This window comes from Adelges cooleyi, unplaced genomic scaffold (genome assembly GCF_023614345.1).
Source record: "Adelges cooleyi isolate 19-005CV unplaced genomic scaffold, UGA_ACOO_1.1 ACOO_flye_CR_arks_rails_tigmint_CR_PRNA_574, whole genome shotgun sequence".
Classification (NCBI taxonomy): Eukaryota; Metazoa; Arthropoda; class Insecta; order Hemiptera; family Adelgidae; genus Adelges; species Adelges cooleyi.
In genome coordinates this window covers 2,849,317-2,953,853 of record NW_026096268.1, presented here as the reverse complement: position 1 = coordinate 2,953,853, position 104,537 = coordinate 2,849,317, and the positions used below count along the sequence as shown (strand labels likewise).

The window sequence follows — 104,537 nt, the reverse complement described above, 5'->3', positions numbered from 1 at the left end:
TTATATTCTGCTGATCCTTACGTTAGGCAAATATTGATTGTTAGTTTTTAGTTTAAAAATGATTAAATTGCCTGTCTTCGGAAACACATCTTGGATTTAAAATTGCGATTTAGTCAAAATCAATAAATATAACAGAAATATTGGTTTAGTTCTGATAATTATTTTTGAAAAGCTGAACCAATTTCTCAGATGATTACTTATCTTATTGTTCAAATGTTGTAGTCTGTATCTACTTAGGAGGGTCACAAACATCCACATCTTTACCACCCCCCTCCCCTTAGATCTTATATTATTTTAAGAAGTTTTGAAAATATCAATGAATTAGATCAATATCAGATTTCAATAGGTACTGGACTTTAAAACAACATTTAAAATGCACACATTCATATTACTTTTTACGTACCTATACACATATGGTAGCGAATAACTATAGCAAAAAACTATCAAACATTCATTTAGAAACATCTCGGCTCGATATCCCTTTGGATTCCTTTTTCACATATATATATACATGCCCTCGTATTCGTGGTTCTATATAATTTGTCATTGTTCTTGTTCTGAAGCGTTTAGGGATATAAATCTTCGAGATCAGCTACAACACTGTCATCTAATCGTCGGTTTCTGTCTGTAAATCGCTCTTCTTAAGATGAAGCAAACTCCAAAAGGCAAAAAATCCTTGTTACAAAATGACCAAAAAGCATGGCGTGGCAGGTTTAATTCGTCCCATACTTTGTCGGTCACATGCAGAAAAACAATGTATTTTTTTTTTTATCTAGTGGTTATTTTCAAAAAACAATTGTTGAACCGTTGTTGTAAACTGACTTACATATTTTAATATATAAGTACATTATACATGTCTATACCTCCGACTTCGTATGCTTAAAACTTAACTCATTAATAACAAACATACAAATTTAAATATGAAACTACTAGTGTATAAATCCCTCATTAAACCCATTTGGACTTACGGCCTCCAACTATGGGGAAATACCAAAAATTTAAATCTAAATCGAATTCAGACCTTTCAAAATATTACATTAAGAAAATTAACAAACTCCCCTCCATACGTCTCAAATTACACCCTCCATACTGACCTGAAAATTAAAACTGTGAAAGATTACATATTATAAGAGATTCCACACTCGACTAACCTCTAATTCTAATACCCTAATAAAAGATCTTTCAACAATTGTTATTCTTGGTAAACCTCCGAGACGCTTAAAACGCAAATGGTGTAGATTAACTTTAGAAAAAAAAAATAATCACTTAAAAGTGTCATCAATGGGTGACTTCTTTTGTCAAGTATTCATGTAATTTTATTATTTTAGCTAATACTCTTATTGTACCCGTAGGGGAAAGATTGTGTGTATATTAATAAAGAAAAAACAATAATAATAATTATATATCAACTTTTTTTTTAAATATTTTTAAAACATTCATTCCTGGGCAAAAATTGTTTTAAAAATATAATTAAGAATTATGTCGATTACACTTTGATAACATTTCATCTTTATTGCAGCCTGGTAATTTTGCGGTTTGTGTGAATATATTTTGTTTATCGCTGTAGTAGCAGTGGCCTAGATTGCGACAACCCGTTGGTGGATTTTACGGAAATAGCTGTAATTCTGCATTTTACTTAATCTCACATAATGTGTGCATAATAACATGTACAGGCGATACGTTTTTAATTATTAATTGCGAACCAATAAACAATGTTAGTATTTAGCCAATCAATATAATAATAATAATAATAATAATCACAATATCATGTTTGTTTAATGGGTATTGCGAGATTACCGCCGGCCAAATCCAAACTATAATTAATTATTTACAATATGGCGAAACGACGTTAATTCCAACGAGTGTGCTGTGTGACACATGCGATAGGTATACACCAAAGGTATTAACAATTGAAATGTGAAATGTAAAAGTTGTCGACCAACGTCATCGTCGGGTTAAGTTTGTTATTTACGATATTTATTCGTTTTTTTTTTTTTTAATCAAAATCGACGTGTTTGCAAGTGCTTATCTCGTTCACTCGTGACGTTTACACTCAAACAAACACTAATTCGGAGGGTCTGTTTTGGTTTGTGTGCGGTGACATATTGAAAAATAACGGAACGTCGTAGACCTAGGCATAACGGTACAATATGTCCCACGACGATTTATGCATTGCAATTCCTCTTGGGCAAATAGAGATTTAAAAAATCTATTTGTTTTTTTATACTAAAGCTCCACACTTAGGCTTTACCCTAAGTGTGGAGCTTAAGTAAAAAAAAAAATTATTGCACGACAGTGACACATTTATAAAAAAAATATAATATGACTGAATTAAAAAATATAATTCGTTAATTTTTATAGTACATTTCAAACTAGCTATTTTTATTAAAAATATACTCAAATAGTTACTCATATCAAAATAATTTCCAACAAATTATGTTAAATTAATTTTTTTTTTTCGAACAAATAGCCAATTAATTAAATATAAAAAATACATTTTTACGAATAATAGTACATAAATAATATTATAATTTTCCAATTTATTACTGTTTGAGTACAGAAATCGCGGACTAAAATAGTATTAGACCGAACTTCAACACACAGCGCAGTTTTTTGTGTAAGTCATGAAAAGAATAAAAGTTTACTGCATGATAACTCTAGTATTACAACAATTATTGATTTTTATATCGTTTTATTATTTATTTTGGAAATATTTCGGGAAGTAAATAGAGTATTACTGAAATTTCTATACATATAGGTAGGTATATACACCACATTTGCATAATAATAAAAAAATAATGATATGTACTTCAGGCTTAAACGTCATTTTGAGTATGCGCTCTTAGTAATCGCAAAAAAGTTGCTATAGAATTTATATAAAATAAATTCAATAAAAAACTTGTTGCTTTGCCAACTGCAAAGCCATATGTATAATAAATGACAATACAAGCGATTTCAATTTGAAGCCCGTCAAACACATAATGCATTCAAACCTTATACCTAACAAATAATCTATTTTCGAGGAAAAAACGATGTAGCCGAACATATTTTCAATAGATAAAAGAAAATTAATAATTTCTTCAACACAAACTAATAAAAATAATGTATTATTGAAAAAGGGTACAAATAAGTACAATGTAAAAACTGTTATAATATTAACTATTAAATTATTGAAATAACTTGTACGACATATATTTTAATTTTATATTAAGTAAATAAATAATATGTTTTTGTAAGAAACATAAAACATTATTAATGTCTAATCGTTCTGCATAGACAGTGTTATATTATGGATAAAATCAGTTTTATTCATCATCTCTATTTGATGAACTTAAAAAAATACCCATTTGAACCACATTTGTATTAATACCAGAATAATCCAGCTCTAAAATTGTGTAAGCAAATACGGTTTTTAATATACAAGAGCAATAGTTCTTCTCCCCTTTAATGTGTGTCTCTACTAGTAAATTTTTTTCGTCAGATGTATTAAAAACATCGACGCGAAAATTCTCAATATATTGAAAATGTCACAATACGTTTGTATATAATATATATCGTTGTAAAACCAATACCTTTTCCCGCAGCATCAAACCGAAAACTCAACTCCTGTCAATATTGTATTGTTGATTTTTCTGTCCCGTTTATTAACATTTATATGGGAATCGAGAGGAAAATGCCAACACATATATGTATAAAAAATAACAATTTACAATTGTAATGAAACAACCCCTCTGGCGAACCACGTTTAGTTGAAAAACCAACTATATGCAAGATAAGATCAAAGTATTGAAACAATTAATTGTATTAAAAAACTACAATCACTCAACGTTATGAATGGCAAATTAAAATTTTTTCTACTCGAAAAAAATGTAAAAACTTTTTATTTATATGTTGTAAGTTTTGTTACAATTTTGAAGGCGATTTTTAAAAACAGACGTGCAGTGAACATTTTAAGACCAGTTCTTGGTCTTCAGCAAAAAAATATATCTCTTCATAGGTTTTTGAAGGGAAAATTCGCGGTAGAGTAAGTCGACGTATTGGAAGAAAATATATCAATAATCTCTCATAATTTTACCAGGGAATATCGATTTATCCTTATTGCCATTTCTTCCCCTCGTTTTTTCCATTTCCGCCTTCCCTCCATCTTCCACCCGCCATCAATGAATTTCCTATTTCTCTATCTCTGAAGTTTCACTTCAAACGCGTGTGGCGACCAATCACAGTTTTTTAACCCCTGGCCATATTTAACGTTACGATAATATTATTTAAAAAAATAAGCAAAATTTAAGTTTTGAAATAGTATCATTCAAATCACGTAATCAGTATTTCGACCACTAGTAGGTCACTACACCATTAAAAATAATTCCAAGATTACTATTGTGGTTAGTTAAATAGTTTATTTTAAGCCGATTGTTCAGTGATAGTGTTTAAATTTATATAAATTTCCCAACAAGTGGGTCGTCGCTAAAAGTTGTTAATACGGATTAATTTCAAAGTAGGTGCAAAGTAGATGTTCAAGCATTAATGTAGTTTTCATCGACTTAATGTAATGGTCTAATAATATTACAATATTAATTGACCAGCTGTAAATCGCATATGTATAAACTACTATACTTCCCTCGAAAAACTCTTTTTTAAATAACCTATTAGTTTCTTTGTAATTACATTGTTACAATAATATCATGCAAATTGAACTTTGGATGGGAAATAATTAATATTCATTTACACCTGGACAACCGTTAATGTCATTATTTATTAGTGCTGTATACATTATAGACTCCAGTGGCGAACGACATCCGAAACCCATTATATGAAGCTTACCTACTTTTCAATTACAATTAATTTTTATTGTCATAATTTTTAAGTATTTTATTTTTGAATAACATGTTTACCTCGTTAATGAAATAATTTAAATTAGGTAAATATTTAACTATGACTTAAAGACATTTTTTTAAAAAAAATCCAGCGCAGTGGAAGAGTCGTGGTATAGCGGACACAGGCTGATATCATTGATTAGTAGGAATATTTATTATAATTGAAAGTGATAAAATCATTTTACGAATAAACACTTTAATATGCGAATTTGTAAGTAATAAAACACACATATAAGTAAGATTTATTATTATAAGACCCGAAGGGCTTTGTTGTACAATTGAGTGATATGTTCACAAAACGATAAATCACTAGATAAAATAATACCTGAGCCCTCCACATGATTGAGTTTAATTAAATTAACACCACCTATTTCATAACAAAAAGAGTCAAGAGTCAATACTAACCGAAATTCAATCTTAAAATTATTGTAAAAGGTCCGTAATATATGTATGCTTAGGGGCAATATTTCAATCTCGCGGAATACTAACTTTCCGAATATGAACCGAGGCAACGATTGTTAGTCTGCGTGGCTGGTAAACTTCATCATATTACTCGTGCATAGTGTATAGCTTATCTTTGAAGCGCACGCACATGTCAGCGATAATATTATAATTTTACCACAACAAATACCTCTCTGTATTTCAATATAACATTGAACAATACATAGAAATGCATAAGGATACTTTGAAAACGGATCCCAATATTCTTGATTATTTGCATTTCACTAATTGAAATAGACGTTCTTCTATTTCAACTTTATACGTTTTTTTTTTAAAAATCATATGTAGACTAATTTACAGCCACACGTGGAATGTAGACCGCAGAAAGACGTTTGACAAAATATACTAATTTAGTGTTTGGAGGATCTTTATCTCAACAGATGTATGCTAGACACATTTAAATGAAAAAAAAAATCTTTAATAGAATGACGTTTTATTGTAGGCTTGGTGCGTTTTAGAACGTTCTATTATAACTCTCAAATGGACTGTATTTACTTTGTACAAATAATTTTAGATATACACATTTCATGGATAAAATTCCATAGATCGTCTGGCCAAATCAATTTCAGCTTCGATGCGTAGTGAAGAAAATACTGGTTTACAACGCTGTTTGATGAGTTTTATTTAAAAATATAAATATAACTGTTAATACTTATGTCTGGATCCACGGAATCTCCTAAACCGCTGAACCAATTTCTTCGTGTAGCAAGTCTAATAAGATCAGAAATCGTACCTAATAGGTACTACATTGGTCCAAATATTTAAGCTCGCCACTCACTCTCTCTTCAATATCAAGAATTACCTATTTTCCAACTTAAAATTACGATGCGCTATAACTTTTTTTTAAAAATAGTCTTAAATTGAATTCCAAGTTTGAATAGAAGTTTCTTAAGAAAAAGTGTTTTCAATTAACGTTAACAAACCAAAAAACACAATTAACCCTTTCCCCTAGAAGGAGTGGAACGTTTTTCTTTATTTCACTTTTTCAAGCAAAGTTTTAGGGATTTAGGTCTGAAAATTAGACCAAAAGTAGATCTAGAAAGGGCGTATTACATATACAGTTTTCTTAAAAATCTGTAGTCAAACTTTTTTTTATTAAGGAAAACCCCAAAAATAGGGGGAAATTACACTTTGGCTATAATTTATCACTCTCGGTTAAATACTATCCAGAGATTTGTTTATATTAAAATACATATAATTGCTTGTAACGTAAATAAATATAAAAATATAATCAGAATTTTTTTTTAATCATAATTCGGATTAAATTATATTATCCAGATTAAACTCTCCGAGTAGCTATTTCGAACGGAAAATACACACAATAATTGAAATGGTTTAAATTAATTTAAAACTATTATATTGGTAGTCCCTTCGTCATTTTGGGTTAATTCATCATTTTGACGTTCTATTTAACTTGAAATATAATAATATTATACTCATCATTCGCTAGAATCTTTTATCGTTGGTCGGTTAAAAAAGTAAAAAAACAAATTAAATACTGACAATATTGTATGAAAGACAAATTATTGATATTTGATGTGATTTTTTCAAAATGGACAAGTTAAGCATTAAATATTTCACAGGTGTGTGCGACCATTATACCTATTGATTATGCACATTTTAAAATCTCCTCGAAATTTGTTTTGTGGAAAAAATATATTGCATTTTTTTTTTATTATCCGTCTCGGCGAAATGTCTTGGGAATTTCATAATCAAAAGGTTTACCGAGAACACAAGCTCAGTGCGTGTCAAAACTTATATACTTAAAAAATGCATTACTTAAAATCAAATAAGAAGACATTTTTTTAAAGCAAATTTCCGGTTTATTTTTACACGAAACACTGTGAAGTTTACAATTGCACAACTTCACGTGCTCTTTTATTTTGCACAATTCTAGGTAATAGTATGCAAACGTGTGACCTGAGTTTGTCGTTTTTTATCATTATTATTACTATTACTAAGTATTATTATACGCCATACCGGTACAAATGAACGCTTCGCGCGTTTGATATTAACTGCTGAATTAGGTATATACAATCACACCCACGTGGTAGTAGCAGTAGATCGGAAGAAACCATTGTGTTGCATTCTGCTTTCTATTAATTATCTTCCATCTCACTTGCTCTGACCCTGGAGACGTATTGCTTTGTCAACAGTTATATATATATATATATCCGTTAAATATCCGTCGCAAATTTCAAATTAATAGGTTCGATACAATGGAATTTGCAAAAGCCTATACAACTCCCATCTATTTCAGCGGTCGCTCGCTGTATATATGAACAATACAACAATAAACATATTTTCTTTTCTATGATAAATCGTCACCATTGTGGTTTATACTTTAGGCAGGTATTACATTGTTGAAGAGTTAATTATATTAAATCTATAAATATTGTCAGTGTTTTTAATAGGAGCGCATTAACTAAATTCGTTCCTTTAATTAAGGAACTATCCTTGGAACGATACCAATTCTTTTCTTAGAATATAATACATCAGAAATGTATTTTTTTTTTTTAGGAATAGAAATTAGATAATTATTTTCATTTACATTTGAAATGTATGACATTATTAAATTGGAAGTAATATTGATAAGTAGTTTTACGATTTTTCATTGTATTAAATCGATTCTAATATTTTGAATGAAAATTACTTAATAGCAAAATTTCAATTTGTAAGTATATAATTTATTCACTTTTTCAAGCCCCCCACACCAATGTTTATAAGAAGGCGCATTAAATAGGCAATTTAGCTACTCTTGTCTACACTTAAAAAATGTATAGATAGCATCTTGCAATACAATTTAAAGGGAAAGAGTGGGAAAAGTTCTATTTTTTTTAAAACAATGTGCGAATAAAAAAAAATGTGTATATTATCTGTAAAATAAAAGCTAAAAAAAATCACCTTCGAGTTACACCACATTAAGGATTGACCATTTCAGTATTTGTAAAATAAATAATTTAAATTCCACCAATCGAGTAACACACTTAGTTTTTAAAATGACGTTTACACAATAATATATATATTTATCGATTAACAATTTGGTACAATTTGTATTACATTTATTAATTAAAATTTCAACCAATAGCCAAAAAAAGCTTATTATAGTTAAATTAAAAATTAGCAATGTAAGAAAACTTAAATTCTTCTAGAAAAAGTATTTCAAAAAGTCTACAATTTTCTAATGTAATTGTGTAGTGAGTTGCAAAAAACTTTTAAATTAAAAATGTAAAACATTTTTTAGTTTTAATCCTTAATGTCTAATTGATTTTTAAGTGGCTTAAATAGCGTTTTTTTTGTAAAAATCCAGATTTTCAGATTCCCATTACTAATACTAGGTTATAGATTTTTTCTTTAGACAATATTCAACAATTATATAATTATGTATTAATAATTTTTTAACAATACAACAAAAAAACCACTCGGGTTTTGTAAATATAAATACATGTTTGTTTATACTAGTGTAGTATAAAACAAACAACATAACAAAATAAATATAAACATTTTTTGTTCAATTTCATGAGAATATTATAAATTTCAGGCTGTATCGTGGACGTAATTAAACTGATCGCCAAATTTATCACGAAATTTTCTTTGGTCCATACTATCCAAAATCTTGGCTACCTTTTTCACAGAAGATCTGTAAACATAATAGTCATAGTTATATAATTAATATAACCATTTAATGCAAACACACTTGAGAAGTATTAGTCAGCCTAGTGCAACTTTCGAAATTCTTTTTGTTGAAAGATTATCAACACAACAATAGGCGAAAAAAACAAATTTTTTTTACTTCAAGACATGAAACGGTGTAAACACCGCGGCGCAACTCCCAATTTTTAGAGATAAGACTACTTGGAGGTTAAAGTAGGAAATATAACCAATAAAATACTTTTATCCAAACAGTTTTTTTTTGTACAACAATTTCCCACATACTTTTTAAATATCTTTTTTTCCAATCGTGCCCGAGGAGTGTCCTGCTCTTTTTTCAAATCCGTCAGCTTAGGATACTTATGTACTTTCTTTTTACTACCCTTTTTTGGCATAGTTAAGTCAACGCCGGTTTCGCTCTAAAAAACATACTAGATTAAACCATCACTAGTTTTAAGTATATTATTCAAAACAAAATCTATTGCCAAACCTGTATGTCTCTGAGCAACTGGGGGTCTTGCCATTCGGGCACGTCAGTACTTTTCTCTTTTTCCAACGCCACTTCGTCTTCTGGATCAATCGGTCGACCCACTTCGTCTCTGGCCACAATGCGACCATGGAAAGGACACTGCGCAAAGTAAAAAAAAGTTAAGGCGAATTTATTTAATAATAAAAATATAATATTGTATAATCAGAGTTGGCAATAATAAAGGGGTTTTGTAATAAAAAAAAAGCACAACCCAGTTAAAGTTTTTAATGGTTTGCTTAAATCGAATACACATAAAACCCTTTTTTTTTTAGGGTAACTATCAAACATTTGTTGTGCTTTAGTGGATTTTTCTTGTTTATTTGCCAATTCTATTTTAGATCTTTAATTTGTGTACTTTAAAACGATCTTCTCTCGGACACAGTCTTCCGCTGGGCAACGGAGCCCGGCACTGTCTGTCAACTCTTTCGAATTTACCCGTGAACTCGATGACCCTTGTACGTAAGCTCGACGAACCTCCTGGTTGTACAATTCCATCGCCGTCGGTTTCCATTACGGAATTGGACGACCAGAAACTGTGACCATCCGGATTAGTCCTGGAAAAGCAACAACAACAAAATTTAGTAAATTCGCATGGAATATAATACAAATTTTTAGCAAACATCTCGAGACTGACGATAAAAGTAATTTAAATAAAAGTTTTATTTTTCAGTAAACTAACCAAAAGAGTAATGTTGTTTCAATAAGATGAATCGCGGCCTAACCTAATCTTTCCTAACTTGACTTGTCGATGATAAAAAAAACCTGTTCTGAGTCTATAGCAGTATGCTGCGACTAAAGATATTTTTGTCATAGGAGAGTGTGATAGAATTTTGAAGATTATATCACTACAGATTGAAACTCTTGGCCAAAAATCGGTTCGAGTTTAAGTGTTCTTCCCACTAAATAGACTAAAGTAAGTACAGCCGATCTAATAAAACTCGAGTTTAAGCAAAATTTTTCAGTCATATATTAGCATGGTTAAAAGAAATCAAAATGTATGTTCTTATATTTGTTTCCAAATCGTACAACGCGGTTGTTTGGCCATTATCTTAACGAATACATGACTCGAAAGAACATCTTCCTTCTAAAGATCCAAACATGAGCTTTAGCGTAAAATGATATACATAAAAAAATTTAAAAACGAGACTTTTAACTTTATTTTGACATGCGCGAATTTCGATTAAGTTAGAGACTATGTTTTATAACAATTAATTTTACAAAATTCCAAAGGTTATAACTTTGACCAAAATTTTTTTATTAAAAATCGTCAATGTCGAGTTCTTGAAAAGCCTCACATTTTTAATAGATATACTTTTTTTAACACAAACTACTCATTTTTTCAGAAAAGTACATCTCCTGTGTCGTGTTTAACGCACAAAAGTCATTTGACGCCCTCTTTGAGGTCTTAACTCATCACTAAACAAATTTCCATATTTTAATGCATATACATAAATTATATAATATTGAACACCATCCATAGTCAATATTATTATACATTTTTTTAATGTACTTTTCAAATAACTACAAGATAGGTTAGAACTTAACCTTTTTCGATTCCTTTTTTTCAATCGTTATTTTTAATATTAATAAAAAAACAATTTTTAACACATTGACCTTCATAAATAAGAAAACAATATATTGAATAACAATAGATCGTGTTTCTTTTTTTTCTATACTGAAACGTGAATTTAAAATAGAAAATTTAAATAATTTATTTGGTTTCTCGGTCTAATAACCGATCAATGCTTGCGTTTTCAACATTCTTCTTAACAGAATAACCTTAACATATATTCTAAATATAAACCTGTTTACTCTCGAGTCCACCTAGACTTACGTATATCTACTTAAACATATTGTTTATCTTTAGAACACTATGTGGGCTAATTGTAAGTACCATATTTATTATGGGCAGTATACTTATCTTTGCTTGAGTTAATAATCTCGCAGTTTTTCTTTGAACACATTAAGAATTCTAGTTTTTTGCTGATGAAGTGTATCGTTAAAAAAACTCTCAAACTAATGAGTGTTCATAATAGGATTATTCATATCTTAATCCATGATAAAATGTTTGTTGTTAAATTGAAGCGAACGAATAGTGTGTAGAAAACCGTTCAGACTAGAGAATAATCGTTAGAAATTAAGTCTTATAGAAATAAATTAACTAAAGTCATTGCGAATACATAATTACTAATTACTTATAAGTTATAACGGTTAATAAACATTATACAAAGCGTATTATCAAATATCATTGACGTCGTCAATAATTTTTGCAAACGCAATAATACAAACACTATATGAAGAATAAATAATACAGTAAAAACGGATACAACTTTCAATAAAACTCTAAGTACCCATTAAATCAAATGATTCGTATAACGCAAAAAAGCGTGTAAGCACGTTCGTATTTATGATTTTTCTTCTATAATAAAACTTAATGCATGGTTTATGTATCTACTTTTAACTGGCAATAATATACTTTATATTTTTAAAGACTATAGAGAATCCTTTAATGGGTTCGAAAAAATGGAAAACATTTTCAGACCCTATAACCGAAACAAAAAACGTAACTAGTTTCTTTACGCGAAACTCAAAATTCGATTCTGAATTTAATACCCGCTAAAATTACCAATTTTAGAATTATAATAATTATATTTGACTTATGTCTCCTGTAGTCCATATCGAGTGTATATTTTTTGAGCTGAATAGTCTAAACAGAATTGTTATTAGACAGGTAAACATCGACTAAACGAGCGCCACAATAACGGTATCTGATTCAATAGTCAGTCAAATAACAAAAAATTGAATAACAAAACATAATCGACTAGTTGCTACTTTTTTGATTTTTCCCATTTCGGCCAGTTAAGCAGCGGCCTTTGCTGCTTTTTTTGCTAGCCAAATAAGTGAGTTATAAATAATAAAAAAACGATAATACCAGCACGTGGATTATTGGAAATACTACATTCTCATAACACCACGTTTGTATTACGTTAACGTTCAACAAGACATAATCGTGTGTACACATATTTATTATACTTGTGAATATCCATTTGTCGGCCTTCAACCGACACGTTAACGATCTTGCGTACAAGAAAGAAAACAGACCTACAATAATGTATGTAAATGTACAACGGTTGGTTCAACTAAAAACAGACGACCGTAAAATATAAAAAACAACGCAAAATCCCTGATGAGAATCGGTAGCCTCGAAACGCGCCAATAGTAAATTTAAGTACGTCCGTTGGGTTTTACTGGCCAATAGTAAAATAAATGTGCACTTCACGGGTTATGCAAATTGAAATGCTGACATATAGCCTGTAGTATTACTGTGTCTCAACATGAGTGTTCATTAAAAAAAAAACTATCGAGAATCATTTGGTAATAACTAGATTTTTTCTGAAAAAAATCCGACCCATTTAAGTTAGATGGATATGCATTAGTCTTGTAAAACCAATATTTTTAGATAAATATCGAACATTTATTGGTTTTTTTTTTTGCCAAGTCTGCCAAGAATAACTAGACAGGTATTATAGAAAAGACGCGTTAAAGGCTAATGATCATTCGTCGAAAACAAATATAAAAGGAGTGAACATAATAACGTCGAAAATGGTTTGTAAAATTAAGTGACCGAGCTAGGTCGAAACTAGAACTACTTGCTCTTGGCCACTGGGCAAACACACTTAAAATTGACTAAAAATCAAACGAAACTCAATCACGCTTACGGTAACAACCGAGGAACCGGAACGTCATCATCTTCCCAGTGATAAAGGTCGACGTCAAAAGGTAAAGTAGGCACTGCCATAGTGTGTTTTTTCTGCTCGCCTGTTGATTCCGGAGGTCGGACGGCTGTTTCTTCTGTGAACTGATCCTGCGGTACAATTAAGTCATCCAAATTAGTCAACATTAAAATCGTTACCAATACTTACAATGTCACTTACGGTACCACAGCTGTTGGAAATTCGCTGCGCCAACAGTTCATCCGCTGAGCAGGCGGGTGGCAGTACTTCTTCCATGTCCGAATCATCGTCAGAGTCGTTTTCTTCCTCGTAATAAGTTATCCTGTTCTCTCGGTCCATTAAATGCGATAAGTACTGCTTTAACTCAATGATCTTTCTCAGCAAACCATCCTCACCTATACACAAAGAATATACTACTCCTTCTCGTATCAGTACAAAACGGGCTCAGAAGGGTGTTCGGTTTGGGATTATAGTTGATTGACTAACTAAATTCGTGTGAAACCCTATTTTTTTCAACAGAAGATCGCACCGTCCAATAAAAGAAATCTCCTGTTTTCGAATGTCAAACTAACAACTCCCGTGCACGTTAAACTACACTTAAAACAACCTTAGAGTTTGAGTTTAGTGATGAAGGGAGTAGAAACGATATGAGATAGAAAGAGGCTAGGGAGGTGATGTGACAAAAAAATATAATTTAAAGTGATTGGGCAATTAAATACATATTGGTGAAGCCAGCAATGGAAGTGAGTGTTGGGTATTGTTTAAGGAGATGGTAGGAAAATGAAAATAGTTGAGATGGAAGTTCATTTAGGAATGAGCGTATAAGTGATGATTTGTGAGTTGCGTCCAAAGGCCGAATAGATAGAGATGATTATATAAGCATGTTGAAACAGTAGAATTGATGTGACAAACGAGTAGAAGTAAAAATATCTTGAATAACAAATGGGAAATAAATGATATGTATAGAGTAGATAGAAAAGCGTGGAAATACGCAGACTCCTACTTAAGTCTAACTATTTATGATCCAACAAACAAACGGCTTTCATACAAAATAGCTCTACTCACTGTTGGTCATCTTGGCCACATCCTGCAGCCATTGTTTGACTTTGGGCAAGTACTTGCCGGTTATAAGTTTGGTCTGCTCGTCGGCGGTTTCTACAATGGCCCGGTTGTCTTCAGTTTTTTTCACTCTAGTTCGAAAGCCTGGTTTCAGCAAAACCGTGACCGAGTGTCCTGGATCAATAATGCCGGTTTCCCTAAAAGCTACTCTTTCATCGGACACATTGACTGCAACACTGTCGTGTACGACAGGAAGAGAAGAGCGACCATCCCCGCTGTCGTTTTCCACTTCGGGTATGGAAAATTCTTCGGGAGTGGGAATCAATAGCTCAAGACAACTTTCTAGACTCGTGGCTGACACCATGATTTCGGGTTTAAGTTCTGAAAACAAGTGGTACATAGAAAAACAATATTTACCACCTCACATTTAAAATATCTTACCCTTCAATTCGTTTCGAATTTTTCGAAGTTTCTTTTCGTTCACGTGCTTTTGTCGACGTTCTCTGTCTTCGACCCGCCTGGCTTCGTCCAACGACCTCACGGTCATCGATTGAAAATCAATCTAAAAAACAAACGTCATGGAAAAAAGTGAGGGATGTCAAACGCAGCCATAGTGTCCGGGGACGCCCTACCTTTTTATATTTATTTAAATAACTAAAAGCGAAATCGAATTCGTCTACAAAGTCAGCTCCAAAATTGTCTTTCCACTCCTTAATGCACCTGACGGCCGCCATTTCCAATTCTCGGGCAAATTTTTTAGGCGGTGGCAACGGTTTGGTCATGTCAGTGTTGACGGTAAGCTTTAGAAAAACGGATAAATCGTCGACAACTAATTTTCTGAAATGTTCGTATTTCCTAAACCAATTTTTAATTATTATAAATCAAATCTGCCTTTCTACAAACTATTTGCAGTTTTTTGCTTAGGAGTTAAGTCCCACACATTAAACACACCAAACTGTTACGCAAATTTGAATATCGATAAAAAAAAATTTACTATAATTTTTAAACATAATAGTTGCGGAGATCGAATCAAGGTTGAAAATAATGAGGCTTGATAACCTTATGTATAAACTATACATAAAGATTATTAAAATATTTTACTGAGATTTAAAATACTTACTTGAAAAGACAATCACAAATACGAAGAGCACCAAGTCGAACCTCTGAATGCTTTTCTTTTAGCTGATGTAACACTAACACATGAACTCTCTCTACATACTCAGGCGATTTTCTAAAAAAATTGAAGTGTAGGTGTAAGTAAAAAAGGGCGTTTAGTTTCAACAGTAAATGAAAATAAAATAAACTGATAAAAACAATGTAAAAGATATTTCTGGCTATTAAAACATAATATTCCCGTTTAAGAAACCATTTAAACTAGACTTAATTAATTATTTCCTTGAGGTACTGCCAAAATCTGATTTCTATCTTATATCTTAAACAATGTTTCTTTTAAAATTCTTTATTGATTTTAGATAGTTAACAATGAATTGCATTATAGGCTTGTTGCGTGTAGAGTTTTTAAAGTATATTTTAAAAGAGATGTCACACCAACGTCTAATTTACCTTGTATTACTTAAATTCTGATGGCGTTTTATAATCAGCATTCAACAACCACCACATAAAAAATAATGAATGCAACGAAACGTCTGCGCGAAAAAGAGCAATTACCTACTCCAATAAATGTATTCAAATATGATTCAATAGATCAAATCAATTGTTGTAAATGATCTACCATAAAAATTGTTGTAGATTGACTGATTGATCTAATAGGTACGGTGTAAATGTAAATTATACATATTTTATGTCTTGTGCCCACATTCCTGGTAAAAATAATTTTACTCAAAACTCAATTCTCTTTATCATATTTATGTTTTTTTTTTACCCATCGCTATAATGCATGTTTACTTTTTGTTCGCTTCATTCGAGGAAAAAGTCGAATGATATTCGAATACCTACCAATTAGGGCGCGATTGTAAACAAAATTGGGTGTATACCATTAATATAATATCTGATCGAATGAATGCCAAAATAGGAAGCGAGCAATTACGTCCGAGGCCAAAACAATGTCGACGTTTCCCAAGCATGATTCGACACTCGACTACAATACAAATTAACAAAAAAAAATAACAATATTGGCTTATAATAAACAAAATATAAATATTTTGTTTTAACTTATTTTTCAAGTGTCAGGTGCTAGGTATCTATTTTGTGATTTTGAAACAACTACAACTAATAATATTCTATTTCGGATAGAATGGGGGGAAAAAATAACAGAATGATTTTAATAAGGCATAATTAGGCATACTAGGTAAACCACATAAATCTGTGTTTGCATATCATACAATTATTCATCTAATGTCAACTGACCGCAATTAAGAAAACAAAATTAACGCCAATATGCCAATAATAATTGTATCTAAAAAACATATTTTAAATACATATTAGGTATCTAAGTTTACTCTATTAGCAACACTCAATCGATCATGATTCATGACCAACTTCATTGAAACATGTAATACAAATAATAGTTTTTGGAGATGCCACCTTGGCATTTTCCAATCGCATAAAGTATATTGTAGTATTTAGTCGAAACTCGAGATTTATACATGGAAAACTAAATATTTTGTCATTTGGGCAACTGTTTTCCCTAAACAATCGTGATAAATAATTTCCGAGGAAAACAAAATTATAAACCAATCAGTATGTATCTACAGATTGATAGATGCCTACACTAATAATTATTGTGTAAATTCTGTTTAGGCGTTTGTCAGCACGTATATAACGCTCGAAGGTAAATATCTACCGTTTACTGAACACAATGGTCAATACGTACAACACGTGATATTTTATATAAATCATATTATTATTATGCCATTAATTCCTATTTAAGTAGACACGATTAGGTCGGTAACTACCTTATACGTCCAGGTAAACGTTTTGCCACTAGTTACCTAGTCAATAAAATGTGGTGTTGTAGATGTGCTATAGATCTTTTTTTAATGAGTTTCCTACCACACAATAATAGTAACCCGAGAAAATGTTTCCCATTGTTGTTCAGAGTTGGCATTATCTTGGATTTTTTTAATACCCGATCCAGTAAGTTTTAGATAATCAGAACTCCAAATGATGGGTTTCATGAGGTTTTTCGGTTCAGTGAAAACTCGACATTTATTCACAAATGTGGGTTTTAATAGGTACCTCAAAAAAACCATTTCTATAATGGCCTTAAAAAAACCGAGTCATTGCCAACTGTGGTATGCATAAAAACCAGTAAAACTCATAGAATTGGATAAATACCAAGCTTTTGTTGAACTTAACCCTTTGAAGCATGGTGGTATAAGTAATATACCAATTTTTCAAAAAATTGCTTACTCTTGCACGGTGGTATACATTTATTACCACCTTCATAATCATGTTCAGAGAACAAAAATGCTGTGCTTCAGCATTTATAAATCCCTGCTGGAGTTTTTTTGCCTACCCCGGTTTCTTTAATAATCGATTTCAAAAAAAATTATGAAAAACAATTGTCACCTTAAGAACACTTGTATACTCAATCGAGGTTTAACCCAAGGACTAATTAGTTACTAACATGTGTACTATACATGTAATAGAGATGTCTACACACTTTATAGATGGAACAAACATTCGCATTTATGTGTTTATTAACCAATACAAAAATTGACGTTATTACCCAGAAATTATTAATTCAATATTTCCCCTAAAAACTACTTGTATTCTGAGAACTAATAATAAAGGTAATAAAGGTTGGATTAATAGTTTTAATGACAGTTCAATTTATTTAACAAGAGAATCACTCGTTTCATTTACAGAGAAGAGGGGAACCTAATCAGTAATACCCAAATACCTAAATTGTAAATCATAAATAATAATATACATTTTTATAACATCAGTTCAAAAGTGTGTTCTTTGGCCAGTGTACAATCAAAATAACCAAATTCTAAATTCCAATTTTAACCCTCCGGTGGGCACGCTTTTTTTGTTATCATAAGAAAACAATGGGAAAACAGCACTCAGCGCTGCCACGCGCCTACCGAAAGGTTAAAGTACATAAGTATTCAAACTTCAAAGTTCTGGATTTTATCAACAGTAAACATAAACAATTATACATTTGTTGTCCTTTTGGCGTACATGGTTTATTTAGCAAGATTTAAAAAAAATAATCAGTTAACACGTTTAGATAAAACAAAAACCCAATAAAACCAATATTTTTAGGCCAATACTAAATAATTGCTAGCTTACACAAAAACACCAGAAAAAAAATACCTACTTGACGCCGTAGTTAGGTAGGTATAAATCCCAATCATTGAAACGTCCCATAATATAATGGGAAAATAACGTATAAAATACAATTTTTTCCATTTTGTCTTGTATTTTAGGTAAAATTATTTGGGTAAAACATATTGCTATCACACAGAATTGGAGTACGGCATAGCTAAAAATGTGTGAGAGTAAAACCTACATATTATAATACATACCTAAATCATTACCTACTCTAATGGGTTTTTTCGTTTAGAAGGTAAATCGATGAGAGTACAAAATAATAAACCATATACAAATTTTACATAAAATTACAATATAATTTCAAATAGAGAATAATGTATATTTATTATGCATACAATGTATTTAAAAAAAAATCCAATGATTTATATAAGTATACCTAAAAATACCTTTGCTAAAATAATTTAACTATACTCGTACTCACACAATAGTATTGGACAAGCATTTATATATATATTTTTTTTTTTTATAAATTTACGAATTTTTAGGCTTGAAAAAATCATTAGTTATGTAACAGTATTCAATATAAACAAATTAAATAAACAAATATTTTAGGCAGTGAACCTAATTAAAAATTGTATTAAATATTGCTTTCACTTTTATTATAAATTTAAATTGATATGTATTTGTAAATTAAGCTTATGCATTAGAGCGAATCATTTTAGTTAAATTGTTAATTGCGAATGAATAATAGACGTACAATAAAATTAAAAATTAATTGTCCCACCGTTAAAAAAAGTAATATAATAATAAAAAATGGTATATAAAAAATAAATTGATAATAAAAAACCATCATGCTTCACCCTGTCTTGCAGTTTTCCTGTCGCCAAAAATAATTCCATTGTTACGAAAATACAATAAAAATAAAATAATTTTTATACTAATTTGAATATGATTTTCAACTACAGGAAAGTTTTGACAATTTCATACACGTAGCGTAAATATTCAACTGTTTCCATTTATTATTAAAATTTTCTAGGTTCATTTTGTGAAAAAAACATTTTTTATTAAATTGAAATGCTTTTATGTTCATAATAGAATAAAACTGTGTAGTCATAAAATGCTAAAATATTAGATTTAAATACAGTACATTGTTTAAATAAGTATAACTATAACCTTATATATGGGTATAAATTGTATTAACCTTGTTAAAATCTAGTTACCATACATGAAAGGACTAGACTGTTGCCATAACAATATTATTTATAAAGTTTACAGCTTTCCTATGTACAAAAACCATAATGGGACTCACTAAACTAAACTATCAGTTTGATTATAAATTTTCAAGACTTGTAAAAAAAGCTGGGCTAAATTTAGATTATTTGTCATATAATGAAAATAGTTTAGTTTAGTATGTAAATAATATGTTTAATAATCATAGTTAAAACATATTTGTGCTAAGTTGGAAGATTAAATTTTAATACAAATTTTGTAGTTTTTTTGTTGTGCAACACAATACAAGATTATACCTAAAAAGTAAAAACTAAAAGCCAAAATAAAATTATTTAAAAAAAAAAGTCATAAAAGAAATATAAGAGGGAGGGGGAATTATTTTATTTAATGAAACATATATTTGCTAATTTTATATAATACTTCAATTGCTAATATATTTTTAATATATAAATCACAATGCACACACACATAATTATTGAACTAAGTAATATATTTGTATATATATATATTGAAGCATATAAATATGTGTATTATTATAATTTATAAATATATTATATAACAATAGTATAGCTTAACACTGTATCCTTACGTCTAATCGATTGTCGAAACATAATTGAAAACATTAAAAAATTATTAAATATCTGGTAACCTAATGTTTTTAATCTATAAGTAGCCTAATGCCATTGGAACTAATAGTTAAAAATGTTAACTTATAAATATTTACTGGCCTATAAAAAAAGTTATACATAACAGATAGTATAAAATGAAAAATTCACAAAAAAAAAAATATATATATTATACAATGCGATAAATTTTAATTTTTGGCACCTACCTAATTAAATTTAAAATAATAGTAAATACCTTATAAGTTTTTTACCTAAGCAAATCTCTATTTAAAATATCAACACGACAAATGATTTTATGTAAATCACAAGTGATTTGTGTTTACCATTGTAGAAATTAAATAAAGTATCATTTATAAATTACGAGCAACCTGATATTCACTGTGAATTTCAATCAATCAATAGAATGTTATGTCATAAAATTACAAAATTAAATGCATACTTCTCGTTGGAGTTCAACTAAAAAAAATCACATCAATAACTCGTAAGGTTATTTTCTATAAAACTCGAAGCAATACTTTTTATTACATTAAATAGAGCATTGCTTTAAGGTAACAGTTTTATTGGGTAATTCCACAGCCACCAATTAAAAGAATACTTTTTCCTTAACATCAAATGACTATTATTAACTTACAAGAACATATTTTGTAAAGGAATAATTTTGAACTTAACTTCGATAAGAGTGTAATTGGACAGCAGATTTTTAAAAACCTCATAATAAAAAGCCTACAAAAAATGGAATTTTAATTACTCAAAGACACTTGAAAGCTAGCCCAGAGAATCGTGGAAAGTTTCAAACAAACATCTAATAAACAATGTACAGCAAGTTTATCTATCGATCAAATACATGTGACACAAGATCGTTCCTTATAGTGTTACAAAATTCTTTAAAGAATCACATTTCAACGTAATCGGTGATCAGCGAAAATTGATTTCAACTTTTTACTAGATTTTCCAGAAATCCATTTAAAAGTGAATAATACAATTTGTACTCAAACCCATCCAAGATTCAACAAGTACAAATACATAACTTGTGTATTAGATAAAGGTATTATTAACATTTACATCGCTTAAAAGAATTACAAATTAATCGTTACCAGCTTTCAGTCTTAAACGAGCAAAATCCTCAAATATTATGTCTTCGTCATGAGATGGTATGGGGCCATCTTCATCCAATTCAATCAAATTATCTACACGAACACCGTTATCATCAACTTTTGCATCTGGACTGGCAACATTATTTGTCGTTGTAGGAATTTCTTCTTCGGGTTTAGGGTGCATCAATATGAAAGGAAGTTCGGCAGTCAACTCTCCGCCTAATGCACCCAAACAAAGTTTTACTTTAACTTTATACTGGACAATAATGCCCAGATTTTCTTTTTGTGATGGATTACTGACAATTGTTGACGAGGCGAGATTCGTATCCTCATGCTTCAATTGACCGTCTAATGCCAAGCCACGTTTATCTTTATTATTATGTAGAGTAGGTTTAACGGTATATACTTTGGATAATGTGAATCCGGGACCGACCGGACAACCGTCTTCACTCTCCATTTCAGCCACTGTGCATTTATATTGAGCAGTCGAAAATAAACATATATCAGCAAATTGTCTAACAAAAACTTTAACCTTTTTAACTGTTCTATTCGAATTGTTAGCAATGTGCACATTCACCGAAATACTTTCACCGTGGTAGTAAAGTTCTTTATCTAAAGATGCCTCTAAATATAATTTATTAGGACTCATAACAAATTCTTTATACACTTCAACTGATGGTTGTACTTCCTCTTTCTTTGGGGCATACATAATTTTCCTGATTGCCAATCTAATTGAATTTCTTTTATGGGGTTTATCATCAGCAGTTTCACCAACAAATGCTTTAAACTCATAATCTACTCCACATGGTTTTCCTGTATCGCCAGCAGCTGGCTGAAGTGTAACAGATGCTGGACAATGAGGTGGCAGTTCAAAATAAAATGGTATTGCATTGGGCCCAAGTTTCTTGATTAAACGTTCTTGTAACCTAGTCGGTGTACGAATATTTCCCACAGGATATATTTGTTCAGAAGCTATGTAGAGATCTTTACGAAAAGTAAGTCCAAGTACATCTAAATCTTCACGACCATAACGAAAAGCGGCCAAAACATGGCCAAAAACTTTTCTACCCTTCACATATTCTGGGTCGACTAGTACTACACCGTCAATCGGATCAACGTTGGTAATGTGATCAACAAAGTCTCTTTTACCGAGATAAACAGTTATTTTACCATTCGGAGAACTCTTCTTAAATACTCGGGTTGGTTGCCTAAAAGCACCACGGGTCGCAGATTCGGATTCCCCATTATTTTTCTCCATTTTTAATAATTCTTTACAAACATACAAAGAAACGTATACTCTCAATACATAGTTACACGACGGCTGCTAAACAGGGTGACAACCATGGTGTTCGGATGGTGTGGTATGGCAACAAAATTAACTTTTTAAAAAACGGCTTTATTAATTTTAAAACCAACGAACGTTTTGCGTCCGTCTTAGGTAGGTAGGCAGTAGATAGTAATGATATATTGAGAGTAGGTATGTATTTATTGACTTACTTGCAAATATTTTCGATTTCGTTGAGTTCAGCGTTGGATCGATTAAAAAAGTCTTGGCCGTTGTTGGTTAACGATTCGACGAGATCGGCTGCTCGGTTGACCGTATCGTAGTCCAACACCATTATTATCGTTGCTCGATTTTCAAAGTAGGATTAGGTATTGTAGTATAAAAATGTATTTTATTTTAATTTGTATATTGACAAAAAAATGTTAACAGGCACTTTGGATAGAGAGATACGGCGGAATCTTTTGCAGTAGCTTCTTTTGTGTGTTTTTTGGGAGGGTTTATTTCTGCTTTTCGGTGCACAGTGTTATTGCAGTAGTTCTCGGTTGTACTCGTCCTGGCCGTGACTCAAGTCCCAAGTAATGACAAACGTAATGCGCACAGACCGTTTCACCACAACGGCGACGGCGATATCGTCGTACTTGTGGCGACAACAGCGGCGGCGGCAGCGAGCAAACGCGTCATCGGACGACGGGTATCCACAACGATGAATCAAATCAATCGTGTCGTCATCCGCGGGCTCGTATACTACTAACGCGACTGTCGACTGCTAAAATGTATATTACAATTAATAATTGTAATAAACTATTTATTATATTATACTCGTATTGTAATGTTTTTATTATTTTACACTTCCCTAATAGATTAGATAGTAAGAAAAAAAAGTACACATTCGCGTACGGACACGGCGGATATTGCGCAAATAATATAGTAAATATTTAATAAATATATATATATATATTATAATATATTTATATATTATGCACTGTTTTACATATTACTATATACATGTACTGACTCGCGTAATCTATATCTATACTCTTCTAATTAATATACGCGGACCGCGGTATACCGTATACACCAGCTTATATACCAGATTCTATAATATGTGTATGCAAATATATATATATATATATATATATATATATATATATATATATATATGTATATATACGTATACGTATACAAAACGACGGTCACGTGACCTAAAAATGTTGAGTCTTGGAAGAAACACTGCGATTTAATTGTAAATAATCACAAGCCATGGATGAGAAAAACGAAACACCCAAAATGCCCGCCTGCACAATGTTTGAACGCAACGATATGCCTATTCTAATTTTCTGTGAAGTTTTCCAAGAGAAAACTACGAAAATAATAAAAAATATATTTTGATTTGAACGACAAAACATAGCAAAGTCGTACTTTGCAACAAGCAGTTAAAAGCTAGTGGTTTGGAACTCTTCAACAAGAAGTTATTTAATAGGTAGATTTCGTCGTAAAATAAGCAAGCCAATTTTAGGCTAGTTTAAGTAATCTCAAAACTGAAATAATATGGTAATCGTACTATGATTACTTCTATTGTTTCCATAATATTTTATTTTGAATATTTCATATGAAAACTAAAATTCTAATTTCTGTAAGTTATATACTATAATATATAGTTGATACCATTTTAAATAGATGGAATAATTATTAAAAATATATTGCTTTGATCAATTATGACTTTTTTTTATATTAAGTGTTAGTAATCGATTTTACCATAACTGTCATACTCCATATTATCTAATAATTCATATACAATATGAATAAAATAGTTTAGCCAACTTCGAATTTTCTACTAAAACTTCATTTATTAATATTTATACAATCAAACATAGGTTTTAAATTATAAAAAAAAAATGTATTAATTATTACAATTTATTTACATGAATTTAAATTTTAAAACTGTTTTGTAAGTGAATAAATATAAGTTTTAATGGCAGGAATCAGATTTCCAAACTTATAATTTATTTGAAAACGGTCTTATCTTATCATTCTGTTGGGACAAAGCTTAGTTTCCCGCGTTATTTCCGTTTTCTCGTGTACTGTCTCTGTAAGAATTATTTATTTTTGTCAAACTTTAATCGTTAAATGTTAATTATTATTTTGTTATTACAATTAAACTTAATACAATAAATACTATTTAAACATACAGTTTATATTGATAGCGTTAATCCATCAAATTTTGTATTTTATACATAAGATATCACTATACTATTTATTTGTTGAAATTTAATCTAAGGTAAGATTTTCTATTTTGTAAAACCATGTTTCACATCAAATACTTGGCCGTGTATGTAGTATTTTTTTACTAAAACTATCTCCTAGTTCTCTAACCGATAAACTAATATTTTAAATCATCGAAAATTTGCAACAAAAAAAAAAACATTCCAACGCACCCATCGTTTTACAGTAACAATTCAAACTAATACATATCTTATCATGTGGTAACTTTTGTACGTTTAAAATATTGTCACCATTGACCATTCTGTTTGTTTTTAAGCAATATTTTTAGTGATTTTATTGCACAAAGAAAGTCAAAATAACATTATGCACTCGCTGTTACGTTTTATTTTTTTCAATGCTGTTTTGTCAGAGAGGGAGAAATGAATTTTTTCTGATTTTTTGTTTAGTTATCTTTCATAAGAAAAGTAGCTTATTTGCGAGATGACACATGAGCTGTTTAACTGTACATTAAACCGTGACATTGATTTGTAATAGGAATTTATCCATACAATTTTTTTACTGTGTGTTATCATCAATTTCAGGAAATAGTCTTTTCAACGTGAAAAAAAAAAATGTGTTGGTTAAAATCTAACTCAATTGACCCTTACTCGATATTTTTTTGTCCAAACACCATTAAGACACGTTTATCAAATACAAAGATAATACTTATGTAGAAAGTTGTTATGATATTATGTCAATTAATTTGATTTATTATTTTATAATGTATAATTAATAACTTACAGATTTCAAAATGTGGGGCACCGGTGCAACGCAAGATGAAGGTGGTTTCAACACCACAATAAATACGCAAAGTCCGGCCACCGGATCTGGAGGAGAGTCGAAGCAAATGAGTGTTATTCCTGTAGCTATTCGTCAATTATTAGAAAACAATGATGAAAACAAGAACGTCCATGTTGTAGTTATTGGTATTATTAAACAAGTTAGTAAAGATAGTTTTAATAAATTAATTTTGTTTATTATGTATTACGTATGCATTTTTTTTCTTATTAGGTGGAAACGCAAACACTGAAAAATATGTTTACAATTGAAGACTGTACCGGCCGTTTGTTGTGCATCCAATGGGGCGACGAAAACGAATTAGCTAGGTATCCAAAATTGATTGAAAACACATATTTTAAAGTAGTTGGCAATAAAAGAATACAAAACGATAAAGTTACATTACTTTGTCACTGCGTACGTCCTTTGGACAGTCTCAACGAACTTACATTTCATTTGTTGAGCATCATTGCTTTGCCTTTACAAAATGAAGAACTTAATATGACTCAGGTATTATTAAAAAATAATAATATAAATAAATATGTTTATTTATGTATTATATGTATTTAATTACAGATGAACAATCCTGTTGGAAATATAAACAACAAAGAATTAAATTTCTCAATAAATGGAGATAATACTGGTGATGCCTTTGGATCGTCTAGTAACAGTTTGTCTTTGAACCCGAAACAGCTGAAGATATATACAGTACTAAAACAGTGTCCAGATGAAGCCGGTTATACGTCATCTGACATACAAAAGATACTTCCTGAAAAAATAGCTTTGCCTGAGATTGAAAAAATTTTAGCGTTTTTCATCGAGGAAGGTCATATTTTCTCTACCATTGATGAAAATCATTATAAAGTCACTGATTTTGGCAATTGAACCTCATTATTATTATCTATCCTAATTAAGTTTTTAAATGTCGCTGATTTATTTCTATCTATTTATTAATTATAATAAGCATTCATCAAGTTAATAAATAAAAAAAAATATGTTTTCCAATTTTTAATGACACTTAATACTTAATGACTGAATAATAAAATAAGTAAAATTTGGTGTTATTTTACACGCGGGAAAAAACGATTGTAAAAAACTTTAAAGCAACCACAGTACAGTTACAACCGGATCGGCAGTTGGCAGTAAAAGTGTGGTGACGATTTTGTATTTTTATTAAAAATCATTGCTAGCAGTTATTAGTTAAACTAATGAACAAGACATATCATAAGACTTTAAAAGTAGACCACTATTGTAAAAACACTTTTATAATATTTATATTTTATAAACAGCTATGGCGAAAGGAAAAATCAGTACAATGCTAACGTATTAAGGTTTGGTTGCATATAGCATTGGTAAACTTAACTACAAATAAATAGCAGTTAAAATTCATAAAAAAAATTTGTTTTACTTTTACAGCAATTTTAAGGTACAATAATTTTAAAACAAAAATGTTTATAGATCAGAAATTGTGTCTACATAATATCATTTTAATTAGTCTCGAATTATCAATATTTATTTTAAATACATAAAAAATATTAGGACAATTTTGTTTTTTTTTATTGTATTACACAAAATTCAATTTTTATTGTAAAAAAAAAAGTTAATTAAAAATACTTTTAAGTTATACCTTTTGAACAATATAAGCGTTCATTCCAGGAAAAATACTGAAATAGTTGAGTTAAAACATGAAACATAATGATTTTATTTAAATTGATATTCAGTTTTATAGTAATATGACAAGTCTGAAAAATACCATATAATATATTATGAGTGTAGGTTGCGATGGAATATTCCTGTAACAAAAAATCAAATTTTTACACCGTATTTATTGAACATTTATGTATTAATTAGACAGATTAGTTATGCGTTTGTCATCGTGTTTTTAATATTACTACCACATGAAAAATCCGATAAATTATATATAATACATATTTTAATTGATCAAATGAAAACGCTTTATATTATACTGTATACACCCAAGCTAGCAAATAGGTATTATTTACTGATTTTTAAGGTTTTTTTTCGCAAAATTTTTATAAGCTAAAAGTATATATTTAAAATAAATATATATAAATGTATTACTAATCAGTATAATAATAGAAAGTCTATAGTTATTTATTTTTTATAAGAACTTCCTCGAAGTTTATTTTGAATTAAAACATGTCATCTACGCAAACCCGGTTTTAGAGCAAAAACACCTTATGATAGTCTGAATACAAAATAACTACTCGCAAAAGCTCCTATTACTAAACCTAGGTACTAATACAATTTGGCTCAAGTTTTATTTTTAAATTAAGAATTTTACCAATCTCGTTGATAAATATGTTTAAATATTATACGGGGTAACCGTGTTTATTTATATTATCTATAACAATAAACCTCCGCATAGGACTAGGATGGCCGACCTCGAGTAGTTGGGAGTGTAAGGCAAAGATAAAGAAGAAGAAGAAACAGAGAGGTACGAAAAAAAAAGTTTTGGGGGGTGTCATATACCAGTGTCTATTAAGTATAATATAACATTAAAATTGAATAAATAAATAACCATACAAAACAAAAACATTTTTGGGGGAGGGGGGTGTTTGAACACCAAAAACACCCCCCCCCCCAGGCCTGAGTACGTGCCTGAGAAAAAACTATAAACTTCTATGCAAATCCTTGTTTTTTCACGAAAGTACGACACGTGTGGCATCCTCACACGAATACGAAATTCCGCGGTTTCGTGTTTTGTCGGGTGTGATTACTTTTTTCCCAGGCGGTCGTCACACTGTACCGGTTCGGCGTCCGTAGGTGGCGCGACTGTCGGACGCCGGCCGTCCCCGCTCCACCACCGCTTGCCGCCGGACCACACGAAACAACGGATACGAATTTGTTTACCGGCTTCCCGCTACATAGTCGGCCATTACTGTTGCAGTCACCTTACAGTGAGCTTGAACGCAATTGCCAATTTTGCTGCCCGCTGATTTGTCCGTTGATTCGCACGCACTCCGCCGACTTGCAAATTCGTTCGCGGCGAGTACGACGCGTTGGTAAATCATTTTGCCGTCAAACAGCACAAATAGTCAAAACATCAGAATGACGGAAGACTACTTCTGGGGTGAGTATCCGACGTAGGTTTGGCGATTTTCCGCGCGCTGCGGGGAACTTGGGCCGAATGTGTGTGCCGCCGGCCGCGCCGAAGGACAATGCGGTTTCCCTTGCCTTTTGTTTTCTTCGTAGATGTTTAGATGAAAAAATGGCCGTCCCAGCTATAGTACTATACAGTATATATGCGTGGTTTGCACGCGGTTATCGTCACGGTGTCGTAGATTTCCGGCGACCCGATCGTTGGGTTCGCTGCTTTATGTTAGTCACATGTCGCACTTCAGACATAAGTTTATATAACATATATTGCATCCATGTCGCGTGCGGTTGTTTGTTTCGATTTCGATTATTGTTTGGCATTTGCTCTTATCACATCATGGCTAATGAATATTATTTAAAACCAGCCGCGTTCGTACTGTTCGTGAATTTCACTGCAACGCAATTGTTTTTATATACTCTGTGAATACCATTTGTATATAAATAGTTGATAAAAAAAAAAATCTTGTTTAACTTTCAAGAATCGTTGAAATAAATTGTTTTTTAAAAATAACAGCTATACTACCTATTTGATAACTTGACATACACACATGTGTGTAATAATTAATATTACTGGCATATGTTTTATAAGCATTCCATATCCAAATATATTTATGGATATTAGTGATATTACTCATAACTTTTAATATTTTTTTTTTACTTGTAACTAGATTAAAGAATATCCCGAAATATTAAAATATTACCGATTGGTATTCTTTCTTTGAGTACCTATTACCATAGTTAAAAGTTTCAATTAAAATTATCGTGCACATATTTTGTCTTAACTGTGCTATGATGAATTTATATTTGGGTAATTTGCGTCTGAATACTTTGAGGAATATATTTGCAAATTCTGAGCACGTATTAACCCTATCAATTATCACAGCAGTATTATTATAGGTATTTTTCTGAATTCTGAGATAACAAATTGCTCTAGTAAAATTTTGATATGAGAGAATTTTTTAGAACAACTGCAATTAATGTTTTTTAATCCATTTCCAATATCATCGTACCAACTCAGCTCTCTGTCACTTATAGTTTTATACAAACATTTTAATCTCTGACAGACACCAGCCTCTCTGTTCAAACAAGCCCTGCTTATTTTTTGGGTGGAGTGGGCATTAGAAATCAAATTCTAATAAATTAAATATTTGCCTTTCTTTTCATATTTACACTTGTGACAAGGAAAAATAATTCCTGATAAGTAAAAATACAAAAGTTGGGTTTGGTCCTTTTTTGGTTACTAATATATTACTTACGATGTACAGTTCTGATGACTGAATAAGCATGCTATGATGAATTTATATTTGGGTAATTTGCGTCTGAATACATTGAGGAATACAACAGAATTCTGAGCACTGCTGGTCTTGAATTCTGAAAATTGTATAATATGTTCTTGCTGTTATTATTATGTCTTGTTTACATTAGGTAATATATATATTATTATTTTTTAATTGCAGGTGTCACTTTAGATAAAACTAAGAATGTTGAAGTGTGGGACCCCGATGTAAAACCAGATGCAAATGACAGTTCTCATGTATTTAGAGGCGAACACACCTTACTTGTAAAACAAGTAAGTAACATGTACAATATTAAAGTCGAAGACTTATTGTTTTTACATAATATTATTTTCATTTTTTCCTCAAGGCTGTCCTTGGACCTGAAGTATCTGATGGTGATGTTAATGTAATTGAAGTCGAAGCGATGGGATACAAATCAGATATAAAATTCCCAGTTGTTGTTTTAAAAGGAGGTTCAGGTCTCAGTCAATGTGTACTCGATTTATTGTTTCCAGATCCACCAGTAACATTTAAACTTGTTAAGGGCAATGGACCAATTCATTTATTAGGAAACCATTCTGTCGGAAGTAAGTATTTAATCTAATAACTAGTTATAGTGATACCTTTTGAGTTCCAAAATTATTTTTGTTCCTTGAAACAATTAAAAAGGTTTAAAAATTTATTTTTATTTGGAGTAGCTGGCGAAGGAATGGCTGATGAAGAAGATGATGATGAAATTGACGAAGAATTTGAAGAAGAAGAAGAAGACGTTATTGAAGAAGTTACTGAAAAAAATAGTGTAAGTTGTTTTTTTTTATCTTAAATTACAAACAAGCCTTAATTATGACACTTCAATTTCTTTTTTTGCAAATATTTATATTTATTTTTAAATGATTATTGGCATTGATATTAAAATACACAAATAACTAGTGCTGTATAATGTACTGTTATCTGAAACATCCAAAATTTTCTTAAAAAGAAGTTCTTACTAAATTACAAAATAACTATTTGAAAGAATTATTTCTAAACTACAGTGTTATAAAAAAAATATTATTTAATTATAATAATCTTAAAAAATTATTTTAGGTTGATGAAAAGAAGCGAAAACTAGCTGCGAATTCAAACTCAAAAGGCAAGGCGGCCAAAAGGCCTAAAGTTGACAACGAAGTATTTAGAATTGAACATAATACTAACCTATTATTCCATTTTTAAATGAATTTTTTTATTATTTTAACATATACAATTTTTCAAATAGGAGTGGGGCAGGGGGGCATAGTGCAAATTTTAAATATTTTGGGTAAAATGGTTATAAGTTTTTGGATATTAATAAAATCATTATCTAACAAATGCTTCTTCGATGCAAACTATATGTGAAATACTATCGAGTATAATTTTTAGGCAATAAACGTTAATTTTTACATATTTCCTAGAAAAAACAAAATAATGTTGATTGGTCTAATAGGAAATTTATAATATTATAAAAATATTTATTTTTCAAGAAACTACCAAATTAATCATCATTCCAAAAACTAATGCATCATATACTAAATTCACCACCTGTATACCTACAGTCCAATTTTTAGACTTAGTCCAAATAGAAAGTTTTTACTTCTGTCTGGGGGTAAAAATAATACTGTAGTTAACTAAACATATAAAACACAAACGCACATAAAAACATAATATAACTTTTTTACTTCTGCATCGAAGCCAAAATATAACATTTTCAATTGTAGTATTTCTATTATATTTATTGTTGGTTTTTTTTATTTTACGTCTGTAACACCATATTTGATTATACATTTTTATTTTTTGCAGTCTAATTAACACTCAACATCTAGTTTGGATGTTCCTGGATTTGAAATTCCATTGAAACAAGAGACACTGTCCTCTGGTGTTAATTTATTTAACAATTAAGTTTTATAATTTCAAATTGTTTTTTTTTTTGTTTTCTGACCTTATTCTTGTAATAGATGTTTTAAATTTAATTTTAAGGTCCTATTTGTCACCGACGAAATGCGTCAAAATATTATAAAGTAACATAGTTGTTTAATATCAGATACATTTTTTTTTTATAATTTAAGTCACTTTATACAATAAAAATACAATGTCTTGTTTTACATGCATTTTTTACCGTCGGAATACTGCTTTTGTTTCTTTAATTATATTTTCCCCTAATTATTCATGTCGATGACTTGATGAATCTATTGGTCTAATGCATAACACGTAACATAAGGAGAATTGTATGTCGTTGTGCAGAATTTCGAACCGTTCCTTGTGATAAACTGACATCCTATCAGCATGGAATCTTCCCTCATGTAACAGTATGCTAACGTAACTACCTGTGACAGATAAAATTGCATACGATTTTTGAATTTTTCACCCAACTATCTATAGAATGCATACTGTGAGGTTGATTTTCCAGACCCGAATCCAAGAATCTTCAGATACAGATATTAAAAGATCTGCATCTTTGGCAGTTGACATTGCTGTTACTGACCGAGCGTGAGCCGACACTTGAATACACACAGGTAGTTGATCTTCAGCATCTACATTTGGTATTCTTGTGGCTGGATCAAACACCCTGATTTTTCCACAACTATAACCCACAGCCATTAGTCCTGTTCTCGTTATTTCTGTAGTTGTACAAGGTTGTCTGACCAATATATAATTATATAAACGACCAATGTCTACTTACACTTTTGCATTATATCGGTGCATTCTATATGTGTATAGGTACTACAAATTGTAGTTAAATAAATGAGTGCTCATTTTTTGAAAAAACAAAATTTGTATTAATCTAATGACGAGACTTTATAACCAACCCTTCAAAACCGTTGGATCTGGCAACGATCACCAATTCTCCACAATCTAGTTTTGATAGGACAGTATAACCTGATTCATCACATGACACTAAATTGTGTTTGTACGATGCCATGTCTGTTATTGGAGCTCCGTGTATTAATTTTCTGTCAATAAACATTATTTGGCCCTGTTCGTCTGGACCGAACACCCTTATTGATCCGTTACTATTGCCTTAAAAACGATTTTAATATACAGAGTAGAGTGGTTGAAGTTCTGGTCAAAATTCACATAATTTTCTTCCAACTAAAAAATAATTCAATATAAGAAAACATTTTTATGTGTACAACGATTCTTCAATAAAAAAAAATAAATAGTTTTAAAATATATATATTTTGTATAGTTAGAGAGTAAAATGTGAATTTTGCTCAGAGCCCAGCTATTATGACCATTACAATACACACCAACACATAAGTATGTACAATCAAAAGTCGCAATGCCTTTTGCAAATTTTTCTTTAGTTGTTTTATCTTCACAACTGTGTGAATATACCCGTTTAAAATGGTCGTTGTAATTGTAGATAATTAAACCTTCTGAACAAGTTAATACTAGACAATTCATGTAACCTAGTGTACACCAGTGGACCTGTAAATATAGTAGTTGAACTGTTTTTATTCCCGATATCATTTAATTTTATCTAATAATGAATTTACTATTTTTTACTTGAGTAACATCCGTTTTGGTATCTAAACAGTAGTCACCATCGGCCTCTGAACTTTCACTACAGACAATATGAATCTTCTGTTGATTTATTACGGCTAGACTAAATGGATTATTTTGGTCTTCAGAAATATTTACAGAAACATTGTTGGTAATGGCCGAGGCAGAGCCTCTGATTGAAATCCTTTTTTCTTTGGTATAAATCCTGAAACAAAAATTTAAAGAGTAACTAAAGTTTTTTTCAAATAATACAATTTTCATTTTTTTTATTTGGTTTGTATTTTGTACATTACGAGCAACTATTTGCTATATTTTCCAAGTGAAAAATAGTTATATTCATAAATAAACAACCATTTTATCACTTGGAAATATACGACAAATTGTTTATAAAAAAGGTACAAGTCAAATTATAAACTACATTTTTATCCTTTTTCGCTTGGTATGAAAACAAAATTGGTTAAATATTTAAAATGTTTGGAAAACAAATTATTAATTTTTAAAATCATAAAATTTGAAATTATTATATTATAAAACTGATGCGACCATTACAGGCCATGTTAAATTTGCGACCTTTTCGTTTCAACATAAATTACTTAGAAATATTTTACATTATTATCCAAAATATTAGTAATTTATTATACTTATTATAATTGTATTGATTTTTTGAAAAACACTAAAACGAGTCTATACTCTATGATATTTACAATGTAATCCTTTAATGGGAAATGAATTGCAAATAATAATTCAATACGCTATATGTGGCTACACTGTACTTCAAATACCTTTTTTCTTTTTACCAATCTCATGTTTTCTGAGTTTTGAACATCGTCCACTGATCAACGCGGAATTCGTTTGTCTGTGGATAATAATTGAGCAACACGTTTTTGCCGGTTTTTCGCACAGTTTGTGTAAACGTTTTGTCCTAACTTGGTTCACTTAAAGTCGGTTTTTTAAGTCAGTTTAACTAACTCAGGTAAATATCCCATAGCGAAGAAAAAACATTATTTCAGGTTAACCTCCTCCAGTGTTTTATTTACTCGAGGTCATGCATGGTGTGCTCTTGCAATTGTTACAGAAAACAACATGCCTGAATTGACGGAAATCGATTGTACCAAAAAGGTGAGCTTCGATGAGCCCAAAAAAGATGCCGATAGCGACAGCGACTCGAGTGGTGTGGATGTCGGCGCCGGTAAGGGAGCAGAAAGCGCTAGCGGTACCGTAGCTGAAGACCTATCTAACAAAGCCAGACAATCAAGAGGAGAGAAAAAAGCCAGAAAAATAATTTCCAAATTAGGTCTAAAACAGGTAAGATAAATTTTTATAGTACACATTGATTGTATTGTAGGCCGATTAATTTGTGAACTGCCAACAATTTTTTTATGTAATTTTAATGGTTAAAATTCTTTATTTTGGCTCTAACTCTCTTACTTGGAAAGCTGTGTTAAGAACACCCCTTTCCTACACTTTGTCATGTTTTAGTATCAAAATTGCCAATGTACTCATTGCATTTTTACTCCACCGTTTCACGAGTTAACGAGAGTCTGTAAGTTTGTATAAAAATAATACCACCAATGTTTTTGATTAATAATTGTAGATTCATGGCGTTAATAGAGTGACTATTCGAAAATCTAAAAACATCTTGTTTGTCATCAACAATCCAGACGTGTTTAAAAACCCGGCTTCTGACACGTACATTGTGTTTGGCGAGGCTAAAATCGAAGATTTGAGTCAACAAGCTCAAGTGGCAGCTGCTGAAAAATTCAAGTCTGCCGATATGATGCCGAATGTATTGGATAAAGACGGAGCTTCAAGGCCGATGGTGAGTCAACCCATACAAGAAGAAGAAGAAGAAGAAGGTGAAATTGATTACAAGGGAGTCGAAGAGAAAGATGTAGACCTGGTGTGCGCACAGGCACAGGTGACCAAACGTAAGGCCATCGAAGCCCTGCTGAAAAATAACAATGATATTGTTAATGCGATCATGGATTTGACTATGTAATAATAAGTTAAGCTCTTAAAAGAGAAAATAATCATCATTTATTAATTAGACTGATGATTTGATCCAATTAAATTGAAAAAATATAACAGTTGATTACATTAAATACAAAAAATGATTACTACTTCTTTCACACTATGACGTGTAAATATTTTTGTTTCAATCAACAAAATATCCATAGAAATGTCTGTTTTACATTTATTGTTATTAAAGCTTGTTAATGCTTTGATTTTTCATATTGAATAATAAATATCCTTTAAACAAAGAGCCAACATCTTGTCTTTAGTTCTGTTTTGACCTATCTTCTGAGATTAGGACGTAAAATTGAAGTATTGATACTCGTAAAAATAAGGCTGAAAGCTTCATAACGATTTTATTCTAGAAACATATTTTTTGAGATATAGTTTATAATTAACTCTTAATTGTAAAATAACCTATTACTTCATCAAAATAGGTTAACAATATTATACTTTTAGATATATATTATGGTCGAAAAATAATATACAAAATTAGTAAAAATGAAGTTGATCTATGTAGTAAGTACTAAATCCAAATCAAACCTGTGTGTTATTTTATTAAAAAATAATTTGAAATACATCTTTATTTATTATTTGACATAAGTTATTACTTATAATAAATTCCAATATTTTATACAAGTATATTTATTTTTTGGCAAATTGAAATAACCTGTTGCTTTAAATGTAATGGTAACGGTTATCTAGCTTGGTTTTTTAATCATTCTTAGGATTACAAAACACACGTACCAAGGGCTAGGTGTGAAATGGGTCAATTTTTTTTCTTGGAGCTAATCGATTGATATCAACACTTACACTAAACTTATTTAATTACTGTTAAAAAATACCAAAATATTTCAAAATTAATATGCCTTTATATTAAACATAATACGCAAATTTTTAAATACTAAATACAAAAAAAAAAAAAATGGACAGTTAACAAATATTTAAAAAATTAAAACTAATTTAACATAAGTTATAACTACATATATTTATATATATATAATAATAAGAATATAATATAATGATCAGTTATGGTAATCCTAAACTCAATATAATAGATTTGATAACTGTGTTTTCCATAACTTGTTTTTATCATATATAATATAAATATAAACTATGTAAAATATTATACACATTAAACTAAATAAAAAGTAATAATTAGGCGTTAAGAGGATGTTATATATTTACATAAATTAATATTACATTATATAGTTAACACAGAAATCAATATGCTCAACAATATTATTACCTAAGCAAATATCTAAAATCACAGAAAATAATTATTATATATAATAATACAATTATTAGAGAATAAATTCTCAATTAAGATTATTAATGAGAACAGCTTTTACAATGTTTATGACATTAGTTTTTTTGGTCTCCATTCATAAACCAGTGAACATGATATCAGCATAGTAAAAGTAATAATTGTCATATTCAGAAAAAAATTACTTATAGTAACAATGAATATACTTATATCATAAACTTGATTACCGAACGGGGAAAGTGAATTTTCTAAAAGCGAGAGGTTATCATGGAGACCAAAATAAAGTCCGTAAATGTAAGTGACCAAATGTCTCAAAACACATTAGAAAAAAAATGGTAAATATATATTAAAAAAATCAACATCTAATACTAGCACAGTAGTGCATTAATACATTTAATTTCTAAAAACTTATTACCATTAAAACGAAGTGATACATAAATACTTATCTTCAGTTACTTTTTTCGTATCGGAATGTATACTAAGTTTTGAATAATCTGTTAAATAATGTTTCAAAATAATGAGATAAGTAAATCAAAATATAAATTGTTTTGTTATAGAACTGATATCACAAAATTGTTGACCAATTAGAGATGTACAATGGAACAGTTTAATAAGTTGTAATTATCACGAACAGAGAAACACACACTTCTCAGGCAGGCTGTGTCAATTATATAGTTTACACGACGAGTGATTAAGTCATTTACAACAATATAAAATCAGAAAGAATTATATCACTCATCGAAGTTGTTAATTAATAATTTTAGAAATTGAATCTCAAATATCTATTGGTCAACAACCATCAGTAAATGCTCCATATAAATATACGATTTCATCAGTCTTATCAGGTTGGACTATTTATAAACAATAACTAAATTATAAGAAAAATAGTTTAAATATTAAAAATGAGAATTTGTCTATATGCGTGCTTCACTCGGATGTTGACTGGCTTTCAAACCTCTGCCTGTCCAACGGACATCTTCTTTAGCAGGTAAAGGCGAACTACTGTCTATACCATTAGTCTTGGATTGTTGAACGTTACCAACTATTACGAGAGCAGATGCTATTGCAAGACCTATATAGAAAAGAAAAGGGTTCAATATTTGTAAGACATTTACATGTAAAATTACCATATTCAAACATACCCGAATGGCCATGTGGTGTATATTGATCGTTCCCAGTAGGCTGTCTTACAAGTAATGTCAACACTGCCGCTTTGTTACCGGCACAGGGTTCTAAGGCCACAGGATTAGGCACATCCTAAAAAATAAATATATACATATATACCATACATAATTGAACAACTGGTTAAATTGTGCTTAAACACTTACTATTTTACGTTTTCTTAAGTTATTCGAAACCGATATAGTTGGTATATGACTATTGGTGTCAGCATTACGTTTTTCTATTTCTACTTCTACTACTGAAAATGGTCTACTAGCCATTTGTTCCATTTCTACAAACATTCTCTGTACAAAATAATTTAAAACTATATTAAAACATTTTTTTTTTTTAAATACATAATAATTAACCAAATATTATATTTAATAAACAGCAACAGAGAGGATATCATTATTCATTAATTTATTCCAACCTGTCTGCGACGATACATGTCATATTTCTGTTTGAGTTTCCATAGTATTGCGGCCACTAACAGTAGTAGTAAGAAACATCTACAAAATAATAAGTAAAAATTGATTTCTTCAACAGGAAATAATAATTGTCAATACTTACGATGAGAAAGTGATGAAAAATTGTTGTAGGTTCAATTTAGGATACTGAGAAAACGATATTTGAATCCAGAGTGGAGGTTTAAAGTCATACACATAAACATAGAACGTTGTTAGAGTTATATTTCCGTCAGTGCCAAACATATAATCAGACTTTAAGAATTTAGTTTTAAAATTCGAACAGTTTTGAAGAGGCAGTACCATTTTTTCTACGCCGTATGCTGAAAAAATATAAAGTAAAAAATGTATATTCATTTATCTAAATTATAATTTAATATTATTTTATCCGAAACTTACCTGGCTTAACTGTGATGTTCATTTTTGCCATCACCGAACATGTTATGCTAAAATCAGCATCAACGTCGGACTTGGAAGGAGAATTTTGAAAATTAATTTGTGTAAATCTGAGATCATCTTTTTTGGAGAGATTGAATGTGAATTGATAGTCAATTGTCAGATCATCTGAAATAAAAGGCAAATTTTAGCATTAAAAAAAGTATTATCTTTACAATGATGTTTATTTTTCTATTTATGTGCCTAGTCAATGATTTAAATATACAAGGTTGTTGCACATATACCGCTCTTCATCAAATATTCGATGATAACACGAATATGTCAGCATAACAGGCAGCCAATCAAAATCAAGTATATAAGTACACAGTAATATATATAGTAATAGTAAAGTATAATATAGTAAAATTGATATCCCGTTACGCTGTCATTTTATTTCTGAAGATAACAATACGAGACGATGGGCAATAACCTGTATATTTCAACCATCGCCTAGTCCCACAATATTTTTTAAACCAATTTCTTCAAGTAGCAACACTGTAGATTAGAAATCATACTAAAATAATTGTAAAACGATTCATATTAATAATGAATAGTTTTTACTATCTACAGTTTTGGATTGGTTTTTTTTTTTTGAGTGATTTTATCACTTAATAATTGTAATATTTTCTGAGGAACTTCTCATCCTCAATATACTTTGTCACTACTATGCCCCAAACCTAACGCGTGCTGTCTTTTTTTGATATTTTATATTTAAAAAAAAAATAACTTACAAAAACAGGAGCCATGATTGGAGGGATCGCCCAAATAATGATTATTCGTATCACACTTCTCACAATTGTCTCCGACAATGCCTTTTGTCGTACAAAAACATTTACCATTCTCTTGATTGCACTGGTTTCCTTGATTGTTACAACGACATTCTATTTTGCAAAACCACATAAATAATTACATTGATTTATAAGTTAAAAACAGATAAGTGGACAACTCATTTTTGTACCTTTGCATTCTCCGCCGTTAATTGGATTTCCATAATAACCTTTAATACAAGTTTCACAATTTCGACCTTCTGTAAAGTTTGAACACGGATGTATGCAGACATCAGTATTATTCATACAAGTACTATGACCGTTACATTGACAAGCTAAATGAATAGACAAAATAGAAGTTGATAAAAAAATGTTTACAGTAAATATTTGTTTGTCAATTTTATGTATTCACTTACTAGGACAATGTGTGAAATACCATTTGTTTAAGGAGCAAGATTGAGGTGGTGTACTACCGCCTGCCATACATGACCCCAGACCGGTTCCAGAACCGTCGTCGCACCAACCACACTCTGGATCGTCTCGACAATCAACACATGTGCGATAGAAATTGCATTGAGAATTACCTAATATTACTTATATATTATTATAATTTACAAAAAAAGTACTACTTATAGAAATTATGATACTGAAATAATAGATTTACCGGGAGATGGACGACAACGGTGTTCATCAGTAGTCCACTCTCTACATTGACCATAAGGAAATGAAGATGTGTATGCATTTTTGTCGATGCATCGTTCATTGTTTTGACACCAAATACATTCGTCTTTTGTGCAATTTGTACATTCTGTGTAATGATCACAAACACTCTCGCAAACGTCTGGTGACTAAAAATGTTTGAACAATAAAAATTAAAAAATATAAATACTATTCTTTATGCCACTTCCCTATTAGGTTAATCGTGGAGATAGAGTTAGGCATTATTTGAATACATTTTTAAAAAAAACATTAATTTAAAGAAGTAATTTAATAAACTTTTTAATAAATACATTTTTAAATCATTTAGTATAATAAATGTATTATCTACAAAAAAATTTATTTTTATTTTTTATTTATTATTTGTGAGGAATTATTTTAAATCAGGGATTGAAAAAATGTTTTTCAAGCTGAAAATTACCCTATTTGTTATAACTACAAAATTATTGATATTATGATAGTTGGATAGCTTAATTGATTTTAAACTTATAAAAAGGTGTTAATAAAAAAAATGTATAGTAAAGTTATACCTTTTAGAATGATATAAAGGGTGTCCCAAAGATAGCACAACCGTTTAAATGGCACAACCATGTTAAAAGTTGCACTATTTTTGGGACATCCTATATATAGTATATTTACAGCTTTTGTAGGTATGTTATGCAAGAAAGTAAATATGGTTAAACCAACTAACCTTTGTGTCGTAGGCCATAGTAAGATTAATGATGGGCGTACACACTGGACTTGGAGTTTCAAGATTAGAACTCCAATGACATCCAGTATGTGTGACGCAAGACTGACACGAATGGAGATGGCTACAACGCATGTGGTCAGCATTTTCATTCATACACTGATATCCAGACGTTATTGGCTGTTAGGTATACATAAAAAAAAAAAAAAAATTGCTGTCAAAGTGCATTTTGAGTCAGTTTGACTGAAGCTTACACGTTCGCTATTAAACACCATGCCTTCTTTGAACATTGTTGCACACTGTTCAATTTCGTGAATACAAGTATTCAAAGACGGACACCAACCACATCGATGGGTATGAACGCAAGATTCACAAGTAGTTTGATGACCACATTGCATTAAAATGCCTTTGACTTGTGATAGACCTTCATCTGGACAACGGCTGAAATTGTTTGGATTCAGTTAGTATTTAAGTTATATTAAAAATAAAATTACGACTAACAATACCTGTATGTCGATTCATAATCAAATCCTGGAGTAGTCATAGTGATTTCGGTGAATGACAAACAAGCAGCTTTTTTATTATCCCAAATACATTTTACACCAAAATGGTGACTATTTAAACAACTAGTTATCATATTATTAGACGAACAATTTCCAGGAGTAAATCTAGTAAAACAAAAACAAATATAATAATTTAAGTGCATTTGGTGTAGGTAATGGTTATTTACTTTATTATGTCATTAAGCATTTGACCGTTAAATCCACCGTAAATATAAGTGGACTTTTCAAATGTTATAGCCGAGTGTCCAAATCGCATGATGCTGGTAAATAGATTTGTGGGCAATGTCATGTGTATCCAAGAGTCACAGTAAGTATCATATAACAAAGGCTGTGATGCATAACACTGAGCACCAGCCATTGGAGAATTAATTCCGGTATCGTTATGTATGTTTCCACCATATATTAACATTAAACCACCTAAAGAACCCAACATCGAACCACTGTGTAAAAATCTACCACTCGGACCATTACTCATTAAATACCTAAAAAAAAAAAATTAAAAATTAAATAGTACTTCAGAACGAACCCAAATGTTTTTATTACGAAAATACCATGTATGCGTGTAAGGATCGTAAGAATATAGCTTAGAGGACAATGCCGATTGCAATGGGCTCATCGACACATAACCACCATAGACAAGTATACGTTCAGTTACAGGATCCCAGGCGGCGCTGTGACCGTATCCGCCTTTGACTGGATATCCTTTGGTTTTTACAACTGCCCATTCTCTAGTGCCTATAAAATGCAATTGATAATTAATTTATATTTGACAATAAATTAACGATTATGTAAAATACCAAAATAATATTCTTGTACGAAATTCAAAAATCCATATGTAGGGGAATGTCCAAAGATAATAATCATTCGCTCTGTTACATAACGACTGCCGGATCCGGAAGTCTGCTGAATAAATGAAGGCGGTACCAAAGTCGCAGTATGTCCTGCACTACGCAATGGTCCACAGAGCGCCTGATTTGTGAAACCGATGTTGACTAGGTTACGTTCACATGACCCAGTATTAACCGTTACATTTTCCCACGACTTGGCACTAATATCATAAGCCCACAGTTCATTGCACACTGTGCCATCTATTTTTACACCACCATAAACATATATTTTATCCTGAAAGCCAAAAATTAACAACCATTAACACACAAAATTGACTCATATCAATTTTATATTTGATATCAAGATAAGAAGGTATTGATTTAAAATAAATGTATACGTACACCAAACAGTACAGATGAATGACCGTATCTTATGGTAGGAGTTGTCTTGCTGATTAGATGAGGAGTTTCCCATACGCGACCTATTTAATAACAGAGAAATTTAAAATCAATATTAAGAAATTAACGTAAAATTATTGATCACAATTTACCGTTAAAATCATAAACATATAACATTTGTCCTTTTTTGAAAGACTCTCCTCCGACAATATACATTGAATCTTGCCACACAACTGCCGTATGTGACGCAGATCCTTGTGGAACAAAGTCGCTATTTTTGAGTACCTCCCAATATCCATGTTCAGCTACTTGACTGCAATCATCTCCTAAAAAAAAAAGAAAGCATAAATATGACACTCCGCAGATAGTATGCAGCAATTTCATTAAATACCTCTGTACTTAGAATTGCAAATGCAGCGGTGTTGTTGGCTATCACACACTCCGTTACTGGCAGTACAATTATTAGGACAAATAGGAATGTGACAAGCTTCACCAATAAATTTGGCGTCACAAGTGCATACAGAATCGATACAGACACCATTGCCTGAACATTCGACCATGGACGTGGTACTCGGACAAGAGTTTAAACTATACAACAGAACAAGATTAAATTAATTAATTTACAACAACTAAAGAAGGGTGTGTACCTGTATGTAATATTAAATCCTGATAAATTATAAGCTATATCACTGTAAAAATGCAACAGTGCAAATCCTGAATGAGCAACTACTTCGGGCACACTTTGCAGCGAATAATATTTTGTATACATCAAGCCGCTATAAATAAAAAAAAACAAACAGTAATTATACTTAATTAATAGATTAATAGATATCAATTGACAAAAACACATTATACCTGTAAACGCCGAGTAACGGAGAATGAACACTGTCGCCGTCATAAATGTACAAATGATCCCAACCACATTCAGTGATAAACTCTTCGAAATGAAGCCTTATTGTTGAATTGGTAGAATTTCCAGCTTCAATTAACCAACTACATTTAACATCCAGCGAGTAATTTCCAATACCATCAAAAATAACACCGGAAGTTCCATTGAGCCTAAATTTAAGAAAAAAATTGTATTAACAAATAAATTAATTTTATTTAAATATCTATCGAACATGCATACCAAGTTTCTTTATTTACAATGTAAAGAAATATTAAATATTCCATTTTTAAATTAATTAAAAATAAATTTCTGTTTAATGTTTCTGATTTTTCAACAAGTCTATTTTAAAGATAGAATATCTTTTTTTGTACTATTATTTTAACTCACAATAACTAAGTACAGCCGTTAGGGGGTTTGATAGCAGGCAGTTTATAAGGAGTATTATATTGGTAATATTTAAGATAAAATTCTAATAAATTTTGACCAAAATCAATTTACTTTCAGGTTAATTTATATAAGCTTTAGGGTATTAGTTTTAACGTCATTTCCATTTTTATTTCTAAAGCAAAATAATAAAATTAAAAAATAAAGTTTAAATTAAAATTTTTTTTTTATTTAAATAAAAAATTAATTAAATTAAATAATGCCCAGATTTGCGTGTAACCTTATAACGAACATTTTTAAAAAAATCAGGGTTACAATTTTTTCTGAGTTAAAGCCATATTGGTGGTACAAGAAACCAATTTAAACCTAAAAGCCTGACAAAACTACAGCTACAGCAGAAATATCATATTTTAATTCTGTAAAAATATTTGAGGTCATCAACCTTTTTTATTGTGAAGTTGATTTTTAAATACCTGTTTTATTTACTTAAAAAAAGACATGAAAGTGAACACTAAAAATGTTGAGAAATTAAAATAGGTTTTAGACACAATTTTAATTGAAATATCAAACATGGATACTCAGAATAAACTAGAAAAGTTGCCAATAAACTCAAATATTTTTACAGAATTAAAATAGGACCATCTTAAAATAGGCAAAATGTTGTCAAACTTAATGGTCCAAAACGTCCAAAAAACAGACTGCTTTCAATCCCCACAGCATAATTTTTTTCACTACTTTATTTTCAATGTTAAATTCAACTCTTTACGTAAAGAAAATTGTTAGTTGTATAAAAAAAAAACTATTTATCTACAACTTTTTTTTTAATAGAAAAGGAGTTTTTAAAAATCTAAATATTCGTTAAACATTTTATGATACAGTTTAATTTATGAGTTAACAGCCAAGTTAATTTTTTAAATTTCAACAAAAGTTTAAATATTAACTGTACGCACTTTTTGGTAAAAAATGAATTAAATTACACATTTTAAAAATTAAGGTATTTTTTTAAACTACTATCAATACAAGGTTTATATCATTCTATTTATTCAGTTGGTATGATGTTGATACTCTGCAAACAATTATATACCATAATACAATAAAAGCATACAATGAGATTGACTTTGAAAAATATAAATCCAATTTGTAATAGCCTGGACTCTTAATCTAAACTATTAAGAATATTTGTTGTCCTTCTTGACGATGAATCGATGCAGAGAGATGGGTTTGTGAAAGTAATAATTTAAAACTGTCTGAATACTGCTCAGATTAAAATACTTTTATTATAATATAAAACAATTAAACATGTACAATCACAATGACTTGTCATTTAACTAATGGCTATACAAAGTGTTGTAGTTCGTTTGGGTGATCTAACTCGTCTGTTTTAGTGTTGTTCCTTACTGGTGTTTATATGAATGCGAAAATAGTAATCGTGTATTGTGTGAATTTTGTGGGCTAGTGTGCATAGAGTAGGCTTTAGATAATAGTAAGTTCGGACGCCACAGCGGACGTGCGACCTGTATATATTTATGATATTTGTATAACATACTGTGTGATATTATTTTATCTACTGTAGCCTATATTAATTTTCAATTATTCAATGTTTTCAGTCTACATATAACTCTATACTGCTTATAATACAAACTTGTGGCCATAAAAACGAAATTTTTTGTAGTGTTAACATTTTCCCACAAAATTTATCACTGCCAATAATTACAAGTTAATTGACCCACATTGCAAATGAACTGTAGGTTGATTGACACAGATGTAAGTAATTGGTACTTACTTGACTTTACCACCGCAGTACTGACACTGAGAGCCTTGCCATCCGTCGTGGCAAATGCATGTGCCGTTTTGGCAAAAACCGTTGCCGCAGTCCAAGTCTTGTGTGCATTTGTCTTCAATGCAATCGATCACAGACACTAAAAGTGACACCAGCACTACTAGAATACAAGTGAAGTCGGCTATAGTCCGTTTCCGCCGGTACTTGGACTTGAAGAGAAACAAAAACATGTCCACCAATGCTTTCATGCGATGGCACACACCAAAAACTGAACGGGACAAAAATCAAAATTTTCCTCTATTATTGTTTACTTCAGAGTGCTGCCGTCAGCCGTGTCCCAAATCGTCTGCGTGTGTCTATCTCTTTCACACACTTGCATACTGTACATTTACACATAATATACATTGGTCACATTGATAACGTGGATTTCGATGATAACGGTAAACGCAAACAATAGGGGACAAGATACAATTTATTTTCACATCATGTCTGGTATAGACCCTTTTTAATATGGTTACTGGTTTGCGGTAGCCATAATGATGATAATATCACTAATCAATATTCAGTTCTGATCTGGAACTGACGTCTGCTCAGCTTGATGACTATCTCTGTTTACGGCCAGAGGAAAGGTAATCTAGAATCTGTTTCCGATTCTGTGATTTCCCAGATTGTTCGTCTATTTAACTTTTGATAAATAACGATCAACATTAAAATAAATTCACAGTATTTTTTTTTTGCCGTTCCCTTAAAATGAGCGTTGACATGGCTGAAGAAGGACAAGTAAGAATGAAAACATGGTTACTTCAGCTACAGCGAAACCTGTCTCAGACGGATCTCTTGAATAAACTGAAAAACTGTACATGATAGAATTTGTGTATGTTTCAGTCAAACCGCGTTTACATGTATATTTTACTGAATAATGTGGAATTTTCTTTCGGTTCCCTGCGTTTTCTTTGACAGGTTTTGCTGTTCTGGGTTGTTTTTACATAACATAAATTATATACGGTATCACTTAGTAGATGGTGCTGTCCGCTAATCAATACCGTATATAACTTAATGTTTTGAAAAACTCTTTGTTAACTGTTAAATTGTTTGTATAGGAAGAAGAGAGCGTCGGTTACGGAGGGTGCGAAGGCCCAGATGCAACGTACGTTAAGTTGATTTCAAGTGATGGTCACGAATTCATTGTTAAACGTGATCATGCCTTAATGTCAGGTACTATCAAAGCAATGTTGAGTGGTCCTGGTCAATTCGCCGAAAACGAAACCAATGAAATTCATTTCAGAGAAATACCGTAAGTTTGTTCTTTTAAATATATGTTATCAAATTCATTAATATTTATTATTATTCAGTTCACATGTTTTGCAAAAAGTCTGCATGTACTTTACGTACAAAGCTCGTTACACCAACAGTTCTACGGAAATACCAGAATTCCCCATTCCACCACAAATCGCATTGGAACTACTGATGGCCGCCAACTTTTTAGATTGTTAATGTGCAATAATATTACCAACATGATCAATTTAAATCTTTAAAGTATGATACAATTCATTAACTATTTAAGTTGATGTACATTTTATATTAATTTTTGTATCGTCTTTATTCTTAACACAATTTATATCAAAGTATACCTATATATTGAAATATAACATACCCTAAGTTATATTCAAAATATTTACAGCTTTTCATCAAACATAATTATTTTCTATGTAGTGGCGTTATTGAGAATATAATATATGTATTGTGCCCTTTTTTTTTTGTGAGTCATCTTTGGCTTCATTATCTCCAAACAAGAAGATATACTTATATTACTTTTGAGTATTCTAATGTAGTTTATTTACATTCAAAGTTACATTTTTTGATCAAGAAAATTATACATTTTTATGAATTGTGTTAGTTTCTTCTTAAAATTGATAAAACAAAAATAGTAACCAGTATGAAAAATAGGTACTACAAAAAATTAACATGGATTATGTAAAAATTACTTTCAATAAAATGTAATAAAATTGCCAACAAATTACTTTTTATTTTTACGGCTTTACGATCCATTAAGGTTCTTTACTGCCAAAACTTTTTCCTCCCATCTATCTCTATCATATTCTATTTCTAATTTATCTTATCTTCTTGACATACCACAATCCATAGCTCTAAACACTATCCATCCATCTTTATGGCCTTCCTCTCAGCCACATTCCATCTAAAGTCCAAGTCATTTATGTATTTATCATACACCCTCCACGCATTTTAATTTATTGCATTCTCTCTCATTCCTTTAATAAATTGTAAATTTACCCTTTTGAATACATCTTCTAATTATGCGTTAGTTCTTATTTCCCATTGTTGTGTTTCGGTGTTAAATACTGGGTCATGTATTTTTTTAAGATTTTTCTTTCTTTGTAGTTTCTTTTCAAACATAAATTACTTAAAAAATTATTTTGATTCAGTAACTGGTAACATACTTTAAGTTACTGCCTAACACTGGAAATAATTATGTTATGTAAAAATATATGATAAATACGAGAGATTAGAGTAACGAATCAAGAAAATAAACAACAACCTTTTGGTTTTTGTTTTTATTTTAAAAAATAAACGTATAAAAACAATAGTTCAAATTTACTAAAACATAGAAGCTAAAAACACACACTTACAACAAAAATCATATAACTTAATATCAACCTATTTATAATCCATTAAAAAAATTAGTACATAAAAGATAAAAAATATAAATACAAAATTAAGCAAATAGCTAAAATAACATATTAGCTTAAACAAATTATTAGATGTGTATTTTCTAATAGTATGCTGTACTTCTTAAAAATAAAAATAGTTTAAAATTACAAGATTAAAAAAAAGAATTAAAGAATTGCTTGTTTTATGCTACTGAGTACAGAATAAACAGAGTTGTTGCGCCATGATGAACTTGGATCTAAAAAAAAAATTAGTTTAAAACAAATTGAAGGTTGTAATTATTATTTTTTATAGTGATGACATAAAACAGAAAACTAATTATTAATCGTAGAACTGCTTGATATAATTAATTTATTATACTTTAATTACTTTCATTTTGACAATTCATAATAATAATAATGAATTAATTGAATTTTTCATTTGACTAGATATTTCAAATTTCGTTTGAATTATTATTTTCATTTTTATTATAAAGCAATTCAATAAAACTAAAAAATAGAGTTGAAATTTAAAATAAATTAAAACTATTTTTTTATTATATTTATTTAAATAAAAATGAATAAAATTGAATAATGGCCAGATTTGCGTGTAACATTATAACAAACAAATTTTTAAAAAATCAGGGTTAGAATTATAAAAACTGATCACTAAATGAATAAGTCTAGATACTAGACAATCTATGCATATTATAGTTAGATTTGAAATTGAGGTATTTTTAATTGTTAGTCATATACTACCTTGATCTTCAAAATTTTTGTCAACCTTCAAATGTCTTAGGAATAAGTCAACTCTTTGAAATTTTTCAATATTCTGTAATGATATATTTGTCCAAATAAATCTGCCTCTGTGTCTAACATTTTTAACTGGCATACCTAAAAGTATTGGTTGTCTGCCATCACAGAACCTAAAATTAGTTTAGTTAGAAAGTTGAACAAACATTTTTATTGATAAGCTCAAAAAAGTGGTAATATAATTTTCTCAAATAAACAAAAACTTACAATTTAAAAAATGAGTAATTTGTAATGAGGTTAGAACAAAAATTATTTTTACTTATAATACGCTGTATTGATAAAAAAAACTATCGCTATTACGTTTTAAGCTTATCTGTTATTGAACCAAAATAATAACAATAAATTCAAAAGGTTTACCTAGATATAATATTATGCTCTAAGTATGATATCGAAGCACTTGTTTCAAACGCCCATAATAATATATTTGAATTATCACTTTGTACATTTTCAATAATATTTTTAACCCTTATAAAATCAAAAAACTCTTCCAAAACACCATTTTCATCTAAAAAAAAAAGTAATGGTAAAAAATACAAAATATGTTACACATGTAAATTAGTTGAATAAAAGTATATTTAGATACATTTTTTTTTTTTTTAATACCAACCAAATTTGTTTATTTCATCTTCGTCACCACAGTTTGGGAAATATTTAATTAATATGCCAATAGGAAACCATTCTTTTATCTTATCTGTAGTAACTATAAGTTTTTCATTTTGTTCGTCAAACAACATAGAGTTCTCATTCTCTAATATAGCAGGAGAAAAGTGATCACAGGTGTTGTATATTTTATGCTGCCACTTAAGTGTTTCTACAACTTTAGCAACTATTAAAAAATTACGAGTTACAACACAATGAAAAACATAATATGATAATTTTCTTAATATTTACCAATGGCACATTTGTCTTCCAAAGCTAAAATATGTGTTTCTTGTATGTTTATTTCAATTTTTTCTAGTCCAATCGGATACAAGTTATAAATCTACATGGTGTATAAATATGTAAACCAAGTTTAATTTAAAATGATCAGAATGAATAAAAATTTAAAAAGTTGAGCCAGCAATACTTATATACATTTTGAAGTTGTTCGGCTTTTGATCGCCTAAGTAATCCACTTATAATTGTGTCGGGGTGTTCGTTACAAGAAAAACAACTCCATGGATCTTTCCGAAGTATTTCTTTAAGACCCGATTGGCCACAATAAATATTTAAGCAAACTGTACAATAAGATCTAAATTAAAAAAAATCAAACAACTCTAATAATAAAACAACAATAAATACTTTATATAGTTTAGAGGTACGAGTTAGTCTTACCGAACACAAGTATCACATAAAACTAATTCATTATGTTCAACAGAAACGCAAACACAACAAACGGGCTATAATTAAAAACACATATAATATATATAAATCAAATCTACTTTAATAAGCCTTAAAGGAGGGGGAAAATGCAAAAAAAGTGATGCCATTTCAATGAAAAATTGGAATCAAAAGACTGAAGAAAAATTAGTGGAATAAATGAGTTTAAGAGGAATCTATTAAAGTCAATCTTTTGCAAGTACATTCAATTTTATTAAACAGCTAATAAATATGTTTTTTTCTAAATTATTACGTATTGTAACTCTTATTTTATCTAATCTCAAGACAAGTTTATAATTCATTATTGAAAGTATGTTGGAACTGTAATAGTTAATAATTTAAATTAAAAATAATAATAATAATGTATAGCTTAAAAAGTATAGTTAACAAATTGTACTTACATTAGAATTATCACTCGCAGCGATAGGCATCAGAAAACGTTTTACTTTTTCCTTTATAATAGATTAGATTCAATAAAAATATTACCATATAAAAACTGTTAATATTCAATTTGATACGCTTACAAAACAATTATCACACAATGATCCGTGAAAGAGTGGATGAAAATGTAACATATCATGAGTAGCGATTCGACATGACAAACAATAGCGATATTCAACTTTTGCTGTCAATAAAAAGTTAACAGCATAAAATATTAAACAAAATTATTTGACTACTTATAAAAGTAATGTTATAATATTATATACCATTTGTTATAATACCAATTAATCATAATAATAATAATAATATCAGAATTTTATTATTATTTTGTATTACAATAATACATACCTTTTTTATAACAACGTGGTAGAATAATATTATCTTCTACATTTTGTTCTATAGCAAGTTTAATGTTTTTTCCATTTAAACATCGAATTTTATCTATTACATTTCTTGGAATATAATATTCTTCGCCTCTACTAAATTTTCCTAAAATATAAAAAAAACCTTATTAATTCAAAAACCACTATTAATAAAATCTTATTATTAAAAACATCTAGCTTTACTGTCTTAACATATAACTGTAATTATTTTCGTATATTGAATACTATGGTATTAGGTAACCTATTTGTGAGCAATAATGGACATTTTTTTTATGAAAATAATTTGGGTCAAAACTATTTGGTTTTAGAGACAAAATTATGATAATTAACCTAGTTCTAATTACACCTTAAAATAATAGATAGAATACTGAATAGGACTTAAGGAATTGATATTACTAGCATGATTAAAGATACCGCCATAGTATTACAGGTAGTCTGTATTTTATTGGCAGTATGGTAATTATAATAATCGGGTCAAGTAGAACAACAGTCAACTTGTGCCAGATCATCAGATCCTGGAACTAAATTTATGCTCCGTCCATTAGTTTGAGATATATGACCAGTTTATATGTAGCTTAATTCATATACACCTATTTTGTGCTTTGTGATGTCTTCAAAATGATCCAACGCCCAAGTTAATAGGTGATTAGATTTTTCGATCAAGCGTGTAGGCACCTCCAGGTTAAATCGTATTATTAATATCTAAAAAAATATGTATGACCCATAATTTAATTACACATTTCTTAGTAATTTGTTTTTAATTTAAAATTTAGAAATGGTCAATGTATAATCAATACTTTTAAAGCATCCTCAATGCCTTTTTTACGTTGACCGGTTGCTGAAATTGTTTGTTGTTTAAATTCATCACAAAAATCAAAAATTAAATCATTTTTTAACTGGAAAAAAAATTGTAAAAGCAAATGTTAAATAACGTGATTACATATTAATTTATGATTAACTTACATGTGAAAACGTATCGTGATTAAACCACCAAACCCAAGAATATCCAATTTTTTCTTCAAAAATTAGATCCAATTTCTTCGTTGATAGAATCATAGCTATGGATACAATTAATAAAATCACTAATTAATACATAATCAGTTAATTAATTATATTTATGAGATTCAAAAAGTTTTTATCTAGGTAATCAAATATATGAAAAAAATTTTAGACACCCCAAGAACACCAACTTTAATTTATTAATAACCTTTATTAATTAATACTCGGCTACATAATATAGGAGATATAGGTATACACAAAGAGTAGAAGACATAATGAAAATAGTTCTATAAATAGTAACTGTAAAATTATCAATATTTCTCGAATCAATGTGTGGTAAGCGTTCTAGGATTAATTAAACCATATAATTATTTTATAACAATGAACATTGTTGAAAGACACTATAGAGGTATTTATAATTTCTGATATTGTCATTATTATGTGTTAGTTTTATGGGAATATCAAAAATTAAAAAAATTAAGGCCGAGGCCAACTTTTTAATAAAATAGGTAAGCAATATAGTTAATATATTATACAGTTAATATATATGATAACTGTTTACCAAATCAAAATTAAAACGTACCAGCCCATGCTTTATCTTTTCGGGTCAATTTTCCCCAAACAATAAGTCCATGGTCGTATTCTAGGTTAATCTTCATGATTCACTCCAAGTACTATTAAAAAATTAACTCAATATAAACGATAATTACTAGGCTATTACAAAGCATATAATACTATAATTTTCCAATTGGAACAAGTAGGTACACTTACTTTAATATTATTGTAATACTTTTCAGCAGAAATCTGAACTACTAGTCTTCCATTTAAAAGTTTGAAGTATAAGTAGCAGCGGCTGGAAACTTTTTTTTTGTTTCAACATAAGATGGTATTTTGAAATCACTTTTATACAGTTGTAATTAAAAGTCATGTGTGAGTTATTTACTTGGGAAAAAATAAAAATAAGATTGCTAAAAAATATGCGTTGATATGTCAACTGCAGTTGTGCATGCAACACGTGATATTATGCCTGAGTCCTGACGTCTGTCAAGATTATTTTTAAGAAAAATAAAAAATGGAAAAAATTCATGGAAAAAAAAGTCGAAAAACGGAAATTTATCTTATTTTTACACACAATTATTTCTACTATTTTGATAACTGTGGTCGTTTTTCCTATTTTTCTATGAATTTTTACCTCTATTTTGTTTTCTACCCGTTTTTATGGAGAACCCAATTTGAAATCGTTACAATGAAAATGATACTACTAGGCACTAACGCCCGTACCGTGTCGGCATACAGAACTAAAATTTGACTCGGTGGGCCATCTATAATATTTATAATCAATTCTAATACCTATAATATATAGATCCTATTGATATTTTTTTTTTTCTACCAAAAAGAGAATTGACAGTAAATTGTTGCCTTAGATAGACAGGCATTTATTGCTATGTGAATTTTACATGAAAATTCAATTTTTATGTTCTGGTGTTGATATTTTGTATAATGATAGTATTTACAATTATTATTAATTTATAAACAACATGTTAATTTTAGTTACGTTTAATATTACGCCTTTAATAAGTATAATACAGACTTATATAAGTCCTGAAATCTGATAACATTTTTGACATAACAATTTAATTGCTAAATACTTTTTTTATTTAATTCTTATAAGTTATATAAAGTATTTGGGATTCCATATAAATGAGTCATATTTGCTTACTATCTCAACATCTGAAAAAACCTTATACTATTTTTACAGTATATAATAAATTGATGCATGTTTGAAAATAGGGTCCGGTGAGTGGTGATATGAGAGAAGGGAAGGCTCATGTCTACGCGTTAAGAAGTTGGAAAGTAGGTACGTCAAAATCTTTTAGTAGGCATCTCTAATCATATCGTGGCCTTAATACAACTATCCGTCCGTCTAAACTATACTTCCTTAATTGCATTAAAAAAAAATGTATAACCACATTCCTAAATCCTAATAATTATAGAAATAATATACATATGATTTAAGATTAAAAACATAATTTATTTTTGTTCACTAATTAAGGCGTTGCGTCGTCTGCACCAGTGTAATGTCAAAAAAAGTAACAATGACATATCATATTATTTAAAAATATTTCCAAACCATTTTCATTAATATTTAATTAATTAAGTTTTACATCTTTCATTTGATCAAGATTTATTTTTATAATAAATTATTGTTTGAATAAAACGCATGTGCATACTGGACGAGCTACTATGTACAGTATACACCCTTCTATCAACCACAATTACTCTGTCAATTAATTCAATCTATGCTAAATTAATATTAATAATGTAAAGCAAATTTTGTGTTCAAAGAGATCCTTTATTATATATAATATAATATAATATAGGATCTCCTAGAACACAAAATTTGCAAACCTTTGTTGGCTCTATGTGAGTTTTTAACTGCTGAAAACAATTCGTTTCTATGTTAACTTCTGCTTGTTGTTTGAATAACAAGACGTAGCAATTGTACACTGAAAGTAAATTAAAAGTAAATTCTTAGATTTTAATATTTTCAGCGAACAATATGCATTGTGTCGAAGCATTCTGCAGATATATTGTACGTTAAAACAATTACTTTTTCGAACGACTTAAACATTACTATCATGTTCTACCATAAGTTTGGACGTAACTTCAAGCTATTTCAAAAAAAAAACCGAAGGCGACCAAAAACTCAAAAGCCTGGAGACTTGATGGTAGGTATTTGGAACACATACAGTTATTATATTATGTAACATAATACAGCAATATGTCCTTCTCTCTCATTGTTATTTATAATAACTGTTTCAAAAAAAAAGAAGACTTTTATAAGAACACTTGGAATTTTAAAAGTTGGTGAATTAATTTAAGCATTTGAGAGTCTAACAGGGCGATTTCACATTTGGGCTTCAGAGTAGGTAATGCAAAAACCCAGCATGCTGTGTAGAAATCTCTTAATATATAATAATCTAGATACCAAATCTAAAGTCCAAATCCAATTTTTACTAAATACTATTTACTAATATTATGTTAATTTGTTTTTTTTAGATTCAAGTGCAATTATTTACACGTTGCGGTCGATCATAAATTTCCTAATAAGTATAAATAATACGAAGTCGGAAGTAACCCGTAAGCAAATCATATAGTAATTTATTTTAAATGTTAATAATAATTTAATTGTATACTGTAAGGGTCCGGAATTAACTACAGACGAAATAATTGTACTTAAGTTTCTCTGCTCAGTAAAATTCTTACATATTGAATTCAAAATAAAATAATTGAAAAAACATTTTTTTTATAAGACTGGTTTGTTAATTCTAGACCTTTTTTTAGTGCTTGATTTAGTATAAGTAATGTATTCCTCAGACGAATATATAAAAAGGGAGTGTAATTATTGGAAATATTTTTTTCAACGAAATCAATACATTTCTGAATAATATATTCTGGTCTCACTTGGAAGTAAAATTAGATACCTAGTAGGTACCTACGCTAAAATATCTAAACAATTGAGTTACCTCCCCTTCCCTCTATTGAGTCAAGTACTGTGTGGATTAGGTCTATGTACGATGATGCCATTTCACTCTCAATTCTCCCTTTATAAATTACTTTGGACAACCGCACAATTATAATTTATTTATTTAAGTAAATTTACACATTTTAGCACTATTGTCATTTCAGATAATTGAACTAAACTACTTTAACAATTTTTTCGTTGGTAACTTTTCACTTTCGCGTTGTGGTCGTTCTCATTATAGTTTATAAACCTCTCACATTTTCTGCTCAGTAAAAATTAATTACCTACTTTAAAATTTGCGTCCAGTTAATCAAGTCACAACATTTTGTACACCAACAAGATTTTTTTGTAAATCAAATTACCAATATCTATCCCGTGATCCTACAGGATAACCTCCTTTGTACTCTCTTATATGCAAAGTCTGTCGATACCGGGATATTTTAGTCATTAAGTTAGTCTTAAGTTAGTCTTAAGTTAGTCATTAAGTTAGTCATAAGTTATGCCCGGATCGACTTCGATGCGTAAGTCCACCATTGTCTGTTGTGTGGCCGCTCGGTCTGTCGATACCGGGATATTTTAGTCATTAAGTTAGTCATAAGTTATGCCCGGATCGACTTCGATGCGTAAGTCCACCATTGTCTGTTGTGTGGCCGCTCGGTCTGTCGATACCGGGATATTTTAGTCATTAAGTTAGTCATAAGTTATGCCCGGATCGACTTCGATGCGTAAGTCCACCATTCTGTTGCGTGGCCGCCCATTCTGTCGATACCGGGATATTTTAGTCATTAAGTTAGTCTTAAGTTATGCCCGGATCGACATCTATGCGTAAGTCCACAATTGCTTGAAACGCCCCTACCACACATTTCTGGTGATTGTACAGTAAATACAATTTGAGCATCATCGTAGACGGAGATACCACATTAAAAAAAACGAGCCAAATACTCTACCTCATAGGTGGTTTGGAAACGAGTATACAATCCATAATACGAAGTAACCGGTAAGCAAAACATGTAGTAATTTATTTTAAATATTAATAATAATTTAATTATATACAGCTGTAAGGGTCCGGAATTAACTACAGACGAAATAATTGTACTAAGTTTCTCTATTCAATAAAATTCTTACTATTTAAATTCAAAATAAAATAATTGAAAAAATATTTTTTTATATGTCTGGCTTGTTAATTCTATACATTTTTCTAGTGCTTGATTTGATATAAGTAATGTATTCCTCCTTATTGACGTCTTCCATTAAGGTAGGTACACCAACGAAATTCGAAAAAAACTAAAAATCATTGGCGTGTCCATAAGCCTAAGCAGGCGATAACGAATTATCGTTATCGCCACGTACTAATGTACGTAATATTAATTACGTATTTATTATTATTTAATTCTATTTTAGGCTTTAAAGTTAAAAGAAAACTTACACAAATATTTTTCTTTTTTTTTACATCATTTCAGGAATTCTTTAAAAAAAATTGGAACAAAAGACACAAAGGATAGGTAATACAAATATTTTTCGATGAAATTTCGGGGGGGGGGGGGTTGAACCCTGACCCCTCCCCCCCTCCTGAATACGGCCATGTTTAACAATGTTTCAAAAGCCTTATCTTTAGGGCTGTGATGGTGTACTGAGTCTATACAGCACATCAGCACAGGCCTAAAACTAGCAGAAGTAATGCTTCGAAAACGTTGTTAAAGCCAATATGTAAACACAAGTGTAACAGACTACTTAACCAGAAGATAAACAACCATCTTCAAACAAATCGCACAGCTAAAATTTGGAAAAAGTGTTGGAAAATCAATATGTAATAAAGTCTAAAGCAATCATTTTGAAATAAAAATAAACAAATAACATTTTTCTTGGCATGGTTTTGATTAAATTGCTGCTGGTACCACAAACATAATATACTATATTAATATCGATGGTAGCACGACAACAGCGGGTCTAAGTGTCATTTTTCTTAGTTTTCAGGAAAGCTAATAACCGTTTTTTTTTGGTGATTTTATTAATTTTTTTTTCTTCAAATATCAATAGCCTAAATATAAACTAAAATATTGTACATACATACTATAAAACAATACATACAGTATTATATAGTCTAGACCCTAATTTTTTGAGCAGAAAAAATATGCTATTGTTTTTACCGCCACTTAATGTTTAAATTGCTGTAATGGTCACAGCTGTCAAAGCATGGGCATTCCGCATTGGGTTTAGAAGGTTAAGTATGGACTTAGAAGGTCTATTATCTTCTAAGGTCCAAGGCCGTGACCCAAATTTTCGCTTAGATCCTTACGCCGTGTACCATCGATGTAATATATTAATATGCTATTATGTAGTAAAAAATAGGTTTGTTAATTGTAGTACAAATGCAGGATAGGTTAATCTATTCTGTGGTACAAATTTTGTTCTACAGACATTTTGAGGTTATTTTACTATTAAACTCTTATCAAACGCTTATCAAATTCGTAAGAACTATCCCCATCTCTTTGATAAGTTACACACTACACAATAACAAATAAAAATTGGCAATTACTCAATTCAGATAGTTGTCAATAATTGTGTATTATATTATACTTTTTTATCGGACCATAATAATTGTCTTTAATTTTCTATGTTTTCAGAATTAGTCCAAATTTAATTTCGAAGTTTCACTTCGATAGTTATTGAAAATCTACAAAGCGAACTGTAAGTTTGTATCAGAATAACATACTTGATCTATTTTACTTATATATTTTTTTACCTATTTATTTTCAGTAATATTCAGAATTGATAGTTATCAAATTTAATTAAATTTCTTTTAAAAATTGTCTAAACAATGTCTCCACCTACGCTAAGATCGTCTCAAGGCACTACAGGAAGTCAAACACAAGGGCCACAGTACGCTAAAGTCTTTATACAACGTGATTATTCTGATGGAACGGCTGTAAAGTTTTTAGCGAATTTCCCTCAAGAACTGGAAAATAAAGTATTAGAAATTTGATTCTATTTGGTTTTTATTATTCTTAACTTATATGTACTTTGTTTTAGATTGAGCGGTCTGTTTTTGAGTATACCATCAATCAGTTAAATACATATTTTGCCGAGGCAGAAAAAGCATCTTGCAAAACATATTGTGAAGGATGTTTTGCTTGTTTCACCGTGTACACGATGTTCTTTTGTGCAGATACTCATTATGAAAAAGTATTTATCAAAATGATTATAATATTTAGTACCTACACAATTTTTATTTATTTACTATCCAATTATTTTTACAGTGTTTACGTAAAGTCAGTAAATTTGTAGTTGAACAAAATGAGATGGTTTATTTACCAAGAGGATTATTACTTACCAATCCTGCTGAAAGAGGGTTGAGAATTGTATCCTTTTTTATATTTTTAATAGGTTAGTGTTATTATTAAAAATATTGATGCTGTCAAGGCACAATGACAGAGTGATGTATTTATAAGTATATTTGAGTGCATTTTTTCTTTATTATCAATGTGTTACTATTGTCATTACTCATTACATTAAGAATACGTCATATTTTTGTTACGTCCATTTGCCTTGGAAGCACCGATATTTACAAAACACTATTACTTCTGTTAATAAAAGTAACATATTTTATAGTAATATCATAATTGTATAATATAAGGACCTGACGTATCATAATGATTAGACAGAATTGTATTTTTTTAAATTATTTTACAATACATATTTAGCATTTTTCTATTTATTAAAGTCATGTTTGATGAGTACGATGAAAAGTTGGTACACCTTTCGATCAATTTATTTAAATTTCTATACTGTAAAAAAAAAAAATTATTGCAATTTTTTCCTTAATAGTTGTTGCTAGATTGAAATTACTATGTTGGATCAGCCAATTGTAGCTCGAACATGACTCACATTATCCGTTTCGACGGAAGAATTCTTCATGTGAAAGCAAGTTTGTAACGACGTGGGACGCAACATACGTACTGTAGATGTTAATTTGGCATTCTGACTTACAGTTTTGACAGCTGTGTTGCATTTCAGCTGAGAGATACTAATGTCATAATACTAAAATAGTGTTAAATTTAATACTAATTTTTTTTTTTTGTTTATCTTGTTTGACCAACATACCAAAAATTGCATTTATTTATTTATTTTTATTTTGTATCAATGAAAACCCCTTTATTAGTCAATAAAATGTTAATTGAATAAAAATGTGTTTTTATTACCAAATAGTAAATTAATTTATTTTTTCATTAAATATTATACAAAACAAAACATTTTTTTGTTGACAATTTAACAATAGAAATGTAACATAATATTAAAAAATCACTGTTTAAAGTTGATTGAGTATCCTCCTGTATTTGGGTCTTGATTCACCTGAAAGTTTTGAGTTGATAATCCAAACGGTTTCAGTACCATATTTCCTAAATCTTTTAGTTTAGACATCATTTCCGTTTTTAATTTTTCATTACGTTCGTTGATTTTTTCTTGCAATATCTGCAATAATATAACCAATCATTATTGTTCTTAATATATTTTTTTTAAATCGGCTTATTGTCATTGACCCATTAACTAAATGGACTGTAACTTCAACACTCTCTGCCTATTGAAAAACTTAGACAACATTATCAGATAAGCATAAAGGGTTGTAGTGGAAGAGAAAACTAATATTTTATTATATATTTCTTTACATTTACTTTTTTTCCCACGCCAATATTTACAAAAAGTAAATTTAATGCAAAACAATATACAACACGTTTTATATTAAATTATATTTATATTAAATTCGTTTTTATTAAATTAAAGATTTAAATTGAGCTTAACACATTTTAGCGCCTTAAGCAGCCACTGCGCCAGTGTATTTAGTTAAAAGGGCTATGCTTATTGCCATGAATGGTATGAGCCTCTAGTAAAAATTCCGAGTCATAATCTATCCGGTATCTAGCTGTGGTGGACACAGCTGAACTTAAAAAAGGAGAGCATCATAATTATATTTAATTCCCATCAGTATTAAATTAAAAATCAACATACTGTGGCGTGATATGCAGCTTCCCCATAATACTTATCGACTTCAATCACTTTTTTTAAATCTTCTAATGCTTCATCAAGTTTATCGTTACGTTCATATAATTTAGACCTCCTTATATATGCTTTTAAATAACTTGGGTCTAATTCTATTGCTCTAGTACAATCTTGAATTGCACTTTCTATATTCTGTTGATAATTGAAATATATATTAACAGCAATAAGTATTTCATAAGTAATATCTTAAAAAAAAATTTAACATACAATATTGAGTTTAGCAGCAGCTCTGTTGGCAAATAATATTGCTCTATGATTTGGAAACATAATTGGGCACGTTTGTAACGCTTCAGTATATAATTTGCATGCTTCTTCATGTTCTTCCGCTTTAAATTTAATATTGCCTTCAGATTTTAGACCAAGAGCTTTTTGTAATAACTCCTAAAAGTATAAAATAACCTTATTACAATTAAAGCTTATCTACATAGTAAACATTATCACAAGAGTATTGTACTCACTCGTTTTTCTTCATCATTCAATTCTGCGTATTTTGTTTTCAATAACTCGTCATCAATGAAGTCAACATCTCTAACCTCGGGGTCGGTGCCAACTTGTGCTTCTACTGATTCAGTATCAGAGTGATTGCCAAGTGAGCCGTTATCGCCATGAGACAACTGATCGTCTTCCAATTTGATGGCAGAATCCCTCAAATCTCTGGTTAGTTCGTTTATAAGTTCTTCATTAGACGGAATACTATTTATATTTTCCGAAGACATTTGTATGAGTTTCTAAGTTTAAGGATCAAAATATTACTATAGATAGGAAAGAAATGCTTTATATGAATAAAATGTTACGTATTACATCGTAATGGGTAATACTTTACAATTCGTTGATACTCACCAAGAAATCACCAGACAATAGAGCAATAAATAAATGTAAAACAATGAAAACTATGTGTGTCAACTGTAAATTATTTCAGTAAAATGTAATGTAAAATACTATGGTATGAACAATTATTAACACGGAAAACAAAATTCAATATTGCTATGACTATTTAGTGTTATTAAAATTTCCAATTGGCAATTATAACTGGTAAAGTGATAACAGATAACAACATTGATAATATACGCTTACCGACGTCGTGATAACAAATTAAAACCTAAATATTTCGCTCATGATTTATGCATTTTATTGATACTTGTAACTTGGTCAACACAACTTCGAAGTTCGCATACGGAATAATCTGTATTTTAGATTACTGTAGGATAATTTTGCTACATAAATAAATTCAATACCATAAAATTGGACATTTTGTGAAATTCACACTTGATTATCCGGTTTTATTATAAAAACTTTCTGCGTTAGATGGAGGCTCCGCCCCAGACACCGCCGCGCTCGTTCGGGCGGGTAGGTCACAGATCCTGAGTACTGTACCCGGCCCCTCACTGCAAAGTATTTAAGGGGCAGTCGTTGATACTGAAGCATTAAAGGTGTAAAGTCTGGAGGTTTATCAGACGTTCAAAAGTGTAGACTTTAGAAGAATGATATGTTTGTGTGTCCTGTGACGATTACTTAGGAACTCGAGAATAAAGGACATAAATGAAATGTATAGAGGTCAATCTAAAAAATCATAAAAAAATGTTTATACTAAATAGGGGAAAATGTCAAGAAGCAACTATTTTAAGAATTTTAAAAATGTGATACAGAGACTTTGTATTCAAAATCTACACGGTTCGCCAGTCTAGGAATCGAAATTCGTCGGTATTTCTTAATTGTGTTTACTGTGTTTTATTTATGTTAACAATAAATGACGAGGATACGGAGGGAAGGACGACCCGAAAGGGTAAAGTACACCTCAGTAGCGCCGTAATACCTCACAAAAAAAAAGTAGTATATACATTATAATAAAAGACATTATAAAAAAAAAGTATTTTTTAATGGTTAAAATGTCAGTTTGGGTATTTTTTTTGCTTCATATAATTTTAGAGCTTATATGAATACACCGCATGAAAATCATATTTTTGTGGCTTACATGGGGTAGCACATAAAAAATACTGACAATGCACAGAAAAAATATTCGTGTCGACAACGTTAATTTTTTATTTTTATTTTGATCGAAGCAAAATATATAAAGCGAATATATCTTTAATCCTGTAAATGACAGAAATGACTGAAACGTATTATTAGTCTGAAATAATACAATTTCGGAACAAATATATTCTTCTTATTAATTGTTTTATATAATGTGGTTTTCTTTTATTGATTTTATTATCACAATGAGGTATTAGACAATGTTATTCACAAAATAGTTGTGTATTATCAACTTATATAAACATTAAATCCTAGAGGGCACTTTGATAAATAATGTTTTACATGTATTTTAATAATATTTTATTCTCCCTCGTAATTATTGTGTTTTTGGCGCCAGGATTGAAATGTTTTTTTTTTTAAAACTACCAGCCACTAACAATGCGTTTATTTGCAAATCGAATAAACAAATATATATATTCAGGTTCTATACTTGTAAACTTGTAAGTACGATTATTATATGTCACCAAGTGTATTATAATAGTTACTATTATGATTGCCGTTTTGTTTTTATCAACTCGAATTTCCGCTTAGTATATTATTTAGAGAGTAACTGCTCATAATGCCATTCACGGCAGTACGCGTGACGGGCATGCAAATCTTCAAAATCGAGTTATTGTCTAATATAAATATCATTCCCTGTATAAACAGTGCGAAGGGTAGGTACATAATATGCCTAACCAGTTAACTCGAGGCTGGCGTTACAACATGACCCCAAGCGTCGGGACTTTACTTATTACGAAATGTGTGCCAAACCGAATCACTCGCAAAACAATATAATTATTATTAATAAACAGAACAGAATTTTTTTTAAATTTAGAACAATTCGGAAGTAATTCTAACATTTATCAAAAAGCTAAAGCGTGCCAAATAATATTGCGGTTGAAAAATGTAAACATTTTCAGGGTGATTTTCTTCAATTTTAACTGGTAGGGGTTATGTTCAAAAACTATACCAAAGAAATTTGCGTTTAACTGATCACCCAGTATATTCTATTTAAATACCGCGACTTATATAGTAAATTGTTAGGGAAACCGCGAGCCGCAAATCTGTGGCGCTATGATAGAAGTTAGTATGGCAATAAACTCTAATATAATATGACAAACTATACGAATATTTTGTTTGCTTTTCTAATACCAAACTTTTGTGGCCAAACAAGATGACGTTAATGTGTAATTTTAGCTTCAATGCGGAACTGAGAAGGTATTTTTTCTTTTGAAATTTTAGACCATTATATACAGTACCGGAAAGTGACGTTGATTTAAATTTATTTAAGAGATAAAAGCAATAGTATAAATATTTAAAAGAAATAAACATTTTACAAGTACATTTAGTATGAATAATTAAGTTTTTGAAAATTGCTCAAGTCGACCGTATAAAAGTTAAAAAAATAAAATGTGGTGAATATAAAATATATTAATGTTGAGATAAAACAATAAATAACTTACCATTGTATTTTTTAAATTAAATTTAAGTTGTTTTTTTTTAGCTTTGATGTGATCCTAGATAAGTTTTAAATGGTTTTAAGCATATTAAATGCATTGTCTTTTTGGTAATTAAACGGGTTATTTAAAATTAAATTTTTTTTTCCATTGCACTATACTACAGTACCTTATTTTTTATACAATTCTCAAACTATATAACCTTTTATAAAGACATTTTGATATGTCAAAATATATTTTTATATAACAAAATAAATGGTTTATTGTACTCGAAAACTATATTATAGCTCGTTAAAAAAAAATGTTTCCATTAAAAATCGCAATCTACCAATCTCTGCGCCATAGGTTTACAAAAGTGTTAAATAGATCATTTATTTGTTAGTTGATGTACCTGTCGATATTATTCTCGTCAATTTGAGGAAACATAAATCGAAAGTTAATTAAAATCATTTATTGGACATTTCATTTAATTGTTATATTTATCCATAAAGTTATTTTTTGTCCGTTTGAATGACAAATAAACATTTTTGTGTTTTATTTTGTTATTATCAATTTGTCAACGTTTCAATTTGCCAATATCGTTAGTCAATCAGAACTGTCATAAAGACAACAAGGAAGTTATGAAGCGTACAATTCATCGTATAGTTTTAACATGGAAATTAAATTCAACACATTTTCATGGCCGTCGCAAAAAAAAAAATATGTTTTATAATATATTAAGTGAAAATTAAAAACGGAGGCGTTTATTATAGCTTTCCAAGCGAGGGGCGGATGTTGAACTAAAACCAAAGCTGTTAAAACGCTTTATAGCTACAAGGGAGCAATAAGTTTCAAGTAAACGAAATTATTTCACATTACATAATCAAAAATAAGACTTTAAAAAAGTCAAATTTTCTTCCACGTCCTTAAATAATGGCTTCAAAATAATGCGTCCAAATTCTTCTCTATGGACCACAACAAAATAAAAAGTTTTACCAACCATTTTTTTCTTTCTTAAAAACTAGCATCTACAAATTAAATACCTTCAATAAATAATAATTAAACGCTATAGATGCAATTCTAGTATTATATAAATATAAATAGTCAGCGTTAGGTGGGTCAGGTGGAGATTTTTTTTTGTTGTATGTCTTCCATTGGTATAAGGTTTTTAAATACAAAAAAAATCCAGGGTGTGACCACGCGACGGTCTGACGCGTCGCTTCGAAGAATAAACACAGAGGTAGAGAGGAGGGCAAACAGGAACGAGTGAAGGACCAAACGAAATTCACAGTTAACGTTCACGGTTTGAGACTTGAGCGAATGGTAGTTCAGGGAATCGCCATCGGCTAGATCAAATACTGGCAACACAGTCGGAATCTTAACAAGTGGCACAGTATTAATTAATTAATTTGCCCGGCCGCGGTTCGCCGTTTCCGACACGTTTAAAACGTATTCCACGTACGTCAACTCGGCAGAAATGATGCGACTTGTTTAAATAATACTCCTTTTAAGGGCAGCAAATGTCACGCATCGGCGGGTCCATTCACGGCGTGTATATCTATTGTCGATATTGTGCATACGCTTGTCCGGGAACGAAGACATCAGTATCAGTTATATTTTGTTTTTTTGGGTTATTGAAAAATTATTTAGCAGAGCGCAAAAAAGGAATTCAATGAAACCAAGAGGAATGCATTCCGCATTATAAAGTGTTATATTATTATGAATGGACAAGTTATATTATGCGGAACAGCAATTTCATTTCGTTGTGCTTTTATGTGCGTATTAATACCACGTGGATTCAGTTATGTAGACTGTAGAGTATGAACGGGTTTAATTTTGACGCTGTGAGAATTAATAACAAAAATGCGAGAAAAAAAATTAACGCATAATAGACACCGGGCGAGTGAATATTTAAATTAATTTTTAATATACCATGTACTTTTGGTACTAGTCGCTATTGTTATGTATTCCGCACACACAACGACTATACAGCTGTTGGTTAACAACAAAGCTGTAATTCGAATTGTAGGTACACTGAGACCAAGAATACTTTTCCTATTAAAAATATACACACATTGCAGAAAATCGCCGCGAAAAGCACACACCTCTTACTTAAATTCGGGTTATTTCTCCTAGGACTTTTAATTAAACATTTTTTTTTTTTTTTAATAATCTAAGTTGAACCCGAGTAGAGAACGATATCGATTTACTATTGTAACAGTAGATAAATTAATACAAATGGGGAAAAAAATCATCTGTCAAAGACATCTCATGTAAAGTGTTTTTAGGAAAATGAAATTTTAAGAAAGACTTATAAATTATAGTCAGACAAGTACATTATTCTTATCAGCTCAGCTATACATAACAACATGTATGATATTACCTTGTATGACATTACACATATTTTGATGACAGACTTACATGTTGTGGATTGAATTTGAAAATCCAAAATGTTGACACGATAAAAAAAATACAAAAGAATTATTATGAAACATTTGTTTCATTAAAGCTTATCGTTTCGATCAGTACCTATATTGTCTGTGTCCGCATACCTTTATGCGGAATTCGATGAGTTTTTATTTGAAAGATAAAACGAAAAATGTTAAGGGAAGCAAAACAAAAAGTATAAATATATTTTTATTATATTGAATTTCACCTTTAATATCATGTATCTAGAAAAGTTTCGATTTTATAAAGTCTAAACTCTCTTAGCTCTAAATTCGAAAAAAAAGAAAATTAATTTTAAAATTCCAACCCAAAATATTTTTAAATTGGATTAAATGGTAAAAACAATTTCATATATTGTGTAAAATATTTACATAAAAGCTCTACGACGGTAAAAATCCGAAAAACCACTTACATTTTCTAGTGAAAGTTTTTTTATTTTCAGTCTGTAGTTTATATGTTAATAATCTGAAAATTAGATTGGTCGTGAACCTAATTATTAAAAAAAAACGCATCGTTAGAATTTTTTCTTGCGATGATAACTCGTAAAAAGTGTTCTTTTATTGATAACACAATTTCAATGAAAGTTTTCAGGCCATTTTTATGGAATTTTGTCTATGTACTCAAATATGCGTGTAAAACAGTTGTTAAGATTATTTCCATATTTTAATAGTCGATTTGATTATTAATTGACCGAAACAAAGTGAATATTATCCCTCAATTTTGGCCAACTATAAGTTCTTATAAACCGAAGGTATAATGGTACTCAAAATTGTCTGCATTCATTATTTAATTTAAGTACACATTTTTCATGGCGGATGTAATACTTTAATTCTTCGAAAGGCTATTTTATCAAATTCGAGTTGGCCTATTAATTTTGATTTTTTTTTTGCGGGCATATACTATACACATATTGTGTTACTATATATTTTTTTATTTTTCCATACACTGTTTTTGGCGATCTAGAATGTGTATACAAAACAAAATATGATATATTCTTGGCAATCATTTTATTATATTTAATTTTATAACTATTATTAATAGTTTGATTAATTTTTTTTTTTATAACTGTTTAGTCATATTATAATACGAATACGTGTATAACAAATAGTACAACGGAACAGAACGCGTTAAACAATGTACATTTTGCACTTACATTATAATATAAGTAAACAGTTATCACGCTTATATGCAGCGATTAAACCGCATTGACGACTGCATATAAACGTGTAATAACGTTGGTTGGGCGATTTGGTTTGGCTGGTAACGATTCGATGGGTCGTGTGGTACTGGCGGGACAACGGGACTAGGACAAAATTATTTAGCCAGGACTTGCGGCGCCCGCTTTTATGTAAGTCCGTGCGTTGCCGTGCTTGAAGTTGTACAAATGAGGAGACACCGGACTGCCGAACGGGTCGTTGCCGCCTTCGGCACTGCTGTTCCGCCGTATGCGTCCCAGCTGCAGGTCGTCGCTGTCGACGGAATCGCGGCCGTGCTTGTCGGCGATGTTGGGCAGGCTGAACTGGCTGGACCGACGGCCGTCGAAATTGCTCGTGGCACTGGCGCCCAGGGGAATGTCGAACGCCTGTCTGCTAACAATAGACGCCAACGTGGACGCGGCCGAGTTCAGGCTGTCGTTGAGTTTGTAACCGCCCAACACCTGTTTGTTCGCCGGCAATCTGCAGAGTGAAAGCCAAGTGCAGTAATTTTAAAACTTGTTTTTATTTTATTATATTATACAACATTAAAGTACAATATGTAGGTTAGATTAGTTGCTATTTATGACAGAAAAAGAAATAAAACAAATTTATTATTTTTATACATAATTTCTACGTCTAATCATAAATTTAATCTAATCTAATCATAAATAAACACAGTCAATATCAATGACGTTTTTATCAAACCAAACGCAAAATACGGCATAGGAAAAGTATTGAAGATTAAATCTGACTTAAGTACGGCGAAAAATGTTGGCGATTAGGATTTAAAGTAATAGGAACATAATCTAGGAAGTTTTGGATATGAAAGAAAACAGAAGTATTTAATAGGACGAGATGGGACTTTGAATGCAATATGGAAAAGGAACATATACAAGGTCGTATATTGGAAAGGAATACAAGATTGACCGCAGAGGACAATCACGCAAAGGGCAGGGAGGTAATTAAGGGGAAAAGAGAACTTTGATCTTGTGTACAGCAAGATGAAGGAATTTCCTCTGAATCCTCTTTCTCTCTCTATCGTCGAAGAACCTTTAGAACTTATGGGATCTTACGTGGTAGTGATTTTCCGTAGAATATTTAAACGGTACGACATTATTGTATCAATAATACTAGTCCTGAGGGCGCAATTATAGCGAGGAGTAGTAAAACCTTGTTAGGTCGTTAAATGACCATTAACCTGATTTCGATAAATTAAATTTTAAGGGACGTGATTCCTGAAAGTACCACTCGTATGAATACGATTTATAAACGTTTGATGCAGTTAAAAGTAAGCAAGAATCTCTAAATAAAATAAAATGTAATTGGATTTTACGCTTATCTTTGTTTTTGTTTTTAAACTTTTGTTGTTTTAGTTTTTAGAAACGATTTCCTGAGAAATCTGAGTAAGTATTTTATTGACCAACGCTGTGGTCGTGAAATGTTCACAGACAGCAGGCATTTGTGATAATAACATACAGTCGGTGTTTATTGCACCAAGGCTTTGAAGTTTTTGACTTGGTTATCTAACGCATATATTATATAGTCTCGCAAATGTCTTTGTATCGAATTACTAATAATTGTTGTACCATTTATCATTGTTAAAAGTTTGCACATTAAATTAGTAGGTGGCCGTGTGAGATCACAGACCTCATGTGTAAATTAATTAATTGTAATACCACACGTTGTTGTCTTAACAGTAAGGTATTTTTATTATAATCAGACGTCTACAATAATTACTCTATAATCACTAACTAATTATGTACCTTGCAACCGAAGACGGTTTGGGCGTGGGTTTACTTCCTGTCGACATCCTTCCTCGGTTCTTTAGGGAGCCGACGAGATTACTTATCCTGTAAGCAAACATTATAAATTTATTTAAGCGCCATTATTTACATGGAAAATATAATATCTCAAATAACTATACTTTTTCCCTATGCCTTTTTTTTCGATTTCTTTCTTGAAAGCCGCAGGTAAATCCCTCTTTTCCCGTTCTGACGTTTTAACCCCCTAAAAGAAATTCAATGATTTATTTCTATTGGCTCCGCATTCGAACAACTGTACAGTTTTTAAAGTCGAAGTATTAAGTCAACAGCATAGTTAATATGTAAATAAATATAGTAAAATCGTTTTCGAAAGAAAATTCAACAACTATTCAAAATTATTCCACTAAAACGAGGTGTCATAAAGTAAAAATGACCGACACAACCAAAATTATAATTCATATAGATACGATTGACCTAAAAATGGCTAATGAATGTCGGAGCTTTTCTTTTATCAATAAATAACGTTACCTAAACTATCTACACTGAATCAAATCTAATCAAAATCACAATTGATTTAATAAAATCGTTTTACATCAAATATCTAGTAGGTATGTATTTATCAATTTTGAAATAAAACATTGCTAACTTATTCAAACATCAAATATACAAATATTTCCAAAATATCGTGAAAAATGTGTCAAAAAAAAAAAACCCCTATATAGATGATGTTTTTTAAACGTTTTAATATCATTTTTTTAGTACATTGCTTGAAAGTAACGCGTTCCTTTTTTAATTCAATTTCATAATTTAACATAATTCGTTTTTCATAGGAATTTTCCAATTACTTATCTTTTCAACATTAAAAAAAAAAAAACGGGTATTTGTACTTTTTGGCTATGTGGGAATCGTTGATGCAAAATGCCGTTGTCTAGTGGTAACTCGAATCAATCGCAAGATCAGTCAGTTTTAGGATTTTTTAGCTGGGTCAGACCGGGTTGTAATAATTTTTACTGCTGGTCGGTTGTGTTTTATTTAGCCGGCGCCAAGGCTCAGTGGGCGACACACGTGTACATAATATGCGCCTTCATCGCCCTCGTTGCCTTTACTACCCGCATCATTACCGCGTGTTGCTTGCTCTTGCCGTCCGTTATGAAGACTTCAGGCATACCTGTCGCTACTTGTTTGTCCTGTCGATTTCGAGTTCAAAGTCCTCCAAAAGTAGTAGGTAGGATAAGTCATTTATATTTATATTTAAGTAGTTTCGAAGAGACTTTTAGTTTGTAAGGACCGTCCATTCGCATTAGTTTAAGTATTTATTGCAACGCAATCATATTGGTTTATGTAAGGTTATTTATTTAAAAAAAAAATCTCATAAATATATGAAAATAAGATTTATTAAATTTTATGCTTGTCACTTGAAGAATAAGTAAATTATTATTTGGGTGTTTTTGACTTGGAGGAACCGGATTTATTCAAATTTTGATTTAATTATTAAGTATTTGAACATTTCTTCACGAGTGAATTCTTATTAAAGAAACCATCGGCTCACCGACTCGAAAAATTATGTTACAAAAAAAAAAACAATTTTTTTAGTTGTAAAATATAAATACTAAATAATACAATTTTAGCTCCCCACCTTAGCTAAGCTAGTAAAATTAAGTGTGTGATTATTTCAGAGTATGATAACACACAGAAAACCGGAAAATTGTTTTATTAGCTACTACTACTAATTATTATTCAATACATTTTCCTCATACAGTTGGCGTATTTAGATTGCGATTTTTATAATAAAACCAATGTTGATTTTTTTAAGATTGATCGTTTGGCGTTTTACTGACGAGGTCGAGATGAATGTTTTTATTTTTCTAAGCGCCAACTGTTAAAACGTTGTACCTTAACGACTAGCCTAATATTAAAAATTTGAATATGTCGAAACTGTTAAACGGAAATCCGACGGAAAGCAAGCACGGCACACAAGCTGTTTCCGAAATAGTTGTGTTTAACTTTATTAGGCTTTTCCGAATACACGGACACGAGCGCAGCGCACACACTTACATTTTAAAAGTTTCCCTATATCATACCACGGAGCCGTGTGTGTGTAGTTGTTGTTTGTTTTTAAATATATATATATTAAATGATAATTCAGTCACGTGGACCCACGTCATTAGTCTAGTCATTTACAATGAATGCATACGACACAACAACACTGATGGCAAAAATAAAAAGATAATATGATTTTCCATTATTCCGCGTGTGACTAGTGTTAGATAATTGTGCAAGGACGTGTGCACAAATAATGGGCTAGGACAAGAGTTAAACCGGTGTGATTTAATTATGCATTTGCCGCTTCAAGTTCCTATTTCAATCTAGCTTAATCGCCATACTATTTTATGCTGTTCTCGTTAAACATTTTTACCAACGGCTTGCGATGGTCGCTATTTTTTAACAGTCTCTCGTTGCGCGTTTATCGTTATTCCCTATATACTGACTACATAATAAAGTTGTTCGACGGTTTTTACAAGCTTATTGTGCACGTATAACCAGACAAATGTGTGTTATAACTGACTCGCTTTACTAATTTACCACTAGGATTACCGAAAGGATAATTGTTTTAAATTTATTTTTCGCATAATGTTTAAAATGTGTTCAATAGTACGGAATTTTTAGCTTAGACGTGCGCATTTTACATTGACGTGGTATTTCGGAGAGATTCGAATTTATTACTTTCCAAAGTCAATTGGTCGCAGACGGTTCGCGTGTCCTTTTTTTATAGTTTAACTGATCGTAAAAAAAAAACACAATAACGAAATTTTGGTCGTGCTTTCAAGTAAGTCGCACGTTGTTTCAACACTATATAAGTACATAATATTGTTTGTTTGCTTGAACGACGCGACGTCCAGACTTTGAACAATACCAGTCGTTTTTGTCCTACCCGCCGTTTGTAAGATAAACATCAACGGATAATTTTCGTTTTGTGAATAACTCAACGGCAAATTTGCGATAATGTCTAATTTCGAACTGTTAACAATAACGAGGTTTTTGGTTAATCGCAACAATACAATTTTCTAAAAATTGTACAACAAAAGTGTGTTATGCAAACAAGCAGCGATAATATGCCGTATTATAATATTAGTACCCTTTGAACTTTGTTGACAGATGATTTTGATTTTTGTAAAGTTCACACTTAATTAGTTCATTATTTATTTAAATTAAGGGTCGGCCTTATGTTTTTGCGACGCTCAGGGTCAAACACTTTGCGTTGCCCACATTTAAAAAAGTACAATTAACTTATGTAAATTAATTTATAAAATAAGTGCGAGATCCAAAGCTTGGGCTCCGCTCGTCTCCCTTCCCCTCTAACGATTGCCTTGTCTTATATAACTTTGCGCACGTGTTGAGAAATTATTCGTTCTTTCTAGTAATGTAACACCTCTTGGCGCATTTAGTCGAATATGATACCATATGTACAAAACCGTGTTTATTTCCATCATTAATATTATGTCATTATTACAAATTGAATGTATTGATCCTACTGCTTACATTTGATACGTGCCTTTCTGTTTTATTTTATACAATTTTTTCCTTACATAATTTACGTTTTATTGTACAAAACAAATCGATTGGACAAAAAATTATTATGCATCAACAGAAATCGTTCAACACGTTCTGTAACAGAGAGCGAGAGAAAATAAAAAAACGTGATCTGAGGATTGCAGTGAAGTAATGTAGGCGTATGTGTAATTTTCCAATGTGGGAACCATTAGTAGAAATATTAAATTGATTGAATAAAATACGGTTCGTTGATTTTCGTCAATCGACGGTATTTGAAATGTCTTGATTTAATTTAACAGCCTGGAAATACAACGCCACACGCAAAGCGCCGTTCCTAAAGCGGTATAGTCGAGTCTAAATGTATTATAACGTTTTTCATTTAAGTTATGTATATGACGAGTATGACAATGAGTAATTAATAATACTGTGCAAATAATTGTAAATTTTATGCAAAATTCAACAATAACTTAATACCTACGTATTTTTGAACAAGTTACTTTGTTCGAAAAAAATTAATAAAGAAACTTTCAATCAAAAAGAACGATTTCAATCATAACACATTTGTAATTTTCACAATATATTGAAATAGGTACTAATTAGTTGTAACGACATTATTGATAATATAAAATTGCATTAATACTTAACCAACAAATTTGAATTTGTGTTATTTATCAAACATGTTGAAATATCTTACAATTGTGTTATTGATGAAAGTAATATCCTCGTTATAAGATAATTGATTATCATACCTACTGCAAAAATGTTTTCAGGATCGGTTGCTGCTCATTTCTGGATGTTAGTTTCTCGACAAAAACGTTTTAGGTTTAATTGAAAATGTAGGAAATAGCGCACACAAAGACTTCAAGATCACGAGAACATTCCTTAGAACTGTTTCTTGAATACAATTTTTGCGACCGAGCATTGGAGATCAAACGTTTTTAACGAGTATACTCGCTAGATTGTGTTTGACGTTGTTTTAAATTATTTTTAGTTGAGAGTTCCATAAATTGCAATACCTCACACAAAAGTGAGGACTTTTAATTAAAACACAAATTAATACAATCAATACATTGGAAATGGCAACATTTTAACCATCATTAAAAACAACCCTCTGTTAGTGGTTTAAATCGATTATCATCAGTAGGATTCTTAAACTATAATTATTTAAAAAAATATTAACCTATGATAAATAATGCTATTGGAACAAAATAGCCTTACCGTTCGCCGAGGACTTCTCGTGTGGTTTATTTCCCCCTTGTCCACGTACTGTCCACGTGATGGAATTATCGGAGATCTTATGCACGCCCTAAAAAAAATTTCTCAATGTAAATATTTGAATAAGACATTGCCAGGTTTATCACGTTAAAATATAGTGCATACCAAAATGGTGTTAACACGCTCACTCAGCGACGAAGACGGCTAAAGAAATTTTCGTACAACACAAAAGCAAACGGTCTACAGTTATAGTATTGTTATTATAATAGTTACTTGTTTTGCCAGATAGTACCTGTATTTTTTTTGTATTTTTCCAAGAACCCATTTGGTTATTTCAGTACTATACATACTTTTGCGAGTGTTTTTTTCGGAACTCATGTAAGTCTTTACAAAGGTAGCTGGGGACTCGACTCGTGATGGTTATTTGCTATTCATGTGTTCATTAGCATTGCGCGTTAAACTAGACTACCTAATCGCGTTGCCCGAATCGTTCCATTGAAGTTATTCAAGTTTCTCATTTCCGCTTAACTTCCGTTTTCTTATTATTCGTCGCAGATATTCCTATATAGTTGGTCTCGTTTCCGTTTTGTGATACGCTCCTTCGCGTCTACCGTTGCACAACAATTTGTAAGCTTATGATTTGTTACAATTTAGACTTTGCTTAACGAATCACGACCTTGCCAGAGAATACTTCATCAACATACATAATTATGCACATGCGTAACGCCTTTGTTGTTTATTAACTTGTAAATCCGGTAATTTGTTTCACGTGCATTTCCTTCTACAGCATACCTCATTCGGCTCTGTCCACCATTTTACCCTGTCCTATTATTCCACACTCGAATCCATCATTCATCTCTTCCCAGATAGCCGGCTAAAACATCTTTCATGCTATAACACAACCTTCGTGCTCCAATTATACGTTCAGCGGTTTAGCCGAATATCTCCACTTGATTTTGTAATTCCGTCGATTATTAAGTACCGGCCAACGCTAAAAACAAACACACACTTAACCTTTATTAGTTCACTTCGCGTCGTACATCACGTCCTACACAAAACTGCTTAGTGTTTGACACTCTAAATTTCATCATCGTCTTAACAATAAATATTCTTTAGACGCCATCAGTCACGAGGTGTTTTCCATGCACACTTGAAATAATCCGCACAAGCCCCGTGATAAAGCCAAAATGTTTTCCTAATGATGTACGACTAGGCTGTTGTATAAAGCCTGGGTAAAGTATGTATGATATATGGTTATACTGTATAATAAGGCATATCATGCCTTTGTTTTAAGATTTTTGCTAAAATTATAATACATAATTCAGAGAAATCCAACACACCATATTTGGTTTTCATCTTTATGATTTATATAGAAGTAGGCTTCTATAGAACCTAACCTTTTTTTTTGATTTTTTGAAGTTACTAAGGTGAAAAAATTGTTGACTACTTTGTTTCTACTTACTGCGCTTTACGCGTTTACCGGTCGTTAATTTTTACTTCTAGTTTGCTCTATGACTCAATTTTGAACTTATTTCTTCGTTTGTTGGCGTAGAAAATAAGTTCTCAGTAAACCGCCGTTGCATAGCCCAACGGGTATGAGAGGGTATAATGTTTTGCGGGTTTTATAGTATTCACAAGAAAAGATAGGTATTATGTTTTACTAAACTAAAACAAAGCTGTAATTTTTTTTGTCGACTGAATTTACACCGCGCGTACAAGTAAATATTAGTACCTACTTTCGGAGTAGTTTTAACAGCGTGTATGTCACGCTGCGGAAGCGGTAATTGTTTTCACAATATTTCCAAAAATCAATTATTTTTCTCGACCATCTCGGCCGTCTGTTATTAATCGTGTCGAGCTGTGTTGTAAACGTCAAAAAATGTATACAAACCGTGGTGCACAAGACAAATCACAATAGCGAAAACATGACAAAATACAAGTAAAAAAAAAAAAAAAATAATAACAAATAAATAGAGAGAAGATAAAAATTAATCAAGCGAAAGTCGTACGCGAAGATTTATTGTCATGTCACTATATATATATATATATATATATATATACACAGAGTGAACGGAGAAAAGAGATACAAGTAGATACGGCCACGAAAACGACTATTTTTATTTGTGTGTGTGTGTATTTACGAGTTGACATCTTCGAGTTTCTTCAGCAGCCGTTCGTTCTCCCGGCACACCACCTCGTGGTCCCTCTGCAAAATGTCTCTGGAATTGAACAGCTCCGCGTTTTCCCGGCGCAGGGCCTCGTTTTCGTTGGCGTAGTGTTTGACGAGGTCTACCAGTTCTTTGGGGTCCATCTGTATCAGCCGGTCCATGTCCATGTTGGGCGGCATTTTCACAGCTACAATACGAACCAACCGTCAAATCAATAACGACCTTAATTACATGATAACTCAAGGCACGCAGCCTTTATTGCACGTTTCGAAGGGTCGACCCGTTGTTTTGGACCTTGCCGTAGCGTGTGTGTAGTGTAACGCCGTCAATGGTTTTTACCGACAGCACAAAAATTAACGGAAAAAGTCCCACCGAGTCCCGGAGACGGTCTTGGTTGGCATATAGACTTCCCAGAGTCCAATGTCAACCCTGTCCATTAATGGTCTGAACTTCCGTTGTTTTCGTGCTGCCAGGGAAAAGGTAACACAATGTGTCGTTTGCGACTCGAGTAGACCGCGCGAGAAGATCCGAAATAATTCACGATTGCCTAGTTAAATCAAAAGAGTCCCGACCATATTTAAGATTTAAACACGAAATTATGATTGAAGTTTGCGGTTTCATTTGGACGTTGTGTTGTTGATTGCCAAATCGGATGATTGTTCAATTTTTTTTTTTTTAGCGGACGACTTGCAAAGGCGGTAAGTCGAATTAGTCAGACGCCGGGAAATCGAGATTCAGACGTGTTGGAAAAACATAAATGGATTATTTTGAGCGCGTCTCGAGTACACCGACGTCAATCGCGGAAAAATTGCACACACGAGATAATTATCATCCAAACGCGAACGAGTGAAGAGGCGTTTGAAATTCAATTATATTATGCCCCCCCCCCTTTGCACGAGAAACGGAGAGGCGAGGTGTGCCCTCCCGTCCTGTTTCTCGTTAGGTCCGTAATGACTGCGACGGGATGGTTGTACTTATAATATATATATATATACATATATACTTGCCGGTGATTCTTGACGACGACGCTTTGGTGATGTCGAGAGCTTTACGCAAATGATCGTTTTCGCTTTGCAGCGCTTCCATCTCGCGTCTCAAGCTGACGATCAACGCCTCTCTGGGATCCTGTAGGGATATCAAAATAACAATAATTATATAAATATATATATAGGAACAACAAATCATTTTTCTCTCCCCGTATAGTAGTAATTTATTACGTTTTGAACGTTAGTCAACCGGAATGCCGGTTAGGGGAGTGCGTCTGTGTCAATAGCAAAGGAAAACAATTGGCAATACAATTGCCGTCTTCTACTTTTTTTTATTTTTTTTTCATTATTCGGATAATAATATTATACATACAGGGTGTCCCACAAAGATTTGTCAATAACTTTTGTTTTAGTGAATATTTTTAAGATTTTTTTTTTTAAATACATTTTTACTCATTTGCGCTATAAACACCACGTTTTTTTATGGCACTTGAATTTTTTACTTTTTAAGTTCAAGATAGCTATTTTATTAAGAATAATTTGCAGAGAATTTTCACTGGTCGATAACCAGTTTTGGATAATAATTAATTTTTAAGTTATTAAGGGTTAAAACATAAGACGGGAGGTGGAGTGCGGTAGATTAAGCGCGTAGAGTTATTTTTATCTGCGCGCATTACTCTACCACACTCCCCTCCCATCTTGAACTTTAAACTTTAATAACTTTAAAAGTAATTATTCAAAACTAAGTGTCGACCAGTCAAAATTTTCGGCAAAATAAAATGGCTACCTTAAATTTAAATAAATTTAAGTTACCTAAAGATAAAAATAAATAATTAAAAAAATTAAAACAGTTAAGAGCAATACAAACCGTGGTGTTAATAGCGCAAATGTGTATAAATTAATTTGAAAAAACAAAATATTAAAAATATTAACTAGAACAAAAGTTATTGTTTTTGTCAAATAGTTGTGGGACATCCTATACATGAATGTACATAATATACACTCTATCGATTCGCTCCGGGTAACGGCGATTGTTCTGTTGCAACGTCTTATGTGCTTTCAAAGTAGACTCCAGCGCGGCAATATATCACTGTTGTGTGTGATAACGCTGCGCTGAACGTACTGGTAATTTTGTTTAACGTTTTACATAAATTCGGGTAAAGCGATGACGCGCAAATCACGTCTAAATGCTCTCCGGAGAGTTGTTGGTATCGACAATGGGCTATTTTTTTTACGGGAAAAACTTTTGACGAGATAAAACGGGTTTTCCCGGCCGAGAGTAGTCTGGGTAGTCTCTGTTTGGGCGGGTCGGTCGTATTTCTACCCCAAACGCCACCCCGTGGAAAATTATTACTATTATTATTATTCGTCAGGTTCCAACGTCAATCGCCAGACAGAATAATGTTATTTCATACGATATATTATATTATACTATTTTTAAAAGGGAGTCTGGCAGCTACCGAGTCCTGTATAGAGTGTTCCTAAGCCAAAGACCCGACGATAGACAATAATTGGACTACCGCAGTGACATCTATGAGATTTCCATTCAAAATCATATCTTGTGCACTTTCTTAACGCCGACGTGGGCGTTTGATGTTACAGAGTTAGGACATAATAATAATATTGTGGCGTTGTTGGCCGTTAAGTTAAATTAAGTCGAGAGCTCGTGGCAAATGACGCATTCAATTAGAGCAGGTGTTATTTAACGCTTGTCTACAGTAGGCGACCGACAATAGGGGCTCGAGGGAAAACAATATTTTGGTCATACGAATAACCTAACCGTAGTATATTTTTTATTTGCATTCGTGTTAACACAGGATAAAAAAAACCTTTGACAGGTAAGAGTGTATGTTTTTCTAATCGTACACGTTGGACAGCTCGAATGGCTGTCAAACCGTTATTTTATCGAATGAACCGTACTATACTTATGTATACACTATTAATAAATTACCGGCGGCCATTCTTCGGTATAATAATAATATACACATAAAATAACTGACTGGCAATCGTGTATAATATATTTTCAAGTCCTAACGTTTGAGAATTCTACTTGGAATATTATAATGTTAACAGTGTTTAATTTATTGTATCAAAATCGAACAGGTCATTTTGTGCATTTGAATCGTATACAAAAGTCAGACCATTAAACTTTTAATAGTCAGAAATTATTGATTTCAAATGAAATTATTTTGCGCCTTGCACAATTTAGAACAACTTTCAGTAACCTTTAAGACGATGCGTAAGCCGATAAATATGGGTTTGAAATATTTTGTTTTTAGTTATTTCGAATTCGTCAGTTAGGGGAAGAGTTTTAAATATAAATTCTATGAATCCAATTCCAGTATGGTCGTATGAGTTTTATCGGCGACTCAGGTAAAAATACTATTTTACAGCATAGAAAAAATATCGTTTTTATATTCGAACGGATACATACAAACTAAAAACATTAGTCCGTGGTGTCGAGAATGGCGGCCGGTTTGCATCTAATAAATATTTAGAAAGGGAAAGAATAAAAATAAGGTACAGTTATCAATCTGTGTTTGGTATTAAAAACATAAAATCGTTACAAAACTGTAAGTTAAAAAAATAACAATTAGTTATAAATTGTTCAAAAAAAAAACTCGTGATATATAAACTGGAATCTTCGCGGTTTCTTTATAGTTTTTTTTGTACTTGCAATTAAAACTGATTTCCAAACGATAGAGTTGTTGATGAATATAAATTAGTTCTGTGAAAAAAAGTTTGACGGACACAACAAAATACGTCATTGTAGAACTAACAGATGTTTACCGTTTCGTATCATGCTAAACATTTTCAAACTACTTGAAGATATTTGTGCTAAAAATTTAAGAATGGTTGTACACAGAACGAAATCATACGTATGAAACGATGATTAAATCAAATTTAAGGCGTTCTGGCCAATATAATATAAGATAGTGAATCGAATCATATGTGTGTTAAAGTTTTTAGTTCACCACAAACAAACTTGTGTAACGATATTAATTTATTTGTCTTTCAAAATCAAGAGGAACATTTGGAACAGTCATGATGATGTGTAACTCGAACAGGATTTCATTGTTTGGTGTAGATTTTTCTACATAATATATTCGTGATTACACGGATCCTGCAAACGAAATTAATTTTGAAGTTAGATTGTACGTACTCGTACCGGAAAAACTTGTGTGAACACATAAATTACATTTGTGCTACCCTACGGGAATCTGAACTTATCATATTTGCGCGTTCAGCTGCTTTGTAATTTTTGATTTTCATTAACGTCTCTGTAGAATTGTTTTTCGGCGTTGAGTTGGGGAAGTTTTTATTGAAAATTCTCAACACAGGCCTGTATAATGGTAAATTAATACTGGCACTCGACCAAGGGTGGTTCTGCACAGCTTCCTAACGAATCCCCTCAGTCGAGGTCAGCATTGTAATTGCCGCTGTGATCATTATTGCCGTTATAACTGCACAACAAAAACATTCCAGGAGAGACCATTGCAGTATCTAGAGTATAGAAGCCCTTGTGATGATATATGTAGAGGTTAATGGAAATGCTTAAAATGTTAAATAAATATCACGAATTACCTACGGTATTACAGTAATACCTATAGTATTATTATAATAATATGCGACAAAGGTAAAATACTAAAATATCAAACGTATCAAATATCAATGTTATGACTTTAACTAAAAAACTACTATAAACAATTTTTTTTAAGAATAAAAAAAAAATCCTAGCATATTCTCCATTAAATTACGAACAAAGTCACTATAACATAGTCAATTTTTTTTTAATAGTCACACAAAATGTCGAAACATTTTGAGGAGTTCGGACTGTTGACTGCGTGGTTTGACTCAGAATGCCCCATATATATTATGCCGTTTAAAAACGAACAAATGACATTAAAGTACATTAGTACCATGACAGAGAATATTTTTGATGGCGACTGTCAAAAATGTTGTTTGATAATAATTTATTATTATAATATGCATTGTACCGTATAAGAAAACCAAGTATACAAATTATAGTAAAGGTATAATGGAGCGTTTTGATTTTTACATATGTATTTTGGCGTTCACCATCAAAAATGACAACGTACTACTGTACAATTAAAGTAGGTATATAATATTAGTGTATAATTTTATTAGAAACTAGAAATTATTTTTTGAGAAAGATTCTTGAAAACTAGCTAGTCATTGAGAACATTTATTACAAAAGTTTAATAAAACATTGAATTTGTATGAACACATATTCAAACGCTAATGTGCGTGGATATAAATTACACATTTTCAACGCCCACTCAAATTAGCAGAAATTGTGTGTGTTTGTGTATGGGCGGTAGTAGGCGTTGGCAGCTAAGCTGTTTCCCGGTCTGAAGGAATCGTACCTCTCGAAATAAAGATTTGCGAACAGATAAACTGAAGATATCCACCGCGATAATAACAGTGGTAAGTTTGTTGGAAAAAACAACCTTTTATACCTTTACAAATGATAGGAAGTTATACCGAGACCGCTGTACTATAGTGTATACTATAAAAGATGTCGACCGTTATAGCTATATGGTTATGCAGAAAGATGACAATGATTAATTAAATTTTTTATCATTGATGTACCCATATTTAGTAGATATACATTATATTTTATGCGATGGGTTATCACGGTACATTAGATATATTATATGCCAAGGAGTTAGAATAAGGTTTGCTGCACATCTTGTCGTGCCGCATGGGGAATTATAGTTTATCGAATGTTTCGGTTTATTGGATACGAGTGCAGTGGATTGAAAAGCTGGCATTCGTTTATAAATTATATTTTTTCGACCTACGCGGTATAAACTGTACGTGCTATTGATAGAAGAGTTTATATATGTCCTTATGCTAGTATTCTTTTAAAAAATTAAGTACATCATTGGCGAAAATAACAACATTGTCGACGTTTCCGAATAACGCACCAAAGTATGTTAATACATATTTTCGAAATTAAGTTAATTTGTAAAACATTAAAACAATTATTTTTTCAGTTAACGAATGGTCAGAATAAATTGTAACCAAATTTAAGGAGTTGGGGTGTACCAGCGAATACCGTGTTAGGACTACGTTTACCACGGTGCGGTGGTGCAATTAAATGAAGGGAAATTCGATTAGAACACCCGATAAGTGTTCTTATATTAGTGTAGTCATTTTGTAAATATGAAAATATCAAAGTTTTTTTATTATGTGAAATTTATTATACTTTCCTTAAAACGTTTTTTTAAGTGCATGACGTGACAGTGAAAAGAGAAATCAATTAAGACTATTTTTTTTTGTTGAAAGTTTGCCTCAAGAAAAGAAACTAAGATTTAGCGGTTAGCTGGTGACAGATGCCAACGTTGAAATTATAACCATGAAAATCAATTTTGACAATAATATTGGATACAAGTTTGCTGTTTTCAAAGTTTTTGCCAGTAGAAATTTCTGAAGGTTTTACAATGGCGTGACGTATAGGATTTTCACACTTAAATTGTCAAGTATAGACGATTTTTCTTTAAAACATTTCATGAAAATATCCAAATCTGTCTTAATTATAAAATATTATACTCCTAGTTTTCCAATGCAGTTAAACTACTGTAAAAAAAAAACATGTCCAGAGACATTTATGTGGTTGAATTGTTTTACAAATTACAACTACTTTAAAAATATAAAAATATTAATTTATCTAAAAACAAGCAAGGTAAATTTCAGAGACATTACTGCTATGGATAGCCAGCAAAAGTTAATAATGTTTTTCGTTTTTTTTTAAGAGATGTTTAAAAAAAAAAAGGATTCACAACCTCTTAAGTTAATTGAAAACTGTCATGAAAATTGAAATGTCTCGGGGGAAAATGGGGTTACCTTTAAAATATTTCAGAACTCTTAAAGTCAGTCTTCATTTAATTAAGGTGCATTAATTAAAGAAATATTGTTAAGAAGCTGATGTATAAAAGGAAAAGAAAAATGAATGTATAATAAAATTAAAAAATGTCCAGCTTCAATTGTGTATTGTTCTAACACGAGATGGACACTAATTGGACTAAACAACACGCGATTTTATATTATTATTATTTATTTATTATTAAATCAATATTTTATGTATTAAAATTAAAATGTATATCTAATACGATTTTTTCAGTCAGTAAACATTTTTATGGGAGTCATATGACAACATCAATGCGAAGCTCTTCAAATTTATTTTATCGATGGATTAATATTTAGAGAATTATTTATGCTTATTAATTATTACAATATGTTATTGTATTATAATTCTTAGTTTGCGATGAGATATTTAATTAATTTCCATTTAAGAAATTATAAAAATACTGAAGTATGTATTTAAATTCTTTACGAGAACACTATTGAATAGTATTGAACAAAGAAGCTGAGTAAGGAATTTCCGAAACCGATAGAGGCACTTAGACTTTGTTATGTAGAAAAACCATAGTTTATTGTCAATGACATAATAATTAATGCATTGATTGAATTTATAAACGAATCGTTAAGTACACACTTGATGGATGTACTTAATTATTTATAGAGGCGTTTGCTGTAATAGGTTGTAGAGTTTTATCCACCCACAGCGTTTATTTTGTATTAGGTATAGCTAAAAGGTAGAGAGTAGACGTTTTAATTTGTATAGGTCGATGTAATTATATTACACAGCGGTTATTCAGATTGGGTGTACACAAATGTTTAATATAAAGTGTAACATAAAAATCTGCATGAGAATAACGGCTGATTTTGAAAACTTATACTGGTATTTCAGTGGTGAGGTTCAAAAGAGAAAAGTGATTTTTAATACATTTATTAAAAATTTAATAGTTTTGTTAAAAAATAATTTTTTTTTTTACAAAATCATAGATATTGTTCGTTAGTGTTTTAAAAAATGATATAAATTGAATCCAATTTTGGCTCTATCGTAATTTTATTTTTAATTTGTTTATTAATTTTCAGATAAAAATGTCTTTACAACGTTAATAAGACGTGTTCTCGATTTTAAATGACAATGAATGTAATTATTTAGGTACAAACAACCATCATTTATCAAGCATCAAAGTTCTAAATTTTTCAATTCATTGTAATTCTAATTATCATTAAATATCATTACCATTACTATCACTGGTTTGGTTTTGATTTTTTTCGCACGAGCAGCATAGCTCAACGTGCTTATTGTTTCACTGGTGTTCGAACGGGCCGGCGATACACATGCTACCTGAAAATTAAACAAATAATGATGATGTCTTAGGAACATCACCGCCTTTTTTTACTTTTACATTTGCCGTTATAGATATTAACGTGTTATAAAGATTTGTTCAACATCGCGGCTTAGCGAATATGTTAACGTTTTCCTTCACTATAAAATAATTGGCAAAATAAAAACCGAAGTGAGATACGCAGTTTTTAACTAAATCATTAGCCATATGCAATAAAAAAAAAAACTAAATCATTACATACATTTAAGGTGTTATCAATAAAAATTAACGTGAAAACTAATTTGAACGTCTGATTACCATTAGCGTGACACCAGTGCCGGCCAGGCTGTCTGACAAGAGTTTAGTGAGTTTGCTGTCTCGGTACGGAATATGGCCTTTCCGTTTTTTCGGATCGCTCAGAGACGCTATGCAGTAACCTTGACAGGAGGAGAAAAATATTTGTTAGTGTGTCGCCGACGGTTTACCCATTCATTTTTTCCCAAACGGCTTCCCCGGGGTTCAGGGGCCAGTGTTGTATGTTTGACATTTCGCACCGGACTGACACATGGACTTCACCTCAGGCTAAGTGTAAGGACGTTAAATCGATCGCGTGGTCGGTTTTCCTTTTTTCCCCCTGATTGACCCCAAGAAAATGGCCTTATTATTAATTCAACAGCAAGACGTAATGGCCAACCCCCTCCCGTTACTTTAATTGTATGGCGATTGGAGAAATATATATTGATTTGAGAAGTGGTTTTTAACGGTTATTTTGGTCGGAGGGCTTTTCTATATTGAGCTGGTTTTAATGTTTTATTAATCGAAAATTAAAAAAAACAAAGTTTAGATAATATCATCATCATTCATTTTTCATAAGAAAAACATGTGCACGCCGATTACAAGTATTAAAAAAGTGTATATTGTTGTTTTCGTATACGCTGACCATGTTTACAAGAATCGTTGAAATGCTCTATTGTTTTCCCTTTGTGAGTTCATTGTTTTTGCGCTGGGACGGTAATAACAATAGGTGTTAGCTACAGGATTTTGTCAGCGACATGTACATAACCCGGGTTATAATCAGGCGTTGACTGATGAGCATCTATGAATAATATGTGTGTGAGTGTGTAACAGCATTTTGTATTCAGTGTTTACTCTACCTAAAACCATAAGGCTCTTATTAATGTTGTTGGCCTCTTCTAGTGTTTTTCCCTCGCTCATGGTCTTCTTAGTCATTTCGCTACCGGCTAAATCGACAAAATTAATTTTCCCTTGTTTCGTGATGAAAACTCCATCTTCGGATATCTATAATCAATGAAAACATATATTATATGAATTAAGGTGTATGTCTTTGACGTCTGGTAAGCACATTTTCGATCGCGCAAAACGCTTGATAAAAACACATAAAATAAAATGTTTTGTTATGCAGAATTAAAGCAAAAAACAAAAAAAAAAAAAATACAAATAATTTATTTGCTTTTAGGAATTAATCGAAAACGTGGTGAATGGAAAAAAAATGACAATGATTGTAGTACACCATTGTAGACCGCCAAGGTTGCGTAGACCGAAGAAAAACCAATATAATGAGAATTATAAAGACTAGTAGGTCAAGTTATGCTAAATTTGTCTGGAATTTAAAAGGATTACATAGAAAAATAACAAGGTGATCAATAAAAACAGATATCATAAAAGTTTTAATATATTTTGAAGTAGTAAACGGAAAAGAAGAAGCAAAAAATTACTCATCACAAATAAAGCATCAGGGACTGAATAATTTTAGTAAGGTTAACACGATCTTCAAGAAACAAGTCGAGCTAATATGAAATTGAGATACGGAATACGTAGTTTGTATGGAGTTACAAATACTGATCCTATTATTATTTTATCTACTAAAATATATATTTTTTTTAAATAAAATACGTTAGAATCCAATTGGTGTGCTTATCAATTACCATAGTAAACATACCAAAATAACTAAAATAATGAAGTAAACAAAAATTGTGTAAAAACATAATAATATTATTCATTAAATATGTTATTAAAGTCGGTCATCTAAAAATTTGAATCCCTCTAATCTGTCTGTAATATTATATTTAGGGACCAGTGACCGTAGTACGAATAGGAAACCATGTGAATTAAACTGAATACATTTAAATTTCAATATGTGCATCACGTCGTGCATGTTAAATTGATTATACAGCACAATAAACCTAAACCATTTTAAGGTAATTTAACGAATTTAATTTTAATGAAGAAATGCTTCGAACAATTCAACATACTTATCCACAAAACAATTGCATATTTTTAATATATCTTATAGAAAAGTATAATATTATAGTTATAAGTACTAACTTGCTGTTCAGATGTAATGTACACAGTTAACATTGTATGACTTCTACTAGAGCATTCATTCATGTTATGACTGCCCACCGACCTGTTCTTCATACCTTTTTTACAGAATAAAGTAAAAATTAACCAGTGTATTTTCCAACTTAACTGGGTTAAGGCTTTTTATGGATACTATCCTAAATATTTTAAGAACCAATAAAGTGCCAGTGAGAAAGAGGCCTACAGGAAGCGATGCGATGAGTTAATGGAGTAAACAAGACATGGAAACACTGAGAGATTGAAAGAAAAGTGTCCAAGATAATGGCGTGCGAATTCGGTAGTAGAAGAAGAGAAATAATCAGATTTTCAGTCAAAAATTTCGAGTTGTTGCATTTTTGAACTGGATCGGTGTAAAACAGATAAATACCCTCTTCTAAAACAGCTTGTAGATCGTCTAATTCTTCACAATCCACCATGAACAAGTTGTCGACGTAAAAGTTGCGAGATTTTCTTGACCATCTTACGTCCAAAGACTTCCTGACCGTTCCCGGGTTTAGCAAATCGATCACCTGAGGCAAAAATGTAAAACACGTGTTTCACTCTTGTCCTCATTCGATAGTTTTACAATAATTAGGTACGGTTGATATCGTGCAAAAAAAAAATACAGCTAACAATAATTATTATGTCATCGGAGTAGTTTATAATAGCTGCATTCACTGGACATTAGTAAACAACCCTTGTGCGTTACTATTTCTATTAAAATAATATGTGCACCTTTTTACCGGTTAATTATCGGTATCAAAAAAAAAATATATATATATCTATATATTATATGAATACAATTTATATTTATGTGTTATTGTACTGAGGTCAACGAACTACATATTGATTTATACGCGACGTGTAGGGAATATTAAATTAGGCGGTGAGCCATCGGCCATAAATTACTTTTTCATTGTATATTTCTAAAAAAGACGCCTTAAGGACGAAATGATGGTCTTGCCGCTGTTGCAACAATCGAAAAAGGTACATGAACGAACGAAACACAAGACCGTGATCCTTGGAGAACGGCTCAATCCGTTTGTTGAAAAACTGAAAAAAAAAAAAATAAGAGCGATGGTCATTATTTGGTATTAATCACTCCATAGCACTTTTCCCAAATTCAGTGCCATTGGGACTCTAATAAAACTAGTGACGGGCATTGTTGGGAAATTCGGATGTGAATAATGGATTCAAATAGTAAACTTAATTATTTGAATTTAAATAACAATTATACTAAAAAAAACCTTAGATGCGAATTTGTAGATCATCAATATATTGAATATTAATAAAAATTACAACACAAAGTCATTATAATGCTTATGGTTCTATGACCATATTTCAATAGTATAGATGGAGTTGCTAAATAACATACACGGGTGGTAGCACTTAATTCATGTCACAGTGATAATTGATTTTATTTTGTTGTTTTTATGGCTAGCCTTGGTTTTATTGTGTTTGCCTTGATTAAATCGAGTAAAACAAATAATTCAAGACTTTAACGTTCGAACGCTTTGCAAGTTAATGCTACAAATATGTTTGGTATAATGTTATAAATTAGACTCCTAATTGTATTTAAGTATAAAACTCAAACAATAAACTAATAAAAAAGGGATTTCAGATGATTGTTGATTAAAATACTGTCAAACTGTTTGAGTTAAATCGTTAATAATTTTTATTATCTTTAGAAAATGGCACAAACAATGTTAATTTTCAAACCATTGAGTTTTATATTAGTAATAGAGTACATAATAAATAAATTATAAACCGATTGTTGCGCTAAAAATTTAGTATTTCTACACTTATAAGGTTGTAACAAACTGCTAACGTTATGAAATTTAATTTTTTTTTTCTACATAAAAGATAACCTGATTTGATTATCTGTAATTGACGAATCCATCAATACTCATAGAATATTGTCTATTATTTTTCGCGTGTTTTTCAAAATCTGAAATGACCTTCGTAGTTTCTAATGACCTGAATCGAAATAATTTGTATAGAAATTCGTTGTCAATAAATGGGTTACAAAAAAAAAAAAAAAATAGGTACTGTTTGTTATTTCCATGTAATTTGCATTCCATTGGGCTTACAAGGTTTCTTGTGTAACCAGGTAACTTTTATAATTTATTGTTTTTTAAGAATCAACCCTATAATATAACATACAACAAATCACTGTCCAAAAATCTATAGTTAGAACTAAGAGATAATTTGGAAATGTTCGCTCGAGGCAAACATTTTCTTATACATTTATGCACTCGTTTGAATGTCAGGAATACACATGGTAATTCGGGTCCCAGAAGATCAAATAAATATTGGGTTATTAAATACAGACAGAAGTCACAAAGTTCAATTGTATTGCGGATAAACACAATCTTTATTTAATATTAAACCTATACTTATATTATAAGGCAAATTTTTGTTTTATATACAATATATTTGTTAGCAGTAAATTCAAAACGTTTGGCATGCATCCTTCCAGACCATATTTTTTTCAAATGTAAAAACAAATAATGGCTGCACGCATATTTCTTATTATTATTTGCTTAGAAGTTGCGTACTTAAAGAAGAAGACATATTACGTACAATTTTTCAGAATACTTAAATGCTTCTCTATCGTTGTTTCTGAGAAACAATCCATCAACTTCACGGTACTAAAAAAAAAGAAATCTAAAATGTTATATCATTAAGCAAAACTTGTTGTATCGCGGCAGTCTCTACTGTATAAAAAACCATTCCCTAAGTGTGTTTGATTAAATTAAAGTAAATATTCAAGCAAAAACACGTAGGTTTAATTAAAAAAAAAAAAATCAAATTTTTATTAATGACAGTGGTAGTAGAATTGGTTAATGGTAATGGGAAAATTGATGTTAAAAATATATGTAAGTAATCCTGAGTAACTTTATTGTATTATTTGAAATATATTTTAAGATTTGATGTAAAGCCGATTGCTGAAAACGTATTGATTTGTTTTTAAATATTATAAAAAAATCTGAGGTACTTTGGAAGGAATTTTTTTTATTGATACTGGATAGGTACTTAAATCGAACATTTGAGCTGGTAGAAATTGTCACGTGAAATACCAATTTCTCCATTTAGTATTCTAATTCGGCTTTTATGTATAGCTACAAAGTTAATGTTTATAATGGCGTGGTTTTAAAATTTTCTCTTGGCACTAAAACGTTTTTTTTTTAACAAAATTTGTTTCAATTTAAATACGTATACCTATAGTATTTTTGCTTTTTGGAGATCAAAAGTTTAAAAAGTTAATTGATTCTCTGCCAACACTACAATATCCAACAACGTACAATTACAACGCAATGACATACTACCCAAATGTATTACCTGTTTTTAACAAACGCAGATATTTTAAAAATTAAGACCAAGTTAAAATGAATAAAAATTAATTGGAGGACTTGAAAAGAATGTTTATTCAAACTCTTTCCATAAAATATATTAAGAAAAAAGTGTAGAAAGTATAAAACTTAATTTATCTGTATGTTAAAGAAAAATATTGTTGCTATGAGTAAATTACACGGACAGACGTAATATACTTAACATCAACCAAATAAACAGAATTCAGACAATTGAGGCCACGACATTTTGTAAATTTAAGTATTTTTATTTTACTTTAAATAAAACCTTTTGTTAAATTTTTTTACCGTCTACAAAGTCTTTCTTCATTGTGTGTATATATTTAATATTACACAAACAGAAAACTAAATAAAATAAAGTTAAAGAGTATGTGATTTCTTTGGCCCATCCGGTTCAAGTAGACATAGCACAACACAACAATGCCAAGAACATTTTGCTTTTAACGCTTAACTTTCAAGTGTGCGAACCAATCACAAAATATTTAGTTCCAATACGAATTCGTCGAGAAGTATGTGGGTGTTGACAATAAACGTTTTTTAGATGTTCGCACAAGAAAAGAAATCATTGATATTTTCAAATTTTAACTTTCATGAAAATTTGTTGAACCGAGAAATTAATTTTTTATACTATTCTTTGGTATTACTCAACCCTTATACCATGAAATAAGAAACCCAATAAAAATACTCTGCAAAAACGAATTTGTGTTTTTTATGGAAGTTTTCTTTATTTATATTTAACATTTTGGAATGCTATTTATAAAGTATATATTATTAAAAAGTTATCAGTATCAAATATTTTAAATTTAAATAACTGAAATATATTACATTATAATGTCTTTAGTGTAACTGAGAGTTCAAATGTTTTGCCCATTAGTAAAAAATATAAAAGGATTCATTTAACAAATTTAATTAGTTTTAAGGTCTCGCTCAAAAAAGGCTTATTACTAATTTAGTACTTAACGATGATTTTAATTTTGGTACTAACTATATAATATTACCAAATTAGCTGACAAAAGTTTGCAAACGGGATAAACAGCTATACTGATCGGTTATATAAATGTTCAAAAGCTAGTGGGTGCTAAAAAGTGTTAAATTCAAAAAGGCGTATTGTAATAATTTGTATTTTGTATTATTGAATTATTTTAATAGGGCTATATTTTTAGTTAAGAGATGAACTACAGTTGTAAGCGTTTTTTTACAGAGTGAAGTAGGATAGTTGTGAACAAATAGAGACAAACGTCTGAAGTAAAATAATTTAAATTACCCCAACCTACTCAAGTGTAACCAATATAGCAGTTTTTTTTTGTAATTATTATTGCGAAAGGTACGTAGTCAAATTAATTTTTCTAGTGAATTGTAATTATTACCTTAAATCGTTTATTCTTATGTAATATATTATGCTAAGCCTAGCAATCGAGTAATTTCTGGTAAAAAAATGGTATTTGATTATTATAGTTTACACTAATTTAAATTAAATTGCATTTCAATTTCGCTGATAGCAATAAAGGATTTAGCACAGCGATATTGGAATTTAATCGTTCTAATCCTTTAACGACGTTAATTCACGTTAAGACCACGTTAATGCATTTCAGTGAGTCTAACTAAATCAATAATTGGTATGTTAATGTAACGACAACGTTGTTTTATCGTTTTTGAAGATTGCCAAGTATATAATTAAATTAGAAATCTATTAATTTAGTCGAGGACCCATTCAGCCATGCTTATATTACTCTGTTAGGGTCGAATTTATGAAGTTTTTTTGGTTAAATTTTAACTTAAATATTATTTGTGCCAACAGCTTTATTTTGTAGTTTAGGCTATAGTATAATTGGCCAACGTTTTTTTCTAAATACATTTCAGTCTTTTTTTTTAATATTATTTTATTTTGAAATAAAATGTTGTACGTCGGTTCGTTCCACGGTATCTAGAAATTAATGTTTTCAATTTTATTCATTTTGACGCATAGAATAAAATACCAGCGTTTATTTTGAAATGTTTTCCTATTTTATTCTATCCTTTATTTGGCGATTTTGCGTCGTGTCTTATGTACTAAAGCACTTACCATTCCTGGCGGTCCCGTGAGCGAGTGAGTTTTGCCACTGCCGGTTTGTCCGTAACAAAAGCACGTTGTGTTAAAACCCTCGGCAGCCATTTCAATAAGCTTCTTAATGCCCGAATACTGGAAGACGTCTTCTTGAGTGGACGCTGGTTCGAAAACCACATTGAACGAGTAAAGCTTGGATTTAGGTCCATTAGATCCGCCAATTGATTGAGATCCTTCGACCTAAAAATAAAAAAATTGTATGCATATATATATATATATATATAACAAGTAGTGTTATGTACCTATAACACTCTACTTAGTTCGTGTACATTATACGTTGGGATGATCGCGCTAAGGACTTTGAGTCGAATACTGATTGGGATTTCGGTACACGTATACAGTATTTTAACAACGTTAGCAATAACGCTATGCAAATTAAGAATTGACAACGAATGCATTTTTTCCAATTAAAGTAAATCAAACATGTAATGCTGTCGTGAAGATTGAGTCGAGTTCAATAACATAAAGACCATAATAGATTATTGATTACTCGATAAACATTAACAAAATTACCTACGCTATTGTGTAAAAATGTTAAATAATTATATATTTTTTATTTACTACGCCATTTTTTTATTTTAATAATACAATATCGATCAAGCCTCAAGTGATAATGGGCTGATAGTATTTGATTATATGCTAATACTTGAAATATTATAAAAGATACAATTTTCTAAATATTTACCCTTCTTCGTTTTTCTGCACTAACTTTTGAAATGTTAAAAACCTTTCATGTGAAGTTTATTCGTGATTTTGAATGTTGACAGAAATATGAAAATTGATGGGATTTACATATTTGTCTACTACTACCATACGTAGTGAAATCGCTTTTAACGGATGTAAAAATCACTAACAAAATATTATGATTGCTTTTTTAAAATGCTTGTATTTAAATTTTTCAGAGGTAGTACGAATTATTGTATGTAAAATAAAACACATTACTTTGCTACCAATACGTAATCTGAGTTGTTCAGTATCAAAGCTAAAATAAATTAGCACGTTAGCAATTAGTCGGTTGGGATTAAGCAAACTATACAGCGTTTGCAGCTGAATGTTTGAAAAACCGTCTGAATTATTGGTCTGGACCGCCAAACTGCCGGACTAAACTCGGAACTCCCGTTGTAAAACAATAATCATGCACATGCTGCTGTTAGTGTTGGTCTGACCCGCTTCGGATGAATAGAGGCCGCTAATACGCCGACGTTTGCTTTGGAGAAATCGCAAAATACCGAAAGTTTTCTTGTAAATCATTTTCTGCTCACAAAATAACAGGTGTGTGTAATCGAATTACTTCAAAATCATCATGCCATTGCAGACCAACGAAATATATGTTCAAGGGTGGGAAATCGATGTTTATCCATTCCCGGAATCCCATTGGGTCCACGTTACTATTACTAACCCCACGCGGTTATTATTGTCGACGTGAAAGTCCATGTAATCGTGTGAGGTGTTAAAATGCTTAGCGTGACCGACACGAGTTGTGTAAATGAAGTGCGTTAAAGATAAACGACAAATTTTTCACCACCGGGTTCCAATTAAATCAAGGGTGTAAGCGCAGTTATGTGAAAACAAGTTAGCTGCACAATCTGTATAACGATTGTTGTACTGACACTTGAATACAATGACTTCCTTCATCACTTGTGTGATCTTTTGCGTTTCGCCACTTACATTTGTCCAGAGTTTCCACATTTAGGGAATAGAGATTTTAGGATTATATGAATTATCTAAAGTTCATGTTTGTCTATACAGTGTTATTGTAACAACGCAAATAATAGTGGGTATTATTAATTTGCAAACTGATGCGACGGATAAGCGATGCACAGCACGCATGCTGTTAAATTGCAGACACGTTACGCCGCCGGATCGGTGTTTGTTCTTTTTTTTTTATATTAACTTTTCGCCTGAAGACAATGCGTTTCCTTATGGGAAAAACTGCGCAGATATTCGTTGTCCGCAAACTCTCGTCTACGCATTACGACCCATTGTGTGTTATACCGAATTTTCGCATATTATTATTATTATTATGGTAATTTTTCAACAACACTTTCAGCCGGCATATAGATAACGGTAATAATAATAATAACCACAATACTAGTAATAATAAAATCTAATAACGGGCGTTATTTTTCCGTACCAAAATGCGTCCGCCTCCTGGAAACGTTACCGACAACGGTTCTGCTGCCTTGTTTTCTTTAGCGTTCAATGGCCGAACCCTGGAGAGAAAAACAATAGATCTTGAATATACCGCCGAACGGGAAGCGGCCGACCGGATTTGTTTCGGGCCGGTTTAATGACCGGAAAACAAACGGCCAAAACAAAAAAAAAAAAAAAACAATATCCAAGTCTACTATATTGTTATAGTGTGTACTTAGCCCACTGTTGGCGTACCTCACGACGACGTAGATACCGTTTTCCTGGTCATCGAGATCGTTGTAAGACCGGTTTAGCGATCCGTTCGATCGGTCCAAGTCGTTCAGGGACGAGAGAGAACTGCAACACAAAAATCAGTTTTATTTTCAATAACTGTTCCGCAACCATTTCTCTGTCCGAGACAGTATTTAATGATACGCTTCATGTCTTGTAAGTCGTTCAGACATTTTCGGCACGTGTGCTCGTTCGTTCGACTACTTCAATGATAAAAAAAATGTAAGACGTTTAGTGCATACGAACAAGGTAGAAACAAATCCGTATATTAGCAGCATTTGCCTCTTTACGCTTGTAAACACTGACCTACTCTGTCATCCGGGGAATGATTAATTTAATTGATGGTCTTATTGATTTTTACTTAATGAACACTATTATTATAGTCGGTATGATCATGACCTAATTAAGTAATATAATAATAATATGTACTAAATATATTATTATTTATTTTAAATAATTTAAAACAAATAAAAGTCTAATTAAAACAAATGTGCGTCTTAATTACTTTTTTTTAATTATACCTATTTTACTTTATTCTTAATTCGCGTTTTGACTTAGACAAGACTTCGTATGAAGTTAAATGCACAATTAAACAACGAACGTTTACACCAATGCCAGTATATTATTTTCAAACAACATGGTTTAATTATAATTTAAGACAGATTTTAATTATAAAAGAATTGATTACCTTAATTCAGTTAAAAGCTTTTCTTTTGTTTGAATAATTAAAGTACAACAGGAATAATTGTAATATTGTTATTTCTATTTAAATATAACTCAAATATTTTCCCGGAAAAAAATAATTCAATGCTTAATTTTAATTGTTTCTGAAAATGTAAAAATTAATACTGTAAAAATTATAAAATAAAGCGTTTTCAATCTAAACAAAATATATAACTTTGGACAGCACCCAACTATATAGGATTGTTTAATGTAAATTTGTGTAAATATTTTTCGTGCCAACGAAATCGTACGCATTAATTTTCAATTTATTTAAATTGTTTTTCATATTTAAATTTTTCTTTTTTTTAGGGAAAAAATCACATAGGGTCCAGTGCCTAGGGTCTTTATGACAATAGCATTGATTAACCGTGTTAGTCTGATTGAGTATGATCTAAATTAATCATAGTATTGACATTTTAAATTATACATATGCATATTGAATCTTGGTGTCTATGTTGAGTCTCATGTCTCTAAAAGTAATGTGATTCTAAAGTGTTACTTACTCGTCACTATATTTTGAATTCAACTTCATGGTCGCGTCAGCCATTAAGCCATTTCACAATATCGTATTAATTATGTTTTTTTGCTTAAAAAAAAAATTGCGAGATCAAGAGTCAATGTTAAAAAGACACTTTGGAATTTATAATTTTACTGGATTATGGCCCGTGAATATTTTATAGCATAAAAAGAAGTGCGCGTGCTTTGTGTTGGTGGGCACTTGGTAACTGAATTGAGGAAAGCACAACATTTGCGTTAGTTGTTCGACACAAAGTGGTGGAATTTTTGAGTGTGTGTGTGTGTGTGTGTCAAAAGGGTAAAATCGAACGTTAGTCATTATCGAATGGTGGGGAGCACCTATATTAGGTTGATATCGCGTTTTATCCTTTGCCCTCGCTGTTATTTTAAGTACATTATTTCCGTAGAAATCGCATGTGGTTTTCTGACATAGATAAATTTGTTTTTTGAATTTAATAGATTTTACCATAATTTATCTATAATACAATTAAATACTAATATGTACGGGACCAGTAGACTGATAGGTTGCCAATTGCAACCCATGAGTTGGGCACCTCGCCATTATTATTATTGTCAAGAAAGGTTGTATATTTCTAGATACTTGTCTATTAAAAACAAAAATTTTTGATGAAAATATAAAAGAAAATCGCTTTTGCACTTTATACTTTCCAGATGTTCTATTTACATACATTTTTAAAAAAATGCATGAAACATTTCTAGTAAGATTATTAACATTGATCGTTTTCAAGAAAAATAATAGTAGGTCTTTTTTTTTTAATCTTAATCTTAAAGTCCAATCATTCACATATACAATACACATTTTACCAACTTAATTATATATTAACATAATATATATATATATGAAGTATTTGAATTAATTGGTTATTAGTTTAGCTTAGAGTTAAAAATTATTTATTTGTATGTCCTATTTAGTTTTGATTATCGACTATTATATTAATGTTTTGATGTATAGTATTTTTTAAATTGTAATAATAAAAAAACACTCGATAACATGCACAATAAGTGGGTTCGGTAGAATCAATAATAATATTTCTATTGAATAATAAGAACTGGCATCAATGGAAAGCCACTCAACTGTGATGCGCGACAATGAATGGTTTATATTTAATTTAAAGATGTCTATACAAATTAAAAACGGTCGTAAACGTAATGTCACAAAATTGATTTTATAGTATTACGATTAGTATAAGACCGATTGGAATTTTTTTGTAATGAAGAACATTTTTTAAATGCCATATTTATTTACTTGTCCATGGTATTAATTCCACACAACAACATTGCTGTATTGTATATAGTATAAATATTAGTCCTTACTTTTAAAAATTAGTTACCACCCCCCCCCCCTTAGAGGCCGACACTATCTACAATTTGGACCCATAGGTGAAATACCTATTTTTAACTGCCTATTCTACCCTGCGAATAGTACAGACAAGATGTACTTTATAATATAACAAAACATAATGGTTTTTAATTTGAAAATGTTGGTCTATTATAATGTTATACTATGGTGGAAAACAAACAGTAGAAACAGATTTCCCTATTTCCACTTCAAGTAGCTATTCCATTTAGATGTGAACAATGTAGCAGGGTACAACACTGTATAAATAAAATGTATAATATACAATTCACCGAGTATGCATACGATGGTTAAATATATCCTGTCAAGAACAAAAACTGTCAGTAGATAAATGCACATTACAGTGAAATAATTTCATAAAGCTACAATGCGGATTTATTATTACAGAACAACATACATGAAGATGAGTACGATATTTTATAACAAGTACATAATTTTAATAATATTGTATTGTACGAAAGTGTTAGTCATATACATTTTTAAAATTTAATTAAGATTACGCTTAGAAGTGACTTATGTTGGTAAAGTGATGCGGCATTATATACTTATAACATCTTTTATAGAGTACTTACTAACAAAAAAATAATACTTTTACGTAATAACTAACATGACATACTAAGTAGTAAGTGTCCAACAATTAATTAATCGTGCCTTTTCTTGAAATCGTCTGGCAGTGACGTTTAAAATAAGAAAATGAGACCAAAATATTAAAAATAAACAGTATTATGGTTACTTTGCTTTGTTCTGTAATTGAATTTCCCATTGTCATTCGACAAAATGTCTGTACTATAAAACAGCATAATGGCATGGTTGCTATATTTTAATATGGAGTAGAATTATTTATGTCATTTCATATTATACGTTATTCTTTGTACTAAAGCTCCGAAGACAGGCTACTGAAAGCTTCTAGAACATTGGCAGTCCACTTAGCGTGTGTACGTATATCGGTATTGGTCGCAAACCAAGTATGTGCTTCTTTTGATTTCGCTTCAAAAGTTATTTCATTGTAATCCAGTACAGCTGAATATTCTTTCTATATATTAATAAAAAATGTATCCATTATAAAATAAATGCGCTTTCAAAACAAAAATTAAGTGAAGAAAACAATTTGTTTAACTTTATATTCAAAATTAACAACGCAGAAAATATTCACTGAACGGAGTTTGATCATTAAAGTAATATTATAAACACAAAACTTGGTCAAACTCAAAGTGACTTTTGACGATAGCCAACAAGAGTACTATAAACAACCTGAGTAGTAATTTTGCTGGAAATATTGACATTCGCCCCTAACTTACGAGTTCCTAACATTTTCATTAATTGTGTAACAACTATTTCCGCACACACATAAATTAAATTAGAACAACCCTTATTATAGGTAGCTTTCGTAAACTTCATAATCTAACGGAGACTGTTTACCCGGAAGTTCAATATGTATATTTGGACGTCGCCAAAGCTATATTAATTGAAACTACATCACAAGCGCTATGGGAGGTGAATTTCGTTGGATATTGGGCAATAAATCTTGTATACTTACAGCCATAATTATGTATGTAAGTACGTATAAATTCATTGGTATACATTTTTATATGGCACTACATATATATTATATTATATGGTCTTAATAAAGTGCTTATCTTCGCAATAAAAAAAAAAAATACGCAATTTTTGAAATATATCTTTTTATTGGGACTTTAAAAGACTTGAATTTTTTCGAAAGCTATACCGGTACCAAAACTGTAAATACCTGGTATTACTATTCATTGCATTCAAATCGGTCTTTCCAATATTATATGGTTACGGTCAGAATACAAATGTGTATGTCCGTTGTATATTATTCACTCGGTTAACCTGCTATCATATAAGATTTTTTAAGAATAATCGATTCGTAATATATTCAATTTAGTATTACCATTTCTTATAGAAAATAAAAAGTAATGGCAAAAATGGATTTAAGAATAACGTATGTAGTAAATAACTGTGTCGTTAACTGCGAACGCATTAAAATAAATTGTTTCTATATTTTATTCAGATGTAAAGAAAAATCGTTAAAAATCGACATAGCACTCGTGTTGATGTTTTAAAAAAATATAGCAGAAAAAAAAACCATAAAAACAAATGCTTTATTAACTAGGTATTTCACTACTAATAAAAAATAAATTAACATATTATTTTTCGATAAACACAATTGTATTTAAATAATCATAAATGTAATAGTTTTCCTTGTTTCATTGCTGATTTTTTTGTAATATAATTTCGATACTTTTAGCTATAATACAATTAAATTAATACTGTCAACCGCAGGATTTTTTTTTATTTAAAAAAAAAATGTTGCTATACTGTTGCCAATGACACTGTTAATATATTTGTATTGCAAAGAGTTTAATTTCTATTTTTTTAGACAACATAGTGCAGCATGATATACTTTTTTCAATTTGTTTTATTTAATTAAATTTTTTATGTATAAATTATAATCAATGTGTATACACTTTTATATTATTATGGTCACGATTGTATTTTATTGTGTCGTGTTTCATTATTTATCTTGAAATTATTTCTGTTTTTAGTACTTTTTCGTTGCTTGTACAATGTATATAAACATTGATAAGCCAAACTCGGCTTGTTTTTATATAACTTATTGTTGGTTTTTAAAGGCTTAAAGAATTCATCAAATATTTTTTTTTTTTTTTAAGAAAATAATATGACAATTAAGTAGCTCAGCGTTATCCGCGAGTTAAAATGATGTCCGCAGCTGTTATGCTTTTTTGCATTCCGTTCTCCTTTTTCCGCCTTAATAAACGACAAAATACAGGAGTGAATCTTATCTACAAGTCGCTCGACTAGAAATTATCCTCTAACATTTTTCATTGATAAAACGCCAACTCAACAGGAAGATAAGGAAATTTCAATATCAGCTTTCTTAATTAGTTCTGAAACCAAAGCAAACGCCTAAGAGCATTTTACTAAAATGGAGTTATAATATGTTTTTTCTAAAGAAAAAATATTTCTTTAACACTCCTTTAGCTAAAACCATAGCTTTATTGTCAAACTTTTAGTGTACGGTTAAAATACAGTTATTTATCAGCTAGCTAAATAACTCTTTTTGTTTTTTATAATATTTTATTTATTTATTTTTATAATTGAACAATCCGAATTTTGATGACCATGTTCCATTAAAATTTGTTTACGTATTTGGCCATAAAATTAAATTCAAAAAGTTTTCTAATTAAAAAGTAAAGTTATTTCATTTAACATACATAAAAAAAAATACTTAATACTCGCATTTAAAAAATAATGATTGAAAATATAAATTTTTGCAAAAAGTAAAGTTTATTTTAAGTATCGATGTTTTGAAAAAACTTATTACATTTTACAAGTTATATAACATCATAATGTATAGCAAATGTTCGCTGTAACTTCAAAGTTACATTTTTATTGAAACTTTTTTGGACCATTTAAATTAAAACAAGAAACATTTATTTTTGTACCTCATATTTTCTCATTACGTCTATTAATTAGAATTGTTTTACTATGATTCGGTTTGTTAAAAAAAGGGTTACGATTTTCTTAGCGGCTTACAAAGTATTATGATTCCCGCTATAAAAAGTTATTTTAAATACAGTTCCATCGATTGCTGTTAGATTTAACATTGTAATTTTGTAATATTATTTATTTTTACTGACGCTTTACAAGTAGATGTTTTATAATTTATTACAGACCTTATTTTTGACCTGGTTATCAAAGGCTCTCATCTAACCATCAGCCATGTAAGAATTTGGTTTTGGATAACCACTTTTAAAACTTTTAATGTCCCAAGTTCAAATAGTCACTTCGGGAGTTCCCTAGGGTGAACATATCTATTTATCTTGCTATTTTCACAGCTGTGTAATAATGCTAACTTTATTCTCCAACACAATCGGTTGCTTTCTTTCACTAATAACATAATAAAACTGTAAAATGAAATCGAAAAATAATTTCATTTAATGAGAATGTCGTTTCTGTTTTATTATATTCAAAAGGGCATCTTTTAAATTTTTTAAAAGTAATCATTCCTTTTTTTGGAAATATTTTTAGCAGCAGGACATAATATTATCCCCAAATAATCTTCTTATTTTTTTTGTATAAAATTTGGATTCTTTGTGGAGCTACACGAATTTTTATTTTTGAGATTGAACTACCTGCTAAATAGTTATTTGCAATTTTATTTACGCAAACAAGAAAAACATTTAATTAAACAAATATCAGAATGATACATGCTAATTTTTTATACATTTTGAGGAAAAAAAATGTTTTATTATGAGGGAAGTTTATTGTGTAAGAATCAGATTTTATTTTACTTGAAAAAGAGGTAGATTGGTTTTTGATGTTTAAAAAATATATACTATTCATTAGATATACATTTAATAAAATACATATAAATACTATGAATTTTGTCGCTCATCTTAGTTATGACTAAAGACCTTCCCTAAAGGTATATGGAGTCAGTGGCGGTTATTAATTACTAGCGGTGCTCTAAGTGTAAAGGGCAATTTCTGATATTAGACATTTTGGAGAAGTACGAGTATATTCCTTGGCCTGACACGCAGTATCGCCTATGATACTATGTACTATATTAATACGGACACGGACAGTATCATCCATTTTAGCTTCGATGCGTAGCTGAGAAGGTATTGTTTTTACAATGATGTGTTTTTTTTGTCTGTACCTTCGATGTCTTCTAAACTAAATAAACCGTTGTCTTCGTGTAGCAGCTCTATAGATTAGAAATTGTACTTGTAAAGTATTTTAATGGCCTACAAATTAAATACGTTTATCCTTTTTCCTTCAAAATGGAGAAAACACCAAAAAAAAATGTACATATTTAATAAATAAATAAATTACAGCGCTCCATAACTTTTTTGAAAATAATCCTATCACTTTCAAATTTGTATAGAATATTCTAAAGACATAGTATACTATCGTTAAACGTTGACCACCTAAACAAATATCATAAATCCTTTCTTCTAGATGGGGTGGAAACTTTATATTTATTTCGCTTTTTAAGGTGAGGTTTTAAGTCTGAAAATTAGGACGAAGTTAAATCTAAAATAGGGTTATAACAAATGTAAATATTCTCAAAAATCGGTAATCAAACTTTTTTTTATCAAGCAAACACCAAAAAAGGGGAAATTTACACTTTGACCATAGTCTGTTTCTAGGTTGCTATGTGTGCGTGAATCAAAAATCAACAGGTATACGCAAAATATTTTCATAATGTTGTTATTTACGATAAATGGGTAACTACGGCAACAAATTGTTATATACAGACGATCAACCCTAACCGTTATCGTATCTACCCTAATACTAAAAACACAATTTTCAGCACATTATTGAAAGCGATTTTTAATATATCCACGGATACGCATCGAAGCGTTTATTTGAAAGTGATTTTATCACTTTTAATTTAAAATTCTTGTAGACCTATGACTTCTCCCGTTCTAATATGCTCCGTCCCTACTATGTTCCGAACCCATTTTACTGGCTTTTTTCATTTTTAGCAGAAATTCACGAATATATTATCTATTTACCAATAGTGTGATCTGCACAATGTTTTTGAAAATAAAAGGAATTTCGGTACCAACACGATTTAATATAATTTGAAAAAAATATGAGACTGCATTATTGTAACATTTTTTAGTCTGAAAGTATGCAATCGACATACTTATTGGTAATGTATCAAGTTTACATACAGATGGTTCAGCGTATAAATATCATAAATGCTTGTTTTAAATTATTTTATAGGAACGATGGTGGAAAATGTACGAGTATAATGCTATGTTATTCCATTTATTTGATTAACCTAACGTTCATATTAGTAACACAACTTTGTATATTTCGAATATTTTGCATCCAATATTTGTACATAATCTGTAGAAGGTATTTCGATATTTGGTAGATAAAATTTAATTTAAAAAAAATATATATAACGTTTATACATTTTGCAAGTAACAATTTTGAAACATTAAAATTCGATCTAGAAAAAACTGTTAAGCAAACTTATGGTTAAATATATAGTAAAGATATAAAATCTACTTGAACCCTAAACCATAAAAATTATACATGCTGTCAGCGCTGAAGATGACAACATCGTTGTCGTAACACGTGTACGCAAGAAGTGTATAATTTTTATGGTTTAGGGTTCAAGTAGATTTTATATCTTTACTATTAAAATTCGAGTTAAAACATCTTTATAGCTTATTTAAAACAGTTAATTTTTTTTAAATGTTGTACATTGATGCAGTATGGGTAGGATATTTGCGGAA

General features: G+C 30.5%; 12 protein-coding genes and 1 long non-coding RNA gene across 19 annotated transcripts; 5 read left to right on the top strand and 8 right to left on the bottom strand.

The window, feature by feature from the left end:
* Window positions 1-8,554: 8,554 nt before the first annotated feature.
* On the bottom strand, window positions 8,555-23,888 carry LOC126842697 (UV-stimulated scaffold protein A-like). Of its 2 annotated transcripts, none has more exons than XM_050579790.1 (11): window positions 23,038-23,888; window positions 15,469-15,579; window positions 14,981-15,203; window positions 14,790-14,910; window positions 14,355-14,729; window positions 13,479-13,684; window positions 13,275-13,420; window positions 9,911-10,109; window positions 9,517-9,654; window positions 9,312-9,445; window positions 8,555-9,015 (listed from the first exon to the last, which is right to left on the bottom strand). In XM_050579790.1, exons 1-11 carry the CDS (start codon window positions 23,157-23,159, stop codon window positions 8,913-8,915), a joined length of 1,878 nt encoding a protein of 625 aa, XP_050435747.1. In that variant the 5' UTR covers window positions 23,160-23,888; the 3' UTR covers window positions 8,555-8,912. The 2 variants fall into 2 exon arrangements, with proteins under 2 accessions (XP_050435747.1, XP_050435748.1); XM_050579791.1 differs by having other exon boundaries at window positions 8,556-9,015; window positions 13,491-13,684; window positions 23,038-23,886.
* LOC126842698 (arrestin red cell) lies at window positions 20,777-23,043 on the bottom strand. The gene has a single exon (XM_050579793.1). It carries the CDS (start codon window positions 22,796-22,798, stop codon window positions 21,530-21,532), a length of 1,269 nt encoding a protein of 422 aa, XP_050435750.1. The 5' UTR covers window positions 22,799-23,043; the 3' UTR covers window positions 20,777-21,529.
* Window positions 23,889-24,890: 1,002 nt separating the features above from the next.
* On the top strand, window positions 24,891-26,876 carry LOC126843041 (replication protein A 32 kDa subunit-B). The gene is made up of 4 exons (XM_050580341.1): window positions 24,891-25,103; window positions 25,831-26,027; window positions 26,099-26,374; window positions 26,441-26,876. The coding sequence occupies exons 2-4, from the start codon at window positions 25,839-25,841 to the stop codon at window positions 26,747-26,749; spliced, it is 774 nt and encodes a 257-aa protein (XP_050436298.1). The 5' UTR covers window positions 24,891-25,103; window positions 25,831-25,838; the 3' UTR covers window positions 26,750-26,876.
* A 1,865-nt stretch (window positions 26,877-28,741) lies between these two features.
* Window positions 28,742-32,400, top strand: LOC126842737 (mitotic apparatus protein p62-like). 3 transcript variants are annotated; one of them, XM_050579860.1, is made up of 6 exons: window positions 28,742-28,958; window positions 30,442-30,554; window positions 30,629-30,848; window positions 30,960-31,060; window positions 31,348-31,428; window positions 32,077-32,400. In XM_050579860.1, the coding sequence occupies exons 1-6, from the start codon at window positions 28,937-28,939 to the stop codon at window positions 32,083-32,085; spliced, it is 546 nt and encodes a 181-aa protein (XP_050435817.1). In that variant the 5' UTR covers window positions 28,742-28,936; the 3' UTR covers window positions 32,086-32,400. The 3 variants fall into 3 exon arrangements, with proteins under 3 accessions (XP_050435817.1, XP_050435818.1, XP_050435816.1); XM_050579861.1 differs by having other exon boundaries at window positions 30,957-31,060; window positions 31,348-31,393; XM_050579859.1 differs by having other exon boundaries at window positions 30,957-31,060.
* Window positions 32,192-34,083, bottom strand: LOC126842733 (WD repeat-containing protein 54-like). Of its 2 annotated transcripts, none has more exons than XM_050579853.1 (5): window positions 33,784-34,083; window positions 33,525-33,705; window positions 33,084-33,294; window positions 32,665-32,857; window positions 32,192-32,600 (listed from the first exon to the last, which is right to left on the bottom strand). In XM_050579853.1, the coding sequence occupies exons 1-5, from the start codon at window positions 34,039-34,041 to the stop codon at window positions 32,463-32,465; spliced, it is 981 nt and encodes a 326-aa protein (XP_050435810.1). In that variant the 5' UTR covers window positions 34,042-34,083; the 3' UTR covers window positions 32,192-32,462. The 2 variants fall into 2 exon arrangements, with proteins under 2 accessions (XP_050435810.1, XP_050435809.1); XM_050579852.1 differs by having other exon boundaries at window positions 32,665-32,914; window positions 33,784-34,082.
* A 492-nt stretch (window positions 34,084-34,575) lies between these two features.
* On the top strand, window positions 34,576-36,041 carry LOC126842736 (nascent polypeptide-associated complex subunit alpha). Its single transcript, XM_050579858.1, has 3 exons — window positions 34,576-34,753; window positions 34,856-35,085; window positions 35,375-36,041. The coding sequence occupies exons 2-3, from the start codon at window positions 34,864-34,866 to the stop codon at window positions 35,777-35,779; spliced, it is 627 nt and encodes a 208-aa protein (XP_050435815.1). The 5' UTR covers window positions 34,576-34,753; window positions 34,856-34,863; the 3' UTR covers window positions 35,780-36,041.
* Window positions 36,042-36,950: 909 nt separating this feature from the next.
* LOC126842727 (attractin-like protein 1) lies at window positions 36,951-46,525 on the bottom strand. Of its 2 annotated transcripts, none has more exons than XM_050579843.1 (22): window positions 46,138-46,525; window positions 43,937-44,140; window positions 43,729-43,857; window positions 43,473-43,669; window positions 43,234-43,407; window positions 43,085-43,164; window positions 42,653-42,977; window positions 42,407-42,590; window positions 42,023-42,337; window positions 41,799-41,960; window positions 41,547-41,733; window positions 41,296-41,472; window positions 40,552-40,735; window positions 40,304-40,480; window positions 40,079-40,222; window positions 39,852-40,001; window positions 39,085-39,249; window positions 38,792-39,008; window positions 38,652-38,730; window positions 38,389-38,526; window positions 38,203-38,317; window positions 36,951-38,132 (listed from the first exon to the last, which is right to left on the bottom strand). In XM_050579843.1, the coding sequence occupies exons 1-22, from the start codon at window positions 46,380-46,382 to the stop codon at window positions 37,975-37,977; spliced, it is 3,906 nt and encodes a 1,301-aa protein (XP_050435800.1). In that variant the 5' UTR covers window positions 46,383-46,525; the 3' UTR covers window positions 36,951-37,974. The 2 variants fall into 2 exon arrangements, with proteins under 2 accessions (XP_050435800.1, XP_050435801.1); XM_050579844.1 differs by having other exon boundaries at window positions 36,952-38,132; window positions 40,304-40,471; window positions 46,138-46,524.
* A 165-nt stretch (window positions 46,526-46,690) lies between these two features.
* LOC126842739 (elongin-C) lies at window positions 46,691-47,886 on the top strand. Its single transcript, XM_050579863.1, has 3 exons — window positions 46,691-46,914; window positions 47,235-47,428; window positions 47,487-47,886. The coding sequence occupies exons 1-3, from the start codon at window positions 46,885-46,887 to the stop codon at window positions 47,626-47,628; spliced, it is 366 nt and encodes a 121-aa protein (XP_050435820.1). The 5' UTR covers window positions 46,691-46,884; the 3' UTR covers window positions 47,629-47,886.
* A 939-nt stretch (window positions 47,887-48,825) lies between these two features.
* LOC126842734 (DNA (cytosine-5)-methyltransferase 3B-like) lies at window positions 48,826-52,488 on the bottom strand. The gene is made up of 11 exons (XM_050579854.1): window positions 52,387-52,488; window positions 51,762-51,902; window positions 51,497-51,597; window positions 51,374-51,424; window positions 50,928-50,992; window positions 50,688-50,844; window positions 50,505-50,595; window positions 50,221-50,439; window positions 49,971-50,118; window positions 49,560-49,726; window positions 48,826-49,060 (listed from the first exon to the last, which is right to left on the bottom strand). Exons 3-11 carry the CDS (start codon window positions 51,545-51,547, stop codon window positions 48,990-48,992), a joined length of 1,020 nt encoding a protein of 339 aa, XP_050435811.1. The 5' UTR covers window positions 51,548-51,597; window positions 51,762-51,902; window positions 52,387-52,488; the 3' UTR covers window positions 48,826-48,989.
* A 267-nt stretch (window positions 52,489-52,755) lies between these two features.
* LOC126842741 (uncharacterized) lies at window positions 52,756-53,711 on the bottom strand. The gene is made up of 3 exons (XR_007686376.1): window positions 53,567-53,711; window positions 53,379-53,469; window positions 52,756-52,854 (listed from the first exon to the last, which is right to left on the bottom strand). It is a non-coding gene; the product is annotated as an uncharacterized LOC126842741 (long non-coding RNA).
* A 5,127-nt stretch (window positions 53,712-58,838) lies between these two features.
* Window positions 58,839-60,500, top strand: LOC126842738 (golgin subfamily A member 7). The gene is made up of 5 exons (XM_050579862.1): window positions 58,839-59,009; window positions 59,079-59,289; window positions 59,352-59,504; window positions 59,579-59,680; window positions 60,157-60,500. The coding sequence occupies exons 2-5, from the start codon at window positions 59,140-59,142 to the stop codon at window positions 60,199-60,201; spliced, it is 450 nt and encodes a 149-aa protein (XP_050435819.1). The 5' UTR covers window positions 58,839-59,009; window positions 59,079-59,139; the 3' UTR covers window positions 60,202-60,500.
* On the bottom strand, window positions 60,357-62,402 carry LOC126842735 (tetratricopeptide repeat protein 1). Of its 2 annotated transcripts, none has more exons than XM_050579857.1 (5): window positions 62,217-62,402; window positions 61,835-62,128; window positions 61,584-61,757; window positions 61,326-61,508; window positions 60,357-60,791 (listed from the first exon to the last, which is right to left on the bottom strand). In XM_050579857.1, exons 2-5 carry the CDS (start codon window positions 62,090-62,092, stop codon window positions 60,621-60,623), a joined length of 786 nt encoding a protein of 261 aa, XP_050435814.1. In that variant the 5' UTR covers window positions 62,093-62,128; window positions 62,217-62,402; the 3' UTR covers window positions 60,357-60,620. The 2 variants fall into 2 exon arrangements, with proteins under 2 accessions (XP_050435814.1, XP_050435812.1); XM_050579855.1 differs by having other exon boundaries at window positions 61,835-62,104; window positions 62,217-62,401.
* Window positions 62,403-68,478: 6,076 nt separating this feature from the next.
* On the bottom strand, window positions 68,479-97,005 carry LOC126842740 (kinesin-like protein KIF12). Its single transcript, XM_050579865.1, has 16 exons — window positions 96,845-97,005; window positions 95,583-95,684; window positions 95,329-95,407; window positions 93,153-93,374; window positions 88,629-88,772; window positions 88,108-88,249; window positions 87,705-87,799; window positions 86,513-86,657; window positions 85,677-85,795; window positions 85,274-85,378; window positions 78,175-78,292; window positions 77,141-77,354; window positions 75,003-75,090; window positions 70,394-70,476; window positions 70,233-70,319; window positions 68,479-68,949 (listed from the first exon to the last, which is right to left on the bottom strand). The coding sequence occupies exons 1-16, from the start codon at window positions 96,886-96,888 to the stop codon at window positions 68,592-68,594; spliced, it is 2,145 nt and encodes a 714-aa protein (XP_050435822.1). The 5' UTR covers window positions 96,889-97,005; the 3' UTR covers window positions 68,479-68,591.
* Window positions 97,006-104,537: the final 7,532 nt, after the last annotated feature.

Bases quoted from the DNA above. Each gene is read 5' to 3' on its own strand.
- LOC126843041 (XM_050580341.1), top strand. From the start codon at position 25,839: ATGTGGGGCACCGGTGCAACGCAAGATGAAGGTGGTTTCAACACCACA. The intron at 26,028-26,098 runs GTTAGTAAAGAT...TTTTCTTATTAG, and splicing joins TTATTGGTATTATTAAACAA to GTGGAAACGCAAACACTGAA. The intron at 26,375-26,440 runs GTATTATTAAAA...ATTTAATTACAG, and splicing joins AAGAACTTAATATGACTCAG to ATGAACAATCCTGTTGGAAA.
- LOC126842737 (XM_050579859.1), top strand. From the start codon at position 28,937: ATGACGGAAGACTACTTCTGGG. The intron at 28,959-30,441 runs GTGAGTATCCGA...TTTTAATTGCAG, and splicing joins GACGGAAGACTACTTCTGGG to GTGTCACTTTAGATAAAACT. The intron at 31,061-31,347 runs GTAAGTTGTTTT...AAATTATTTTAG, and splicing joins AAGTTACTGAAAAAAATAGT to GTTGATGAAAAGAAGCGAAA.
- LOC126842738 (XM_050579862.1), top strand. From the start codon at position 59,140: ATGTCTCCACCTACGCTAAGATCGTCTCAAGGCACTACAGGAAGTCAA. The intron at 59,505-59,578 runs GTATTTATCAAA...TTATTTTTACAG, and splicing joins CAGATACTCATTATGAAAAA to TGTTTACGTAAAGTCAGTAA. The intron at 59,681-60,156 runs GTATCCTTTTTT...AGTTGTTGCTAG, and splicing joins CTGAAAGAGGGTTGAGAATT to ATTGAAATTACTATGTTGGA.
- LOC126842736 (XM_050579858.1), top strand. From the start codon at position 34,864: ATGCCTGAATTGACGGAAATCGATTGTACCAAAAAGGTGAGCTTCGAT. The intron at 35,086-35,374 runs GTAAGATAAATT...TAATAATTGTAG, and splicing joins CCAAATTAGGTCTAAAACAG to ATTCATGGCGTTAATAGAGT.
- LOC126842735 (XM_050579857.1), bottom strand. From the start codon at position 62,092: ATGTCTTCGGAAAATATAAATAGTATTCCGTCTAATGAAGAACTTATA. The intron at 61,758-61,834 runs GTGAGTACAATA...TTATACTTTTAG, and splicing joins TGAATGATGAAGAAAAACGA to GAGTTATTACAAAAAGCTCT. The intron at 60,792-61,325 runs GTATGTTGATTT...ATATTATTGCAG, and splicing joins AAGCTGCATATCACGCCACA to ATATTGCAAGAAAAAATCAA.
- LOC126842727 (XM_050579843.1), bottom strand. From the start codon at position 46,382: ATGAAAGCATTGGTGGACATGTTTTTGTTTCTCTTCAAGTCCAAGTAC. The intron at 42,978-43,084 runs GTACGTATACAT...TTTGGCTTTCAG, and splicing joins ATTCATCTGTACTGTTTGGT to GATAAAATATATGTTTATGG. The intron at 41,473-41,546 runs GTAAGCTTCAGT...TATACCTAACAG, and splicing joins TGGTGTTTAATAGCGAACGT to CCAATAACGTCTGGATATCA.
- LOC126842734 (XM_050579854.1), bottom strand. From the start codon at position 51,547: ATGTTACATTTTCATCCACTCTTTCACGGATCATTGTGTGATAATTGT. The intron at 51,425-51,496 runs GTAAGCGTATCA...TCTATTATAAAG, and splicing joins CATTGTGTGATAATTGTTTT to GAAAAAGTAAAACGTTTTCT. The intron at 50,596-50,687 runs GTATATAAGTAT...TACACCATGTAG, and splicing joins AAGCCGAACAACTTCAAAAT to ATTTATAACTTGTATCCGAT.
- LOC126842739 (XM_050579863.1), top strand. From the start codon at position 46,885: ATGAGCGTTGACATGGCTGAAGAAGGACAA. The intron at 46,915-47,234 runs GTAAGAATGAAA...TTGTTTGTATAG, and splicing joins ACATGGCTGAAGAAGGACAA to GAAGAAGAGAGCGTCGGTTA. The intron at 47,429-47,486 runs GTAAGTTTGTTC...ATTATTATTCAG, and splicing joins ATTCATTTCAGAGAAATACC to TTCACATGTTTTGCAAAAAG.
- LOC126842698 (XM_050579793.1), bottom strand. From the start codon at position 22,798: ATGGAGAAAAATAATGGGGAATCCGAATCTGCGACCCGTGGTGCTTTT.
- LOC126842733 (XM_050579852.1), bottom strand. From the start codon at position 34,041: ATGAAAATTGTATTATTTGAAAAAAACTTTAGTTACTCTTTAAATTTT. The intron at 33,706-33,783 runs GTAAAAAATAGT...CTATATTTACAG, and splicing joins CCAAAACGGATGTTACTCAA to GTCCACTGGTGTACACTAGG. The intron at 33,295-33,524 runs GTGTGTATTGTA...ATCGTTTTTAAG, and splicing joins TTGTACATACTTATGTGTTG to GCAATAGTAACGGATCAATA.
- LOC126842740 (XM_050579865.1), bottom strand. From the start codon at position 96,888: ATGGCTGACGCGACCATGAAGTTGAATTCAAAATATAGTGACGA. The intron at 95,408-95,582 runs GTACGCCAACAG...TTTTCTCTCCAG, and splicing joins GGTATCTACGTCGTCGTGAG to GGTTCGGCCATTGAACGCTA. The intron at 70,477-75,002 runs GTAAGGCTATTT...AATTTCTTTTAG, and splicing joins CGAGAAGTCCTCGGCGAACG to GGGGTTAAAACGTCAGAACG.
- LOC126842697 (XM_050579790.1), bottom strand. From the start codon at position 23,159: ATGGTGTTGGACTACGATACGGTCAACCGAGCAGCCGATCTCGTCGAA. The intron at 9,655-9,910 runs GTACACAAATTA...TACTTTGCGCAG, and splicing joins CGAGAGAAGATCGTTTTAAA to TGTCCTTTCCATGGTCGCAT. The intron at 9,016-9,311 runs GTATGTGGGAAA...TTATGTTTACAG, and splicing joins GAAAAAAAGATATTTAAAAA to ATCTTCTGTGAAAAAGGTAG.